Below are 144,179 nucleotides of genomic sequence, written 5' to 3' on the forward strand. Positions count from 1 at the left end.
AGGAATCTTTGCTGCAAAATAATTAACTATGTTTTTGTTTTCCTTTGTCCAACAGCTCCTGTTTTTACCCACCATCCTTCCCTGTTACCTCCACCTGTCTATCTTTATAAGAAACCAACGGCTCTTTTAAGAGCCACTCCTCTATCTTTCTCTCTCTCAGTCTCTCTCTCAGTCTCTCTCTCTCTCTCTCTGTCTCTCTCTCTGTCTCTCTCTCTGTCTCTCTCTCAGTCTCTCAGTCTCTCAGTCTCAGTCTCTCTCACACACACACACACACTATCTCTCTTTATTCCTCTCTTCCAGAAGCCTGGTGTTTTCAAGTAGCCGAAGTATTGCATTTTTTATTTAAATCTTGTTCTGTTTTGGTTGTGTGAAAGAAGTTCTTCACAAAATCTGTCACTCTCTTACTTTATCTATAATAGAAATGCCAGGCCAGGGGTCAACCAGGCTGAAACTGTATGGTCTGCCATACCGATCTAAATGTGGCCTGCAAAACTTGCAACACATGCAAGAAAGAACAGCCACATAAGCTGAGGCTAGAAAAGAAACTAAAAAATTTGATCAGAAGAGGGAGAGCTGGGTTCAAATGCAAAAAAAAATCGGACTACCTCTCATATACAGGATGAAGCTGTGTTGTTGGTATGCAATTTCTTGTATTGTTTTTATGCAGGTTATTTTCCAAATGTTGCTAGATATATTTTTAAATAATATATGTTATTTTGTATGTGTGTCCTTGTATTTTTAGCTCGAAAAATTGCAGGCCCTGGGGTTAAGGGGGTTTTACTTCTCTCCAAGCCTGGAAAAAAGCCAAACAATTGGGTGTCTGAGGTTTTGGCACCCCGCTGCCAGCTGAGTGAGACATCACATACATGCCTTGAACGAATTAAGGGCATGTATGATATTGTTATTCAAGGTAAGAATATTCTGTTATTTATTTAAAAAAATGTCCTGTATTTGATGCTGTCACAGCCTCACAGGTAAGCCTGTGGTTGCCTTCTCTTGACTAATAGATCATTCAGATTATCATTGATTGTTTTCAAACACAACTAAACTAATTGGGAGAGGTTAAAAGCTAAGCAGCTAGCTATTTAGCTGCTCACGTTTAAGTACCAATAAAATAACATTCATTTTATCTGCTTGGTTTTCATTTTAATCTTAAATAAAATAGAACGCACACACCAGGCGATCCAGTATATTTGGCTTTTATACTAAACCAAGCTTGAACTGTGATGGTGGATTAAAGAAATTACATTTCTTTTATAAACGCATGCAGATATGCTGCCTTTTTCACTAAAACAGTGCCTGGCCCTAAACTTAGTGATCCATGCTCATTATAGATGTTGCAGATCAGGGCTCTACACTTTTTAGGTGGTGACACTAGTCCTAGCAGAGTAGCTGGTGTGATGAGCGCACTGGCGCTGTTTTACGGTGGCTTCCGTCACATCACCAAAGTGGATGCTGCACACTGGTGGTGGTTGAGGAGACCTCCTGATATGATTGTAAAGCGCTTTGGGTGTACAGTAGTACATATGAAAGTTCTAAATAAATGTGTCATTCTATTCTATTGAATTGAATTGGAAGACAATGTAATTAGCCATGCTATAATTTTAATTATAAAATTCCAGTAGAAAAAATGGCACAATTGGTCATCCACCAGACTATCTCAAAACATCCATCACATGTCTTGAGAACATTCACCTATTAAATCAATACAGCTTAGGAAGAAGTAGTTTGGTAGAACAGCACTTGTTAGGTCTATACACATCTCTTTTTGCTACTACGGCTGCAACTAACGATTATTTTTACTGTCGTTTTTTTCTTGATTAATTGATTAGATGTTTGTTCTATAAAATGACTTTAAATTGTGAAAAAGGTTGATCGATGTTTTCTAAATAATTATGTACTTCTACAATGTAGGCTGGACCCCACATGTAATTGAAAGTTCATCAGCCCCAGTTGAACCCCCAACAGGACCACCAATGGTCATATCAAATCAGCAGGAAGCAGTGGCCCTGATTAATCCCCCAACAGCTCCAACGGGACCTCCAGCAGCCCTTATTGGACCACCGAAGTCCCCAATTGGACAGTCAGTGTCCTCTTTAGCACCCTCGGTAAAGCAATCCCAGAACCTGGGGAAAAGACCCCACTCCCCAGAAGGACCTTCAGCAGCCTCCCCAGTTTCTTTTCAAAAGGTAAGCATAAAAGGAGCTACAGTATATGAAGAGTATTGAAAATAAGTTATAAGCCCCACAAAACCATACTCTTACTTTGTGTAATGTGAAACTGTAAACGAATTCAGAGTCCCGAAACATTTATTATTATTTAAAAAATAAACAGTTTTCAACATTAATAATAATAATAAATTACACAGTGTGTCTGTGACTAAGGCACTTTACTCCGGGGATTGTCTCTGTAAGTGCACTGTAAGTTGCTTTGGATAAAAGCGTCAGCCAAATGTGTATATATATATATATATATATATATGTTTCTTGAGCATCAAATCAGCTTATTAGAATGATTTCTGAAGGATCATGTGACACTGAAGACTGGAGTAATGATGCTGAAAATTCAGCTTTGTGATAACTGAAATAAATTACATTTTAAAATATAACCAAATAGAAAACCGATATTTTAAATTGTAAAAATATTTCACAATATTACTGTTTTTGCTGTATTTTGGATCAAATAAATGAAGCCTTGGAGATAGGAAGTCTTCTTTTAAAACATCAAAAAATTTTTACCGTTCTAATAATGTTGGCCACCACTGTATATATATTTTAAAATGATTATTGGATTAGAACCTCTCATCAAATTCCATGAACTGCTGCTGTTGTCATTACTTCATTACTTCAATCATGCCTGTGTTTGCCCATATTTAGGACATTGTTTCTGGGTGTTTTGGTGTCTTCCCATTCAGTAGTGCACAATATATTGACTCACTATCGTTATTGCAATATCACGTTGTGCAATATCATATGAAAATGTTGCAGAATGTATGCAATATTCCTTTTATTTTGTGGAGAGTTGCATCCGTCAATTTTGAAATGTGTAGAACACCTGGTTGTATTATTCGAAATTGGCCTGTGTCTAAAGAGCATTTTTTAAAGGTCTCTGTCTCACCTTGGAAAAACATTTTGACAAATGTTTTAAAATATTTTTTTTTACATATTTTAAATGTTTCTCTATATTTAACAGATGAAGTTGTGGAAGGAGGCTGTCCTGCTCCCACTATTGTGCGGCCGAATAAAAGGAAAGGTGTGTTGATGTAATGTGTGTAATCCATACATTGGGATTTATATTAATTGTTGTGAGTCTTCATGAAGGCTGTATTTGCATTTGTAAGTGGCTGTGGTCTATTAGGTTTGGGCGATGTCCAAATTAATATGTTCAATTGTTTATTTAACAGTAGGGCTGAACAACTAATCAAAATCTTATCGAACTTCGCAATATGACCTACTGCAATTTTCAAATCACAGGAGGTGCAATATTTGTTAAAGGCAAAATGTGTGTTAAAATACCATTTTATATTAAATATTGTGGCGCTGCAGAGATGTCCTGGGCCTACACATCATATTCTACAGCTCTTTGTTAGATACAAATCCTTGCAGAAATCACACCATAAACATTTAAATATGTTGTTATTACCTTGTTTGACAGTGGAAGTTGTGGAAGGAGGCTGTCCTGCTCCCACTACAGTGCGGCCGAAAAAAAGGAAAGGTATGTTGATGTACTGCTTGTCCAGCTTTCTGTATAGGAGTGTGGACTGAATGCCACAAAATTGATTAGTATGCGCTGTAGTACCTAGCTACAGTCTTCTGGCAATTATTTGGCAACATAATAGCATAGTCAGAAAGTAACGTACATGTTTTTTGCTTTTGGTTTTGGTTTTCACAGTCAAAAGCATGTTAGTCTTTGCTATGAGAAAGCAATGAACAACTGCCAGGCAGCACAATAGAGATTTATTTGAATTCATAGATTTAACTTGTCTTTGTTTGCCAATATATTTATTACAACTGCCCAACCCTAAAGTTTGTGTTGATTACATTTACAGTAAATTACCAGTGTTCAATACAACTTCTGTACCATAATAACTACAATATCAAAACTGTAACTAAGTACAACCCATTCTAGCTTAATAACCACTTATCATTCTATAATGGCTTGTTTATAGTAGTGTTAAGCTTTGTGAAATGTAATATTTGTTTTCTTTCAGAATGCCCACATACAGTGACAGGGAGCCAGGGTTATTACCCTGTGAAGAGCGTTGCCAAATACAAAGTCATTAAGGTTAAATACCACTAAAACACTACAAAGGTTACAAAATGTTATTTTATTGGTGTAATGGTCTTGAAAAAGTATTGGTGATTAGTATAACTGCTAAACAAAGCAAATATTTGAAACTGAAAGTCTCACTATTTTTAGGGTCAAAAATGGAAGCAAGTGGAGTGGGAGCCATGCAAACTCTGGTATGTACAACTTCTCATGGGTAACACATAGCCAATTAGTTTTAACATGTACAAACTATTGACATATGTTAGGTAAGATTTAGGTAAGATTTGTCTATATAGTTCATAAATATATTTTTATAACCCACACAAAGTGTCTTAATAAGGTGTTGGGCTACTACGTGCCCCCAGAAGAGTTTCATGCTCTTTGGCATAGTTTCTCTAAGTCTCTGAAATCTGGGGAGCTCCAATGGTCCAAAATATATGCTTTTATTTGGTGTTTATAACAGCTTCAGTCCAAAAAGTTGTTATGGTGGCTCTTGGTGGCCCAACACCTTACTAAGACACTTCATTTAGTTTTTTCTCTTTATTCCCTTAATCTTGTTTTTATCTTAATCTTGCCATTAACACTTTACATGCACACCGAAAATACAATTATAGCCAATAATGATAAAGATGTTATGCCCAAACTACACGGCCAGAGATACAGAAATTGTCAGTTACAGCATTACTGCCTTACTTAAAAACTGGATCAATATATTTAATGTCAGCTTGAGATCTTCATTTGTCACATTGTCTCACAGTAAAATGTGGACTTCACATTCCTCATTTTTGAGTTACTAAGACAAAATCAATTTATGCTTTAAAATAGAATCGTCTCAAAAACTGAGCAGTTGGCCTAACTTTCCGATAACTGTAAACCCAACCCAAAAATGTAAAACACTTTGGAGTCTTGTGCACACCAAACAGTGATTCATGTCAGAAACATAACGGATTATAGAATTTTCTTGACTTAAAATAACAATTAAGGCTTTCCTTGCATTGTAGTTGACTAACATTAGACAACTGTGATGGAATGAAAAAACCCCACTAAAACACAGCCATTGGAAAACAGCTACAGGAGTCTTAATGTGTGTCTTTGTGTCTACAGTTCCTCTGCAGAACCAAAACATCTAATTGCATATTTCCTTTTTGTGTTACAGTGGAAAGAAGTGGCCATTGGAGTGGGTGGCGGATATGGACACTTGTTAGTGCTCCCGTCAGGTTGTGGAGCACTTTTTTTGTGTGTAGTTTGCCTTTCTTTCTTCTTACTGTTGTGAAAATAAACGCTTCTTGCGACTGGACCCTTTCATTGCCATTTTGGAGCACTTTTTTATGAGCATCCAAGACAACATAAAATGTATCTGGGAATTTATTCAGAGAATAGTTTTATAAAAAAAAAAAAACAGTTGTAGCTTTTGATCCTTAACCTTTCTCTAAAAAACATACTGCCTCTCCTATGAATAATACATGATGTCCTGTCAGTGTTGGGCTATTGAAACATATCAATCATCCACAGTAATTAATTGATCACATATTTTGCCTACACATTTCTTCTGTATCAAACAATGGGAATGCCTTTGCATACAGCACCATGATTTTAAATGGCAACCTGTTAAACAACTTTATACAAAGCTTTTTTACATAAAGATTGACTATATTGCAATTTTTGCATTGGTCTTAAATATATGTAAAACTACATTACATAATGTGTTGTGTAATCATACCATAATTTAAAATAATGTTAACTGTTGCCTACCAGTCACATTGTTAAGTTTTGTTCAATAAAATGGGTTTAAAAGTGTGTCAGTGCCCTCATAAAGCATTGCACATACACTCACCTAAAGGATTATTAGGAACACCTGTTCAATTTCTCATTAATGCAATTATCTAATCAACCAATCACATGGCAGTTGCTTCAATGCATTTCATGGTGTGGTCTAAAATGGCCCCCACAGTCACCAGATCTCAACCCAATAGAGCATCTTTGGGATGTGGTGGAACGGGAGCTTCGTGCCCTGGATGTGCATCCCACAAATCTCCCATCAACTGCAAGATGCTATCCTATCAATATGGGCCAACATTTCTAAAGAATGCTTTCAGCACCGAAAGGGGGTCAAACACAGTATTAGTATGGTGTTCCTATTAATCCTTTAGGTGAGTGTATGTGTTGTGTCATTATGACATACAGTTTGTGACTACTTTGTTCTGGATGGAGCTGTCCCTGGATCCCTCGTCCTCTTCACTGGTTACCAACAGTGTATAGATTACTTTTACTAAGATTACTGCAAATGTCTTTCATTAACAAGGTAATGTACAGAACTACATTTATTCTTAGCAATCACATTACAGCTACTATAGTAATAAAATTATCTTTATTTCAGTTACTTCACCACAGGACTTTTGAAAGCTATCATGTGAGCTGAGGTTTCAACCTAGTCTGCTGAACTTTTGTCCCAACCAGTCTGCCTCCTTTCTTTTGGTCTAGGACCAGGTTTTAATATGTTTTTTGTAAAACTGACCCTGAATCAGACCTCATGATTTGGTGTCTTGCTCTGCTTGTGGTATAGGGTGGTCGGTGGTGTGAGTTTTAAAAAGTAACACAAAAGTAATTAATAAATCTAATTGCTGTATTGCTCTTGGAGATTTAGCAAGTGTAATATAATGACATATTTATGTAAGGTAAATTAGATGACGATTGTCTAAACAGCCACTTAGCCATATGACCACAGCATAAAAACACTTAATTATGACCTATAAAAGTATGGTATGGGAGGATGGACACTGAATATCTGAAAGCTTTTTTATTAGGTTAAGGTTTGTGAAAAAGAAATGTTCCAAGAGGCCCACAGTGATATACAGTGAGGAAAATAAGTATTTGAACACCCTGCTATTTTGCAAGTTCTCCCACTTAGAAATCATGGAGGGGTCTGAAATTGTCATCGTAGGTGCATGTCCACTGTGAGAGACATAATCTAAAAAAAATCCAGAAATCACAATGTATGATTTTGTAACTATTTATTTGTATGATACAGCTGCAAATAAGTATTTGAACACCTGAGAAAATCAATGATAATATTTGGTACAGTAGCCTTTGTTTGCAATTACAGAGGTCAAACGTTTCCTGTAGTTTTTCACCAGGTTTGCACACACTGCAGGAGGGATTTTGGCCCACTCCTCCACACAGATCTTCTCTAGATCAGTCAGGTTTCTGGGCTGTCGCTGAGAAACACGGAGTTTGAGCTCCCTCCAAAGATTCTCTATTGGGTTTAGGTCTGGAGACTGGCTAGGCCACGCCAGAACCTTGATATGCTTCTTACAGAGCCACTCCTTGGTTATCCTGGCTGTGTGCTTCGGGTCATTGTCATGTTGGAAGACCCAGCCTCGACCCATCTTCAATGCTCTAACTGAGGGAAGGAGGTTGTTCCCCAAAATCTCGCAATACATGGCCCCGGTCATCCTCTCCTTAATACAGTGCAGTCAGCCCTGTCCCATGTGCAGAAAAACACCCCCAAAGCATGATGCTACCACCCCCATGCTTCACAGTAGGGATGGTGTTCTTGGGATGGTACTCATCATTCTTCTTCCTCCAAACACGGTTAGTGGAATTATGACCAAAAAGTTCTATTTTGGTCTCATCTGACCACATGACTTTCTCCCATGACTCCTCTGGATCATCCAAATGGTCATTGGCAAACTTAAGACGGGCCTTGACATCTGCTGGTTTAAGCAGGGGAACCTTCCGTGCCATGCATGATTTCAAACCATGACGTCTTGGTGTATTACCAACAGTAACCTTGGAAACGGTGGTCCCAGCTCTTTTCAGGTCATTGACCAGCTCCTCCCCTGTAGTTCTGGGCTGATTTCTCACCTTTCTTAGGATCATTGAGACCCCACGAGGTGAGATCTTGCATGGAGCCCCAGTCCGAGGGAGATTGACAGTCATGTTTAGCTTCCATTTTCTAATGATTGCTCCAACAGTGGACCTTTTTTCACCAAGCTGCTTGGCAATTTCCCGTAGCCCTTTCCAGCCTTGTGGAGGTGTACAATTTTGTCTCTAGTGTCTTTGGACAGCTCTTTGGTCTTGGTCATGTTAGTAGTTGGATTCTTACTGATTGTATGGGGTGGACAGGTGTCTTTATGCAGCTAACGACCTCAAACAGGTGCATCTAATTTAGGATAATAAATGGAGTGGAGGTGGACATTTTAAAGGCAGACTAACAGGTCTTTGAGGGTCAGAATTCTAGCTGATAGACAGGTGTTCAAATACTTATTTGCAGCTGTATCATACAAATAAATAGTTAAAAAATCATACATTGTGATTTCTGGATTTTTTTTTAGATTATGTCTCTCACAGTGGACATGCACCTACGATGACAATTTTAGACCCCTCCATGTTTTCTAAGTGGGAGAACTTGCAAAATAGCAGGGTAGTTCAAATACTTATTTTCCTCACTGTATGTGATTAAAATAAGTCAAAATAAACATTTAATTCATGAATTTGGCCACTGTGACCAACAAATACATTTTAATTAACATTTATACATTAGACCACTTCATGTCTCTTTGAAATGCATGCATGACACAAGGGCTGAGTGAGCAGAGTGAAAATTTAAATTTTGTCATATGATTAAACCAAACACATCACTGGAAAGGTCTTGATCAGCCGAGTAACAGCTTTGCAACCTGAAGGCTGTACCTGGCTCCTGCTTTGAAATATTGACCTCTGAACTTTGATATTGATGCATGTTGTGAGTCTTATAATTCAGCAACTGAATGGGCTAAAATAATAAAACCAACTGTTATATAAAGCTCTTGGACTCTTCCATCACAAGGGATACCGGTTGGTGCGATCACCAATAGGGGCATCACCAAAAGTGGTAAAAATGTAATCTCACCTAGTTATCATTTATAATTTCAAATTCTGACCAAACCTTTGTGTTTCACATACGCCCATACCCATGAGTGCACTCTTAGTTTTATACTCCAGACATCCATTTATATGTTTTAGCAATTTACAAAAACAAAACTACAATTCCCTGTTGCAACAGATTGCAACGTGAAAGACAGCCCGTTAAATATGTAGTTCTTCCGGTTGGCAAAATAGGGTTGCAAGTAAGTAGGGTTTCAAAAGAACTATCGTATAAAGTAGCTTCCTAACAGACATGCTACTGCAAAAGCATAATACGTGTTGTATGAATTCAGACCAAAAACATCGTATTATGGGTATTATTATTAGCCAAAATTGCTTGTATGGGAGATTTATGCTAGTTGCTAGGGTAACCGTGTTGGCGCCATAGGTTGGCGCAGGCGCGTAGCCTGACCACAGAAACCTGTCTAACAGAAACGGAAGAAGGGTGCGCAAAAACAAACAAACACACACACATATATACATATATACATATATATATATATATATATATATATAAATAACTGACATTGCCAACAAATGTTTTAAAAATATGTTATCCTTTATTATATCTATATTTTTTATATATATTTAATATTATTTGACATTTTGGCGAGAGGCAGGAAAACTCTGGACAGGTCGCCAGTCCATCACACAACCACCCACACTTAGGGAAATTCTTCATTTAACCTATTCTATTCGTTTTCTTTAGGTTACATATTTTCAACTTATGTTTTTATACAGAAGATAATGATAAATGATAATGAGTGGTGGTGGTGTAGTGGTCTAAGCACATAATCTGGTAATCAGAAGGACGCTGGTTCGAGCCCCACAGCCACCACCATTGTGTCCTTGAGCAAGGCACTTAACTCCAGGTTGCTCCAGGGGATTGTCCCTGTAATAAGGGCTCTGTATGTCGCTTTGGATAAAAGCGTCTGCCAAATGCATAAATGTAATGTAATGTAATAATGAAAAATGTGTCTTATTTAAGGCTATAATTTACTAATTAATTAATACAACACATAACTCTATACTTGACAATTACATGTGAAAGTGTTATTTTGTGATAAAGTGTTATTTATACAACTGGCATACAATGTTAAGATAAAAATGAAAAATCAGTAATTGAATATCTTATTTTGCAAGAAGACAGAGACAAACAAATCAACAGCTCAAAATGAACTAGTTTGCATGCATGTACAACATAGTTTTATAGTTACCTGAAGTAATGCCATGGTAAATTCACTTTGTTGGCAAGGTAACAGCAGCAATAACAACAGGAAATACTACACTTAAGACTCAACTATGGGTATTGATCAATCATTTCTGTAAAGTATTTAATCTAGTGCCATGTACAGTAAATGGTTCATTCCAAAAGTATCCACAATCACTGTGAATAACATTATACAGGTGTATAGAGTAAAAACAATCAAACTATTATATCAATGTAAGTGTAACATTTTTGTACAGAAAAGTTCATTATGTTGAGAAGATGAGATGGGCAAAGCTTGGGGAAGTCACCACTGCAAGAGGCTGCTGTCATTCGCAAGCTCTAGCACCACAGTTAACTGCAGAAATAGACTGTGAAACACTGGAGGTGAAACTTTAAAACCGACCTGCTGTTTGTAAACTGAGTTTTGGAGAATCATATAAAAAAATGTCTAACCATCTATGAAGCTAATGTTGCTTACACAACATATTGTTGTGAATATGTTGCTGGAAACAATAGTGCAAAATATTAGCACTGTATCAGACACCATTTCACTTCAAAAAGTTTTTTGTTTTCCTTGAAACACACCTGCAGTCTAGTCATAATTGACACGCAGTCGAAAACGCATCCCACCAGTTAAGCACTCATTTACACTGCTTCAAAATCACTGTCATCTGAACTCTCATAATCAACTTCTTCATGGTCCTCCCGCATCTCCTCGGGCCCATTCTCCAACAGAGAAGCAGCATTCGGTCCTAAAGCCAGGCTGTAACTTGAGCATATGACTTGGAACTTCTCCTCCACATCTGCAAGCCTTTTCTGAAGAAGACACAGTAGCCCGCCATGACCCTCTTCACTTAAACTGCCTAGAAGGAAAAATTAAAAGCGAGGCATGACAATACTTCCATTGAGTTAGTGTTGTTGAGCTATTCATTAACTGACTTTTACTGAATTAACTACAGACCATTTAGATCCAGCCACAATGAATCCATGATGTAACACTTGAGGATCTCAAAGTGAGTGGGGTTTTATAGGATCCCTAAAACCATTACAGCAAGAATCTAATAAAAGTTAGCTTCTTACCACTGTTTCTGACAAAAGACATATCTGATATCCTTGTCCTAATGTTTCCAGACAGCTTTCTGAGATAGGTGCAGTGCTGTCTCATCTCCCTCATCACAATGATCTTTTCCTCTTGAAGGCACTTTTGACATGTGCACATCAAAAATCTTCTTTTTGTGAGAATGTTGCTGGATTCTGAAGTCACACAAATAACATCCCATCAATACAAATTTGACCTGTACATTCTAAACAGCAGGCCAAAAATAAGTAGTGTATGTACATCCCATAACCTGGTGCAGGGTGCAAAATTGCCTTAGAGAGAAATTGCTACATACCACTGCTGTGCACTTCCCAAGGCCATATTAGACTGTCTCCTCCCCCACAGAGAGCCCGCTCTCCACCTTCTCTTCAACGATGCGCTCCTCATCTGCCACCTGCTCATTGTAGAGCTTGATTGTTTCAAGAGTTTTCTCTTCTCTTCCCACAATTTTCTTCGACGCAAGTGTCGAACTTTGTTGCTGTCTATAAAAATTGCAAAACACAGAAAACATGATGCACAAGCACATGCAGATATCAGAAAGTTAAATGAAATACTAATACTTATAACTGACTAAAGATTTAATAAATTAAAATGTTTAAAAAAAAAAATCGCATGACTTAAAAGGTGTAATAGAGGCCTAACTAATATCTGTAAAATTAAAAGGAAGACATTTTAAAATTAAGGAGCTGAAAACACGTTAATACCAAAACAATACAGATAAGACGTCTGCAAGTAATAAACATTACATAAATATTAGGTGACTTATCAACATACCAGTCTGATTATAAAGGCTGGCTTTTTTTGATGAACACCAAGAAACATTTGTTCAATAGATTTCTGACGTTCATATTGGTCATCACATCTGGTACCTACAGAATCTTAAAGCAACAACAATAATACAAGTAAATGATTATGGTGTATTTTAGGCTGTAAATTTAAAGTTTGAAGTTCAAGTTAAGTTTATTTAGTGCCCCAAATCGATTATTACAGTCTAAAAGGAGCTTACAAGCCCACAAGTTTATAACAAACAAAACAGGGCATGTCCTTACTTAATCCTTATGCATGGCAAAGATTGAATTATCACGCTGCAATATTAGTAAGCTACATAGAAGAATGTCCATAAAACACTGTACCGTCAGTAGCCCATTGTCTGACATCATCTACCCACTGATGCACGATGTTCTCAGGACACCCCAGCTCACTGCTCAAATTCTCCAGTCTCTGAGACTCAGCCTCAGCCTTTTTGAAAGTCTGGTGTAAAAAAAAAAAGATTTCTGCCTTTGTGATCTTAAAAAGTGAGAAAATCATGAAAAGCTTTTTATACCCAACTCAGACACAACATAATACCTTGATGTATCTGCTGGATAGTGCAAGATGAAGGCCTTCCTGCTTCCGTCGGTTCCATCCAATTGCATGGACAGTTAGCATGTCATTTCTGGCTTTAAAGAACAAAATGATGTGATGGAGGAAAGTCCCATTAATGCTCATGGGATTTTACTTCATCCACACATTGACCATTGAGTTTTAATTAAAGAGAGATGTAATGCAGTTCTATTAATGTGTTACTATCATATTAGAATATTTCCAGCTTTATATTTGCAATAGGCCTACATATTATATAATATTTGCAATCTCAGAGTATTAGACATAAAGTATTAGACATAAAGAATAAAAACAATAAAAAGAAGAAAGAATAAAAGACAGGTTTCCTAAAATAATATAAATAAGCAACAATTACCAGATTTTGTCATGTACTTGGTTGTGAGGGCACAACGAGACAGGTAGCTGTTTACCATTTCGACCTCCTCCCTGCAGTTGTGCCAGCACCTTCCTGATTTTTGCCACTCCAGATTATCTAACAAATTATTGTTGCACTTATATTATATAATACAGTGTATATGATTATAAGTCATAAAAATACAATTTCAAATGGTATTATAAAGAATATGCAGTACCTCACACTTGGTTGAATGAGCCTTGGCATGCATGACAGAAAGGAATGGTCTCATCTGCAGTAAAGGTCTGAGTTCCAACATGGAGACTGCCAACTTCTCAAGATAAGGCCAATACTTGCAAGCAATATCTGTGCAATAGAACTGCCCGTTTGTGGCTGCTTGGAGCTCCTTCTGCAGGTACAGCGGATAAGCAAATATTTCCCCTGTACATGTTAAGAGCCTTGAGTAGCACTCCGTGTCTGCAAACAACCACCTCAAGGCCCTCTTCATCCAGTCTGCTTGCTTTTCTGGCTGTTTCACGTGCAGCAGACCACTGACTGGCTCCACAGATCCCTTTGCCGGCAGTCTGCATGACAAAATAATTCTGGTTAAACTGAAAGTTGCTATTTGTTCTAGTTACTTCATCCATCAGGATGAGTCAGGTTACATCACACCAACTGGCATCTTTGTAATGATCAGGGATAATAAAAGGTTTACTTTCAAACTACTACTAAAGAGGAGCTTCAGAAAATGCATCTTCCACTTTCTTTAGGGTGACAAACTGCATGCATAGTCACAATCTCTTACAGAGATCTGCTATTACATAATGAATGAGCTGCTAAACTAGCCATTTTGGATGCCACCACACATACCATGTTTAATTTCAAACCTCAACACAAGATTGCTTAAAAGAGTGCACCATGCTAGGGATACAATATCTATTTAATAAAGCAACAATCATACATTTCAAATTTTGGATCTAAATCATAGGAGCAAAAACTAACACTTTTCATTTTACTCCTGATCTCATCAACAAAATGGTGTACATCAGTGTCCTTGGCAATGAAGGTGCCATCAAAATAGGGTTCCTCTGACCTTAATAGAATAAGAAAAAAAATATGTTCAGTGTAAGACATTATATGTTCTGTTAATTTTACATTAAGTAAAACGATTACAAGTTTAAAACAACTAACCCTTTTGACTGCCGAAATCGGTACACTTTTCTGTTGCCATCTGCACAAAGAGCGAGCATGTTGGGTGTACATGCCGGGCAGGTGAAGTGCTCTACACTGGCCATTTCTTCACACTGGTACTGGCAGAATGTGTATTCCATGAAGCTTCTTTGAAATACGTCTCCATGTATTTTCCCAGCCTGTACATGCGATTAGTAAAGAGTAAAATGAAATAGCTACACTAATATTCTCCCATCTCTACTTAAGGCAACTTTGATCCACACTGATCTTACCCTTCCAAAGAGACAAGTCCTCCTCTCCAACATCCACAAAAAACCTTGTCTTGATAATCCTGGTGCAACAGTTTTCATTTCTTCAAATGTGCTGAAGACATCGACTGAAAACAGCGTGTCAGCATTCACAGATGCTGGCCAGTACCCACTTCTTATTAGGTCGCTCATGTCAGGTGTCCAATGAGCCAGACATAATCTGCACAGCAAGTTTGGCAAGTGCAAGTCATACCGACCTAAAATAAAAAAGTAGAACATTCTAACACACAAAGGGACAAGAAAAAATGTTAAATATAAAACCATAGTTCCTACCATTTATGCAAACCAAAATGATTGCTCTGCCAGCTGATTCTGTGAAGTTTGAAGGGTCGCAAGTGCATAACTGGACAGGTCTCACTGTAGGTAATAAACATACTGAAAAGAGAAGAGAAATAATTTGAGAGAAATCATTAAAAATATGTACAAAAACAAATAATAATAATTAAAAAGAAAAATTCACCAAAAATCACTTTACCAAAAAGGTTCAAAACACTACCTTGATTGACCAGTGTATATTTGCCATCTTTTTTACACAGCACACTGTTGGCTCAATGGGCTTGTAAATTCCCTCAATGCAGGACTCCCTGTTATGGAGGGTGAGTTTTTTGTGTATGTGTGTGTCACAATCCATGCACAGCCACTCTTGGGGCATGCAGTCTCTGCAGCGAATGACGGCAGGAGATGTGCAGTGGCTGCAATTCTTTTCTGGAGCCACATTGCAGGACAGCAAGCAGTTGATGTGATAGGACCTTGCTTTCCGCCACTCATCTTGGGCTACAGATTGGCGCAAGCACCATGATGTGGATGTTGAAGGGGACTTGTTGGTGCCTTTAACATCTGCTGAGGTCAGAATATCCTGCAGTTTCTGCATCTCAATGTCTAAAAGACAGAAATAAGAAAATAATAATTCCTTTCACGCTTATTGCTAAATTGCATAATTACCGTAAGGTGAGGTGTCATCTTACCGAATAAGTGTTGAGAGCAGTTTGATTGGGTAACTGTGGGAACCTCCTCAGATGACTCAAAAGGTGTAGCGTCCTCACTGCCAACCACAGAAACAACTGAAAAGATAGATAGAAAGGAAAGAGATAACAATGTTCATGTCTTACAAGCATACAATACAGTGTTCATATAGTGACTTCAGGCTATAATAGGTTGATTGATATGTCTGACAATTCCTTTAAACTCTAAAAGTTTTTTCCTCATAATCTTGAACTGTTAGAAGCATGAACCTGACACTGATGCTTCACTTCTACTTAATTTCTTTAGAATTGCTAAGCATGACAGTGAAGTCAATAACATAAGTAACACATCCACCATGTGGTGTTTCTGATGGCACAGTTTAACATACAGTATTTAAAGGAAAATGATTAAAATCCAGAAACAGAAATCCTATTAACCTAACAAACCTACCTAACAAATAGCAAGCTGAATTCTGTATACAATGGGCACAGTTATACTTAGTTAAGAAGCATTCTGTGGTGGGTTATCACAAATAATCTTGGAAGGCATGGACTACCTGTAGCTGAAGCACGTTTTCGTGTCTCTCCACTTCTGCTTCTTTTTAGCAGTGGACGTCCTTTAGCATCTCTCTCCACCCATCGGACATTAAATGTATTACCTTTAGCAGATGTTGATTTGTCCTTCGCTTCCTTTGCCTTGCATGACAGAAAGTGAGCAGTTTATGATAAAACTGAAATACAGCCAAATCTTGAGCAGTTCATTCAAATTTTGCACTCTAATTCCCACTCTTTAGTATTATTACCAATACGGGATTGTCTAAAAAAATACTCACTTTGGTTTGAGCAAGGAACATGTCTGCAAGGAAAATAGCATCATCTGCTCTCCCTCTGTCTTGCTGAGCAGCCATTTCAAAGATACTATACTGGAAAGGAAGATAAAAACACAGTCAGACAAAAGTATTAAGGATGTATAGTATAGGGTGGCTATAGGCTATATAAAAACTAAATAAAAAAAAAATGTTTTGGACAGTGAGAGAGAGTAAGGTGAAAGAAAAATAAATAATAGAGTAACAATACTTACTTGAAGACAGTGACGCTTTAGAAAAGAGATAGAGAGATGGAGAGAGAGAGAAAGAAAGAGAGTGTGTGTGTGTGTGTATATGTGTGTGAGAGAGAGAGAGACTGACAGTGAGAGTGAGAGTGAGACTGAGAGTGAGAGTGAGACTGAGAGTGAGAGACTGAGAGTGAGAGAGAGAAAGATAGAGGAGTGGCTCTTAAAAGAGCCGTTGGTTTCTTATAAAGATAGACAGGTGGAGGTAACAGGGAAGGATGGTGGGTAAAAACAGGAGCTGTTGGACAAAGGAAAACAAAAACATAGTTAATTATTTTGCAGCAAAGATTCCTGGATTTGTCATATTATACATATAACTGTAACAAAATAAAGAAGATAACTGTGATGCTGCTGTTATTGCATATTCAGCATGTAAACTGCATTCATGAACAGAAGCAGTGTGTCGTGATAAATGAGGTGAATGCATCATTAATATGCTTAATCTGAATACATTTTCATGACCACTAAAAGATTTTGTGATTTGTCCTCTCGATGCGCCTGTAATTAGTTGTGTGTATGGTTATTGTTTTTAAAGGGTTACAGTGTTGTACCCCCAATTTTGCACATTTTCTTCTGACAGATTTATTAACATCAATTACAGAACATAACACTATGTATATGAACTTTAACGATCAATAAAAACTAAATGTTATTGCACAAACTAGAATAATTATAGTAAATTTTACATGTGGGGTCGGCAAGATGTTTAATGTTAAAAGAAGTCTAACATGCTTAATTTATTTGATCAAAAATACAGTAAATCTTTGTAAAAACTAAAATTGTGAAATATTATTTAAAATAGGCGATCTGTTTTCTATTTGAATATGTTAAAATGTAATTTATTCCTGAGATCAAAGCTGAATTTTCAGCATTATAATTATTAGAACAGCTTATATGATTGATATATATATATATATACACACGTGTGTGTGTAACAATGTAAAGGCCTTTACGGTCACGTATAATCGATTTATTGCATCATTTCTGAATAAAATAAATTCGTTCTAAATGAATAAAATTACTGGTTTTATGTGAGGATCTATCCTTTAGAATAGATACAACATCAGTATCGATATTTCAGGATCGACAGCAGCTTTCTGTGGTTAATTAATTAGCCAATTAATATCAATTTCCATTGACGTTATTGACCACAGTAACGTTAACAGCACCATAGATTAAAAAGCTCCACAGTCTTCATACACACAAATATAACGTTAGGCTATAGCAACGTAGATTTCTTAAATGACTGCACCGTAATAAAAATATGGCTTTGACCGACCTGAAAGACGCGGGAATTTTGGAGAATGCACTATATCGCTTCTATTTGGTCCGTGGAGAGTTGTTGGCATTGAGGAAATTATTGCCCCCTGCTGGTACTCAACCTTCATTCATGCGTGTCATGTTCACGCCTTGAGGAGGCAAAGCGTGACCCTGACACGCGTCCGCTATTGGACCAGCGTGTGTATTACACGCTTTAGCGTGATACCGGGTTGTTTATTCATACCTGTAGGAATATATTGACTAAACAAATGAACAAAAACATGTGCATGATAAATCAACCCATGTGACCCTCAGGCCCTCTTTACACCTTGCATTAGCAAGAATTTTTGGAGAACAGATTGCTATTGGATAACACTTAACCACATTAAATGACATGTGTAAACGCACCAAAGACGCATTGGGCTCGGATTGTGATCGGATAACTGAAAAGTAATTCGGAGGTGGTCATGGATGGATTTTGAACACATTCAAAAAAGGTGTAAATGCAAATGTGTTTTTTATTATCTGGGTACCACTACGTAAGTAATTAATTAATTATGTGATGAGGGTTGTGGGTTCTTGCCTTTTTCAGTTTATATTGCCATCGCAATGTGACACTTAAAAGACACTGCCGATTTGTAATTTTGTCATCTGAACAATAAACAATAACTAATTAATTAAACTTGGAATATCTCATCTCACTCCTCAAATCCCCATCAATGTACTAACAGTACTGTCAGTTGTGTAATGGGGCCTGGCTTGCAATCGTCATTCCAGTTCATTCCAAAGGTGTTCAGCAAGGGTTCAGGTTTGAGCTTTTTGCAGGTCAGTCAAGTTAACCCACACCAAACTCAGTAAACCTTGTTTTTAACATGGGACATAATCAATGAAGCACAATTCTCTAGAATGTCATTGTATCCCTGCTGAAAAGACTATTTTGTGTTTTGGATGCTGGTATGCTAGTATCTAAACTAGGCTAAACCAATTTAATCACAAAGACCATGCTGGTCATCTAGCTTCTCCAGCTAGGTCTTTGACCTAACTGGAAAGAACCAGTTTATAATCTCAAGAAAGAGGTGACAGAAGAGCTGTAGAGGTCATTATCTCACTTGATTACTATTGTATATACTAACCCTATGGTTAAAAAGATAGTAAAGTTAATAAACAGATACGATGACAAGTTTTATGAGTAATTGATGATGTGGTTTACAATTATTTAAAAGCAGAGTAAAGGTACTAGAAACTGAAATGATGGTTAAGTTGCTGATGAGTTGAGACATCAGCGTCATCTGGATCTGGCTGATACAGTACCTATGATTAGAAATGGCAATGTACTGTGGAACAGCCACACGTTAGTACATTGTGTGGCTAAATAAATTAATAAATAATTATGTCATTCTGGAACATCAGAATGGGTTGGCCAGTCTGATCTAGACACTGTATAAATTGAAGCTCAAGAAGGAGAGCAGAACAAATTCCTAACAGGTGGAAGCTTGCCCATGGCCAATGAGACTGTGGATCATGAGACTCAATACTGCTTTCCTGCTATTAACTCATCATGCATCAAGGGAAAACACTTCAGGCATGAATACTATGTCATTTATATGTCTTTATCACTGCTGTCAGCATGGACTGCGTTTCTGAACTTGCTTGTGATCATCTCCATCTCTCACTTCAAGAAGCTCCACACTCCAACCAACCTGCTCATTCTCTCTCTGGCTGTAGCCGACATGCTTGTTGGACTTATTGTCATGCCAATGGATGGCATCAGGCTGATTGAGACCTGTTGGTACTTTGGAGACACTGCTTGTGGCTTGTTTTTGATTACTATTAGTTCACTCCTCTCTGTGTCTCTTTGTAATTTAGTTTTCATTGCTGTTGATCGTTATATGGCTGTGTGTCACCCTTTGCTGTACCCACAAAAAATAACCACAACTAAAACTGTACTGATCATCTGTCATGGCTGGTGTTGTTCTATAATGTACAACATTGCTCTTACAGTAAGTAATGGATTTTTTGAACCTTTACATAGAAAAGATGTTTGTAATGGGGCATGCACTATTATAATTAGTTTTGCATGGACAGTCACTGATTTATTTGTTTCCTTTCTGTTTCCGTGTATTCTGATCACAGCTTTATATTTGAGGATATTTTATATTGCACAACAGCAAGTGAAAGTTATCAACTCTATTATAAATAGTGGAAAAAGTGTAACAGAAGTTTCTGTGAAAAGGAAATCAGAGAGGAAGGCTGCTCTAACATTAGGAATCATTGTGACAGTTTATCTGTTTTCCTGGATCCCATACTATATCTGTTCTTTTACAGGGAACACAAACACATCCTCAGCTACATTAAATGCTCTATTATGGACCATGCATATTAATTCTGGTCTCAATCCTCTTATCTATGCTTTGTTTTACCCTTGGTTTAGAAAATCAGTTAAACAAATCTTAACTCTTAGAATATTTCGACCAGAATCCTCTATGACCTACTTTACAGATTATCATTCATAATATTATTTTATCAAACTAATAAAGCAATCCCTTATAAAATGTACATATGACATATGCCATTACATATGATTTTACCAACCATGGTAGAAATTTAAAACGGACTCCTGATGTCAACGTTAACACAGTTAAACATTTTAAAATGTATGTTTTTCGTTGCATTTAATGAAAAATGTGAATAAATTACTATATTATATGTTTGGTTTTGTTGATTGAAAAAAAAAAATTGTCTTGACAATGAACCAGATGAGCAGAAATGTGGCAGTTATTATTGTCCTCACATGGATAGTTAAACACCTGAAATCTCTGACATTGTGAGGAGCAGCCAATACCTACAAGAAAAACAACTTGGTAAACATACTAAATAATGTCTTAATGAAAATATAAAAATGCAAAAAAGGTTTCTGCGTGGGGTTAGTAAATGTATGAAATTAGTAAATGAACAGATCAAATGAATAATGGCACTGTGTGCAAATATGACAGGCCCTCCCTTAGGACATTTGCTCTCCCATAAATACAGATTACATTGTTTACATGAATGTGTTATAGTCTTCATTCCAGAGTTACATGCTCATAAAGTGATAGACTAAAGAAATAACTCTGTATCAAACTGCCAGATCAAATAAAAAGATAAACAAAAATGGAATTAATCAGGTATTGTACAGGACTCAAGCTGGCCTCATTTGATGTTTTGTGTCGGCGACTGGTCTGCAATGAGAAGTCTCAGATCTTACAGTGAATGGCCTTGTTGTGTGCGCAATCCTGCGACAGGCCAAGACTCAGATCATGGTGATTAAGTTGAAAATGGATGACATCACTTCGAAATTTGCCGACATGGAAAATAGAAGCAGGAGATCTAACGTCCGGTTAGTCGGCCTTAAAGGAGGAGAGGAGGCGTATAATTGCATGGTCTTGTATATAACGTTTTTCAGGAAACAGTATTTTTAAAGTTAATTTTGTACATATCCAAATAACTTTATAGATCTTTATTGTAAAGGGTTTAACACTAGAAGCGCCGAACCACTGTAACCTACGAATAACACAACTTTAGGAGGTCAGATGACCGCCTAGTCTTCAGACAGGGACAATGCTACTGACACACAATGATCGCTAGATGGCGCCTCTTGCGCGTAGTCAATGGATTGGTTTTAAAAATGCCACTGCGAGTTATAGCAGTTGGCCTATAAATGCGTATAAACTGCATTTATCAACGTTCTGTCTACGGTTGATCCAGATCCATTTGTCCTGTCAACATTGTCTTACAATTATTTTAGGATATGCTCCTATAGGACTATTTAGTTTGTATAATTTCGTTCGGCATAAATTACGTTGTGATTGAAGTGAGTTTATATTTATATTCATATTTAGCAAAGGCGTGCTTTGACTTGCAATAAAAATGATTATAATATAATCAATAATAATTGTAGTTTATATAGTGCAAATAATCCATCCATCCATCCATCCATCGTCAACCGCTTATCCTGTGCACAGGGTCGCGGGGTAGTGCAAATAATAATAATAATAATAATTTTAGAGCTGTTATTCGTAATTAAATCGTTGAATTCTCGACATCTTAACATGCATTTACATGGAAATATGCTGAAATAAAACTTTCTTTTCCGTGCATGTGTTTACACGTGCTATTGAATCAGTCATTTGAACTGTACATTTTTAGATGTTTGTAACCACCATATACATTTGCAAAATCCCAAGCCCCCTCTCCGACACACATTCACACAATGGAATGCTAATTTGGGCACTCTTTGACTCATTGTGACAGTGTCGTTGTTTTGAGTGTGTAGTTTACAATAAAGACATGAGAGAGGCTGCATTTTTACCATTTATTGAACTTGAAAAACTGTAAAAAAGGAGGTGAAACTTTAATAGTACATATTTAGTAAATAGGGATATAGGCAACAAAAATATATGAATTTTCCATTATGCTATAATAAGCGAGATAAAATACAAATATATTCTATCCGAATAAAATATATATATATATATACTATATTAGTGCTATTTATTCTATGTGCCGGGATACTCAACCGACATCCAATATTGTGACCGAAATCTAGAGTGCACCCCCTCAATGGCCACGTCATGCATAATTTTCCAAACCAACCAACTTTGTCACACACCTTTGGTGGCTTCTTGGAGCATGTGCCACAGACAAGTCACTTACAGATCTCAAAAGTTTTGTTCCCTGAACATCTGCCGACTTGATATTGTCTCCTTTTGGCAGGCGAGGAAGGAGAATAAGTTGCTTCATATATATGTTTATATATATATATATATATATATATATATATATATATATATATATATATATATATATATATATATATATATATATCCACTATAAGCATTTATAGGCCAACTTTTTTATAATAAAACACGAAATCTGTTCATGAACAAACTGAACTTAATTGCGCTCACAAAAAAAGAATTATCATTGTTCTTATATCATAATAATAATTATAATATTAAGATAATAATAATGGCTTCTTAAATATTCTGAAACGGTAATGCAAACAGAATAAATCTGAACATAAATAATAAAATTTATTCGATGAAAATATTAAAAAAAAAAACTGAAAATACATGAATGGTATTTTATTTGCAATTGATATCGAATTAATTGATAACAAAAATGTATGAATATATTCACATAGATACTTGCGTTATTTTAAATATATGGACTATAGGCCTACTGTCTATATTTTCAATGTATATATATTGTATTTAGTTATAAAATAATACAATTTACAGGTGTGTGTGTATGTATATATATATATATATATATATATATATATATATATATATATATATATATATATATGATAAACACATGCATACAAATTGTAGCACTACAAGTGAGCCCCTGCGCCATCTGCTGGGAGAAAAGAGAATCACAGCCTTGAACGGCACAAATAAATATGACGTGATGCGAGCCGGCCGTCAATTCACAGAATTAGAAGCAAAATACCTTCAAACTAGCTTTTCCTCTTTTCCTGGTGCGATTTTGAAAATGTAATCGCACTGGGCGATAAAACTCAAATATCTAGGAAAAGTCAAGAAAGTAGGGCCCTAGAATTTGTTCTAGTGCAAAGATACATTTTTTCTTAAAAGCACAACGGTCAGATGGTCAGATGACTGCATGCTCGGCTGTTCTAGTGTTAAACAACGTTTTCCATGCTCGTTCATTGAACCATAAACAATTAATGAACATGCACCTGTGGAATGGTCATTTAGATTCTAACGGCTTACAGATGGTAGGCAATTAAGGTCACAGTTATAAAAACATAGGACACTAAAGAGACCTTTCTACTGATTCTGAAATACACCAAAACAAAGATACTCAGGGTCCTAGCTTATCTGCGTGAACATGCCTTAGGCATGCTGCAATGAGGCATGAGGATTGCAGATGTGGCCGGGCTAATAAATTGCAAAGTCTGTTCTGTGAGGCACCTAAAAAAGTGCTACAGGGAGACAGGAAGGACAGCTGATCGTCCTCGCGGTGGTAGATCATGTGTAACAACACCTGCACAGGATCGGTACATCCGAATATAATAATGCAACAACAACTGCCTGAGTTACACCAGGAATGCACAATCCCTCCATCAGTGCTCAGACAGTCTGCAATAGGCTGAGAGAGGCTGGACTGAGGGCTTGTAGGGCTGTTGTAAGGCAGGTCCTTACCAGACATCACCGGCAACAACGTTGCCTATAGGCACAAATCCACCCTCGCTGGACCAGACAGGACTGGCAAAAAGTGCTCTTCACTGATAAGTCGTGGTTTTGTCTCACAAGGAGTGATGGTCGGACTTGCGTTTATCATCAAAGGAATGAGCATTCCACCAAGGCCTGTACTCTGGAGCAGGATCGATTTGGAGGTGGAGGGTCCATCATGGTCTGGGATGATGTGTCACCGCATCATCAGACTGAGCTTGTTGTCATTGCAGGCAATCTCAATGCTGTGGGTTAAAGGGAAGACATCCTCCTCCCTCATGTAGTACCCTTCCTGTAGACTCATCCTGACATGACCCTCCAGCATGACAATGCCACCAGCCATACTGCTCACTCTGTGCATGATTTCCTGCAAGACAGGAATTTCAGTGTTCTGTCATGGACAGCGAAGAGCCCGGATCTCAATCCCATCTCAAGCCCACGTCTGGGGCCTGTTGGATCAGAGGGTGAGGGCTAGGGCCATTCCCTCCAGAAATGTCTGGGAACTTGCAAGTGCCTTGGTGGAAGAGTGGAGTAATATCTCACAGCAAGAACTGGCGAATCTGGTGAAGTCCATGAGGTGGAGATGCACTGCAGTACTTAATGCAGCTTGTGGCCACACCAGATACTGACTGTTACTTTTGATTTTGACCCCCCTTGTTCAGGGATACATTATACCATTTCTGTTAGTCACATGTCTGTGGAACTTCTCCAGTTTATATTTTAGTTGGTGTATCTTTTTATGTTCATACAAATATTTACACATGTTAAGTTTGCTGAAAACAAAAGCTTTTGAAAGTGAGAGGATGTTATTTTTTTGCTGAGCTTAGTTCTTAGTTTCTATCTTTTTTCTTTTTATGTTCGTATCTTGTTCATGGTGGTTCCTCTAACATGCACCTTTTGTCTATCGTAGTTAAATGGACCCTTCCCCTCTGGGGCTGCCACAAATGCTGTCCTCTATCCACACTTTACTTTGTTCTTTCTCTCAAACCTCTTGCACAAGCCCTCAGGCAAATTCAAATAATATGCCCAATAATTGTTAGAGACTCTTCTCACTCAATTTCGCTTTACGCTGATAATATTCTTCTTTATCTCTCAGATTTGGATACCTCCCTATCAAATGTACTACAGTTATTCAACACTTTTAGTACCATGTCAGGGCATAAGATAAATTGGGACAATTCTCCATAATGCTACTTAATAGAGTAACCAAAACGTCCATAAGTCCAGGTAACCTTAGCTTCACTGACTCATTTACATACTTAGGTATCACAATCTCAAATTTCCTGGTCAAAATTATTTGGTGTATTTATTACTAACTCAGCCAAAAACTTAAATGTGATATTTAGAGATGGGAGAGCTTAACATTATCCATGCTTGCTAGAATTAGTATAATTAACATGAACATACTACCTAGAATTAATTTTCTATTTTTCATGCTCCCAGGCCCCCTGACTCCAAGTTCTTCTCAGAAACAAATTCTCTGATTTTGAAGTTCATCTGGAAAGGAAAGCTTCCCAGAGTCAATCTCTCGACACTACAGCATGTAAAGCCACATGTTGGTCTCACTCTCCCACATCTCAAGTTTTACTACTGGGTCTTCCAATTGAGGTCAATGCGAGTTTGGGGAACACAATGGTGGTGGCTTAGTGGGCTAAAGCACAGAACTGTTAATCAGAAGGTTGCTGGTTTGAGCCCCGCGGCCACCACCATTGTGTCCTTGAGTAAGGCACATAACTCCAGGTTGCACCGGGGGGATTGTCCCTGTAATAAGTGCAATTTAAGTTACTTTGGATAAAAGTGTCTGCCAAATGCATAAATGTAAAATGTAAAAAGTGCCATGGAGAAGCATTGAAGCAGACCACGCTCTTCCTGGTAGACTTCAAGATATCCCTTTTACTGATATACTACCACTGAACTTGAAAGCTAAATTCAGAAGCATTATTTCAATCACTCTGATGTCATGGTACGCTGCTGATAAAGTAGCAGGACACAATCAAAGATTGTTTCTCACTAATCTCCCCACTGGAACAATGTTAAGTATAGTGGTGGCTCAGTGGTTGAGGCTCAGGGTTACTGACCAGAAGGTCAGGGGTTCTAGCCCCAGCACCACCAAGATGCCACTTTTGGGCCCTTGAGCAAGGCCCTTAACTCCAGGTTGCTCCAGGGGGATTGTCCCTGTAATAAGTGCACAAGTCGCTTTGGATAAAAGTGTCTGCCAAATGGATAAATGTAAATGTAAATCCCCACTGGTCATCGAGATTTGCTGATATCTTCAATGATAATGGACTGATACATTCAAGGTGAGTACTCCCTACCATGCACATCTTTTTTTCTCTATCTGAGGCTCAGGTCTTTAATGAAGGCATGCAGTGTCCCATGGGACTTCCACTTAATAGAGCACCCTTTATTAAAGTGAATGGATTGCACTGTAGGCTCTCAGAGTGCTGTCACTTTGATCTACGACAGCCTATTTACAGTATTCATTCCTACAAGCCAATGAAAATATTGACTTCCTGGGAGAGGTGTGACAGGGTGGAGGGCAGGGCCAGGTCGTGATTATACACACCCGGTTCCTTATCAGGCTAATTAAGAGAGGGATAAAGGGTGACAGCGAATGCTCTTTGAAGCACCCAAATACAGACAGCGTGGAAACGAACAAACAGTTCAGAAACACCAACACGGCAGTCCACTCAACCCAGGAGATGCACAAAAATAACAAACTAAAACAAAACAAAAAACAACCTAACTGGGGAGTACTTAAAATAGACACAATATTAAACCGCAAGAACTCACCTTCTCAAAGCTGATGACAAACATAGATCGACGCTCCAGTCAAAACTCCTCTGCCGTCTCCCCAATGAATTCTAATTAATTCAGTAATAATTACCTATGAACCAAATCAAAAATTAGACAAGCCCCCATATGTCACACCTGGCTCAACAATGCAACATTAAATGGAGAGGACACGGCAATATTAACCCAAAATAATTTATTACAACAAAACTAAGTTCAACCAAAACAAAGGTTCCCAAAACCGGATGGCAAACTGCCTAAGCAACAGCTTAGAAGCCACCAATTCAGGTCTGCACGTTGTTTAAATGAGGTGCCATCATGAGTTTCGGGTGCACTTAAGTCACGCCCCAGTCACCAATCAGACCTACAAAAAAACTAAGAAACAACCAAACCACAACAACTGGGTCATAACACTAATGAATGGGCCTTTTTGCATTATCTTGAACATTGTCTAGCATTCATTTCATGAGTTATTGTAGTTTAGCTAAAATTACACAGATCAATCCTTATGTCACTATATTTGCAGTTATGTAAGCTTATCTGTCCAATAAGATGAACGCCAATTGAGGGCAGGTTTAGATCCCCAAAACCAAACAAAATTCCCTCCAGGAATGAAATGCCCTGCCGATGTTCACTCTAGTTTTAGCTTGACCATGATTACGTTCCCGCTTAGCCAGATGGGATTCAGTTGATAAATGTTTTAGTTTTTTTGGCTTACTCAGAGTTTGTGTAGGAATCGGTGTTGTGCTGGGAGCCGGACGTTTGCTGGATTCCATCTCTAAGATAACGTTACCTCGCTTTTGAATAGCGGAAGAGAAGCACTCAAGGCTCTCGGGAGTGCGCATCATATCCTTTGGATTTTCCCGGCAAAAGTGACCCGCTCCCTTCGCATGAAAATCAGTCTACAGGCTTTAATAGGCAACCTAATTCCAGGAAGGGCTCATTTTTTAAGTTGCGTTACAAGCCGTTCACACATTGGCAAAAAAGGGGCAATTTTTACATGAAAATTTTTACATATTGCACCTTTAATGTATTTTACTTTGTCTTTGATTTTACAATGGATTGTTCATTATATAGATATCATATTTTTTAGATCAGAAAAAGGATTTCTTACTAGTAACATGAGGTGGCAAACCAGCACAAATATTGTGGCCTGATATAGGCTAAACAACTTTTGCTGAAATGCCTTTGAGATGCAATGCTTTTTTGGCTTTACTTTGCATGGAAAAAAAAAAATAATTCTAATGTGTCATTGCAAGTGCCTCACTGTGACCTCAATTTGTTTTCAAATTCAAAATAATTTTTTGTTGTAATCATTATTATGCCACAAATGCTGTCTATTGACCTTAACTTGTATTGAACCTGGAAATTTCCTCAAAATCACACTGTGCTAGCTGACAAAGCACTCTCATAACGATCCATCCATATATGCCTTGCCTGCTCTACCGAAACATCAGTTTACTCATTGCTTTATTTATTTATTGTTTTTTTGTTCGCTGTGGGACATAGGCCCCTTTTAATCCTTGCATTAACATGCGTTTCATATCCGGATAGTATCTGGATATTCTTTTGTTCCCTGTTTAATCCATGTCTTCTGAAGTGATCCAATCGGTTTTGGGTGAGAACAGACCAAACTAAAACTCTTTTATATATCTAAAACAGAAGTCTCCTTGGCAATCATGATTCCAAGCTCGATTACACATCCTAGCACCACCTAGCACTCTGTGCATGCGTCAAGCACTAGGAAGTGTAATCAAACATGAAATCATGATAATGTCACAAGACTGCAATGGCAAGATGAAAAAGGAGTTACATTTTGGTCTGTTCTCACCCAAAAACAATTAGATCGCTTCAGAATACTTGGATTAAAACTTTGGATTTTTATGGATTACTTTTATGATGCCTTTATTTGCTTTTTGGAGCTTCAAAGTTCTGAACCCCATTCACTTGCGCTTGCGTTGACCTACAGAGCTTAGATATTCTTGTAAAAATCTTCGTTTGTGTTCTGCAGAAGAAAAAATGTCAAACACGTCTTGGATAGAATGAGAGTAAATGATGAGAGCATTTTCCTTTTTGGGTAAACCATTCCTTTAATGCTAGGTGAATGGTTAAAAAAAAAAATGAGAAAAGCGCCATAAACATTATCATTAAAATAATATTTTTTTAATTATCATTAAAAAAAATTCCAGTGTCATGTGATGGCTTTGTGTGAGGGACAGATACAAATACAAGCCTTTATACATCTGCCGTAACAGTCAGATCCCACTCTCCTCTTTTAAACGTTACAGCAGCTTTGATGTTAGTGATTTCAAGTGTCGTTTGGAATTTTCATAGTACTTATTTGAGGAATAAATGATTGTGAATGTACTTGTAACTGCTTGTTACATCTTTTACATTGTTGGTTGGTTATATTTTTGTTATATTATTGATTAGGTTTAGACATAGGGGTGGGGTTAGGTGTTCAGAATATCTATTTTAAAGTGTAATGTAAATAAAATTATTCTGACTACATTTATCTGCCAGTTACGTGTTTTATATTGTAAAAGGGCCTTGTATTTTCCCCATCTGTTTCAACTGACAAAAGGCTATGTGGGAAATTAAAAATAGCAAAGTTAATTAAAAATATGTATTATCTATCTACTTTTGAATGATGCATGCAGAGTATATTATTTATCTGATATAACAACACAATAAAGCATAAAACAGTCAGTGATGACTCATGATGAGAGGGCCCTATCAAACATTTTTCACATTGTCTATAAAAACTGTGCTGCATAGTCAAGGCCACCGAGAGAGATGTTTCAAACCAAGTAGTCCAGTTCAGCATTCATTGTGGAATACATTTCATAAATGGCATCCACATTTGCTGTGAAATTTATCAAGAACTGATTAACTTTTGCTAAGCAATCATCCTCTGCAACTTCTTGATCCTTGGATAAAGCTTTTAGAAAATCTGACCGGCATGGTGCAGCAAATAATGCAGCCTATAGTGGAAAAAAGAAAAAGTAATTATTTTCTTATTCAATATGCCATTTTTATTCACAGCATATCTTGGGAAAGTGGGGCCTCATTATGTCAAACAGATATGGGCTAATTTTTGTCTCCGTTAAAAGGCCCATAAAACATACACAGCAAAATTATTTGGATTATATATATTTATACAACAGTTCCTTGAATCTGATGGAACAAGAGGCGTTGCAAATTTGTATCACTTCACTTGTGTTTGTGGCATTCCAAACCAGGGTATTGAGAGCAGTGCAGAGAGCTAGAAGTTGGGATTCTATTCATCGCTGTAACATTACTTTTTTATGCCAGTAGGCGGCGACAAATGGCCAACAAAATAGTGTCAAAAACACTGTAAACACTGCATCTGATTTTACGTACTGTCAGAATATGTATTGCATTTGACAAAGAATGAAGTTGGTTGTTAAAACTGTATGTTATTTAGGTACAATCTATATCTATATATATATCTATATCTATATATATATATATATATATATATATATATATATATATATATATATATATCTATATATATATATATATATATATATATATATAAAGATTTATGCATTTCTGTGGTCCTATGATTCCGGCTTTGCAGAAAACACAGACAGACATTTGATTTTCCGCCAAAATAAAAGCTCCATTAAACTATATGCATGAAATAAAAATTTATTAAAAAAAGTGACAGAAATATATTGCTTCTGTATAGTAAAAATGTAATATTCAATGTAGTATTAGTAGTAGTAATAATAGTAATGATAATAATAATATCTCAATAATAATTATATTGTATTTAAGAAATATCTCCAGCAAGAGTTTCATTACTGCTAATAATATGAAATAATAATAATAAAATAAAAAAATGTGGGGTTTGGATTGTGAGCAGCAGTATAGATGCTCTTCGTTTAATAAAAATATTGCAATTAGGCAGTTTTTTTTAATGATAAATTATAATTAAACTTTAAAACCCGGAATTTAGAGAAAATAAAATGGAAAACACAGAATATAGGAAAAAATAAAAAATGGGCCCTATGTTTCATTTTCATAAAATATCATAAAATTGAATCGTGTAATTTACGACAAAATTAGATTAATAAAACTTAAAATACGTAAATTTTACAATTTTATTTTGTTAAAGATTATATAGATTGAAATGCATGAATTGAATATCTTTTTATTTTATTTATTTATTTTTTGAGTGATACTCAAAAAGGGGACATACTTAATTTATATATGTGAACATTGAACGTGGCTCAAATATATGACTTAGTAACAACAAGGTAAAAATTATTGTTTTGTTAAACAACTACTAACCACAAGGAACAACTTCTTTGGTATATATAGTATTAAAAAAGAGACACATTTTTTAATAATATAATTATTCAGCATTTTAAAAATGACATCATCTAAGCTCCTGTGAGATTATAGTAAAGTGTCCGGTTAATGCACCCTCCAGAATCTCACCGGATGTGGTAGGTCATCTGGGTATTTCTTACCTACTCTTTTTTCAATATTGAGGATTCTGAAATACTATTCAATTGCCATACTATATTAGAGAAATGTGCATATTCTGATGCAGGATGTCAAAACACTGATTTGTTCACACACAAAACACCACTAGAGAGAATCTGCATTGTCTATTAGTGAGCGGGGTTTCATGAAAGTCAAAACATCAACATTATCACTCCATTATAACTCAGAGCAGGATTCTAGCACTCTACAGCTGCAAAATATTGTTAAACTAGCAGTTTTGGCATTACTTCTGATCATTATTAAGAGATGCGACAGACGCAGGTAATCACACACGCTCAACCGCTCTTCATCACACTTTCTCTCCCGAGCAATCATGCTGATATACAAAACAACAGCACTATTCATTGTGTGATATTGCTTAAATATACTCTGTTTCAACTTCTTTGGGATATATTTAGAATAGCTCATTCCAACATGCTGAAAACACCCACCTTGAAAACCTTCTGAACTATCCAGCCATGGTACCTCTTGAGGGCTTGGTCATAAGCTTTAGAAATATTGATGCGGATAAGATTAGGATTGTTCTCATCTCTCTCACCATCAGCTAGACTTTGAAGTAAAATCTGAATAAACCGCAGACCTCTAAAAGAAAAAGAACAGTAAACTGTTCACAGAGCAGCACTGCCAAACAATATATGATCAATTATAAAATGTACAGCATGCTTCTATTAAAGTGATTTGTTTTTTAAATTAATTTATAAGTAATTAAGGCTGGAGGAACAACCCTATAAAAGGGGATTGTTATTGTAAAGTTAGGTTTTTGAAGTCATGCCTTGATGAACAAAACTCAAATTGTTCTGATTCATGAGAACTAATTACCTCTTTAACCACATAAGCGCCAACGTGGCTCCAACTTTTGGCCACTCTGAACCATGGATGCTTTTCTCTGCTGACAGTATCTGCTGAAGCGTCTCATGCTTCACTGGATCTGATTCATAGACAGCTTTAATTTTCTTGTGAGAATTGGGAAGAATTCAGAAGACTCTTCAATATTTTTTTATGTAATTTGATACAGACGTTTTCTTTACAAAAAGAGATAATACTAATAATTAATAATGCATAAAATACATTTTAAACTTACCGTGATATTTCCATTTATGTCAGCCTTAATTGGGGCAAAAACTTTCGAGCCAAGGCAATCTGAAAAAGAAAAAATTACTAAACCCTGTCACTATAAAGGACTAATGGTCTTGCTTTAAAAAATCAAAAATTTGAACAATTTGAAATGTCTAAAAGTTCATTTTCATAATTATTGGTCCAGAATTTTGTAACATTCTTCAAATGAAATAGCTGATAAATTTGTGTCATGGTAGCAGTGGAGTTTAATATAATGTTTGCGAATAATATGAATATAAAGAGTAGGCAAATAAAAAAAAGAAAAAAAAAAGAAATGTGCAAATGTTGTATTTAAAAATGATTGATTAACAAAATAATAAATTAATCAATCATTTTTAAATACAACATTAAACTATAAATTTGCACATTTCTTTTTTTTTTTTTTTATTTGCCTACTCTTTATATTCATATTATTCGCAAACATTATATTAAACTCCACTGCTACCATGACACAAATTTATCAGCTATTTCATTTGAAGAATGTTACAAAATTCTGGACCAATAATTATGAAAATGAACTTTTAGATCTATTTATAATCTGTAGATCAAGCTGATGCTTGAAGTCAGTTCATCTGCTTGCTTTTTGTCTACTACAAACATTTCTAACTCACAAAAAATGTATTGCATACTGTGTATTATACCATATACTATTTTAATTAGTACGCAATATACCTCTTTTGATAGAGCAGTGCACAATACAGGTATATGTAATTTAGCGCCGCTGTGAGGATGAAAGTGGTATTGAAGAACATATTTATTCTAAGCTAATGGAGAGAACATGACCGTCTGTCCACTCAATATTGAATGACCTCCCATTTGCTTTTGACAAATTAGAATACAATGGCATTAATAAAAAGCCTCGGATTCAATGTCTAAAATCAACTTCGGTGGCTACACTGGTCTTTCTTTTGATCGCTCATAATTTATTTTATTTTTTTCAAATAATAATAATAATAATATTACTATATATATATATAACATTATTTAACCATAGGTAGCCTACAAGTTCAGGACTCACCGAAAAAAAGCGGAACATGAGAAACCGCCTCCAAAAACGTCTTAGTGACGATCTCGTTGGTGTCAGAGAGCGGCGCGAACTGGATTTCCAGTAAAAGTGTCATCGCAAAACATGAAAATGAATAAAAAGTATTGAAGGCTATTAGAGTGTGTACGGGCGCGTAGCTTCGTTTCTCATTTCAACGGCGTCCGGTGTGCAGTGACAAATATTCAACAGGTATGAGAGTAAAGTGTCAATGAGACCCGACTAGTGAAGGAAAGAGCAGACAGTCCTCAGCTTTAATAAAACATGCCTGCTTTTCAAATGCTTAGTTCCTGCTGAGAAACGACATATTATGACATGTTTTTGATTTAAACAATTAAACGAATAACTATATAAAAATATATGAATATGGTTATAAACAAATATTTTTATTTTAAATATTAGTCATCAATATATATATATATATATATATATATATATATATATATATATATATATATATTTAAAAGTAGCCACCCCCTAGATTAGAGCTCTGCACACTCAATGGTGATTTTTCTAATGTATTAAAAACTTTTAAAAAAAAATAAAAAAAAAGCTTCATAAACATAGCTTAAGTCAAATGTTTGAACACACTTGAGTGAATGTATGTTTCTCATGAATCTTTTGATCTAAAGGTATAATGATTGATTGATAGCTAGACAGGAAAGAGTGATTGACATAAAGAGTGATATAGATAGAAAGAAAAGAATGATAGAGACAAATGGATAGATAGAAAAGTGATACAGTAGATATATAAATAGTAGGATAGATCTATATGATCTAAGTGACAGACAGACAGTTAGATAAGAGTAATAAATAAATAAGCTTGACTTTAGACATAATCCTACAAGTATGAAAAAATACCTTTGAGAATGTTACAATACGTATCAAGGTTTTTAACACATAAACATATATACATTAAAAGTACACAGGCTGTAGCTTGATTACAGTTAAAATGCTGTTTTATTATTTAGTAACAACACTCATGGAAGCAGCATCAACTACATGATGTTTATCCCATATGAAGGCCACAGAAGGTAGACGCATGAATACACATCCAATAGCAACAGGTGAAAGAAATACAAAGACAAGATTTAACTCACACCAGATTAGTTGCATACATAATTGACAACCAGCAGCTTACATATATGATAACTTGAATATAAATATAATACAATGTGTTAAATAATACAATGCAATACCACATAAACCCAGAATCACACAGCAGCTGGTGGCCATTAAGCAATTGTTTGCTATTGGTATTTTTAGGCAACACATGAACACATTCTTTGGACAGACAAGGTAACAAATGAACATATCACTTCAATATAAAAGATTATTCATGGTCTTTTTTCTTTTCCAGTTGACATGAATAAACTGCCATATGAAGGCGTTTTAGTTCCACCTTTTGAATAGATCATTGAATAGTTTGAAATGGATAAATACATTATGTTGTATTTGAAATGTTTTTATTTTATTATGTTTTCTATTTTCCTTTAAATCAATCTGTTTTTATAACACTCTGTTATTTTGTTTGTTTGACCTGTAAAGCACTGTGGGTCAACTTGTTTTGTATTTAAATGTGCTCTATAAATATAGGTTGACTTGACACCTTAAAATAAAAAATTTGTAATTATGTCATAACATTACAAAAATAAAGTCTCAATGACTTGAAACTAATCTCATAACAGGCCTTTTACAAGAATAAAGTTGTGACCTTATGAAATTGCAAGGCCTATTATGAGATTATTATAAAAATAAAAAAAATACTTTATTTTAACGTGGTACTAAAACGCTGTCATACTGCCATTTTTCGATGACCTGGATGAATGAAAACCTTCACAGATAATCCTGGAATTAAACTGCATAGAAATAAATCAAATTACAGAGAATCTCTAATCAGGATAGCAATGAGAAAAAAATTTAATCATTATTTTTGTGAAAATATTTATAAACATAAGATACACACTGACATGACATGTTTGCAGCCCTCACTAGGTGCACTACATATCACAACAGAGTGCGTCGTGTGAGTAAGTATATATATTGAGTTTATAATTGACACCCAAACACACATACTGTATGAGTGATGTACAGCTCACATCTTAAAGCACTTCATTATAAGACTACACGCTCTGAATACTTAAAACAATGGTAACACCAGGAGTAAGGTAGCATTTTGCAGCAAGGCAAAAAGGTATTTATTGCACAGGAAATGAGGCATTTTGCACCCTCACATCTACGTCACTATCACGTTGTGAGTGAGCTGTTATCAAGACAACGAAACACTACACCATATGAATTTCAGCAGTAGCCGAGTCCAACGGTAAAGAACCAGTTGATGATTTTCTTTTGTGTGAAACTGAAACAACTCATCTGGTATTTATGAAATGTGCTGGTTTTAAATGAATACATGCCTTGTTTTGTTTATACATACACAAACGCAAAAGAGACATTGTTATAATCTGTTAATTAGCACCATGGGAAACAAATAAAATGTGTGTTTCATTTAAAAAAATTAAGCTAGTACAAAAAGTGAGCCACAGCTTATCAAGGCTTAGTGCCTTGCAAGTTAAGTTAGTCTATGTAGAAAGCTGCATACATAAAAAAATACTTGGAATAATACAGCAAAGACAAACTAAATTGTGTTTTATGCAGAAACATAACACACCACCAATAATACTGTTGCTGTAAAACAGGAACAAAGCAAATAATAAATGAACACTGTCATACACAATGGACAGAAAAGGTGCTCAGATACTCATAAGTCAGGTACTGTCTTTGGTGGTTACAGTAACTAGCTGTTTAGCAGCCTTCGCAATGTCATAGGCACACTGAATAACCTGCTGCGAGTCATGTGTTGGGGCCTTTTGACATTCGCCCTGCAGACGACTGGCACTGGACGTCAGCAGACGCAACGACCCGCAAACCATCTCAGAACTTGGCCTCTGTGTCGGGAGACATGGGAAAGGTGCATTTCAGAGCACTTTTACCCAAGTGTTTACTCTACATTCAACACTAGTACATGATATGATGGGTTATTTTTCCATTATGGCAAAACATTTACTTGTAGAGTGAAGACTTACCTTAGGAAATAATGTGGCCATTTCTGTCACTGCAACAAGAATTCTTTCCGAACACAGGACAAAGCTGGGACAAAGGAAGACAAGGAATATTGTTCTGTAGGGAACTAAAATGCAGGTAAGACTAAGACATGGAATCTAATAAAGTAGATTAAATGCTTCATTTAATATAATTAGGATGCACCGAAATTAACAGTTTTGGATGATACAATACCGATTTTACAAAAAACTATTGGACGATACTGATATTTTGCCACTTACCTTATTTTGTCATCAGATCACTGTTTTGCTCAGAAATTATGTTTTAAAAATGTACAAAGGGGTACAAAAGCTTTTTGTTGCTCTAAATACAAACAATTCCCATTAAACACGGACTTGATCTGTTGAACACATGACAGGCCAACATTTTAAAGAGAGCCACAATGAAAGATAAAAAAAATATAAATAAATATAAATGCATGATGATTAATGTAAAAAATGATTATTTTGTACTTCTAAAACATTTTTGCACTTCTGTGTTTGCAGTTCAAAACAAAAGCTCACGTTTTACAAGTTTGTACTGTATAAAATAGAACTTCATATTATGCATATGTTGGGCAATTCCACGTAAATGTAAAAGTTACCAAAGGAACAAAACACAATAAAGATATTTTGTGGCATAATGGATAATAGCAAATGCCATCCAGACCGCTAGAGGGTGCCACTTGCTTACACAATGCTGACTGAATCACTGCATGCATTCGATTTTCATGGTTTAGTATTGGTGTAAGGCCATATTGCAATTTCAATCGTAACTCAATCAATCGTGTATGGATACCATACCAATGTCTAAGAAGTAAAAGCTTGCTGGTTTCAAAGCGTTTTGCATTATTTTACCTGTAGGTAAGTGCTGCTTTCAGAACTGTCATGTCTGTAAGAATGGTTTTTCCTCATTAATGTGAGAACAAGTATGATTTTAAACTAAATATTAAATGTTCTTAGAAGTGCCAACCCTTCTACATTCTGTGTCTATCATTATTTCTGGTTTGTGCATTTTAAATTTGTTTTTACAAAGTCTGATTATAATGAATTATAAATAAAATTTCTCATGCTTAAAACAGATTTGCAGATGGCTTTAATTTGGTCAATAATTGACTAATAAATATCGGCAACCGATAGCCTACATCGGTGCATCCCTATATTTACTGTAAGTGAAATGTATTAAAAATGTATTAAAAAGGTGAAATCTAGGCCATGTAAAACATTGGTCTAACCATCCTCACAAAAGCTAAACACACACTTAAATATACCATATTTACACATACTAATTTAAAAGAATATTCCAGGTTTATTATAAATTAAACTCCAATGACAGCATTTGTGGCATAATGTAGTTTACCACCCAAAAATATTGTCTCGTTCCTTATTAACCCCCCCCCCCCCCCCAGCAAAAATCATTGTTACCAAAAAGCGAATGGGGCCAATTCTACATGTTCAGATGCACACTGTTGCTAAAGTATAGGCACAAGGTGTAAACATTATACATGTTAACATGATTTTAGTGGGATAAAATAATTATATTTACTTTCTCTGTGTAGTTATGTCCAACATTACAACTTTATACATCCTTGATTTTATCACACTAAAGTCATGTTTACATATAATTTGTATGTTTTGGGGTTATACTTGTGGTTTGCTTCTTTCCTTTTGCTTCCATTGTCAGTGCCTTACCGTAACTTTAATTTATTTATTTTTTAAATAAATGAGCTACGAGACAAATGTAGGGTTATGGATATGGTCAACCCCCATGCACACTATATCAACCTTCCACAACACACTATCATTGTGGCAGTCAGTTTCGCATAGGGAAGCTTCACTCCAATTTTATTCTGAAAATGTAAAATCTTTTCTTAAGAGTTACAATTCAGATTCAAATCCACCATGGGGAAACCAAAAACACAGTGATCACTAACCATTTCACTTTATTTTAGACTGTGAAAAGACATTATAAAATTTATTTTATCTAATTTTAGATAGTTAGATAATGACATTATCTTATTTTCAAGTTAGCCGTTGCATAGAGAGCGTAGAAAGTCTGGGTGAGCTGAAATGCTAACCTACGGTATCGTTTTCCCATTAATGCATAATGATTGTTACAGATCTACCAGCGTAGGCCAAGCAACAAAGACTCAGTGTTCAAAAAACTGGATCCAAATAACTGTTTATCCATTCAGTGACATACTGTTTTTCATCCTAATGGTGCTTTTCTGAATCAAGTGTGTAAATATTTTTTTTAAAGTAAGGATAAAAAAAACGTTCTCCTATCCCAGGTTATTATGCAGAGCAACTATAAGTAAGCCATTTGTAGGCAAATTTCCCCACAAAGTGAAAACACTGACTCTGTGGCTCTTTCAGAACTTAACATTGTTTGTTTCAAAAATCACATTTTCATTAAAAAACATGAAACAAAAAATAAGAAAAATAAATTCAGTAAAACCAGCAGAAATAAACAAAATATGAGCAATTACTGAATCTAGATAAATTTATATTTCCATCTGAAAGCTTCTAGGAAATGTCCCAGCTGAGTTTGGCACTATCCCATCACTTGGCAAACAGACAAAAGAGATACGGTTTCATGTGGACTGAGTATCATCAGAAAGCTGGGCTCTTATTGGAGACTGAGTCCTATTACATGTTTCAGTGTATGGCACCATGCCACTAACCTACCAAGGCTGACTTACTTCCCTTACCTCTCATGCTTATTATCCTGCGCAGCTCTAAGTAATTCCTGGATGTTCTTAGTGATCAGCTCTGTTTTGCTGATGACATCCTCAGTACATGGTAAAATGGAGTCACACGCAACCTCAGATGGGCTTTCTGTACCGTCGCCTGGCCAGCCGCTCCCTCGGGAGAGGTTACTCTGCGTAGACCTGTGGGGAATGTGGCAAGAACCAGCCATCATTTCATAATTGTACCAACACACACACACACACACACACACACACACACACACACACACACACACACACAAACACAATTACAACAGTGGTTCTCAACTGGTGATTCATGACCCAAAAATGGCTCACAATTCTGTTCTGGAAAGATCGCCGACAGAAAGAAAAAAAAAACTGCTGATTTAACGGATTCATTTAGTGTGATTTATTATATAAAAATGAATGTGCTGAAAATATAAAATGCAATAAATCATAGATAATAAATTCCGTAATAAAATCTCAATATATTCATGCTTGAATTACATGTAACTGTGTTTTTACGAGCCGTGTTAGCAGGCGCAGTCAGTCGCCTCAACAAACCTTACAAGCAGCAAAGTCACAGAATAAAAGATGGTTACACAGGATGTGCTCTTGACAGCTGAACGAAGCACAACAGAATGCTGGTAATTTTGAGATGCGATTTTCACTATGATTCACCTATGATGCTGAAAACCAGTGAAGTGTCCGCCTGACACACAAATATACAAGAATACAAAACGCTGCAGTTGACTGTACTTGTATGTTGTAGTTGTGGAATGCTATGGTAATAAAACTTTTGTTTTACCATATCTTTTGTTGTTGGCGTCAAAGCCTGTAATTGCAAACAAACTCTATTGGTGCAAATTAAAGTAATTTAGTATAAATAAGCCACATTAGGCGCATGCCAGCATGAACAAGTTGAACGATATTCATCAGTTCATTCTCAAGAACCATGAGCAAAACTAGGCAAAGTAAAAGGCATAATAATTTATTCTAATGTCTATTTTTGTACGATAGGTAATAGTTAGATTTGCCACATAATGTACGATATCAAATATTAAGCAAGGTATAAGACATACATACATTCTTACGTTTACTTTTGTAGAATAAGCTGAGATAGTTATCCACTCGCCTCCTAATGTTCGGTATAAAATCTGGCTTCTGAAGCAAAAACAGTTGAGAACTACTGAATTACAATGCATATGTTTTTGTAACCACTGAGAAGTGAAAAGACAAACCCAGGATCTTCCAACGTGACATGGTTAAGTGTATTGTCATAGTCACTCTCTGGCATGTTGCTCTGGGCATCTAGGCTGGAGCCCTGTAAGAGTACAGCCATAATAAACTTTCTACAGGAGCAAAAGGTGAAACCTACTGACAATCATTGCTTTCTCAACAAAGTTTGAAGACACAGCATACCTTCATGCGTTTGGTGTAGAATCAAAACATCAGCATAACAGAGCTGTAAAGGAAGGCTAGAAGCATGCTCTATGCAAATGCAAGTGTGCAATTTGATTCTTAATAAGTGCTGTGTTGCGCTACTGAGGTGGTAAAAACCTCAATACTCAAGAGGGTGAAAAAGTTAGCTTCAAATGTCTGTACCAATAGTACCATAGTCTTTTTAGCAAGTTAGTGCACTGGCAGCCACCTTTGGAACGCTCTACGGCAGCTATTTGTTCTATGTAAACAAGCGGCATACAAGTACAGCTATCTACTTGAATGGGGAAAGTCTGAAATCTCCAAAACAGTTGGTCAAGATTACGATCATTTACATTTTTACATTATCCAAAGCAACGTACGGTGCATTGAATCTATACTGTTTTCCAGTCAGTCTACATGTAAACGTAGTGAGTCTGTTCACTGGGAGCTCGTGTAACTAGAAGCGACTGCGTTCGCATACTGCGTAAAGTATGTTTCAAGCCTTAGATATCAGAGAGCCAGTGACTGCTTCGCACATCCAGCAAAGTGGCGAGTAATGTTAATGGCTGGTATCTCGCTGTGCATGTAAATCTAGTTAAGATTAGTAATCCAGCAAAGGAACAAGAAGGAACATGTTGTCCCATTGGTTGCAACTGTTGGATAGATCTGAGGTTCATGCACTAAGTGAATGGGAGACAGGTAGAAGATAAATGCTTTCAACAGCCTGTTCACTGGGCAGTACTTCACCCTTTGAGTTCTCTCATCCCACGACCAGGACAGAGATGAGGGGAAGGAGGGAAGGGATGAAAAGGTGGTCACGGAGGGACCCTTGCCAATCTAGAAAGGGTTCAGATTACGTTTTAAGTGGGCAAAGGGATTTGTTTAATATAAATCCATAAAAAGAGAGGAAATGGGCTATCAAAACATACCTGTAGTGATGATTCACTGGGTTACCATCTGAGCTAACAGATTAAAAGGGATAGTTCACCAAAAAATGACATTTGTCATAATTTACTCACCCTCATATCATTCCAAGCCCGTATTACTAATTTTGTCTTATGCGGAACGAGAAAGTTTTCAGTGTATATACATTGGCAGCTATTTCATGTTTATGAGCAGTATGAGCACTAAACAACTCAAGAGCCACAGTGAATAAGCTTCTCTTATATTAATTGTGAATGTGCAACAGCAAGATTTGCGTCAAAAAATAAAAACATTTCAAACCTATTTTATGCATTTAGTAGACTTGTAATATGATGCACGGACTGCATGGACTACTTTTATGAAACTTATGGATTCTTTAAGCTTTAAAGTGACTCACTATCCATTACTATAGTTTTGAAAAGATCTTCTTTTGTGTTCCACAAAGAAAGGTTTGGAATGACATGAGGGTGAGTAAATTATGATTTCTTTCATTTTAGAATGAACTATTCCTTTAAAAAGGAAATTATAAAAATGGAACTCAAAGATTTCTAGCCATGGTTTTGTTTGTACTTACATTAGAAGGCAGTGGCTGAAGAATGAGGGTTGTTTCAGGATGGGCGGTCTCTCCTCTAGGGTGGTACTGCCTCAGACTGGAGCCGGTCTCATACATTGACATGGCTCTGCAGCCGCGTGGAGGTGCCCTGTGCGGAAGGTCCTGCGGCCTTGCTAAACTGTTAGGAGTTTGCCATTTCAGTGTGCTGTTCTCATTCTGGAGGGAGTTCAACTGAAACAAACCACACAATCAGACTCTACTCCAACTACAGGAAGCCTCTATCAGCTACATGGGCATCTAGCTTTTAATATAACAAAGTAAATGTCTACATGTGCTTTCGAGTTAAACAAAAGGATTCTGCATGACAGCATGGAAGACTATCCCCTTTATGTTAGCAGAAGTTTCCCTTTGCATTTGCATGTCTGCCGCAGATGCACTGCAAGAGAAATGCTCGCCCATCATGCAATCAATAGTGATTTACTTCTGCATGTTTTAGGAAGGATTGATTTCATGCCATAGTTTTAGTGTTCATTTCAGTATTTTTAGTGTACATCTTATTTGCTCCCATTAAACTGTATTTGTCACATCAATATTGCCATTATATCAAGCATTTGTCAACCTGAAAAACCCATATCTATTCAGAATAGTGTGGTTTGCCAGCTTGAATTAAACTTTTCAAAGCTATATACAGAGAAATTGCATAATTTCTAATCTTTCAGTTACACCAGTTTCATACACTAACCTGAAAACTCATCAATGTCACTAAGTTTCTTTCATTCTTGAAATAGTACAGAAACCTTCTTAACTTCTGTGTGTATAGATGTGATAAGTAAAAACAAAATTGTTGATGGTGCATGTATAAGTGCTGATGATGTGTGGTATAATGGCTCAGCAAACTTCTTACCTTGCCCTGCATGAGCTTCAGCTCTTCACTAAGACGACAATTGACCTTGAGGAGCTGCTGGATCTTTGCCTCAGAGGCATTGAGGGCACTTTTCACCTCCATGAACTCCTGCACAGTGATGGGGCTGTCTGAAAGGTCTGAAGATTCAGAACTCTGAGAAGCGAGAGATCACAGTTAGACCTGAACCGGCGCTAATTCAATTCAACATGAAATCAAAAGTGACCCTTTTAACTTTAATAAACATTCCTAGTCTTATTGCGCACAATTTAGCGGTGCACGTTATTCCAAAAGAAGGTTTATCTTCGTAATCTTTCAGCAAGTAATAATTTAGGCAGCTTCAGTCTCCACCATGTTCATTTCGAGGGTCAACTAGTCTTCAGAATCTGATACCTCAGCTTGAGCTTCCCTCTTACTTGCTTGAATTGGGCAGGTTGTGTGATGATGGCACCAAAGTAGCGTATTAAGAGCGGGTTTTAGGGAAACTCTGTGGGGCTATTGGCCCAACGGTGGGAATGCAGATAAATTTTGGTCTTCCTGCTCGAGGCTATTGGCCGTAGCTGACCAGTTGATAGCCCTGGCTCACACTGGCCCGATTGTGGAAACAAAAAAGGCTTATGATGTACCTTGGTCCGCTCGTCTTTTCCAGATGATGGTTCATGCTCAGTATCCTCATCTGAAGCCACACTGTCATAATCCGGTTGGTCAATCTCTGGACTTTCACTGCCGTGCCGGTTGCCAATGTCCTTCAGTATTAACTCAACATTATCTGGGTGGGAAAAATGACAAAGGCACAATTTTTACTTAATTAATCATACAAGGAATAGTGAACATTTTATAAAAAAAGTGCAAAGTCTGTCATAATTTACTACAAAATAGACAAAAAAAGCACTCTTACAAAGCTTTTATATAGGTTCAGAAGCTTTGGGATACACCGCATTTACAGTTGAAGTCAGAAGTTTACATAAACTTTGGTTGAAGTCATTAAAACACATTTTTTAACCACTCCACAGATTTAATATTAGCAAACCATAGTTTTGGCAAGTTGTTTAGGACATCTACTTTGTGCATGAAATAAGTAATTTTTCCAACAATTGTTTACAGACAGATTGTTTCACTTTTTTTAATTGACTATATCACAATTCCAGTGGGTCAGAAGTTTACATAAACTAAGTTAACAGTGCCTTTAACAGCTTGGAAAATTCCAGAAAATAAGGCCTATCGTCAAACTCAGTGCCTCTTTGCTTAACATCATGGGAAAATCCAAAGAAATTAGCCAAGACACCTACAAGTCTGGTTGCCATTTCCAAATGCCTGAAGGTACCACGTTCATCTCTACAAACAATAGTATGCAAGTATAAACACCATGGGACCAAGCAGCCATCATACCGCTCTGGAAGGAGAAGCATTCTGTCTCCTAGAGATGATTTATTTATATTTTTGATGCCATATCAGCAGCGATGGCTATATTCATGGCAAAGACAAGAGTGTTCAAATTAAACAATGTTTACAATAGTTTGACATTTTACTACAATAGTAATAATAACAATTATATAGAGTTTTTCAGTTTAGAATGTCTAAAAATTAGAGAGACCTTTTTAAAAATAACCATCAAAATATTTTCTGAATAAAAGCATTTTCTAATATCATTTAGATATGGACATTCTATCAAAATATGTTTTATACTCAAGAAAGTCTTGCATAGATCACAAACCGGTTCCTCTTCCCCTTTTAATAAGTACGAATGAATGACCAATTCGACATCTTGTATATACAACCTGGTCATATCCATTTTCAAAGAGGAAATAATAAACTCCTTGATTTAGTACTGGGTTCTCTCCAAGAGATGAATGTAGTTTGGACCTTGTAAAGACGCTCGAGGTAACAGGTAGACAAGTATCTATATCCACAGTAAAACAAGTACTATATCAACATAATCTGAAAGGCTGCTCAGCAAGGAAGAAGCCACTGCTCCAACTGCCATAAAAAAGCAGACTTCTGTTTGCAAGTGCACATGGGGACAAAAATCTTTCCTCTGGTCAGATGAAACCAAAGTTTAACTGTTTGGCCATAATGACCATCGTTATGTTTGAAAGAAAAAAGGTGAGGCTTGCAAGCTGAAGAACACCATCCCAACTATGGGGTTGGCAGCATCATGTTGTGGGGGTGCTTTGGTGTAGGAATGACTGGTGCACGTCAAGGTGCACTTCACAAAATAGATGGCATCATGAGGAAGGAAAATTATTTGGACATCAGCCAGGAAGTTAAAGCTTGGTAGCAAATGGGTCTTCCAAATGGACAATAACCCCAAGCATACCTCCAAGTTGTAGCAAAATGGCTTAAGGACAACAAAGTCAAGGTATTGGAGTGGCCATCACAAAACCCTGACCTCAATCAGATAGAAAATTTCTGGGCAGAACTGAAAAAGCATGTGCGAGCAAGGAGGCCTACAAACCTTACACCAGTTCTGTCTGGAGGAATGGGCCAAAATTCCAGCAAACTTTTGTGAGAAGCTTGTGGAAGGCTACCCAAAATGTTTGACCCAAATTAAACTATTTAAAGGCAACGCTACCAATACTAACAATGTGCATGTAAACGTCTGACCCAATAGGAATATGATAAAAGCAATAAAAGCTTAAATAAATCATTCTCTCTAATATTATTCTGACATTTCACATTCTTATAATAAAGTTGTGATCCTAACTGCCTAAGACAGGGATGTTATCTACGATTAAATGTTAGGAATTGTGAAAAACTGAGTTTAAATGTATTTGGCTAAGGTGTATGTAAACTTATGACTTCAACTGTATATAGTGAATATATAACGAGATCTTTACGGTAATTTTTTGTTCTTTTTGGAGCTTGACACCTGTGGCGGTCATTATGGACTGCTGCTGTATGGAAAAACTATGTGAAGATTATAAAAAATTCTCCTGTTGTGTTCCATAAAAAAAAATGGTTTAAAACAACATAGGCGTGAGTAAATAATAACAGAAATTTTTTCTTTCAGTTAATGAGGTAAAACGCAAACCTTAGACCTTTCATCACCTTTGATATTATCAGGAGAATTTCCTTGCTGACGACGTTTGGCATCAGTTAAAATATCAATAATCAACGTAGCAAACTCGTGTGCATTGAATCTCGCAAGCTTTTGTCGGCCCTGCAAAAAAAAAAAAAAAAAGAAAAAAAAGGACAATCATGCCATGAACAGATTAATACTGACTGATATCCAGTAACAGGTAACATGTGCTTTTAGGAAGTGTGTGCAAATCTTTGCTTAAGTACCTGATTCCTAGTTGAAGAATATTCAGGGTTGACAGGGAGGAAAGGTACCACTGTAGTGTCAGTTACCAATGTACTGTGGTTCTGAGTTGCAAGCCACACTAAAATAGCACAAGAATGACATAATTAAAACTATAAAGGTAAAAGCAGTATTTCCTGGGTTCCCCCTCTTTTTGATTAATTTATTTAATGACTTTTCATGTAATCAAAATAAGGAATTTAAACATTAAAATTCAGACAGATAATTAATCATTTAGACCAATTTGTGAATCGGTTCAACAGAAAATCAACTCAAAAGTATATATATGAATATTATATATTCATGAAAAATGCATAATCACTCTAGACATTTTATTTATTAGCATGACTTTTCCAGGCCCGGAAAACTACATTCATGACATGAGGAATACCATTTTCCTTGATTTTTTTCATAAGAGGTAATTTAACCAAGCTGCAAAAATGGCTCATTTGGAACTCGTGGAACTTGTGACGTCACAAAGACCAAATACATCTGCATATGCAGCCGATTTTTCCTTCATTGCACGTTGGCCCTACCCACTGGTGCTCAGTCAGTCACAAAGGTGAAGAAGAGAGAGATGGGCCTGTCATGGGAGATTCAACCAAAGTGGACTTACACAGGACACCTTCATGTGCCTGTCTGATTTTAAATGTTTTTCTACATAAACGTGCACAAGACAAATGGCTTTGACCATTATCATTCATCTCATGCCGCTTTTAAAAATGCAATGTCAAGTTATAAATCTAAAAAGGATCCCCCATAGTGTTTCATTCAGCTAAGCTGTCTTGCTGTTTTGGAATGCATCCTGGACCGTTTCTGCACCCATCTGTGCTATTTTTAATTGTTGGTCTTTTGTAAACATCATTGATAGTTTTGCTGGTTTGCACTCCATTTTAAGAGCGCTACAAGCGCAACTTTCAAAAACGCATCTCATTCTGTTGCTGCCATTGACTGGGAGAAACACCTGCATCCTGTGTGTAAACAAACCAGGCAAATGTGAGATGTGAAGACCAACGTCTCTGCTTTTCAGCGTGAATTGCTTGTGAAACAGTCACAATATGATTCCAGCTTTGCAAAGAAACTGTTATTGAAAGATTGGGCAGTTAAAAGTAATCGATTTCATCAATGAATTTTCATATGTCATGACTGTTTGACAGTTTATGCTGTGCTTGAGTGAACAGTTTGATACATTCAGATGAAACGTGTAGGGTGTACATTATGTGGAGTTTGAACATTTTCTGTGGATTGTGTTTTAAATATGCCTATATTGGAAGGACTGCATGATGTTAGCCAATCACAACAGTGGGCATTTACATTAAAGGGCCAGGTAGCTTAAAACAGCGTTTCAGACAGAGGGCCAGAGCGAAAAATTATTAGATATGAATAAATTCTGACTGTTTGGTGCAAAAAACACTTCACTAACATTACAAGTGGACCTCAAATAAGATAATACATTATTTAAAAAAATGGAGTATGATTGACCCCTTTAAAATGTCCTGACATTCCCATGTTTTCCATGACAGTGGGAACACTGTATTTCAGATTATGATCTATTTTAGGATAATACATGTATTTCAAGTTAGTAAAAGATAAAGGGAGATATGTTGAAAATTGAAAAGGCAGCAGGTAATTCATTATTCATTTCTAACCTCCATCTGTTTCTCTTCTGTCAACTTCATCGTAAACGTCCATGGCAAGTTCTTCAAACTGATGATTGCTGAGCTGAGAACAACAAAACAAGGCCATTACATAAACAGAAATTCTCAGGCGTCAAACAGATGGTGTAATGTATAAGATTTAATAATGCTGTCTGAGATCAAGAGTTGTCAATTATATTTTTATTCCTACATGTGTGGAGAGTTTGCCTTTATTTTAGATTTGACAAACTAAGGTTTGACTATAAAATAAAAAACAGTAAACTACAACTTACAGATTGAAGTTTCTTCTTTGCTGCTTTGGCCAATTCTGACAAATCAAGACTGCTGTATATAAAATAAGAAAACTGTTACCAACTTCTCATAAATTGTTCTAAGAAAGTGATCACTCACATGCATATCTGTACTTACACATTTCTTATCCATATGGAGCAAGACAAGAAAACAAATTATGTAATTAAAGATTCTATATATAAAAATAGACAAAAGTAATTATATACACAAGCATACAAAAAGAGCTTCTCCTACCTGTCTGCTAGTTGAGGAATTAGAAAGTTTTGACCGTTTTTATGATCTAAGAAAAATAAATCAAAATGCAGTGCATTTACAATATTAAAATCTTTGAAATACATGCTGTACAGTACAATTACAAAAATAATGATGAATTCACATTTAAAGCCATCATACTACACATACTGACCAGGCTTTCTTCCACACAGATAGAATGCTAGTCTGTCTGTCAGCTCAAACTGTATCTCCACCAGCCTGTCAGCGAGCTCCTGGTGTCCTGCTTGCCTGTAGCAGGACATTATAGGTAACATTACACATAGCACATAATATAATTTAATGTAAAATGTGTATATTAGTTGTATACTTTTGATTCAACTAGTTAATTCAGAGTGATTAGAATATATTTAAAAAATAATGCATTAAAAAACATCCGCAATGAATCATTCTTGGACTGTAATTAGGAATGTAAACATTTACATTTATTCATTAAGCAGACACTTTTATCCAAAGCGACAAAATGAGGAAGGATACAATATAAGCGATTCATCTTAAGGAGTAGTTACAAGAAAAGTACATCCAAAACAAGAGATTAGAGTGCAAACTAATATATATATATTATTTTTCTTTTTTATTAAAAAGATAGATAGTTCACCCGAACATGACAATTACTCACCCTCACGCCAACCCAGATGTAAAAAAAAAAAAGATTTTTAGCAAAATATCTCAGCTCTGTAGGTCCATGAATGCAAGTGAATGATGGCCATAACTTTGAAGGTCCAAAAGGCATATAAAGAGAGCATAAAAGTAATCCATATGACTACAGTGGTTAAATCTATATTTTCAGAAGCAATATGATAGGTTTGGGGAGGAAACAGATTAATATTTAAGTCCTTTTTACTATAAATCTCAATTTACACGTTCACATTCTTCTCTATTGTTTTGGGCGATTCGCATAATTTGTGCATATTGCCACCTATTGGCAAGGGAGGAGAACTTAAAGAGTAAAAAAGGACTTAAATATTGTTCTGTTTCTAACCCACACCTATTATATCACTTCTGAAAATATGGATTCAACCACTCTGCTCATCATTCACTTCCATTGTATGGACCTACAGAGCTGAAATATTCTTCTAAAAACCTTTGTGTTCAGCAGAAGAAAGAAACTTATACACATCTGGGATGGCACGAGGATGAGTAAATGATTCAACCTCGATGAAAAATGTCCATTAATTGAAAACCCAACTTTATGTTGATTTCTCAGGTTTGGCGTCTTGATTTGCCATGTGTTTCTCTCACCTGGCGTAGTCAATAGGTGTATTCCCAGAACTGTCCTGAGCTCCAGGATCTGCTCCATACACCGTAAGCAGCTCTGCCTGTAACAGCTGGCCTGCTTTAGCTGCCACATGTAATGGAGTATTTTCTTTCTCCTAAAGATAACAAAGAAATACATACATACATATTGGAATATTTCAAGATTGCAAAAACATCCGCTACGAATGTCCTGACAATATATCTGCCATACACCTGGCATGCAAAATATTAAAAAGCAATTCAGTTTTATTCTAAACTAAGTGAATAAATACAGAGAGCTCTATCTTTATTCTACCAACACACACAACAGAGAAGTAATTGGCTTTGAAACTTACAGGATGGAAATAGTTAGCCTGCGCTCCCAATGAAATCAGCCTTAGACACGTTTCCAAATTGCCGGTTCTCACACTTGCATGAAGTTGCTGAAAACAAGGGTGACGTGATGGTCATCAACACAGTTTATATGCATTATTTTGTGCTCTTGGTTATAAGACCTTTAAAGACCACACCAATCAGGTAGATCTAGATCTTAGATTGGAACCTGGGTTCCAGCTCTGAAATGGAGCAAGACCTATAATTTCATTCATCAGGATATACTTATTTCTGATGAGGAACGAGCTGAATTACACAGAAATTTGTTTCCTAATAATTAATAGTAGATGTGTAAAATAATCATATATCACCATTTTGTCCTTGATTATTAAGGCGCATAAAGGGATAGGTCACCCAATAAATCTATATATCTTTTTCTCACCGTCATGCCATCCAAGATTTATGACTTACTTTCTTCTGCTTAACACAAAAATGGATTTTTAGAAGAATATTTCAGCTCTGTAGGTCCATATAATGCAAGTGAATGGGTACCAACATTTTGAAGCCCCAAAGCATGATATGACTCCAGTTGTTAAATACATCTCTTAAATACATCAATATTTAAGTCCTGTTTTTACTATCAATCTTCATTTTCACTTTCACATTGTTCGATTTGCATTGTTCGTGCATACTGGGCAGGGAGTAGAATTTACACAAAAAATGACTTTGAACTGTTTCTCACCCAAACTTATCATATCACTTATGAAGATAAATAGATTTAACCACTGGAGTTTTATGGATTACTTCTATGCTGCCTTTATGTGCATTTTGGAAAATGTTGGTCACCATTCACTTGCATTGTGAGGACCTACAGAGCTGAGATATTCTTCTAAAAATATTAGTTTGTGTTCAGCACAAGAAAGAAAGTCATACACATCTGGGACAGCATATAAATAATTAGAGAATTTTCATTTTTTTGTGAACTATCCCTTTAACCCCCCCAACTGCAATAATTGTATTTTTTTTACTGCATAAGTTATATTCCAGTTTGTCTTACCTTGCTTAGGTCTTTGGCAGTGACACTATCATCTTCTCGACATGGCATAAGATGAACAAAAGCCAGCATTTGATATTTAGCCTTTATGAAATCCGTTTTGTTGGGGCTGAGAGAGAAGGTAAACACAATAATGTTAAACATATTTATACTGAGAGATGTACTTGACTCTAAATGTCATGATACATGAGACTCTATAGCTCACTGGACTCGGTCATGAGGGTTTGCTTTACGCTTTCCACTCATGATGGAAGATGGATCCAGAAGACTGTGTTCCCAGATTGAATTTGCTCCATTATCGTACAAGGACTTCACCATCTGTGGATAAACACCAAACAAAATTAAATAAATCGCACTAGTTAAACTTGTCGGTCCTTTAAACTCAACCACTTTCAATGCTGATTTATTTGCAATGTGTGATGCTGTTATTGCATATATACATTAGCAATAATGTATTTACACACTTAAGAATGTATGAATGTCACTGTGTTAGACAACAAAATATAGAAAAAAATTATGTGCATTTCTCAGAACAAACGTACATATTTATAGTCAGTTTTGCAATCGATGTGATTGTAGAGGTATGAAGTTTACATAAGTGTCCAGGCATAGTAACTACAGGTTTTTGAATGACAAAATCTACATTTAAATCACAACTGTGAAGCCGCTAAAGATACACACAAAGAATAAAAGAGAAGAATCAGTGGGTGATTGAGGGAAACTTTACAGACCGCTGTGTTATTTCTGTTTGAGGAACTGAGACACAATGCCTCATTTCCTCTTAATGAAACTCACTAAACATGGAAAGACCATCAAAACTAGAGAGTGTAGCATGGGTCTTCACCTGCAGCTGAGAGGGGGGCCACACAGTTTGGGTCAGGTGCCGGATTTGAGAACTGTGGCGACCCAGACCTCTGTGAATACTGCAGCATTCATCACAGATCAGAACGCCACGATTGATTGAAGCCCAACGAGCATCTGAGGAAGAGAATGAATAATAACAAATAAAAACATGGTTGACAGAGTGCACATCATATAATCCAATCATTAACTGCGGATCTCCTGGGATTTTCACCAAAAACTTCCAGTGAGTGGCAGTTCTGTGGACAGAAATGCCTTGTTGATGAGAGAGGTCAACCGAGAATGACCAGACTGGTTCGAACTGACAAAGTCTACGGTAACTCAGATAACCACTCTGTACAATTGTGGTGAGACGAATACCATCTCAGAATGCTATTCTGGGTTGGCGCGATTTTGGTGGAACGAGGGGGACCTACACAATATTAGGCAGGTAGTATTAATGTTGTGACTGATTGGTGAGGTAATTCAGCCTCATTTGGTCTAATCCAGATCCAAAATATCCCTAAAATGTGATTATTAAAGTGTAGAATTCCGTGTAGAAATATCTTTCTGAATAAATCCCAGTAAGATCTTAATAAACACAAGCATCGGGGCTGATTCGACCGCTACTCTTTATTTACTAATGAATGATTAAAAACATTTCCTCTTATAAAAGTAACGGATTGTGTGTTTCCGTTTGTCTTTGGTTTGTTTTGTTGCGTTTATCTTACCGGGAGCGCTGCAGTCCGCGCAGATCTCTCTGTTTCGCGCTCTAATTGACATCATACACGCCGATCTGGAAGATTATCTAAAGAATTCAATTGATTAACGCATTAATGCGGGAAAGGGACAAATGTGGAGAGGATGGGGTTTTCCTTATTCCTTCTTGTTTGATGCGGGGCTTTTTTTCCATTTCCTGGAAGAGGAGGAGATCAGGAGCCATGGGCGGAGAAATAACGGACGTTCTTCAACGAAACGCTCCCATTATTTAAAGATGCAGTAGCTTCTATCAGCCTCAAGGTGGAGACAAAACTAACAGAATTCAATGAATTAAACATCCAGGAATGCCATGTGAAAGTGAACACAACGTTCTAAGCCAGGGGTTTTCAAACTTTTTGATGTCAAGGACCCCCAATTATGACAATCACCTTATGAGGGACCCCCTTCTAAAATTTATAAAGGCTGCTATATATTTTGTGTATAAAGACCAGAGAAAAATTAAGAAAAATTGAATTGTGATATTATGAATTGAAGACAATTTAACTAATTAGCTTTTATATTGTTATTGTACTAAAGTCAAAATAAATTATAAAAATATTATCTGTAGGAATGCACCGACATATAATTATTTGTAATTATTGATTAAATTAAAATCCTCGGCTATAACCATCATTATAAACCTTGTTTTTTCATAAGGCTTCTTCTTACATTTTACTGCATCATAACAAAATACAGGAAATTTGAAAGAGTAAAGCATGTTGAATATCATAATTCACAATATGAATTTGTAATGTTCTATCATAATATGTAAATTATGCTCTATTTTTCAGAAATGCAAAAAGAGAAGTGCACAAATGTTTTAGAAGTGCAACAAAATTAATACATGAATAAATTCTCCGCACAGAAATCATCCTGTTATATATATATATTTTTAAATCTTTTAATCTTGTATTTATCTTTCATTGCAGTTCTGTGTATGTGTACGCATATGTTCAAATGTTTTGTTCTGTAGTGTTCCAATCCATGTACAATAGATTATTTATTAATTATTACAATAGATTATTTATTAATTATTTATTGTTTGAAAAATATTGTAGCTTTTCTTTTTTTAACCTCTTTTTACATTTTTAAAGCATAATTCCTTAGCAAAACAGGTAAAAATAAGGTAAGTTAGTGGAAACACATCGGTATTGGCCTATAGTTTTTTTTGTTTTGTTAAAATCAGCACAATTTCAGTGTATCCCTAATTATCCCTAACTAAAAATATTTAGCCTACTTTGAAGTCTCTCTTTTTACCCAATAATTGGGTAATGCTAAATGTATAAACCTGAAGAGAAAACTTTAATTAAACTGAAATGGCAATAATGTGAAATTCAGTAAGTATATTCTTATTTACTTTTTACATTTTATTAAACATTTATATTTGACCCCTAACAGCCCCTCATGGCCACCTGGAGGTCCCCGGATCCCATTTTGAAAACCCTGTTCTAAGCTACTATATTAATAGCTCAACTAATTCTGTTTAATTCACTTTTCTGTTTATTTTTACACATTAATGTATATTTAAATATTAGTCACCAACTGGCTGTTTTGTCATTATATATTGTAAACAATTAATAACAGTGTGTGTAATGTAAAGAGAAACAAATCACATGAAAATATCTCTTAAATACTTTTATTCATTCTACTTATTTCTTGACAACACAAATGTAGTTATTATATTTTATCTGAAAGTTTTCCATGAATCCCATACAGTGCAGCCAGCGCATGTTGGATGTGCACTGTACACAACATATACATACATTGCAGTATACTTGTGTGTATTTACATTTTGAATTGAGAAATGTAATTAGTAAAAAAAAATAAAAAATTAACCACACACATTTTTAAACTCACTGATTTAAATTACAATACATTTTCAAAATGTTGTAATTTTTAGTTCTTAAACCTTTTTAATTTAAAAATTTTGATTGTGTTCTTTAACAACAATTACTTTGTTTCAAGGCTGGAAGCTACTTCATAAAAATTTTGAGGGTACCAGATATGTAAGCGTAGCGTAGTTCTAGCGGGAAGACTCACAGCTGTACATCATCGCACCATTAGCAAGGTAACTCCTAGCCAATCATATGTAAGCCATCACTTTATAAGTCTGCCTACAATCTATTACATAGCTTTTTCAGTGTGCCAACACAGCAACCTCCACCACTCCACCACCACCAGTTGAGTCCCGTTCTGCACGGGGGTAGGCTACTTGCCCCTGCCTCCTATCTCCGGCAGGATCTGAGCCGCCAGACTGGGCTTACACCAAAGAGAGATATTACATTACATTTCATATTCATCAAATAAATGTTAATCTTAAACTTTACTCAAGTCTGTGAGTTCTCAATATAGAAATATTTTCCTTGGTAACAAAACCATTAACAGAAAAACATTGAACTTTCAGGGTTTCTGTTTTTTGGAATTGGTTTAGTGAACGTCTTAAAAGACATTTTATGATTTAATTTGATAATTTTTTAAAAGATTACATTTTTTGGGAAACAGACCAAACTAATCCTGTGTGTTCAGTTGTGTGTTGCTGCTGAATTTGACATGATTTTTAATCATTTAGAAATCATAATGAAATAAAAAAATAAAAATTAGACAATCAATGCATTTCCAATAAGCCTGGACCATTAGTCACAGACATAGAAAATAAATCATTCTGTCTCTTCACATAGTATACAGTACAGAAAAATAATAGGCCTATTTTTAGGGCCTGACGGTGTGCAGTGTTGCACCATTGTTGCATTTTGGCCTCCAAGTGCTTGACATCAAAAGATCTTTGCCCTCTAACTCTCCAGTGCTTTAAAAATCAGCAGATTACATCCAAATAAATACATTCACACAGAGGCGGTCCATGTATGGATTCATACACACTCAATGATACAATGATAATCAAATGATACAATATACAAATGATATTGTACAAATGGAGGTAGAGAGACACATGAACTGAAATCCCCTTCCTGAACTGGTTTTTTAAAAGCAACAGAACCATCATGAAAAATACATTGAGTCATTAAACCCTATTGAAACTTAATAACAAGTATGAATGAGAGGAGAGTACTATGACTGGAAATGCTCTCTGATTTATCTCAGTTGATATTTTGTGGGTGGTCATCTCTGTCCCCCCCTTGAAGTAACCAAGTATCCATTCTTAAAGGGATAGTCCACCCCAAAAGGAAATTTTGTCATCATTTACTTAACCTCATGTTGCTCCAAACCAAAAATCTTTTTTTGCATCTTTTATTCAATACAATGAAAGTGACTGGTGACTGAAAATTCTGCCAAAAATCTAATTTTGAATTCCACAGAGGAAAGAAAATCATACAAGTTTGGAACAACATGAGAGTGACAACCTATCTACCTATTTATTACATATGGATACAAGACCTGCAAAGATTAAAGGAATATTCCGTGTTCAGTACAAGTTATGCTCAATCGACAGCATTTGTGATATAATGTTCATTACCACAAAAATGTATTTCGACTCTTCCCTCGTTTTCTTTAAAAGAAGCAAAAATATAGGTATACAACGGAAGTGAATGAGGCCAATCTGAAATCTTTAAAATACTCACTGTCACAAAAGTATAGCCAGAAGATATAAACAATATGCGTGTTAACATAACTTTAGTGTGATAAAATTGCTTACCTTTTCTGCGTAAAGTTATATCCAATTTTAAAACTTCATTGCCATGGCGAATTGAATCCTGTAATCCCGGGAAAAGTGATGACTCAAACAACTTTACAGCTCAAATAATACACAAGTTTTAACAGAAGAGTGCTTTTATTGGATTATAAGATTCACATTTCTGCCTCTAAACCCTCCAAAAGTTGGCCCCATTCACTTCCATTGGGCCTCACTGTAATCTCGTTTATTTGTTGTTGAAAAAGGATAGACGGGTCATAATTAATTTTTGAAGTATTCATCATTGTGCCACAAATGCTGTTGATTGAGCTGAACTTGTATTGAACCCAGAATATTCCTTTAAGATCCAGTTACCTGGATGACCTTGAGTGACCCCACCAGTGAAAGACTGACACATCAAATCAGTCCATCCGAGAAATGATTTTAGGTTTTTATCAATGTGTATATCCACATTCCTTTTAACATGGCGAAGCCTAATTGTTAACACTTTACAATTAGGTTCCATTTGTTACCATTAGTTAACAACATCAGTTTACATAAACTAACAATGAACAATTGTATTTTTATTAACAAACATGAATAAATACAGTAATACATATATTGATCATTGTTAGTTCATGTCAGTTCACAGAGCATTGAATAATATTTGCATGTATAAATTTTTGAGTTAATATTACTATATGTTGAAAATAACATTAACTAATATTATTAAATACTGTAAAATGATTGTTCATTGTAAGTTCATGTTAACTAATGTTAACAAACTGAACCTTATTTTAAAGTGTTACAGACTAATTTATGAGCCAATCAAAAAATTAACGAGGCAGTCGACACCCTAACAGAATAAATCAAATTCAAGAATTCAGAATTTTTGGAATCTACACCAATCATAAACTGGAACACTCAGCATAATAAGTGGAAGACTTAATAATTGGAAGACACAAATCAGATTACCATTAATTGATTGTAAAATTCTTACTTAGCAATAGATCCAGTCCAGTAAAAACATTTTCTACTTTTATTTTTGTCCATTTTGCCACTTTTATAAATAGAGATAATAAGTGAATCACAAGAAATGAAGGGTAGAAATGGACTTGAAACTGGACTTGAACCCGTGTTGCCTACATGAGCACCACAGCTCAATGTGTCAAGAGGCCCAAGAGTGTGAGATTTTGTTATAATTACACTCTTTGGGGCTTTTGTGTTTGGGTTTTCGTACAAGAAGACACAACTTTGCTTGTAGCACCACAAGAGGTTAAGGTTATGTTGACCTTTTTATGTAAGTTGAACAATTAAAAACAATTGTAGTTATATTAGCCAGAGGCTCTGAATACTGATCAGTTTAAAGTCAAGCATAATTGGAATTTTTCACAGTTCAGTATTAAAACAACAAAACAAAAAAACAATTTGCTGATCTCTCTTTAAGAAAGAATCAATAATGCTGTCCAGCTTCATTGCAACTGACCAAACCACATTTAGTATGTTCTCACATGATAGATGTTTGTCTGTCACCTTTCCAACAGTTAATTCAGCATCAACGTCTCCATCAAAACACAGAGACAACATAAGACATGGGACAAAAGTCATAAAATGGCTTTAAAATAAAAACACATTTGAAAAGCTTGGCAATATGAAGTTGTTTACATCTGCCTGCAGGATATAACTGAAACATATTCATGTAAAAATAACTAATTCACAAGTGAATGGATGCTGCAGTTTTTATAGTTAACCAATGATACTCCACAACTGTTACAGCATGAGAGATTTGTTTGAACACAGGCTTGTAAAACATGATGGCTGCATCCCAATTTGCATAATATATGTTCTAAATAGTATGCCAGAAAAGGATTAGTATGTCCAAAATCATACTACATTGGAAATATCCTGCCAAAAATGCACTATTTCTAGTGGAGTGTCAAAGTGTGCATTCATGAATCCTTTTGCGGCTAATGTTGCCTATAGTCCCTTTGGAAGAGTAGGAGTTTGTGATGCTTCTCTATCTTAATTGGTGAAAACTGACAAGAACCGCAAGACCAAAGCAGTTTTTAAATGTATGAACCTTAAAGTAATGTGTGTAGTTTCTGCACCTAGTGTCACTATTCAAATTTACCAAAAAGTTTACCCAAACACTCCCACCCGTCTTCGATTTATTGGGCCAAAAGATAGCCCTGCCCAAAGCTCATAATATTGGTTGAGCTAGAAGAAAGTAATTCATACAGGTCTGGAACAACATGGTAATTAAATGATGACAGAATTTTAATTTTTGGGTGAGCTATCCCTTTATCTGCCATCACCAGTGAAGCAGATACTTTTAGTGTGTAGTAGAACTATGAAAAATTGGAATGCAGCCAATGACACAGTCAATAAATCTACCGTCATTCAATCACAAAAGTGAATGTTACAAATCAATCAGGGAAAGTATGTAACTCCTCCACACAGAGGAGGAAAAGTAAGCTGCATATAGTTGATGCACCATGGCGCAAGCTATCAAGGAACCAGCCTTGATTCTCCATGGAAGACTGTTATAAATTAACTCTGGCAACAAATATACTTCTACTTACAAATATTATATTTTCATGTGTATTCATTAAATACTTCAATTCCATATTTTCTTAATAAATAAATGTATACATGTCCAAGTAACTCCATATTTTTTGGTCCCAGACTCCAAAGGTTTTAAGAAAGGGGATGCTGCTGCATTAAACATCCCATTTAGCCTTTCAAATGTTTACACCAGACAGTCTGTGACAGTTTTGTAGATGAATCGTATTGGTTTGTTGGTTTGTTTTAGCCCTGGGTGATGATTGCTTATCGTCATGATCCGACAGCAAAATGCAGTAAGAAAAGATGGAAAAAAACGAGAAAGAGAAGACAGATGATAGCACAGGGTTTCTGTGTCAACTGTCAGAAAGGACTGACAACACTTCCTGGTATTGCAGCCAGATGGTGAGAGCATTTAAGTTGGTGCCACCCACTTCATTTGTCCCAACCTATCCAGCCCAGATCATTAAATCTCTTTCAAGTGGAGATGTTCCTTACGTTTCCTGAGCCGGGACTCTGTTTGTCAGTGATGGCGTGTTTTTTTCTCCTCACTCTCAGATTCGTAGTCTCTTAATCCAGCACCTTTCTGTAGCTTCATTAAAGACTCTCTCATCTGTAAACAAAGAAATGCACTTTTGAAATCCCACAGTGATTCGTTTTTAGTGTCTGTGGCTCTTTCATCTCCATTAACTGTTGTTATTGATATGATAAAAAATATGAAAGTTTCAGGATCATACCTCATCTAACATCAGCACAGATGACTTTAATATTTCCCTCCATTTCTCCAGCTCGTTTACATGGTAACGCTGCTGAGAGTCCAAAAGTTGGGCCCATTCTATTTTTGTCTGCGGAAGTTTACTGTTACAAACACACACACAGAGTGAAAAACATTCATCACACCAAATTGTAAAGAGAACTAGATACAAATTTTTTTTTTAAGAAAATGTGAGTGATGCTTGCCCATGCAAAACTCTATACTATGATGCTACAATGTTGTGGGTGATTGGCAGAGTGTGGCTATGCGGTTGCTAGGGCATTGCTGAATGGTTACTTAAGGGCCCTAGTTTAAAAAGTCCATCCCCAAGTCTTTATTATATTCTGGTTCCTAGAAATTGACAACAAAATTACTATGGAGTCATTGGCTCCTAAAATACAAATATTTGGCCATTTTTTGTTGCCAAATTACAGAATTTCTTGATTTAGCAAGATATAAAGCTGAAAAACAAAGATGATGTTCTATGTCTTTCCTTACTGTAATGGGACAAAAACATTTTCATATAGACAAATTATCAGTAATTCATCAACAGTATATCATCAGTGATTGCAGTCATAAATGTCTGATTTTCTAGTAATCCGGTATAATAAAAACAGACACTGTCATTCAACAGACAATGCCACGTTCACACAAATACATTTATGTTTGAAAACACATTAATTTTGCTACATTTTGGCCTTCCATCCAAACCCATTGGCCCATATTTATCATGGCCTCATATTAATCTCCATCCCTGAATTGGCTACATCACTCTACTCTCTCCTCTCCACCAATAGCTGGTGTGTGGTGGGCGTTCTGGCGCACTATGGCTGCCGTCGCATCATCATCCCTATGCTATGTAAAGCGCTTTGAGTGCCTAGAAAAGCGCTATATAAATGTAAATAATTATTATTATTATTATAAGATGGCGATTTTGTCATGAAAAACTGAGCTTTTCGAAAACGCTCTCTCAAGTGGATACATTTGAAAACAACATCTTACCGTTGTACTAGTGTGGACAGGGAAAACAGAGATATTCGAAAAGCCACCTTTTCCCTGACTTCTCCATGGGCAGCGCCATTGAAACGAGAGACTTCCTCTCGGATGGTCTACACTTCCGCTTAGTTGTTGTTATCTGCTAGACTAATATTACAGGTGATAGCGAGCAGCTGAGGGTCTGGATAATTATGCACTGTAATAGGGTTTTATAAAAACTACAGGTGACTTAAAATCTACTGGAAAATTAATGTCACAACAATTAGCCCCCCAAAAGCTATGAGGTGCCCCTAGGGACATTATTCAGAATTACCATGCACATACATGTACTTTTCCTCTCACATACACATATGAAACCAAATTCATTCACATACTATAGTGAAATGCTCACACACATACAAGTGAAATGCTTTTACAAACACAACTGAAACGTTCTCATACATACAACTGAAAATATTACGCTCACACACACAACTGAAATGCTCACACACACACAACTGAAATGCTCACACACACACACAACTGAAATGCTCTCACACACACAACTGAAATGCTCACACACACACACAACTGAAATGCTCTCACACACACAACTGAAATGCTCACACACACGCAACTGAAATGCTCTCACACACGCAACTGAAACGCACTCACACACACAACTGAAACACGCTCTCACACACACAAGTGAAATGCTCTCATACATACAACTAAAATGATTACACTCTCACACACACAACTGAAAAGCATTTCAGTATGTTGTATGAAAGCATTTCAGTATGTTGTATGCAAGCATTTCAGTATGTTGTATGCAAGCATTTCAGTTGAAACGGAAGCACATTTCAGTTGAAACGGAAGGTGGTTAAAGTACCCACTCCACTCCAGTTGGTGGCAGTAGTGCACCTCAAGACGAATAACTAGAAGCTGTTGAAAGAAAGCATAGTAGAAAACCGCGCCTTCCACAACATAAGCGACTGTTGACCGTTAGTTCGCCCGCCAATTGCGCTACACCAATGTCTTCCCAACAACAGCAAAGAACATTAGTCGATGCAGCGGGCTTAACAAGGTAAGTTAGCTAGAAACCAGATTGCTTCAGAATTGCTTTCTAGAAACTCAGAAATTCTGAGGCGGGAAAACAATGTGGGCGGACGTTAAGCATGTGAAAACAACAAAAAACGAATTACCAAGCAGCCTCTTATTAATGCTGCACTTTATACTTTGCAAGAGTCAAGTTAAAAATAAACTTTTAAACTATGACATCCTTGTCCATTGTCCATCCTATAGGTCAACAAGGCAAATTCGCCTGTCAAATTTTACCAAACTTGAAATCTGTGTGAAAATTTTCCAGCAGAATTTCACCTTACAAAGGTATATGTTACTGTGCCTTAACATTTTATTTTGTGATTAATGGAAGAAAAAAAACGAATTTAGGTTTGGAACAACACAAAGGTGTATAAATGATGACAGAAATAATTGTTTTTCAAATCCATAACCTAAGTAAGAACAATATTTACAACAAATGAACAGTAAACCTCACATTTAATCTAAACAATAACAACAAATAAACACAGTAAGTATGAGTAGTTACCTTTCATGAGACCTGAGACCTTGCCAGGAGGTCAAACTCTGGGCTGTGTACTCCAGCATCCAGAGCTTATAAAACAGCATCATATTTAAAAATACCAGCAGCACCAGACTGAAAAAAAAAAACAGAACACAAACCCAAATAAGTCATTCAGCTCACTCTACAACAATGTATCAAATAGATCAAATCTCTTATTTGTAAATCATGAAAACAATGAATACCTTACACAAATCCTGCAGGATGCAATGCAAACAGGAGAAAGAAAAGACATGAAGACAAAAAAACAACACAGACAGTAATGATTCTCTGCTTAGAAACAAACTGAGGAACCTGTTGATTCTGAATGAGAGTGTGAGGGACAGACACAGATTGAAAACAGACTTCCACACCAGAGCAAAAATAATGTATGTGTAAATTACCTTTTGAATTCCTAATATGAGTCTTCCTATTGGTTATCAGTGCAGGCCATCATATGCCCAACATTTGATAATATATTCATGATTGTGACGTAAAAACCATCAAATTGTTTTATTTTAACTTTTAACATGGATCATTTATGTATTCCATGATGTGGCTGATTTAATTGAGCTACATGTGACTTTGTTAATTAAGTCTAGCTGTGACCTTTTGGTTGGACTCTCCTCTCTCAGTGAGAATACTCACACAGAGCTAATGATGAGCAAAAGTTTGGAAACGCTGTAGAGAGCCAGGCCTTCGGATCTGTGTTCTGAGATGTGTCTGGTCTGCGTGGATCCTGTAGAAATAATATGTGAATGGGGCAACAGTGTATAGAGTATAATAAAAAATACATAACACATTAAACAACAATATTGCTGCACTGAGAAATGTTTATGCGTACAATAGTTTGTTTTTTCATATAATACAAATAGGTAAAATGTGTAAAACGATGTTCCTTTAAGACACAAACCACAAAACCACAGTGGAAATGAGTCTTTCAGGAGGAAGTTTGGGTGATGTCCCACCTGCCACGTGTTTGATGCGATGGACGACACTCTTCCCGTCCTCAGGTGTGGTGATGGGACTGAGCGCCTCGTCCAGGTGCTGCTGCCTAATGTGCATCAGGGGGCGTTTCCGTCGCCTCACTGTAGCTGTGCGTAATGCTTTGGATTTGGGAGACTGTTTGTGAGGTTCAGAAAACAGCAGTTCTACCTTACTCAACTCCAACTCTACACACGCACACAGAAACAAAGAGAATGTTAGCATACGTAGTCTTAGTTCTTAGTCAATTCCTGTACTAGCATATTTAGTCTATTTAGTATCATCTTAAAGGTGCAATATGTAACAATTGTACTTTTTTTTTGTTTTGTTTTTGCCAATGTGTGAATGGCTTGTAACGCAACTTAAAAAATGTGTCCTTCCCAGACTTCCTTGGTTGCCTATTACCAGGTTGGCTGTAGACTGATTTTCATGTGAAGGGAGCGGGTCGCTTTTGCTGGGAAAATCCAAATTATGTGACTTTTATGCATGCTCCCGAAAGCCTTGCCTTAGTGCTTCTCTTCCGATTTTCAACAGCGACAACAAACTGCAACACTAGGTAACGTTATCTTAGAGATGGAATCCAGCAAATGTCCGGCTCCCAGCACAACACCAACTCCTACACAAACTTCGAGTCAGCCAAAAAAACTAAAACATTTATTAACTGAATCCCATCTGGCTAAGCAGGAACGTGATCGTGGTCGAGCGAAAACTAGAGTGAACATTGGCAGGGCATTTGATTCCTGGAGGGACTTTCATTCGGTTTTGAGAATCCAAAACTGCCCTGAATTGGTGTTCTTCTCATTGGACAGGTAAGCTTACATAACTACAAAGCATGTGAAATATAGTGCCTGAGGATTGATCTATGTAATTTTAGCTAAACTACAATAACACATGAAATGAATGCTAGACAATGTTCAAGATAATGCAAAAAGACCCATTCAATAGTGTAACATAACTTGGTTATACAGAAAATATAAACATTCTATTTTTATAAAACAATAGCGCATCGATATATCAAAATGACAGTTGAGATGAATCACATCAATACTGAATTGTGTCAACATATTTATAATGTACAGTCTATTTTATAAACAGCTACTGTCATCATCCGCCGACACAGGTTATCGTATAAATGCAGTGAATGTATCATGCAAAGAAAAGTGATTACTTCAAACTACAGTCTTGCATAGTCAGACTTATATCCACACTTTGTTTTGGCCCTGCTCCAGCACTGGAGAGTCCAATATAATATACAGTCTCAAAGTTTGTAGTAAAACAATCATAACGGTGTAATTTTAATTATGCTACCTCATCTATCAGCATGATGCCTCTGTATGATGTCTTTGTACGTTACGTCATTGTTTTGATCGATGCTTGCTCACTCACGTCCCTATGGGGTGTGTGCACGAGCCACAGGTGTCATTAATAACATGGGTTTCTGAATCTAACAAACTGGACCTTTAACTTTATGCTTCTTAATTACTTGTATGTATAATTCTTTAAATATTGTGTTAATTCATTTAATTTTTATATTGTATTTGTTAATATTAATTGTTTACTCCATTTGTGCTATTTTTTATTTTACTTTAAATTATGTATTTCTGCACTATTTTCATAGTACGCTGCTAAGGTTCCAACACAGCAGTAAAGTTCAAAAATAAATAACAGTTGCTTTCTTTCAATTAAAATGTGCAGTGTGTTTATTGTGCTATCTCTGCTCTGTCAAAACTCACCTAAATATCTGAAATATTCATCCAGGCCACTCCAGAAGTTTCTCTCTATGAAGCCCTTGACCAATCCCCACGGTTGCTTCCTGAACCGCAGTTCTGCCGATACCCTACAAAGTCCATTAACACAAGAGTGTTTTTTATTCTTACATTTACATGGTATACAATGTTTGAAAGTTCTAATGTAAATAGTAATTGGATTATAATATTGTGCGCATTTTACCTCAGACGGCACTTGTTCTTGGCGACTCTAGTGAGCATGTAACGGTTGAGCGTGTAAAAGTAATCGTGATACGGGACATCGTGAGTAATGACTTCAGCATCGATGATGTAACACTCGCTCACCTGACTGGCATTGTGCAAAGTCTAGAGGTAAAACACAAATAAACTACAGCTTTTCATAGCATCATCATAACAACAGTAACTACACTAAACATGTCCCACATACAGTATAAATTGGGCAGCATAAATCATCAAATAAATAGTCGAGATTACATTTATAGCTGTCACAATCAAATAATAGTGAAAAGTGTCATTTATAGCTTTCCATTGAGGTCTACTATGGTTCTGGAAGTAAAAATCCCATTAATTTCTTCCATAGACTGATTGATTTTCAATGGTAACTTATAAACCTTTAGAGACAGATCTTCCTTAAGCTCCAAAGATGTTCATCGATGGTATTTGCTTCCGTTGAAACCATCCGTTTCAACCCATTTTAACTTAAAATCATTTTTAATAGCAGAATACCTGTTGAACAACTACATTATGCATGGTCCAGCAGAGACAGCTCCACCAATCAGAGAACAGCAGCCAACAAAACCCACGAATAAGCCCGCGGAAGTGTCCGCCCTCTCCCACTCTGAATAATGCAAACAAGTAGGTCTCCCTGCACTCTCAAACTACTTATATATTTATGAATATCGGAATATTCTGCAATAAATATAAACAAATTTATATACTTAGAATCAACAACCTAAAATCTAAAGTTTATATTTTGAGAGTTTTATTTTCGATTACGTGATTCGCAATGCTTCATGGGATTGTATCCCTTGCCCTGATGAAAGACGGTAAGTACACAGACTTGCACCTCGTCTTTTTGTCGGATTTTTGAATACTTTTTTGCCTTTAAACAAAGTTTGTAATGTTGCGATTCACCTTGGAGCTGGTTGGTTTGGTTCATGCTTTACTACTCTTTAATGGATGTTTTTATGAATAGTCTATGGAAGAAATGAAAAGGAAAAAGAGGGTGGGAACTGTTGTGTTCTATTGCCTCAGACAAAATAAATAATTTAATGTAAATTCCGTTAATCAGAATTAATCGCAATTACAATATATAGAGATATAATTGACAATCATCATTTTTGTTATAATCGTGCAGTCCTAAGTATAAGGCTTGTTTATCTCTTCCGGTGACGTGGGTAAGCACACCTGTGTCTCTGTGACTGTGGCTGTCTTCGGGGCCATCGGGTTGGAGAGGGAGATGGTGTACATGATCTCTCTGGTCTGATTACCCGTTTTCTCTTTCCTCCAGGGGTGATAAACCACACCTACAGAGTGAGCGGTAGAGTGAGAGAGAGAGAGAGAGAGAGAGAGAGAGAGAGAGAGAGAGAGAGAGTATGAAAAGGATGGAAAAAAGCCAGTGGTACATTTTGAGTAAATATTGAGTGAAATATTTATTTAATTTCAGTAATTTTGTTTACATCTTTATTGCTATAAATACAATTTTATAATATCAACATATATTGGATCAACCACCTGTTACCTTACTCTCTAGATATTGGTATCAGCCTGATTTATGTGCTCACCAGAGAAGCGTCGCTGCTCCAGAAAGTCCCTCATGAACTGTGATTCGGTGAATAGGATGTCATGCAATTTATCCACACTAAACTTATACACCTCATTAATGTAAAGCTTCCCATTCAAATCCTCCTGGAAGGCCTCCACTTCCCCTGCTGAAAACACACACATACACACACACATGAGATCTGTATTTTGTTTTAACAGGAAGAACCCCAATGCCATTAAGTGCGACCAAAGTTCTTGTGGCAGTGTCCCCAAAGACACAGTCTTTCTTGTCAATCTTGAACTGGCATTTTTAAAATCAATATATTCATTTTCTCATAAAGCTGATGAATACATCATCATATAGAGTGTCTCAAAAGAGATGAAATGGGTTTTTGCAGCTCAATCTTTTGTTTTTGGTGTAGTGTTGGAATATTTACATACCCTCGTCGTGTGTTTCTGAGGAGTCGCTGAGTTCAGTTGGCAGGTCCTCATTGTCATTGAAGTCAATGGAGGGGGCAGGGAAAGGGGCGGTGCCAATGGTCTCTGTCATGTTGTTGTCAGGTAAAGGCAGGGGCGGTAGATCTTCTGGAACACAATCTGTAAAATCTTCCACTGGGGGCACGTCAAACTACACAGACACATTTAGTATTATGTATGATTTCCATGAACACTATGCATGTCTGGTTTATGAAAAACCATATTTCAAATGGTCAAGGTGACCACAATAAAGCATAACCTCAGTACTAAAGTAAACTCAAAACTTTAGTACCAATGTTATGCTGTATTGTGTCCACCTTGACTATTTGAAATATGAATTTCTTAGTTCAGGCATAAAACTGAATGGTGCAAGCTGATAGCTCCTTTGAACTTGTTGTCTGTTAGGCAATCAGCTTGCGTACTCTCTCTTTGCCTAACATTTAAACTGCTCAGTTTGTAAGTAAGCTGGTTTCACTGCAGCATGCTGCAAGAGTTTTCTCTAAACTCTCCACCTCCACATGTCTAGATCTGCTACATGGGGATTGTATGTCTAATTATGCAGCATGTCTTGAGTTTTTCTAATTGTGTTGCAGCCGTAGCATGTCCACATGCTTAACTCAGTATGTCTGTGTGTGTTCTGGTAGTAGCAAGTTTTTTTTTTAACTCAGAACTTCCAAATTGTAATAACGTGTCAAACAAATAAACATTTCATACAAGATGGGAGCATCATGTGACCTTATTTTATTCCCACAGTAATGCTGTGATGTGTTTTGTAAAGGAACCTGGTGCTTACATTGATTGGTGCATCTGTGCTGTCCATGGAATTGAGACTGCAATTTAGAAACACTTTCCTGTGGAGCTGGGGGCTGATGTCTATTTTAACTTCAGGGGTTTTGGGGCAGGTGTTGATGGCTTCATTGTCTTCAACGGGAATCTCTTCACAGTACCTGCACCAGGGAGAGGGGCAACAGCTGCAGGTCAAGATTACCAGCTCGGGCTACAGAACAGACCCACTCCCACAAATAATGATGGGATGGACAGTGGGAGAAAATGAGTTGTGGAGAAATAAGGAAACAGAGATGTCTACAGCAAATGAATGATGAGCTGTCATCTGGATATCGGGTGCTGTACATTTTACTAGGTATATCTGATTTAGTTTTTTTGATTGGCTGAATCTGACTGGGTGTTTTTGACTGGCTACATCTGATTTTGTGTTTTTGATTGGCTGTATCTAACTGGGTGTTTTTGATTATCTGTATCTGATTTGGTGTATTTTATTGGATGTATTTAATTGTGTGTTTTTGACTGGCTACGTCTGATTGGGCAATTTTTAATGAGTGTTTTTTGATTGGCTACGTCTGATTATGCATATTTTATTGCCTGTATATGACTGGGTGTATTCAATTTGCTGTCTCTGATTGAGTATTTTTGATTATCTGTAATGCTTTATCTGATTGGGTTATTCGATTGGCTGTATCTGATTGGGTGTATTTGATTTGCTGTCTCTGTGTGTTATGTAAATTATGAATCACCTAGATGACACAAAATTTATGACAGGGCAAGACTAACCCCATGGTGTTGAAGTCATCATCAGGAGGTACATAATCTTCATCGTCACTGGTCAAACCCAGCTCATTCCCATAACACTGATGGACAAAATGCCACAGCTCTTTGGGACATAATGGCTAGATCCCAAAGAGAGAGAGAGAGAGAGGGAAGAGAAAGAGAGAGCTTACACGGGGACCATACTGTATATATACATTTGGGAGTAATATCAAATCTTGTCCAACCTTGTCCAGGAGAGCATTTTGCCAGAGTCTAAACATCATCATGTATGTTCGATCTCTGGCACCAAATGAGGTAAAAAAGTGCTGGAAGAGAATACATACAATATTAGAGCATGAACTGCAGAGTTCATTACAGTGGTGGAAATACTGGGACTGTTTATACCTTTTCACTGTCTGTGCACAGCTGAATGGCATTGGGGATGAGTCTTGCTGTCTTCTCTTTTGTCATGGAGCAGACATCTTTCAACCTCACAGTCAGCTATTTGCAGAAATAAAGAGAGAGACCTCAACACACACTCAACATACACAAACCAGCAGCAGCCAGATGCTGTGCTGAAACACAGTATATTCAATGTACGTCAATTTCCAGAGCTAAAACAACAGGAACAAATCGCTAACACCTGAAAAAAGGGGCAGAAATTTTAGTTTTAAGCAGAATCAGCTGTTTTCCACTCAAAGCTTTGCTGAACCAGCTGTGTAACAAAGAGAGCATGTGGAATGTGAGACTGATGCTCTCTGACTGGGAGGCGAGAGTAATCCTTTAACTCACCAGCGTTTCCCAGCGGAAGATGTTGCTATAGAAACAGATCCAGTTTTCGGAGAGGTAGAGGCGACCCTGCAGGAGAATATCTCTCTGCAGTGCACAGGAGTAGTCTGTCGGGACAAGTTGAGATGTCATAGATATTAAGATACACAATTGACGTGCTAAATATGTTAAATATGTATAAGTAATGCTGAGCATTTTGTTAACTGTATGACTCATAGACAATAAAATGTATTAATTTACTGGGAGTGAAAAACAGGCTAATATCTGTTCTATTGTAACTGTAGTATTGTATGAACATTTTGAATATAAGTTTAAACAAAAGTGTCAATGTAATGTTAAAAGGAATAGATTACCCAAAAATGAAAATTCTATCATTATTTACACCTATGTTCCCCAAATATGTATGACTTTCCCCCCATGGAACTCAAAACCAACTGAATATTCTTTTACATACAATGTAAATTGATGGTGACTTGGGCTGTCAAGCTCCAAAGAGGACCATTTATGTACTGTATATAACTTGTGTGCTATGTTCCAAAATCCAGTTTTGTGTTCCATGGAATAAGTGTACACGTTTCATGCTTAATGAATAGATTTTGGTTGAACTATCCCTTTAACTGACTACGTAAGTTGCTCATGCACTCACCCACAATGAGACGCTCCGTGTCAGGCAGCTGCTTAAAGAGCTTCCGGAAGTCTTCATTTCGCTGCTTGTATGTGGGGCTCAAAACCTGAAACACAAGAAAAGAGTATGACACACACAAACCCAAACAGAGACATACACAGTCAAAACATTTAGCATGCATCAGATCAGAAGTTTAGATCAGAGGTTTGATGGACCAAATCTTCTTTTTGGAGACAAACTATTTGTAAAATATTTTTGATTCTGCTTTGTACTTAGAAGAAACAGTTTTCTGTGTAAATAAAACAAAGATACAGTAGAAAACACGAAAGGCTTTGGTAGGTGATGTCTTCTTTGATCTGTTCTACTAAACATAGTCTAGAAAAGTAAAAAGTAAAAATACTCTTCAAACACAATTAAGAGGTTTGTTTACGTGACCAACAGACTCCTTAAAGAAAATGTCATGGGGCAGATTCACGAAACATTTTTAAGAAGACATTTCTTCTAAACTACCATTTTCTTCTGAATTTTTTAAGTAAAGAATATTTTGAAATGTTTTATTAAAAATATATATAAATTATAAAAATCTTGTTAAGAAAGTTTGTATCTTTTTTCTTAAGGGCTGTTATGTAGAAAAAAGTGCTTTTTATGTAGAAAAAAGTGCTTTTTATGTAGAAATGTGATTTCAGACTTATGTGTTTTATGTTATTTTTATTTTCAGCATAACAAAAAATACATGTTGTTTAAAATCTTCTTAATGTTAATGATATTTCTTTCAAATGGATGCGCTGCAAAGTGTTCATTCGCCGCGATCTTAAGAGTCCATAGAATCATAATTATTATATCTAATTAGAGACTTTTCACCCCATCCATATCCCAAAAGGAGTTGGCCACAGCGGTGACAGTCTCTGCCACAATTTCCCTTACTTTCCAACCTGATCAAACTTACCAAAGATAACTTTTTTCCTTGTAGTAATTTCCTCATTGAGAACCTCCAGCTCTTATCTACAAAAGTTTTTTTTATTATCTTTTCCTCCATCTCAAAAGTTGTCAAATGGTTACAAGCAAGTAAGTTCTCCTATGGCGGTCAATGTCATTAAACTAACAGATATCACACACATTAAAAGAATAATTGTGAGGTGCTTTCTACTTAAAAAAGATTAATAGATAGATACTTTTGTCATTACGATTTGCAAGTATTGATGTAGACAAGGGAACCTCATGAGCAGGCTAGTAGGCTATAATCAGACAATGTCAAAGCTAGTCATTTTATAAAAATAATTAAATAAAAAAAAAATCTTAAGAAAATATTTGAGAACTTCTTAAGAATGTTTTAAGAATTGCACTTAATTATTATACACTTAAAATGATTATATATGATTTAAATTGTAAAGAATTTATACATCACATTCGTACTGCCTTTCATTTTCCCTGATTTTAATTTAGAAAATAATTGTAAAACAGCAAATTTTTTACTGTAATACAGTGAAAGAAAATGACAGTGTTACGGTAATGAGAATCATCATTGAAAACAATAGGAGTAATAGTCACAATGCAAAAAAATATTTATGGTCATAAATGTAGGCTTGATTCTCTTTAGGTAAAATTTCATTTCTCGTTGGAGATGTTCCACTGCCTACAGTATCTCAGTTCCTGATTATGGCTGAATTCCTCACAACATGCGTGTTATGCTCCACTCCAACCCAGACTCTAAAATGACATGGAATAACCTCTGTAGCCCTTGAGGAGGCATCATCTTTCATCACCCTTTTTTCGCTTAAGGAATTCAGTTTACAAGCTCTATGAAGCTTAAAAACAACACCTCAAGAAAATCCTCCACAGACAACAAGATAATTCTTTCAAACTCCTCACATAGCTATGTTTGTCCTGGGGTGAACAGAAGTGGTTTCCATTCTTAAAATGGCAATTTTCCTTTATAGCTGTTGTTTTCCATTTTTAAGGCTCCAGAGCCAATAGGTTTTGTGGAATATTTCAGATCCAAAAGGTTTGCTGATGCAGTTATCTAATGGAAACCTTTACAGTGATGATTGAAAAAAAAAAAGAAACGTTTTTTGACATGAAAAAATGGTTTTGTTAACACCAGAGGTGGACATCTCTTTTCACAAATCTAATCTTGTGGACAACCTGGAACCTGGTTGTTTTTTTCTTCTTTCAAAAACGCACTAATATCCCCTCAAGCCGAGATTCATTCATCTGTTGTGAGTTGTTTTTGAGTATAGATCTCCACAGAGGATGCAATATATATGTTACAAGTCTAATTTAATCAGACAGCGAGACCATCCTGAGCTGTAACAGCCCTTAACTCCAGCAAGGCAGAGTTCTCGTTGAGACTTTCTATAAAACAATTCTGCAGAAAGGAGTGGGAGGGGCTTGAGGGTATATGAGGAACTAGGGAAGCCATCAAGCCAAAAGAATATACATTAGAGGAGAGGAGAGGGGTGGAGCAGTGTCAGCTTTACTGGGATTTTCATATTAGACAGTACATTTTTCTCAATCACGATCGAGGGTTTGTGAGATTTATGTCTTCAGTCTTTAAGCTCTTTCTGTCATAACAACACTCCCTCAGCATATCAGATTTAGTGTCTCTATATAAAAGTTGCAAAAACACTCTTAAAGGGATAGTTTACCCAAAAATGTTAATTCTGTCAGTATTTACTCATCCTCTTGTTCCAAACCTGTATGATTTTCATTCATTCATGGAGCACAAAAGGAGAGGTTATACACAAACCTCAGTCACCATCCACATTTATTGCATCTTTTTTCAGTGCTATGAAAATTAATGGTGACTGATGCTAACACACAGACTAACACCTCCTTTTGTGTTCCACAAAAGATTGAAAGTCATACAGGTTTGGATGAAGGTGATTAAATGATGACAGAATTTTCATTTTTGGGTGAACTATCTGTTTAAGAATGACAGTGATGGCAACTTTTACCAGTTTCCCTGAAGTAACGTGTAATTAACCTGAGCTCACATTTTGAATTCAGAATTGCCAGCTGCAGAGGCCTGCAGAGACCCAATACGAAATCAAAAAAAGTAGCAGGAGCAGTAGAGGTATTTGGTTCCATGAGGTCCAAGAAAAATATAAAAAGAGTGGGATCTGAAGAGGAAGAAAGGATAGAGTTTGAGAGGGAAACACAGAGGCCCAATTGTGCACAAGTGTCATTTTATCGTATTTTGTTGAGGCAGGGCCATGGACAACGCCTTAGTCTTCCTTCACTCCTTCACTTCCACAATCTCTTACTCTCACAGGGTGAATGAACTATGGTAAACTTCCTAAACTGGAGGAAAGTGGGATGAAGAGGGGAGGTCAAATGTGTGAATCATGCTCTCTTTATTGTCTCTCCTCCAATCGCCTCTCAATATACAACACGAGGTCACCGTTTAAGCAGACCTGTTGATCAGGAGCAAGGCTGAGGCATCCAGCACTGAACTTCATGACAGAGGTCAATGGGATTTCCTTGCGACCACACACGTGATTATTTACAGTCATGAGGAGCAGCTGAACGTGAACGGTCTTCTGCCCAGTAGAACAAACATTAGCGTAAGTAAGAAAGTGAGTAGGCGAAGTGATGACTGGATTGATGAATGGATGGATGGACAGATGGATGGATAGATAGATACCATCTTTGTTCAGATGTTTTGCAGTGCACATTCGTCAGGGTTGCTCAGAGGTTATAGCCACCCAGATATTGACAAAACATCATGAAGGCACTTGTAAAATGCTGAAAAATTTCATCAAGAGCTGACATGGGAAAAAAATCTAGTTTTTCCCAAGGGAACAGAAATGTTGTAAAATGTAAGATCAAACACAGTCAAACATTAGGTCACAGAAAAAAGAGGTCATCATTTCCTCTCCCACAGTGATTGTATAACAGCATCGGGAGGCAACACCCTCAGAAATTCATGTGGCGTTGCAGTGTGTGATGAGATTAAGTGCTGAGGATATTTTCACATCCAACAAATGATAAAGTCACTCGGAATGGTCCAGTTCTGAACTAATGACCTTAAAATGACAATACCAATATCATGGAATGGAAATAGATTCTTTATACAAATCTTTATACAGATGTCCCAAATGGTCCAGATATTGCTCTAAACAAATCTGTAATGCAGCTTCCAATCAGAATCCAGCTCAGCACGTCACTATGCACACCCAAAGCATATAACATTCAATATCACTTATACAAGCAGAAGGAAACGATGAGTAAAAACAGACTTACGTTATACCAGCTTTGACTTTTCTGGGAGTTTGAAGAATCCAGTGGATACATGAGAAAAGAAGGAAACATTAGAGATTAATGTTAGAGATTTGAATATGCATCAAAACTTAAAACACACATATTAAACATATATATCACACTGATATGACAGGGTTTCAATTCAAATCTGCAGGTATACCTGTGTGCTTTAGATAAAGATTCCAGTCTGTTATAATTTTCTAGTACAACGCCTTAACATTATAAATTATTTTTATGTCAAAATTAGTTATAAGTTTGATTATGATGAAAACCCATCAATAATGCCAATATGTATTTGATATATTTTTTTAAGAAATTCTGTATAAATTTTTTTTCAAATGACAGTAGAAATTAAACAGTATCTATCATCTTTCTGTCTGTCTGTCTGTAAATGGTCTTCACTTATATAGTGCCTTTTTAACCTTTACAGTATTCAAAGCGCTTTACACTGTGACTCATTCACCCATTCACACACACATTCATACACCAATGGAGGCAGAGCTGCCATGCAAGGTGCTAGTCTGCCATTGGGAGCAACTTGGGGTTCAGTGTCTTGCCCAAGGACACTTCGGCATGTGGAGTTGTGTGGGCCGGGATTCGAACCACCAACGCTGCAATTAGTGGCCGACCCGCTCTACCAACTGAGCCACAGCCGACCCCCGTCCGTCCGTCCGTCCGTCCGTCTCTCTCTCTCTCTCTCTCTCTCTCTCTCTCTCTCTCTCTCTCTCTCTCTCTCTCTCTCTCTCTCTCTCTCTCTCTCTCTCTCTCTCTCTCTCTCTCTCTCTCTCTCTCTCTCTCTCTCTATCTATCCAGCACAGGTATAAATGCAGTTAATTTGGGAATATATTATAAAATAAGGGATTATGGGAAAGCTCTGCACAGAAAATACCTTTTTAGATAATGCATGTTTCCCATACACCAAACTACCACAAGGGAGCAGTATTTGCACTAAATCAAACTGTTATTATGTGTCTGTTAAATGTTGCAAAAATGGGAACATAAGCTATAGATTCAAAAGCTTTTTCACTGCAAGAAGACCTTTATAACCATATCTATCCCAGATGACTCTTCGTTTATTCAGTTATATATAAACATGCATTTCTCTCTCTCTCTCTGACACTCGACACATCAGAAAAAGTAATAATTAAAGTCTAAGAAGATCATTGGACAGATAATTTAACTTATACTGGTCCTCTACATAATTCTACTGTGGTCTCATTGGAGGGGTCAGTGCTCAAGGTAAAACAAATATTGATTTCTTACTTTAATCAGATTTAGCCTGTCATACTGGAGAGAAAATGTATGAATAGTAAGAGGTCAGATGACAGCGAGACACCAGAGTGATGCCAGGAAAGCTTATTGTATTTTCGACTAATATATATACATACAGTATGTTTTTGTTTCTCTTCATTTGTCTTCGCACAACTGGAGGTGTGGAATAAAAAAAAGTTGCAGTGTTACCTCAGAATAATTTATGGATTGAGAGGTATTTTGTACAACATTGTAAATGTGTTAATCTAATTCACTTTAGAGTCCCACAATTCCAGTGCATATTAAAATGCAGCTAAAATCATTGCACAGATGTGAAAGTAAACAGGGGCATTTCAGATGTTTATGTGTGTTACAGACAGCACGATATGTGAATCCATCTGTCTTTGCATACTGTATGTGTTTCTAGTGACAACACTTACAGCAAACTGTATCTGCACTAGATAACAAGCCTGGTAACTCAACTAGGCCTAATAGTAATGGTATTTAGATAAACTAAGCCCACATCCACATTAATCCATTTTCATTTGAAATCTCTGTTATCAGTTTCCTTATGTCATGGTTTTGATGTGTCATGTCATTATGGGCAGGTAGTTTTCATTGGAGGAAAACACAGTTGTAGTGTGAATTAGAGGCGTACACATAGCAAAATGAATGCGTTTTCAAATGAAAACGTATTAGTGTGGACGTGGCCTAATTAAATGTGCATTAAATGTAGTTTCTGTATACAGGAAGAAAGCTAAGAAAGATGCTGAGAGTTATTGGGATGTTAACAGTAAAGTTTAGCACTAAAAACGTAAAAATTACTATTGTTAAACCATACAGGGATCTCTTTCAAGCTATGTAAAATCTGTTTCACTATAGTAACAATAAGTGAAGTTACAGTACTATAATATTTTGTCAGGAACTGCTTACTGTGGTAAATTTGACCAGTTCAAGCTACTTCCAGGTGATCACTGACATTATTTATGTAGTTACTTTACTTTTTAATAAACTTTTGTAGCTAAGTGTACCACACAACATTTAGCTATGCATTAGCAGCAACCTAAGCAGGATTTGCATTAGCACGCACAGGTGAAGCAGAACATTATGGGATGGGTCACAGGCAGGGGTCAGAGAGAGCAGAAAAAAGCGATGCTTACTTTAGACAGTCTCTTGTGTGACTAGCATGCACAAGAGGAAGAAAAAATATCAGAAAACAAACAAAAATAAAACTTTATGAATTATGTGCACAGAAAATGAAACACTTCTGGGTGGCACAGCTTCTCCATGTATTAAAGCAAAAGTGATGTTCTGTGTCAACATAAAAATTCTCCCTGTTTATGAGGTGCTGATGAATATGGAATTACAATGATTAATATTGATTACTTGTGACTCTTCACTTTCATTATATGGCAAAAAAAGGCATGTTTTTCTTTTGTGTTTCACAAGTAATACAGGTTTGGAAAGACATTAGTGTGAGTAAATAATGACAGAATTAATTTTTTTGGGTCAACTATTATTTAAAGGTCTAAATCAGGACATTCTTGTGTCATGAGGAACTGAACAATACATGGCACACAACTATATATGAAGTAAAAGCCAAAACATTGCTATCATATTTGCTGATGTCTCTATGGGTACAAATCATCTGGGGGCAGATTCGCAAAACATTTTCATAACTATTTTCTCTTACTTAGAATTTATCCTAAATTATGTATCCTAATGTAATCTTATGTACCATTTTATTTTTCTAAACAAAATTTTCATGAATCCAGTCCCTGTCATTTTTTAAATAAGAGACAGAAATTTAGTTTACAGGCTAGGTAAACCTGCACATAATATGATTTTTTTCCTACATATAATTTACCTTGGAGTTTTTGCCGCCAGGGCGGGTGGTGTGAAGCGTCTGGCTGTGTGTGCGATGAGCGGCTTGTTCTGGGGTGGATTTGTCGGAGGAATGATCTGAGCTCTTCTCCACCATGTTCTCTCCCTCTGGACTCTGGGACGTTGGGGAGCGCGAGCGTTTACGCAGGACGGGTGAACAGGCCGGCGTGCTGCGGTTCGAGTTACTGGCAGTGCTAAAGAGAAACGTAAAAAATAAGAAATTACCAGAACATAAACACAAAACAGATTGTCATTTAGATTGTCAGAGAGTCATTTTGAAAACAGTACTGTTTGAGCCATGGTTTAGTTGTTAGTGCATGGGGTGTAGGAGCATACAGTATAGCGCTAATTTGGGATATGCAGTTTCAAGTTTAGACTCCTAATTCCATGCAGTCTCTATTGTAATTATTGTAATGTACAGCTTTAGAAATGAAAAAAATAATTATGACTCCTTTTGTGTCCCATGGCAAACCAAATAAAAATTTAATGATTAAGTAATGATGAAATAATGACAATAAATTCCAAAACTTGGTTGAAGTGATATAATCCTTTGGAAACAATTTTATAATGCTACTGAAATCACATAGAACTGAATAAACTGTAATGTTAATTATAGTGCATCAACTGAGTAAAATAGTGATGGCATTGAACATTCAATTAATCTCATTGTATTATAAATACTGTTTAAAAAATCGAATTACACGAAAGATTCATAAACATTTGTTTATATGTAAAATGATTTACATTTTAGAAGCTGTCAACACATCAATATTATACATTTCAGTCTGCACAAACATAAGCAAATGTACGTGTACTAGAACCACACTTTACCTAAGAATACATACGAATACTCATGAGATCATGATGGGTAGTCAAACTTATGGCAAGTGTTTGAACTGTATTGCAGGTAAAGGTTGCAGTGCAGATGTAAACTAGGTTCCTTACTGAATGTGTCTTCAGATCTGACAAATTCATAACGGTTTCTGTGCGTGTGTTGGTTAAACCTTCCCAGCAGGGGCCTCATTGGCATTTCACCTCTGCCATGTCAGCTTCAAGGAATGTATTCATACTGACACCTCTCACCAAAACAGAGCAGTGAGGGTTCAAACATCACTGTGCTTCAATTTGGGTGGGAATTTCCACATCATTGAAAAAGTCAGATCAGGAGATTTTCTTCAACCCACGGGTCAAAACATAGGAACTAAACATCTAACGATCAATCTATCTTTTTTTTGTTGTTGCTAGAATTATCAAGCTGATGTGTCCATGCTCTCGCATAATATAAAGAACAAACAACAAATTACAAATGAGATCTCTTTAAAATCACGTTGTTACTTCTAAACAGCTATTAGATTAAACCAGTCTACTGATTCTATGATTTCCTCTGAGCATTAAAAAACTGTCAGAACAATCTAGATTACCAGATCTGTCAGTAAATAGACTTCATTTGCTTACAAATGTCAATATGATGAAGATAATACAAAGATGAAAAGGTTCCAGAAAGATCCCCCCCCCCCTCTCTCTCTCTCTCTCAGAAAGGGCACAGAGCTCTATCTTAATTATTAATGTTCTGTACCTGATCTAAGAGCTGGCTGCCTGGAAAAACAAACAGTGTGACAAAAGAGAGATAAAGCCTGAGAGAGAGAAAGAGCAGAGAAAATATGGTGTAGAGCAGTGCTCCTCAACCTTTTTAACTCCGAGGTCTCCCACTGTCAAAGTCGAAAGCCTCTTTACACAAACTACTGTATGAATTTTCCTCTAGCACTTCTTTCAAAGCTTGTATTCACACTTTTAGTGAAATGTGATTGGTTAATAGATGTTTTAAAGTGTTCATTATTTTTTAATCCAATTTTGTGTATGCACAAAAGTTTTCAGATTTATAAATGCGTACATATGCCAGAACCAGCCAAAGTTCCCTTTATAAATCCCAGTTAGCAGAATACTGTGCATACGTATTTATATTTTGTTAAGCATAAACTTAACCTAACTTATGCAATTTTGCTTTGTACACCCTGTCTGTGTGTGTCATGTCACATCAAACAAAATACAACCTATTAAAGTCAATTATGCGGTCTACTGGAAGCATCAGTTGCGGTGCATCGTGCGAGGGCGCCTACACACTAGAGTTAATGCTGCATCAGACAAAGCTGCAAATGCATTGATTTTAAAGGGCATGGTACATCGGAAGGATGGACAGGGAAAATGCAAGGTTTTCCGATAGTGAAGCTCCGTCATGCGAACAAAAGTTTAGAACATTTCAGATTTTGCTGCAACGCACTCTGTTGGCATCCGTTGACCAATGAGAATCACGGAGAGGCGGGACTAGCTGTGCTGCGATATCGAAAAACATGGTGGACAAGCTCAAACATGCGTAGTATTCATTCCCTGTCCTCTATTATCTTTCTCAGTCATGATAAAAATATAGTAATTGTGGAGAGAGAGCCTGGAGAAGAGATTTAATGTTTACTGGTACATTTTCAAAAAAATATATTTTAAATATCTATATATTTAAAACATCTGTTTCAGTGACCACCTCTACCCTCTGTTGTGCACGCCTTCCAAATGGACCTTTCGCAGTCCCATGTGTCCAACGCTCTATTTGTGCTTTCCCTAGAATGTAAGCACCCTAAACGGGTGTCCCATTCCATTTTGCGCTACACACGCTGGTGCTTCATGTCGATGCGTCCAATGTAGCCTGCCTCTATCCATTGCCTCATGTCGTGTCAACAGATGTGTCTGGTGTAGACAACGTGTACAGTACCATGTTTCTGACCTTTCCAGACAGCCAACCACCAGTCTTTTCAATGGTCCATTTGACTACTGAATGTGTCAGTTTTACCAGGCCATTCCACGTTAGTCAAGTGCACATCACAGATCATCTTTATTTTAATGTTGTATTTTACCCCGTATTTTCTGTAATAAAACACAATTCAAGGCAGATGGCCTTTTGGAATAGAAAATATCACGAGCAAAGAGACCCTGGCTGTCATTATAAGTATGTTCCCTCAGTATGATGCCATAGTAAGTTTATTTTATATAAATCCTGATGTGCGCATGAGAAAGTGCATACGTACATTTCAATGAGCATTTTGTGCATACGAAACATTTATACTGTACACCAGGCCCAAATTGGATATATTGAAAATGTATCAATTTTGTTCTAAATATTTTCGAAGTTAGAGCACAACGGTGCATGCAATGTTCCTGATTTTTCTGTTGCACTTACATATTTTTTAGCAGATTTAGCTATTTACTTTTAATTATTTAAATAGAATTAAGAACTTTTTTGGCTACCTTGGAAGTTTACTCAGGCTCCTGGTGGGCCCCAGCCCCCCCAGTTGAGAACCACTGGCAGCAGCTCATAAAACACCTCACAATCTCTCTCTCTCTATCTGAGTTTATGATATCATACTAATGCACTTGTGATTTTGCCCATGCAGCAACACTCAAGCACTCATTCATTCCCAGAACAGACGTCCACGTGTTCTAGAAGCTTCTGTGTGAGAATAAATCACTGCAGAGCTCCATAAAGCGGCATCAAGTTACCTGAGCATAGAGCGACATCTGTCATGCTGTCAAGACACTGTTAGGTCAGCTGTCCGTATGTTTTGTTGAGGGTAAATTCACATCACATTAAATGTACAGTACATATAGCATGGTTGAATAGAATTTTTTTAACAAAAGCATTTATCTTAATGGGAGAGTATCTAATGCTTATGTGTGAATAGTTCACAAAAAAAAAAATGAATTTTGACATAATTTCACCCTGATGTTGCTCCAAACCTGTATGCTGTTGGAGCACAAAATGCGATTTTTTTGAAGGATTTTTACACGCTCTTGACAATACAACATTTCATGTCGACCACTTCAGTAAAGCTTCAAAAAGGACAAAAAACACCATAAAAGAACCATAAAAGTACAGTAGTTACTCTGACTTCTGAATCCATACAATGGCTTTGTGTAACAAACAGCCCAAAATCTAAGTTCCCTATTCATCTGGAAAATCTTCTACTCTGCTGGTCGCAGGACCTTTCGGATGACAAAAAAAAAAAAAAAAAAGCGGCTTACTGTAAATTCTTGAAAATACAGTATTTGAGAACTAACGTGTTGATGTGAAAACGCATAATTTTTTTTTTTTTTAACTTGACTTTTAAATGATTCAGCAGAAGGAAACATTACCAGTGTATAATAGCCTAAATTCTTTCTGACACATAGCTACCATATAACTTCAGAACAGGGCTGCTCATTATGCCAAAAATCATATTCGTGATTATTTTGGTCAATATTGAGATCATGATTATTAATTGACTTTGGAAACATCATGCATTTATTGAACTTTTTAAAAAACAATAATAAATATTTTAATGCAATATGTATGGTATTCAAATAAAGGAAAGCCTCCATCGCCATCATTTACAGCAGGGGAGCTCACACTTCTATGGAATGTGATCTAATTTTTCATCACGTTATTGCAGCAACATTTACCATGTACAATAAAGGCTATCCATTATCACAAGACCAAAATTTCAGTAGTCGGTAATGAAATTTGACGATTCTCAATACCAGCTTCAAACAAACCACAACAAATAATAACACTAACTAATACAGAAGTTCTTAAGTAATTAATCAAGACTAGTAAACAGTCAGTAATAAAATAACAATAAAAAACAGCAATTAATAGAAATACAAAAAAAAAAATACTAATTAAGAAAATTAAGTGCATTTTTAACAGCAGTATCAAGTATTCAAGGAAACATTTAGAATGAAATGCAATATAAAACTATTACTGGTCTTCACTGTATGATTATAATACATTAATACTTTTTAAAGCTACTAAAGTTACCCAGTCAAGAGCAGTGAGTGTTTTTTAATTTTCTTGTTATGGTTGTTTGATTATTATAATGACACACTACACTACACTAGATGGCAGCAGGTCTATTAGCTTACATTTATACTTGCAAGCAGGGCCGTAACCACAATATACATTGAGGGGGACAAGTCCCCCCAATAATCAGATATGCCCAGATTGTCCCCCCATAATAATTGATATCCTTGTTGCTGTTCTGCTGCAGTCCATTATGTGTCTAGTTGTCATTAATTTGTTGCTGGAATAACATAAAAGTTTAAAAAGTTTCATGTTTAGCATGCTCAGTAGTCTAACACCACTTGTCAATGTCATTTGAGATAGCCAATCAAATCGATGAAGGTGGGAGTCACGGGACTCAAGTTTCGGAGGCTAAACGGAAGCCTCGTAGATTATTCCAGTGCAGCGCATCAGCAAGCAGTTCAGATTAAGAGTGTCTGTTTCATGTGAGATGAAAGTATCTAAATATGCAAAATTTTAACATGTTTTATGATTCAAATGTTGTACCAACCGAAAGTAATTTCCATGGTTGTAAACTTATCGATTTAAGTTTAAGCAGCTCTATTCCATAGAATAACAGTTTATAGTGAGCAGGAGCTGTCAAGCTTCATAAAAGACAAACACTATAAAGTTCAGTATTTAGACACCTTAACAGTTGTCCAAATGACTTGTGCACTATGTTCCAAGCTTTCTGCATCCATAGTAAAGCTTAATGTTGTACTGACTACTTTTATGGTATTTTACTGATGATTCTTTTTTTCTCTTTGGACCTTGACAGCAATGTTCAAGATATGGTTACAGCCTTGCTTACAAGTCCGATATTTTAATACAAATCTGCTTTTTTCTCTGCTGTTTACATTCACTTTAGATATTACTGTCTTTGTTTACATGAAAACCTCACCAAGACAAGCATTTTGGTGGAATTTTTAAATATATTTGACTCTTCAGGTGTGCATTAGCATGAGCATTTTCGGAACACTGGCGCATGTTCAGCACATACACATACACCGCCTGTCAATCAAACAGGGCGCAGCTGTTACTAGACCAATAGCGAATTATAAATGATGTTCTCTGGATTACTTTAAACAGCAGAATAAGAATATTAATTTCTAATAAGTGACACAGGCCTAGGCTATCATAAATATAGCCTTTTTTATAGTCCAGTCGGGAAAGTGTTAATGTCGAGTCCTGATTAAATACTGTACAAAATTACAGAGGACTCATGTTGACTAGTTTTATGGTGTTTTGGAGCTTAGTGGTCACTATGAAGTGGAATTGTATGGAAAAGTGGAATGTAAATATCCATTTATAAATTTCTCCTTTTGTGTTTCACAAAAAAAAAATATATACAGGTTTGGAACGACACAAGGGTGATAAAGCTATGACAGAATTTTCATTTTTGGGCTAAGCATTCTTTTAAATCTAAAAGTGTATGACCATGTGTATCATTACATTAGAGTTTATCTCTCTTGACATACTCATGAAGTGATAAAATGTCTTTATCACAAGTTTTTGAGAAGAAAAAAAAAAACACCAGCATTTTGTGTGTGTTATGACTATAAACACCACTGCCTTTATACTGAGATAAGATCACCAACACTTGGAGCAAACATTTTCTGAAACCATTAGTCACGAGACAAGCGATAGAAGCTTCTCGCGCTTGACTGAGTCACACAAACTGCAGCGATTCACATCTTCCTCACATTCTTTTAAAAGGGTGTAAACACTCCCATGTGGTGCAAAATGATTGTCATGCATGCAGCAAACATGATGCACTGATATAATTAAATGCAGTGTATTAAACAATTACATGGTGATGGAAGCAATGGTGAGAACTCAAATGTTGGAAATTGTAGCTAATGCACATGTCAACTATGAGATCCAATCATGCAAATAAATAGTACAAATTACTTCCCTTAATAATTCTCATTACACAAAAATGACACACAGACAAACCTGGTGGCCATGAGGGGCTGCAAGGAAGCATTAGTTTGGCTTTGCTTCATTCATTCAGTGTTGCTGTGGTGTGAGGATGGGGTGATGTGAGGAAGACAGGAGAGGAGGTGGAGCTACCATCTCTGAATCCTGCATCCCTTCTGTTCTCTCACTCAAGCTTGCGCATGCCTTCTAGCTGTTCTTTTCTTTTTGCCTTCTCTATTTCGGTCTGTTTTGTCTTGGTTAGTTCTCTCTGTTCCTCGTGGTCAGGAAGGTCATGAGGATGGTGAGCTGTTGGCGTGAAAATGAGTTGCTGCGTGGTGCAGTGTGGTGGCTCGGATGATTTAATATTCATGGGTTTCTTGAATGAAGCTGCTCACGTCAGCAGCTGGCACGTCAACAAGCCAGTCTCTCACTCTGTACCCCTCCCCCCATTCAACCACACCCCTCCCCTTTCACTCTCTCTCTTTCTCTCTGCCTCTCACTCTAACCAATCTTTGCAGTCTACTCCTGCCATGCATACACCGATCAGCCACAACATTAAAACCACTTACCTAATATAACCACAGCCAGAATAGCATTCTGAGATGATATTATTCTTACCATAATTGTACAGAGCAGTTATCTGAGTTACCACAGACTTTGTCAATTCGAATCAGTCTGGCCATTCTCTGCTGACCTCTCTCATCAACAAGGCATTTCTGTCCACAGAACCACCGCTCACTTGATGTTTTTTGTTTTCGGCACCATTCAGAGTCAATTTTAGAGACTGTTGTGTGTGAAAATCCCAGGAGATCAGCAGTTACAGAAATACTGGGTGCTTGTATGTCTATTAAATATGCTTTTATACACATATGTTTTACAAATATATCATGGACTGATGTATAATATAAAACAGTACTGTATTGTCAATAGACTAAAGCAGTGGTTCTTGGTGGGTCAACAAATTGGTCACAGGTCTGTAAGGTCACGGACAGCAGAGAAAAAAACAATGCTAAATGCAAATACTAAATAAATAAATAAAATAAAATAAAACTTTGTCCAAATTAGTAAAATTGAAGCAGTATCCAATAGTGCCCCATTGATTTGCACAGGCTATGATGTTACATAGCTTCAACTGTTATTACCATATGTTATGTTATTCATTTTGCATTATGTTTGGCCTATTGCAATATTAATACAATTAAGAGAAATGTTTAATTAAACAATTTTAGCTATCAAACATAAGATTTTTATCTGTCTGATGATAAAACTCATTAGACTTACACTGAAGGAGGTCCCTCCTTTTATCATACAAGCCATAGCTAGAGATAAAAATGGGGAATTGGAGGTGAGCTCTTTTGACTTGGCAGTAAGCAGCTACCTAGCAACTATCCAGAGCACATAGCAACCAACTAGAAATGTCCTGGCAGCCACATAGAAATGCATCGAAAAACACTCAGAATACCTTAGCAATTGCTTAACCACGCCCTGGCAACACCCAGAACACCCTAATATTGTGGCGGCAAGTTTTGCAATTTGCAATTTTGCAATATATATTTTTTCCTTCAGCTCCTATTCTAGAAATAGCACTATGTTAGTGTGCTAGCGTGTTTTAAAGGACACTTTTAAGAAGTTTTGTCTTAGGACTTCTGCAGACCTACATTTATCTTTATAAAACACAGAAATAATTTAAAATTGCTGTTTTTTCTCCCAAGGGGACAGATTGAGTGGTTAGATGTTCAGATGATCCTGGGCATGTGATCTACGTGAACATCTGCAGTTAATCCAGGATGGACTTCAAAGACATTAGTCATTAATCTTAAAGTTCATAAAAAATATATTTTATTTTCTTTTTAAAAAACCAAACCTTCACGCTTACTTAATTTACACATTTAAAACTATGACTTGCACTGCACACAAATAACTAATATTGGCATTATATTCATGTTGTTTAGCCAGAGGTGAACTGCCCCCACAGTGAGTCTGGTTTCTCCAAAGGTTATTTTTCTCCATTATCAACATCTTATGGAGTTTTGTGTTCCTTGCCACAGTCGCCTTCAGTTAAATACAATTCATATTTAATTATTTAATTTATATACATATTTTACACACATGTTTAATCAAACTACACAATGATCACTGTAAGACACTATAGATATTACAGTTTCATTTATTTTTGTTAATGCATGATTTCCTGTAAAACTGCTTTGAAACTATGTATGTTGTGAAAAGCACTACACAAATAAATTGACTTGACTTGATATAACACAGTCCAATCAGATAAGAGTCTGTTCAAATCAGGGGCTAATTATATCAGGGTCTAATTAAACCAGTGCCAGATTAAATTAGTCAGATCAGATCTGAGTCTGATCAAGGTCTAGTCAGATAAGGAGCTGGTAAGATCAAATCAAAATCAGATCAGGGTCAGATAAGATCAGAGTCAAATCATATCAGAGAAGCCGGTTCAAACTGTGGTCTGTTCAGACTTTGATCAGATTAGATCAGAGTCAGATCAGGACCTGATACATATAGATAAGTGTCTCATTAAATTAGGGTCTTAAAATCAGATCAGAGTCCCATCAGATTCAAATCAGATTGGATTATTGTCAAATTAGATCACTCTTAGATAGATCAGAGCCAAAAAAAAAATCAAAATTAAATCAGATCAAGATCCAATAACATTAGAATCAGATCAGAACAAATCAGATGGGTCTGAACAGATTGCAGAATCTGGATGAGAGTCAAGTCAGATCACGGTCCAATCATATCAAAGAGATCAGTTAAGGATTGGATTATATATGGAGTCAAAATTACAGAATAATGAAGAGATTCACAATCACAACTTCTCTGAAATTTTTAAAATATACAAATCTTTCATTTGCATCTGATTGTTCCATGACTGATCTATTTACTGTAAACTGCCAAAGTGTGAGATAAGAAAATAATGTCTAAAAAAAGAAAAATTGAAATCAGTCTGATCTAGACTGAATAATAGCAGAGAGCATCAGAAAGACAGAGAGAGAGAGAGAGAGAGAGAGAGAGAGAGAGAGAGAGAGAGCACAACTATGCTTAAAATAGTCCTGTAATCTGCTTTTCAACTGTCTCAATCAGTAGAATAGGACAGTAGAATAAATGGAAAGTCCTGTGCCTGTACAAATCAATGGAGAAATAGCACATACAAACTTTTGGGATCATTTATGCTTTTTTTATTCCCTTTGTAAATTTCTACTATTTTGTAATTTAAAGTAATCTGGGAACAGCAGAATTTTACAACTGTCAATAATCCCTCCATTTATTGACACTGGCCCACATAACCAGACAACTCTTGTTTATTTTTCGATGAGGATTGATCAAAGCTTTCTCCTCATCCAAAAGCAGATCAACTTTCTAATTATTGTCACATATAATCACTGGTGACTTTCTAATAGGAGTATTAAATATAATTTTTTTAATTTTCTGTTTACTTATTGATGGTGTAGTTTGGTGTATTTTAAAAACAACAAAACAAACATTATGTGATTATGTGGATATCAGCCAGTAAGGTATTTGGAAACAATGGGCCTAAAATACATGTTTGTCATTCAATAACCTCATAATGTCCCCAGTCAGAGAGGAATTCACACACTCAAATATGTGGCATGGAATAATCAAACCTCTCTAGCCTTTTTTCTTTGAAGTTGACAAGTATATAAGCGGTTTATCAAATCAGAAAATGTTCTGATCATTTGCAATAAGGCAAAAGAGTGGCAACAGAGTGCATACATTCTTATAAGCAACCTTTCTCCTGGAAACATTGCATAAAGAAATTAAATCACAACCCTATATACACTCACTGAACACTTTATTAGGAAAACCTGTACACCTAAATGCAATTATCTAATCAGCCAATCGTGTGACAGCAGTACAATGCATAAAATCATGCAGATACAGGTCAGGAGCTTCAGCTAATTTTCACATCAACCATTAGAATGGGGAAAAATGTGATTTCAGTGATTTTGACCAAGGAATGATTGTTGGTGCCAGACAGGCTGGTTTGAGTATTTCTGTATCTGCTGATCTCCTCTTTTTCACACAGAACAGTTTTTAGAGATTACTCAGAATGGTGCCAAAAAAAAAAACATCCAGTGAGTGGCAGTTCTGCTGACGTACACACTTTGTTGGTAATAGAGGTCAACAGAGAATGGTCCAAATGGTTCGAGATGACAGAAAGGCTGTGGTAACTCAGAAAACCACTCTGTACAATTGTAGTGAACAGAATAGTATCTAAGAATGCACAACACATCGAACCTTGTGGCAGAAGGATTACAACAGCAGAAGACCACATTGGGAACTTTATTAGGACCATAGTGTTCCTAATAAAGTGCTCATTGAGTGTATTTACATGATATTGACACTGCTAACACTATTCTCTTTCAGTTGAGCAACAGGAACCCAGTGGATATAGATTATATATTACTACTAGACAGGGGAATGATCATGTGACCACATTTGCAATAGGAAGTACATACTATGAACACTATGGAATGCTAAGAGCTAAAGAACATAGGCAACATATTTATATATATATATTTTAATGCAAGAGAGATGGAGATGCAAAGAGAGACAAAGCGTAAAATCGCCAAAAGCAACCACATGGAAATAAGAACAGTAAGTTATCAGATTAGATGAGGGATGACACCTACTGTGTCAAACTGAAAATAAATATGGCTCTTGTGTTTACACCCTTTCACTGCAGTAAACACACAGATGGACTCAGTGAGGGAGTCTGATCCAAGGACACACTCTGATCAATTACAAGCATTTGGGCAAGTGTCCCACCGAAGGACACAGCAAAATGCGGATACTGAGTCTGTCCACATTGTTACTGCAGAGCAGCTAATCTGCAGATGTCCGTACAACTACCTGAATGAAGCCAGCTTGTAAGAAAACATTAGCAAAATATTGCATTGGAGTTATCTTTTTTTCAGGGACATGTATTATGGGAATTCTATGGTATTCTTCGAAGTACCTTGAAGTGTCAAGCAAATACCATTGTACAAAAGCATCAATGCATAGCAGCTAGACTCTAAATCACCATCAACATGTTATCCTCAGTCACCATTCACTTTCATTGGATCTTTTTTTCATACGATAAAAGTAAAAAGCTGCCATTCTACCTAACATCTCCTTTTGTGTTCCACATAAAGTATGTCATACAGGTTTGGAACAACATGACACGGAATTATGAAGAATGTTCATTTTGGGTGAACTTCCCTTTAAGTTTTGAGACCAAAGCATGACACAGTAATAAGACCCAGATTTAGACCAAGGCAACGTTTATGTTGTCTTGAGAGGTCTTGTGGTCAAAACTCCATCTCTACCAGAAATAACATCCTAACACCCAGGTCTTCATAAACACAAGATTTATCAACTGCTGATCACTGGAACAGATTTAGGCAAGGCAAGATGTCAGCAAATATCGCACATGGGATGTTTATTATCAACAAAGTATATAAGAAGAAAAAATGAGAATCTGAAATTAATGCATGAAAACTGCACTGTCACTCTTTCTCTAAAGACTAATCTGCATAAGTCTCCTGGCCTGAACTCAGTGCCACTAAAATAAGCTTCCACTATACAGCAGGGAAGACTCATTCTGCCATCTAACAGAGTTATATAAGCATTTAGAAAAGTTCAACAATACTGTAATATCACAAGACGGAGTCTTAGAATTTACAATCATCAGACTAAGTCAACGGTGTAATAGGTTATTGAAAAAAAGTACACTAATATGTCACCGCAGTTCTCAGACAGCGACAGAAAGAGAGACAGAGCGTTTTTACTGTACCGCACAATGCAGGTATTTCGGACGCAGGGATGAATGTGGAGAAGAAACCAATTTTTTTTGCCTCCTGCATTACTGTCTAACTTTCCACAAAAAATATCAGAAACACATAAACAAACAAACAAAAGAATCACTGTGGAGTGGATAGCAGAAGGAAAAGGAAGAGGAAAATGGAGAGGAAGGTAAAGGAAAGGAAAAGAAAAAAAGGAAGTGGAAGGGGAAAGGGAAAGGACAAGGAAAGGAAGAGGAAATGAAAGGAAAAATAAAGGAAAAGCAAGAGAACAAGGAAGAGGAAAGGAAAATGAAGAGGAAATGTAAGAGCAGAGAAACAGCAAAGGAAATAAAGGTAAGGACAATAGAAACTGAAGAGGAAAAGAATGAGTAAAGGTAAGAAAAAAAAGAAGAGGAAATGGAAAAGAAGAGATGACATGCCAGCAAAGGGAAGAAAGGAAAGGACAAGAAAAAGGAAAGGGAGGATGAGAAGAGATGGTTTTAGTCAAGGATTACACCCATTAGTGACAGGTTGGCAAGAAAAGGTAATACCGTTGTCTGTCTGTCACAGAGAATATCTTACCAGGCGAGTTTGAAGCCTTTCATTAGTGCAGTACGGGCTGTCCTGATCCCATATTGTCATCTTCCCAATTCATGGGCCGCCTTTCCCAAGGCATCCCGAGCAGGTGGCTGTTAATCCGTGTCAGTTCTGTTGATCCCATGGCCTCGACTCAGAATGCTTCATTCAACTTTCTGTCCTTGGAAGTGTCATACTTCCACATCCTGTGTGTATGTAAACAGCAGCAGCTCATGTGCACCTCTCTCAAATGCAGCAGCCTCTCTCTCTCTCTTTTCCTGCAGATGAGGCATGAGCTGCTCTTGTCACAATCCGGTGTGCATGGAGTATGCGCAGTGCCCTTAAACCCCTCCCCTCAGCTCAGAACAACATGCTTTCTTCCTGACTCAAAGAGATTCCTGTCTAGAGCTCACTACTGCTGCAGTCTGTGGTAGATCATGTGTGTGTGTATGTGGGTGGGGGGGGGGCTATGGAGCTTCAACAGCTGGTCCTCTAATCCCTTAATATAGGATAGACAGTGAATACTGCGAAAGTGTGTTTGTGTGTGTGTGAGTGTGAGTGTAAATGAGAAATATATTGTAAGGTGCCTTGTTATTTCTATTCAAGAACTGTTTAAAAACACACAGTTCTACTTTCAACCAATTGTCGCAATGTTTTTTTTTGCTCATGTGGCCTCAAGTTATCTATCTTTACAAATTAATGACTTCTAGTCTAGAGAACTAGACTACTATGTTACTCTACAAAATGCACCAACACACAGACACAAGCTAAACATAAAACACATCTATTAAAACCCAGATTTGGCCATATAATTCCTTTTTCCATTGTTTAATTATCATAAAATTCATGAACATAAATAATGCACCCAATAAAATTTCAGCATGATGCCGGTCACAAAATCAGCCAATCAGAGTGTGCCACTGTCGTAGCACTGGCCAATCAGAGCATGTCAAAGTGGTGCTGAATGGACAGCTCCATCACGGGCTCATCAGAGCATCTGAATTGAACATATCACAGCAGTTTTATCTGGAATTCAAATGTATAAGAGACTACAGTGGTGTGAAACTTTTTTTAGATCAACTGAAAAATTTACACATTGTTATGTCATTTTAGATTAAATAAGATCATTTGACCAAAAAAAGCTGTGAACAAAGAGAATATTGCTTCATTTGCAGCACTCCTAGAATTTCCCAGTGTCAGATGAAGGTCAGCGCTAATGTGAAATATCAGAATTGCACATTGTGGCAAGGAAGAGGGCGGAGCCGGGCCATGATGATGCATGCCCGGCCCCTAATCAGGCTAATCAAGCCGATGACAGGGCTAAAGACCGCTGGGGGCAGCAGTTCGGCAGAGAGAGCTACGGGCAGCTGCCCTGTATGTGTTTATGCTTGTATGCTTTTGTTCAATTAAATATTACTTTGATGCTTCGTCCGGTTCTCACCTCCTCCTTTTCCTGTTACACTGTTACATTGGAGACGAAGCCTGGGAAGGAGGAGGTATGCGCTCTAGTAGAGTTCTTGCCACTATCATCCACCCCAAAGGAGCAGGGGGATGGAGGAGCCCAGCGCCTGAAAGCAGAGGAACGACCGCCGACCGCGAGGGGAGGAGGGGCTCCTTACGACCGCCTGCAGCAGAGGAGACCCCTACCGCTGAAATGCGGCGGGTAAAAGAGAAGACCGCCGTCCACGAGCGGAGAGGGGAGGGGCTCACTGCCAACCGCCTGGAATAGGAGACTGCCTCCGATACACCTGGGGAGGAGCGACTGTCATCCGCTAGAGGGTGGAAGAGTGACTGAGGACCAGGCTACGTCGAGTACATTTTGTTTTTCTCTCCTCTCTCTCTCCCGCTGTCGCTCCGTGTTGGCCTTCCCTCTCTCACTTTTTTTTTTCCTCCCAGGTCCGAAAAGGCAGGGAAGACCTGGTGGCACGCGGGGGCTGGAAGGGAGGGAGGGATGTATGTCATGCCGGGGGCATGAAAGAAAGGAGGGTGGAGTGTGGCAAGGAGGAGGGCGGGGCCCGGCCGTGATGATGCATGCCCGGCCCCTAATCAGGCATAAAGGCCACTGGAAGCAGCAGTTCGGGAGAGAGAGAGAGCTACGGGCTGCTGCCATTTATGTGTTTATGTTTTTGTTTAATTAATATTACTTTGATGCTTAGTTCGGTCTCGCCTCCTCTTTTCCCTGTTACCCTGTTACACTCATGTATCACATGTTATACATTAGTTGTGTCACCATGTTCCTTTGCCCTTGCCTGGTCTCTTGGAGTCTGAGTGAGGAAGAGCAGATGAGGAACTCTGACTCCAAACGGCATACAAAACCCAGCCAATGAAGGCTGCAGTTAAATACTGCGGGTCCAGCTCTGCTTTATTTATCCTCCTGGCCACATGACCCCACCCCCTTGGCATTGCTGAGCTCACTGCCACATGGAGGCTGACAGGAGCCAGCCAATCAGAGGACAGCGTTAGGAGTCAGGTGATGAGGTGACTGTCAGGTTCAGTTAGTGAGCGTACTGGAGAAGAGTAGTGAGGCAGCTAATCCCTGTTCACAAACACACAGAAACAAGCCCATGCACTGCACTCAACCCAGACCAGCACATTATTATTATGTCACTGAAAGAGTTCAGAGTTATTAATACATATTACACATACCAAGCCATCAACAGATATGTTTTTTCAATGGGTGATGACAATACCAATATATCTAGAGGGCTATGTTCGATGTACAACATATAATGATGATATTGTTATACAATTCAATAAATTCAGTATAGAAAATGTACGACCTATTTTATGACCTAAATTTACCCAAAATACTGTATAAAAAATAATTAACAAATAACAATTCAATTGTTATTATCCTTGGACATGGCTGTCAGTAGAATCTTGAACTGATGCAAGAGGGCTTTAACAGTTCATACAAGCAGTGATGGATACGTCCAACATAATATTTTCAAAACATCCAAATATCATCTGATTAATCACCCTAGCCTGATAAATCTGGTTTATCATTCTATAACTACACAAAATTAGGTCCTCTAAAAATCAGTGCAATTATTAAATTGATCTGCATCGATTCTATGGGACAATTTGCGGAATTCTGCTAAATAGAACTCAATATATTCAAATATGCTACTAAGAGAAGTGAGAAAAAGAGATTCAGAGACCTACTCTCTCTTACTGATAGCTGAAAGACATTTATTCAAACTATTCAAATGAAAACCAATAATAAAAGCAAACATGCAAGGATTCAGGGACGTGTAGAATTTTGAATGAAGTGCTATATGGTGCATGCCATAATTACTAGATGGAAACATGGAGGTTCTTCTCTGAGCTGTTTACATCCTCAGACAATTATTTGTTTCTATGGCAACACTCATAAGGCAAAAATGACTGTTGATGATAACAGCAAAAAAGTTAACACTATATGAATTCATTAGTTCACCTCTTAATATTCTTTCAAAGATATATGTTTTCATTACCTTTAACTGTTGAGGTCGCTGCCATATTTTTTCTTATTACATGATGTCATGACTGTCAAGTCAGCGTTATGTAGACTTCAGATTTTACAACTTGTAATTACAAGGTCTACGAGGACATAAATGCATTTACATGTCAGAAACTCATATTTGCGGTCATTTCGACATGGCGTGAACGCACCATTAGAATTCTGCAGAAATCAGTGGAGCTTTCTGTGGGATTCTGTGCACTCAAATTCCATGCAGAAATTCTCATAACAAGGCTCACATGGAATCGGAACACTTTTCTCACATTTTTGGCACTGATCGTGGGGGGAACTCTGTGGAATTCTATATTCCAGTACAACAGAGCTGAGACTACTATAACCTTTTTGAAACTAAAACTCAAATCAAATTAGCCTAAATATTTACTAAGCAAACAATCAATGGGTCCCCAAATGTGCAGAAACTTGTATTTGACAGGCATTCAGATTCTGCTGAAAATGTTGCATAATTGTGCAAGTGCATTTCCGTGTAGTCCTACTTATAAGCCACAGACTAAAGTCTGTGTAAGAGTAAGAGTTATGTTGTGAACTCTGAGGTGTGTTTATTGAGGTTTATAAAGCAATACTGGTTTAAAATAAATCCTACATATCAAGGAAAACTTAATCGTTCATTCATGACCTAGTTTCACTGGCTCGATACACCCAAAGGACTCTGAGACAATCTGCAAGTAAAGTGGCCTAGTGCCCACAGACAGACAGAAACACTGACAGATGGGTGTGGAGAGAGGATTCAGTTTACATTTGGTTGAGGAAAGAGCCCAACAGGAAGTCAGAAGTGCGCATCAGCTACACTAAGAAAGACGGGATTCTGATTGCAGCTCAGTGGAAGAAAGAGAGAGTCAGAGAGAGCAGTATCTGATTGGGGTGTTAGATAACATCAGTCTGCAGTTCTCTGATGAATCATCAGCTTTGGTAACAGGACACTGCTGGTTCAGGTCTCTCTCTCTCTCTCTCCCTCTTTCTCTCTCTCTCTCTCTCTTCAGTTCTGTGTAATCTCAGCTGTAACAGTGCCTGTTTATCTTTCAAAGGGATCTGGCCAATTACAGAAGAACACAGGAACAAATGAGGCATCTAGAGCACATTGAGGTCAGAGATGAGAGATCTCAAGCACCCTCAACATGATTACAGGAACAACATCAAACAATTATGTGCTTGCACATTCTACTGCTATTTTGTCAGTCGTCTTGATACAATTATGGTACTAAGAAATCATCTGTGCAGTGTGAGCCCACTGTAAATAGTAAAAAACATGCATTTCTTTCCTTAAAGGGGCAGTTCACCCAAAAAAATAAAAAGTCATAATGTACACACCCTCATATTGTTCCAAATCTGTATGATGTTTTCTCTTCTGTGAAACACAAAAGGAGATGCTATGCAGAATGTTGGTCTCAGTCACCATTCACTTTCATTGCATCTTTTTCTATACAACGAAAATGATTGAAGACTGAGGCTGTAATTCTGGTTTGGAACAACATAGGTAAATAATAATATTTTTTAGTGCGCTATCCCTTTAAGTTGCATTTCTACCTGATCTGACCCTTTTGTTTGTTTATCCAAATGTCAGATTGATTCTGTCATAATAAATGATCCTTTTGGCTTGATTAAAACCAGTTCAGTCATGACAACTCTGAAAGATTTAGCATGTAAACATGGGTATGACATATTGACAGGATATTGGTCTTGGTGGACTAGATCTGCTACACTGCTGTTGCAGAGCAAGTAAGGAGACTTGCTACTGCTAGAAAATACACAGACATATTGAGTTAAGCGTTTCCGACCAATCATGTCTTAGCAACTGTTGCCGGCCCCTCTGATATGCATTTGCTATTTTCCAGTGAGAGTCTAGAGTGGTGTGTGTTTAAATGGTTTTAAATGGGATTTTATCAAAATGATCGAAAAATTTAAAACATGTTGCCGCTGGGTTACTTGTAATAGTGACACGAGGTACCCAGAGAGGATACATGCAGTGTTTCTCTTTCTTTAAAAAAACTTAATAAAATGTCAAGAATAGCACACTATAGATTTAACTGTCCGTCCTCATTCTCCAATGAACATGAATAACATCAGAGACAAAACCTACATTTGCTCCAAGGTAATATAAAGCTAATAGCTAAACATTCATTAATTTATGTACTGATTAATGTAATAGGAAAAGCAGTTCTGTTCACTTCCATTCATTCGAGTGTAATTGCTATCAAATGATGCTTTTCTCCAAGTGACTGACAATCGTTTTTCTTTATTCTGATTCACAGTCACCACGGTTTTCAATCAAAATTTTGTGTAATTTTATGATTTCTGTTACAAAACATTTCCTAGATAAATATGCCCTACAATGTAACTCTTCATTCTAGCCCAGTTAAGAATATTATCCATTCCGTTAATAAGAATATTTAGCAAAGAATTTGCCGTTCATGCACCAGTCTCCTATTCATTCCTATATGGAGTTCTGCAGAGATTGTCAGAGAGAGCCACTGTAACAAGGGGGGTGGAGGGTCAATTAGTCAAAACACAAGACATGCTGCATCAAGCATGTATGAACATGCTGCTGCACAAATAGACAATACAAACAATGCCCATGTAATGGATCTAGACCAGTGGAGCTAGGTTGGAGGTGGGTTTCAGAGATAAGATTATCGTAGCAAGCTGCTGTGAAACCGGCTTGTCTGCAAAACTGAGCAATTTCAATGTTACACAAAGAGAGAGATACAAGTTGATTGGCTACTTGATTACATGTCAAAGAGCCAATCAGTTAACACCATGAGAGCCGATTGTCTTAACATTGGCATGTGAGCAAGCTAATCGGCCAACAGATAACAAGTTCAAAGAACCTATCAACTTGTCCCATATACAGTTTTGAACGTTGGTCATTTAGCTTGATAATTGATGCACATTTAGGGTGCTTTCACACAAGCACTTTTGGTGCACACCAGGATTCAAAGTTTGGTTTGTTTGGATGATGTGAACGCTGTTTTCTGAACTTGGGTGCGGACCCAAAAACCACTTTCGAGTCTGCTTTAAAAGGTGGTCTGGGGAACAGTTCATGTCATTTGCATCTTTGCCGGCATCTGATCGCAATTATTATGATATAATGCATTTCTCATACCTGCTTGTCTCCAAATGAATCCCTTTCAGAGAGCAACTCACATTCTTCACATGTCTTGCAACGTATATGCGGGCTTGCAGCAGACAAGTGCTAACAATTATCATCACATCATTGCACATTCAATTCATCCATGGCAGACAAATACAAGTGTTGTTCTGTGCAAGCTAATGTTTGGTAATAAATCCAAAGAGACAAACTTTAATTCTTCACTTAACACAGTCAAGCTGACGTCCTCTCGATTGTTTACCTAGTTACAGTGGTTCGGACCCAAATAATATGATGAGAACAGAGACCAGCAGGGGGAGGAAACTAAATTAGGTTTGGTCCAAGCAATTGCCAAGGGCAGGGGGAGGAAACGAACTCTGGTTCGGTCCAAGCAAAAAGCAAGCAAAGCACCCTTAGGTTACCTTTCAAAATATTTGTTGACAGAAACTATACATTTTTACTGATCAGATTACTATCTGATTGAAAAACTTACTCCATTTACACTTGTTCACATCAATGTGTCTCTGCCAAACAGATATAATTCCGATCTTCAATTCCCACGCTATATGCAAATAAAACAGATTTCACTTCTGTGATTGTGCTAATTCCGGGCAGTGATTTTAAAAGATGTGCTCGTCTGTCTGTGTATGTGTGTGCTGTCTCTTTTTCTCCTTGGGGCTTGTTGTAGATAAGATGCGTCATGCGCATCAGCTGCACTCATGTCAGTGTTTAGTTTTAGTTTCCTCAGCAATCTGCATCAAATAAATGGGGAAAAAAATTCCATCTCTCTTCCTACATGCATTCATCATTTCCTTTGTTATTATTCACTGTGCTACGCAAGCCCAATGCAAATATTCATGACAGCTGTTGTGTTTTGCATTTTTCCTATGCTGACGTAGCGGTATTTGGGAGGGCTAAAGTTTACATACTGTATGTGACTTGATCAGCCAGATGTATTTACCATTTTGTCTGGAATGCATCTCAAACCACCTCCTGAAGCGGTCTACGTGATCAGATTGCAATCCGTCTCGTATGCATTTCAGAGTAAAAACACATGAAGTGGTCAAGTGTAAACAGGCCCTTCAATTTTCTGAGCCATTTTGGCAATTACTTTTTGAACCAATCATTTTTGAATCGACTTTAACTGTAAACCTTCCCTGTATACAAAAATGAAACACAATGCAAGTTAAATATAATTTTACTTACATTGCTCAATATAATCTTCTGGGTGAGAAAGAAGAGAATTATGTGTGAATAATGTATGCATACCATAAGAGGCCAGCTGCACTTTTTTTCTGCAGTGTAAGCATTTCCTAACAAAGCAAAATGGAAACTCAGAATGTTGCTGAGCCTGTCATAACAAGAACCCTCTACAATGAACAAGATCTGATATCAGGCTGGCAGAGGTTTCATTGTTAATTTCTTATCCCTGAACAACTGCTAATTAAAAAAGGAACAGTATTGCCCACTCACACACACACACACGCACACACACACACGCACACACACACACGCGCGCACACACGCACGCACACACACACACACACACACGTTGGTCTACCTATCATTATGAGGACTTTCCATAGACATAAGATTTTTTATACTGTACAAACTATAGATTATATCCCCTAAACCTAACACAACCCCTAAACCTAATCATCACAGAAAACTTTCTGCATTTTTACATTTTCAATAAAACATCGTTTAACATTTTTTTCAAGCTATTTAAATTATGGGGACACTACAAATGTCCTCATAAACCACATTTATAGCATAATACCCTTGTAATTACCAGTTTGTAACCTAAAAAATGGTCCTCGTAAACCACATAAACATGCACCCCCCTGCATCTGTCCTCGTAAACCACATAAACATGCACCCCCCTGCATCTGTCCTCGTAAACCACATAAACATGCACCCCCTTGCATCTGTCCTCGTAAACCACATAAACATGCACCCCCCTGCATCTGTGTTCATCAAAGCTTTTTGCCTAAACAGAAACAGATCTAGTTAGCCTGTGACAGGGACACAGTGACCCAGAGCTCATGTCAACCAGAGGAACATGACATCCCTCTTTCACTCTCTCAAGTCAAGTTCTTCCTGCACATAATCACTGTAATTAATCTGTTCTATGTTCCAGCTGATCACACAGTCGATCACTCTGCCTCCTCTTACCTTGTGCTTGTATTGTATGTTTGTCTAATTTCCCAGCGTTTAAAGTTGCAAAACCACACATACCCACTCTGACTGCTGCAGTTCACTGCACCAGCTCAAATAAGCGTATGCTGTGAACAGTCTCAAAATCACAGTCAAATCTCACCCATTACATTCTGGTACAAAGTTAAATTAGATTATCAGAGAAAATGTAAAATTGCGTGTATTTATATTTTCTTTATTACTCAGAACTACATCGTGTTATGAAAATTTGGGAACACATTATTTCAAGCCTGTATATATAACAATGCATTCATAAAGGTATTAATAATGACTTGTAACATACACATTTCAATGATACAATGAAAAAAAAAATTTTATTGTCTAATTTTCCCATAAAAATCTCTAAAATCCTAATACATAAAAAGTTGAGAAGCAGAATGACAAGATATTATGTCTTGTTTTCAGAAAATTTTGTGGTTTGCTTAAAAAAAAGACAAAAATGATTTCCCAATGTGTTAAGAAAAAGTCAGTTTGGCAAAGTGTCTTGTTATAAACATATTTAAGAATATTTCAATTATTTTACTGGAAAACCAGACAAAAATACTCACTGAGAATTGTTTTTTTGGTGGTGTGTGGGTTTCTTTCAATAAAAAAATAAAATAAATCTAACCACAGTTGTTACTGACTATAATACCCATCTTTTCATGGCGATACCTTTGAAGAGTATTATGCTTTATAACACATGTGTGTTGATCATGTGTTTTAATGTATTATCAGTAGCACACCAACTATACTCTTTACAGGTATAACCATAATGAGTAGGAAAGTAGTTATGTATTATTTATACAGAGATATACATTTCAATGTGCATTTTAAGGTATTATAAAGATCTTTATAAAGCAATAAAAATTTACTGTAGACAAGCTTGAAATGCTACGTTATTTGACATATCTTACAAAAACCTGCACAAATTAGTTTACAGCCTCCATGTGGCCTAATAAAAACATAAATGTCCACATTTTGACAATACCAGCATTGCCATTTTATTGTTTTCTGAATGACTGTAAGATCCTGTCAATTCAAAACTGCAGGAGGACACATCAGGACAAACATGGCTCATATGTATCGATACAGTGAATAATCAGCAGTTATATTCAACTTCATGTCCTTTAGAAGTCTCTGGTGTAAAAGGCTGAAGTGTAATTCAATAGCTCAGAGGAAACAGTATCTACTACCGTAATGCAGACTGGATCAACTGACAATGAATGCTTCATTTGGAATAGAAAGAGAGAGACACAAACAGAGACAGAAAGTACTCACTGATCCCGGCGGAAGTGGAGTCTTTTCCTAAGAGTGGACACTCGCGGGTGGCAGCCCTGTTTGATGGGTGAGGTACACGATAAAGTCCTGCTCTGAACCATGTTGGTCTGAACTCATAAGTCCAGCATGCGGTGCAAACACACCCTACTGAAGACTCCTCATACTGGACTTACCTCACCCCCTCCTCTCCTCTCTCTCCCTATTTCTCTCTCTCTCTGCACAGCCCATGTCTTGTCCTGGGGTGACCTAGATCCTTCATTCTCTGTGTGTGTTTCTGTGTGTGTGTGTGTGTGTGTGTGTGTGTGTGTGTGTGTGTGTGTATTCAGAGCAGCTTGTTTCCTCACCTGCGATTCGGCAGCGGTCAGTTCACCAGCAGAGAGAGCAATTTCACCATCAATGTCTCAGAGACTGTCTTGAGTCGTAATAGACTGATATAAACTCACTGAACACATTATTGGGAACACCTGTACACCTACTTATTCATGCGATTATCTAATCAGCCAATCGTGTTGCAGCAGTGTAATGCATAAAATCACGCAGATACGGGTCAGGAGCTTCAGTTAATGTTCACATCAACCATCAAAATGGGAAAAAAATGTGATCACAGTGATTTCGACCATGGCATGATTGTTGGTGCCAGATGGGCTGGTTTGAGTATTTCTGTAACTGCTGATCTCCTGATATTTTCACACACAACAGTCTCTAAAGTTTACTCAGAATGGTGCCAAAAACAAAACAAAAAAAAACATGCAGTGAGCAGCAGTTCTGTGGAAGGATATGCCTTGTTGATGAGAGAGGTCAAAGGATAATGGCCAGACTGGTTCGAGCTTCAGTAACTCAGAAAACCACTCTGTAAGACTGTAGTGAGTAGAATAGCATGAACCTTGTTGAACCTTGAGGCGGATGTGCTACAACAGCAGAAGACCACATCAGGCACTTTATTAAGACAATTGTGTAACTAATGAAGTGCTCAATGAGTATAACAACACATGAGGGAAAGAGGAAGGATGGAGAGCTAAATAGTGAATGGCAGTGGTACTGGAAGTTTCTAAGTGAGGTCAGCTGAGTTGAACTGCTCTGTGCATGAACATTCATCACCTGTAATGTGCATTCACAGTCTCTGTGATATTCTGGACCCCAGATATTGTTCAAGTTCTTCCTTCAATGTAATGTAGACATCCATAATAACCACAAAAATGCATTTCAGCATGTCCTTTTCTTTAAAAACAAAAATCTAGGTTGCTCTTACGTCACAACACAAAACAGATTTAAAAATAAGTTCAGGAATCAGCAAAAATGAGCTTCTGGCGACTCTGCATGCACTGAATTTAGCAGGTGTATAAAAATGCACTCTCACGCAAATAATCACATTGCTAACTAGGTGGTTACATACTGGCTCAAGTCAAAAAATCCCACACCAAAGTCTCTGTGATATTCTGGTCCCCAGATATTTTTCAAGTTCTTCCTTCAATGTAATGTAGACAACAAAAATCTAGGTTGCAGTGATGCACTTTCAACGGAAGTGAATGGGGCCAATCTGTAAATGTAAAAAAAACTCACTGCCACAAAATGGAAACAATTTGTGTGTTAAAATGATTTTAGTGTGATAAAATTGCTACGTTACCATGACAATGTAACTCCCTGTACCAAACCCTGTAATTGTGCAAAAATGACAATTTAAACAATTTACAGCTCAAATCATACACAACTTGTAAAGAATTTAACTAAGTGCTTTTATAAGATTATAAGCTTAACATTTCTGCCTTTAAACCATCCAAAAATTGGCCTATATTCACTTCCATTGTAAGTACCTCATTGTAACTTCGAAAAGAAGGGTTAAAATAAATGTTTGTGTTAATCTTGTATTGAACCTGGAATCTAAAAAAAAAATGTGTGTGTGTGCCGGTGCGTATCATACACAGTGCGCTTGATGTAAATTTTGTCATCTGCACAGTATGCATGGACTGTACTTGTGCAGCCTAGTTTTACTAGAAACACGGACAGTCCGCTTGCGGTTGAATGTATTAAAATAGTATCACAAAGTAGCCATAGTGCATATGTGTTTTATGTGCATGTGCATTCAATGAACTCATGGTAAAAAGAATAAACTTTGAAAGGCTGAGCACTTCACTGCTTGCAAGGCAGATTGGTACATGGAAATAAGGAGTATATATCCTAGCCTTTAGGGTTTCAGTTCTTATGAACAATTGTAGTAATGGTGATGCTTGCTTTCATCACTAGAAAGCGCAACTAATAAAGTGATAGATAGTGTTTTCAGAGAAATAGAGGCTAAACTGCATAATGCTAAAAAGCAACAACAAACACAAAACGAATCAATGCACAAACAGTGATGTTAACGAAACATATTTCATAAATCCATAAAGAACACAGTGTTCTGAGGGGTTGGATAAAACAGCACCAATGAACACAAATGCCTGGAGGAAATAACGCTCATGTGATATTCCAGTCAGGGATCGGTGTGTTCTCTGCCCAGCTGGGCACAACAAAACATTTGAGCACAGCTAAAAATCTGAGCTTTCAGATATTTTCACTAACAACTTGCTTTGCAGATTTCAACCTGTGCTGCACCTGGATTAGCTCAACAGAAATTTAATCTTTCTGAGAAGACAACAAATCTGATTTGAGAAGATGCAATGAGATGTTCGGAAGCCATACCACGGAAAAGTTAAATATGCAGAGCTGTTTTTTGAGGTGGTACAAATAGTACACGATAGAAAGCGAGATATGTGGTCAGGCTCTCAAAACCAGACAAAAATGCAGAACTCGACACAGAAAGAAGAACAACTTCAAAGGCCAAATATGAACCAACAAATTCTCAGCCACACTTGGGAACCAACACAGAGATGGTTAAACCCAGTTGCCTACAGAAAGTTCAGATCACGTAAACAACCTTTTAGTGACAGAGGCTAAAAACCACTTTGACTACTTTCTGTCCTATATCAGACACCAGATTAAAATGAATATGGATGCCTGCCAAATCATTGTATGTTGACAACAGTAGGCCTTAAAAGTGAACAGTTGGCAAACTATATATTTTGGATTATCGATGTATGTATCTGTGTATGCTTTTTTTTGCAGATATATCACATGGTAACGAGAAAAATTTTGTTGACATGTATATATACCCATCAAAACTACAGTGTATACTTTTTGTGCACAGTAGAAATCTGCAAATTGGGATTCAGTCATTTTGTTAAAGGGATATTTCACCCAAAAATGAAACTTCTCTGATAATTTACCCACCCTCATAGCATGTGAGATGTGTATGACTGTCTTTCTTCAGCAAAACCCTTTTGAAGATTTGTAGAAAAAGATCCAGGCTCAGCAGGTCCATAGAGTGGGAGAGGATGTGATTAGATATTTGTAGGTCCAAAAAGCCCAGATAACAGCATAAGAGTAATACATCCTATCTCCAGTGGTGACATTCAAGTTCTCTTACGAGAGGTTCTCTCGTATTGCGTAAGCTAGCTTACGCTACGGGAAAGATTAATCTTTTCTGAGATATTGAAGCCAAAAAATTATCCTTAAATTTGTATCATTTGTCAACGCAGTGCAGCAACTGCAGACCTTGATCGGGCTAGATAGCGAGCTCATTGGTTGCTCTGCGGCAACTGCTGCAGCCTATAGACAACTTGCGTGAACTCGCGCCAAATGAGAGGCGCCCGCGCGCTCACTGTCCCAAAGCCCGCCAGAATGGGCGTGGCTAGGGTGCATATAAGCACAGTTCGTAGGCTGGAACCCTGATTTTCATCTCTTCAGCAAAGCTCTTCGCATCTCTGAAACTGCAAGAAGCCGCGTCGCCGTTCGAGGGGCATCAAGCAAGCTTGGACAGCGCTCGAAGAAGCCGGCCGCCGCTACCTTCAGCCATCCTGCGAGCTACGCCATCCGGCGACGTATCCTTTTTAAAGCAAACTAGTTCTTCAGTGAACTTCACAAAAGAGCACGAGCGTCTTTTTAAAGATGCCTCGCACCTGCGGTTCATGCCGTATCCCTCTCAGCGCCGGAGACCGCCACATCATCTGCGCTCTCTGCCTGGGACTGGGGCATGCAGAGCTCGCCTTTGCTGACGGCGGATGCGACGTCTGCGAGGAGCTTCCGATGTCGACCCTGCGGGCTCGACTCGAAGCGCTCAGGACCGAAGCCGCCGCGCAGCCTTCTGTTTCGCCGTGCCGGAAGAAGCGCCGCTCCCAAAGGCTGCCGGAACCGGGTTTAGAAGCGACTGTCTCGCCGGAGCCTCTCCCTCGAGCATCGCGTTCACCCTCCCCGCCCCCCCGGGACGCGCAGTTGCCGCAGAGCGGCCGCACTGCTGCCACCTCGGAGAGCGAGGCGGAGGACAAGGGCTGCTGTTCCATCATGGCTTCGGACAGCGAGGAGTGGTCACAAGCCTCCTCATCGGCCCAGGAATCCAGCAGGACCCGCGCCGGAGTCGAAGGGGAACTGATACGCCTCCTCACACAGGCCATCGACCACCTCGGGCTCGAGTGGTCACCGCCCCCTGAACAGGCTCCCAACAGACTCGACGGCTGCTTTCTTCAAAGCCGTCACCGCGCGGCGCCCGCGGCCCGGGCCGCTCCCATCCTGCCGGAACTCCACGCCGAGCTCTCTAAATCGTGGAACGCGCCTCTCTCGGCCAGGATTCGATCCCACGTCTCCACCTCTCTCGCTTCAGTGGACGGCGCCGCCGAGAAGGGCTACTCTTCCATCCCCCCGGTCGAGGATTCGGTAGCAGCACACCTTTGCCCGCCCTCCGCGAGGTGGCGGTCTAAGCCAGTGCTACCGTCTAAGGCCTGCAGAACTACTTCCGCCTGTGTTGGCCGTGCCTATTCTGCCGCCGGCCAAGCCGCATCTGCTCTGCATTCCATGGCCGTCTTGCAGATCCTCCAAGCGGACCTTCTTCGGGAATGGGATGAGAAAGGCAGGCACCCAGAGGCTGTTACAGATCTAAGGAGCGCGACTGACCTCGCCCTTCGCGCCACCAAAGCTGCAGCTCAAGCCCAAGGGAAGTGCATGGCCTCGCTGACTGTAACCGAGAGACACCTGTGGCTAACGCTAGCCGACATGGGAGAAGCTGAGCGCTCCACGTTCCTCAACGCGCCGCTCTCTCCGTCCGTTCTCTTCGGTTCCGCGGTAAGTGGCATTGTTGACCGTTTTTCGGAAGTCCAGAAAGCCACCCAAGCCATGAATCTCTTCCTGCCTCGCCGCGCTAGCTCATCTGCAGGTCGCCCTCGTAACCAGCCTCCTGCACGGGCATCTTCACAGCACCCAGCTCAACAAAGCCAGACTTCCCAGCGTCGACAAGGGCGGCCGCCCCAGATCGCGCTCAGACAGCCGCCGCAGACCGCCGCCTCCCCGCGGGCCTCGGCCTAAGATTGTGCTGAAACCTGAACAACCGAAGTCCTCCTAGCTTTGTTGAAAAAACGACGGCTCAGTCCCGCCGCGGCCGGACCACCGTCAAAGCTTCGCCCCCTGTCAGTCCCCTTCTCTCAGGCTACTACAGTGGTGAATTCAGCAGCCAACAAGCCGGTGTTACTACCCGCTTGCCTGCACTCAAACGCCGTTTTCACGGCGACACAAAAACATCTTGTAAAGAGCAAACATGTCTTATGTGTAGAAAATGTGCCCGCAATCCAGTGTTCACCCCTACACACAAGCATTACACTTCCCGTGTCCCTATCAGAGAGCAAACATGTCTTATGTGTAGAAAAAGTGCCCACAATCCAGTGTTCACCCATACACACAAGCATTACACTTCCCGTGTTCCTATCAGAGCACACTCACATAAAGCGGGCACAGCCCGCTCGAGTGTTAGAGTCAATAAACGCGCCCACGAGCCCGTGCGCGCTTCCCCTTTCTGCCCGCTCTGTCACACGGCCAGCAAACACCTCTCTATGTGTAAGTCCCGTGCCCGTCACTATGCTCGCGCATCACTTAACAGATGTGACTCTTTCCCCATTCATCTCAATCGGGAAGTCACTCACAGAACAGCATGTCCCTGCTGTCTGCGAGCAGTCATGCATAAGCACAATAAGCGCGCTCACACATTCTGTTCAGCCCGCTGTGTACGGCAATCAGGGCGACTCGGCCATTCACCCTCTAACGTTACGCTTCAAAGCGTGGGAAGCTATCCCAGGGATATGCAAATGGGTGTTAAGCACAATAAAACAGGGCTATTTGCTACAGTTCGATCGCCGCCCTCCCGCTTCAGGCGCGGCTCGAAACTACTGTGAACACGGAAGCAGCCTGCATGCTTCGTTCAGAAATAGCAAACCTTCTGTGCAAAAGGGCCATAGAGAGAGTGCCACCTTCACTGAGCGAGTCAGGGTTTTACAGCCGTTATTTTCTTGTCCCCAAGAAAGACGGCGGCCTCAGACCAATATTAGATCTCAGGGTTTTGAACAAGGTGCTTGCAAAAGACCGTTCAAAATGCTTACAATCAGGAAACTCCTCGCGCATGTGCGCCAGGGGACTGGTTTATTTCTCTCGATCTGAAAGATGCCTATTTTCAGATTCAGATAAATCCCCGTCACAGGCCATTCTTGAGATTCGCCTCGACGGTCAGGTTTATCAATACACCGTCCTTCCGTTCGGCCTGTCCTTAGCACCCCGTACTTTCACGAAGTGCATGGATGCGGCGCTCGCACCCCTGCAGAGTCAGGGCTTGCGAATTCTGAACTATTTGGACGATTGGCTGATTTTGGCACAGTCACATACGGAGCTTCTGTCTCACAGGACAGTTCTCCTCAGTCATCTGAACAGTCTGGGTCTTGCAGTCAATTGGACCAAGAGCTCACTACAGCCCAGTCAGGCAATTTCCTTCCTTGGAATAGAACTAGACTCTGTGGCAATGACGGCTCGTTTATCTACACGGCGCGCGCTTTTCAGATGAACTGCCTCACGCCTCTGAAAAAATTTCAGAGAGTGTTAGGTTACATGGCCTCAGCCGCAGCAGTACTTCAGCTGGGTTTACTGTGCATGCGCCCGCTTCAGCATTGGCTAAACACCCGCGTCTCGCCGGGCGTGGGCCACAGGCCGCCAGCCGATCAGAGTGACTCAGACCTGTATATCAGCTCTGCAGCCTTGGACGGTGGCCGAATGGTATCAGCGGGGAGTGACGATGGGAGCTGTATCTCGCTGCAAAGTCATCTCGACAGACACGTCCAACACGGGTTGGGGTGCGGTCTGCGAAGGCTCGCCGGTTTTCGGCCTATGGTCAGTTCAGGAAAAGCTCCTTCACATAAATTGTCTGGAAATGATAGCGGTCGAGTACGCGCTCGTGCGCTTCCTCCCGGTCATTCAGGGTCACCACGTCCTGGTCCGTTCGGACAACAGATCTGTGGTATCCTATCTAAACCGTCAGGGCGGTGTCAGATCCAGGAACCTCTTCCATCTGACAAAACGCATACTAAGTTGGTCCCAGGGCCACCTGCGCTCGCTGAGGGCGACGCACGTGCCAGGCCACCTGAACGACAGCCCAGAAAGACTGTCCAGAGACAATGTTCCCCCAGGGGAATGGTCCCTGCATGCTCAAACAGTCCAGAAATTATGGCAAATATTCGACAGAGCAGAGATAGACCTCTTCGCGTCAGAAGAGAACTCTCACTGCCCAGTATTTTTCTCGAAAAGCGAGGACGCACTGGCCCAGGACTGGCCCAACCGCCCACTTTACGCCTTCCCTCCCGTCTCGCTATTGCCACAGGTAATGCAGAGGATCAGGGAAACGCGTCACTTGGTGCTCCTCATAGCCTCGCGCTGGGAGAATCAGACATGGTTCCTGGAGCTTACGCAGCTGTCACTGACAGCCCCGTGGCCCATCCCAGTGACAGCAGATCTCCTCTCTCAAGCTCGCGGCACGATCTGGCATCCCCACCCAGAGCGCTGGGCGCTGCACGCGTGGGTGATCAACGACTACCCGTCGCTTTGCCAGAAGGAGTAATGAACACTATCATACACGCTAGAGCCCCTTCCACGAGATGACTCTATGCGTCCAAATGGTCAGTGTTTTCAAAATGGTGCACCGACAGAGACTTGGACCCACGGACATGTGGGGTGTCGTCACTGCTCGTGTTTTTACAAGAGCTGTTGGATAAGGGCAGATCCCCATCCACGCTCAAAGTGTACGTGGCGGCCGTCGCGGCGTTTGCCGAACCACTGCACGGCCAGTCACGGGGAAAAAACGAGCTGGTCATCGCTTCCTCAGGGGAGCTAGAAGGATGAACCCCCCGCGCCCCCCATCGGTTCCTATCTGGGATCTTTCTGTAGTTCTCGCAGCTATGAAAGCCCCCCCTTTCGAACCGCTTGAATCCGTGGATTTGAAATACCTTTCACTCAAAACCGTTTTTCTGACTGCCCTGTCATCAGTTAAACGTGTGGGAGACCTTCACGCGCTGTCTGTCAGCGCTGCGTGTATGGAGTTTGGACCAAGCGACTCCAAGGTCATTTTAAAGCCTAGACACGGCTATGTCCCCAAGGTGATCGGTACTCCTTTCAGAGCACAGATTATTTCCCTATCGGCTCTGCCAGCATCCGATAGCGAACGCGACACAAATCTCCTTTGCCCAGTCAGAGCACTGAGATTGTATACTGCGCGCTCCGCCTCTTTCAGACGCGCTGAGCAGCTTTTCGTTTCGTTCGAGGGCGCACCAAGGGTCTCGCCACCTCGAAACAGACACTGTCTAGATGGATAGTGGACGCTATTGCTGCCGCGTACGCGTCGAAAGACCTGCCATGCCCGTTAGGCATTAGGGCTCACTCCACCAGAGGCATGGCCTCCTCGTGGGCATGGTCCAGCGGGATTTCCATTCAGGACATATGTGTGGCAGCGGGCTGGGCTTCCCCATCCACCTTTGTCAGATTTTACAATCTGGAAGTGCCCGCTCTGCAGGCAAAACTACTAGCGGTTTAATACGCTACAGCTCCCCTGGTGAGCTGCACTAATGGGACACATTCCACACAGACCGGCACCGCCGCTCTGTTTTTCCCTTCCCACTATGTGCTTATGTATCACACACACACACTGACCCGCATTCTTGCCGGCCAAATATTATTTCCCCACTCACAAGGGCTCCCCCGGGTCCCCCCACCCCCCTGGGGCTCATGCAGTGGATGCTTGGCGCGCACGGCGTTGACAATGGGTTCCCATAGCGTAAGCTAGCTTACGCAATACGAGAGAACCTCTCCTAAGAGAACGTAACCTCGGTTCTCTCTAGATGAGGGAACGAGTATTGCGTAGCTGGCCGTGCTCGCATCACGAGCGATTTTCGCTTCATTCAATGAAAACCAGGGTTCCAGCCTACGAACTGCGCTTATATGCACCCTAGCCACGCCCATTCTGACGGGCTTTGGGACAGTGAGCGCGCGGGCGCCTCTCATTGGGCGCGAGTTCACACAAGTTCGTCTACAGGCTGCAGCAGTTGCCGCAGAGCAACCAATGAGCTCGCTATCTAGCCCGCTCAAGGTCTGCAGTTGCTGCACTGCATTGACAAATGATACAAAATTAAGGATAATTTTTTTGGCTTCAATATCTCAGAAAAGATTAATCTTTCCCGTAGCGTAAGCTAGCTTATGCAATACTCGTTCCCGCATCTAGAGAGAACCGAGGTTACGTAGGTAACCGAGACGTTTTATAAAGCAAATCGATCACTTTGTGTGTGAATTTTGTTTTTTATATTTCAGCACTTTTTAACTATTAAAGATTGCTTCCAGTCAGGCTCCTATTTTTCAAGCCCGTTGGCGTGTTCCTTCAACTAATTGGTTGTGTGTCTGTCACGTGTCAGTTCATGTGCCATCGTGCTTACTTCACAGGAGCACTCGGGTAAATTCTGCCATTCTTCAACAAGCGATCTTCTATAGTTAAAAAGTGTTTAAATGTAGATATTTTTTGCAAACAAAGTGATCAATTCGCTTTAGAAGACATTAATATCACCACTGGTGATGGATTACCCTTATGCTGACTATCTGTTCTTTTTGGACCTACAAATATCAAATCACTATCCTCTCCCATTCTAAGAACCTGCTGAGCCTGGATCCTTTTTAAAAATCTTCAAAAGTGTTTTGCAGAAGAAAGAAAGTCATCCACATCTCAGATGGCATGAGGGTGAGTAAATTATCAGAGCATTTTCATTTTTCAACTATCCTTTTAAGGCATACTGTTAACTGACCAACCACTTCCACCTGTTGGACATAACAGGAAACTGCGATGAGATGTTGCTAGTGCTAGTGATGGCAACAGAAGCACAAGTAAGCAGAAACTTAAATGCAAGACCATTAAGATGAATGACTTCATTAATCAGATTCAAATCAAACTTTAGAATACAGTTTAGGCCAAAGGTCTCAGCTCACACACACAAACTGTAATGAATGAGATTGGTATGTACCTGTCCTCACGGATATAGGGGCTCAGGTAGCGTGTGGACTCTTCCTCATGGCTGCTCTGCAGGCTGCTCTGCTGACTACTGTAACACAGAGTGTCAAATCTTTATCAGAACATTAGAAATACACACCAGACTGATAGACTTCCTCTTATGAGAATGAGACAACAGATAATTTGGACACATTGTAACAACTTATAATAACGTCTGAAAACAGATACTCACTAAGCAAGACAAACAAGACTGAAACACAATGTAAACAGAGCTTTAGAGTGTTCTGTTAACTGATGAACCAATTAAAATTGTACACGTTAAACAAAGCAATCTAATGAAAGTGTAACAGAGATGCAGTGTTTACACTTTTGGGAGGAAATAAGCCTATGAATGGCTTTCTTATATTTATCTCTGCACATTATGATGGGACAGGGAAGGACCAAATTATCCAAGCACAAGTTAACGTGCAACCATTCAAGATCCAGGCCTGAGTAGACTAAACCATTACAAGAATGTTCTGTATTTAGTGAATCTTGTCCGTTAGATGGCAGCAGAGAGTGTTCCATTTTTTCTGTCTGTAAAGCACAAGTTAAGTTCACTCAACAGCATTTGTAGCATAATGTTGATTACCACAGAAAATAGAAAGAAAGAAAAAAATGACTACTTACAGAAAGGCACTTATATTGATAATGAATGGGGCCAGGCCATAAACATAAAAATACACATAGTTTCGAAAGTATTGCCACAAGACGCAAACTTTATAACATGATTTTAGTGTTATAACGTAGCTTATTGGACTTATCAGCATTACGTTTTCATAGCAAAAAAGTTGTAATTTTGGATATAACTTAATTCTGGATATAACACAGTTAAGGTAAATAAGCAACATTATGACACAAATGCTGTCAATTGAGTTTAAATTGTACTGAACCTGGAAAATTCCTTTAAATCCAACCCTAAAATGAATGATAAAATATTCACAATTTCCCCTTGTGTTAAATGTACAGTGAGCTGTTGTCACAAAACTTACAAAGTTCAGTTAAAATGTCCTGCAACCTCTAGTCTGTGCATTTAACCACAATAGTGGTTCCTTGGGCTCATTTCTCATTTCTCAAAAGGAAGCAAAAAAACAGCCTAACACCACATGACAACAGAGCTCTAGATCAGTTAAAACTGGTGTTTAAGAAGGTTTTTTTTTTACAGGCAAACACATGACAGCTCATGTTTCACATGCCAGACCAAATCAAACAAACACGGCAGATTTATACATTACAAGTCTAAATTTAATTACTAAACCTGAAATCTCCAAAACTAATTTCAGATGTGATAAGGGTTGTAAAAACGAGTTAAGGTCACAGCACAAATAAACTGCATGTAAAAAATGGAGTCTATTAAAAATTGAAAACACTAGTGAAGTCAGCATTCCTGGCAGCAGCAGGCACCCGCTTGTTCTTCCCTTCAGACTATAAATGTCACAGTCGGGACTTCAATCCTTTCTGTAAAAACGGAACACACACACACACAAACACACAACGCATATGGCACCACAGACATGCTCACACTCCGATGGCTCAAATGAAGTCAAGCACATTAATCATGATGGACAGTGGGAATGGAGAATGGATAAGTTTAATGTGCTCAGATCAGGCAGTGCAGGATGGGGTGGACTATAGACAGGGGTTCAAGATGGATGTAGGGTCACATGCTCTTACAGACCTGCTCTCACTGCCATGCTCTTTTTTCTCGCCACCTCTGAGCCACTTGCGTAAGAGGAAACGTTTGCGTTGGGGCGAGGCACTGGGCGTGGAACATCTTGACCACGTAGCATCCTCGTCACTTGATGGAGTGATTTCGATGGATGGAAGCTGCAAGTATTCCTTGGATGAGGATCGCTGAAGCTGTTCCTTCTCCAGCTGCTCTTTTTCGCTACAAACGTTCTTCATACGTCGCATTTTAAAGCGCTTGCGACGTAGCGATGGGCTGGATGAGCTGGACAGGGCCGGATACCCCTCGGATCCATTGCAAATCCTCGGATCCCCATCGCCCGGGCCTTGGATCTGCAGCGCAGGCAGCTGCAGGGTCTCGGACATGGTTCTGCTTGAGCTCAGTCTCACATGAGTCCAGAACCAAATACAGAAGTGAATCAGAAGCAGCAGATATCTCAAAGGGTCCACACCTGCGTTGAGCTGAGTTTAGCACTTCCTGCGAGACGGGTCAGCACTGACATATTTAGTGTTATAGAAGATTTCCTTTAAAAATCTTCCATCCAGAACACCAGGGCAACACCCTAGAGGTCAGAGGAAGGTCAAAGGGTGTGCTAGGTGGACAAAGCCTACATGCACTCGTTTACAATCAGCATATACTCAAACTTTACAAGAAAAAGGACTTTCCAGAAAGGAAAGGGAAAAACACACAAACAAACCAGAGCAAGTCTATCACACACTGAAAGGAAGCATGACAAATTTGATAAATCACACCCATGCTTTTTCCTGCTCTGCTCTGGAGTTTAAATGTAAAAACATTTGATTTTGAAGCTCAATTTCACACAGTCAGTTTTTACATACAGGTCAACAACTCACCTGTAAGTAAAAGAATTTGAGCATGCAACAAATATGGGCAACAGGATATTCTGTCACACTGTAAGGCTTGTGATTTGAATACATAGTAAACTATAATAAGTAATAATTGTGCATAAAAAAAAATTATAATACACTTTCCTCCAACACATCCTGCTTTGAAGTTTGCATTCTTTGTATTGAGCTTAAAGGTCAATCGGAGACCTTTACATCCTCAAATCAAATGTCAAATGTCTTTTTGTTATGTGTTCACCAAAGTTGACTACATCTTAAAGGAATATTACGGGTTCAATACAAATTAAGATCAATCGAACAGGCAGATGGGCATTTGTTTCGTAATGTTGATTACCACAAACATTTTGACTTGTCCCAAAAAATGGGGACAATCCATAAACATTTAAATTCTCACTGTTTCAAAAGTAAAGCCACAAAATGTAAACATTATACCTGTTAACATAATTTTTGTGTGATAAAACGACTTAACCTTTTCTCTGTAAAGTTATATCCAATTTTACAACTTTGTTGCCATGACAACGTTACACCATAAACACCTTAAAAGCTCAAATAATCAATACCTTTTTAAAAGAACATTTCATGTGGGTGTTTTTCTAAAATTATAAGCCTTACATTTCTGCCTTTAAAAACTGGCCCAATTCACTTCCATTGTAAGTGGCTCACTGTAACTTCAATTTCGATTTTTGATTTTTAAAGAAAAGGAGGGACAAGTCGAAATGTTTTGTAAGAATTAACATTATACCACAAATGTTGTCGACTGAGCTTAACTTGTACTGAACTCTATATATTCTGAACACTGCAAAGTGTTGTCCAAGCATTGCATCCGTGAGTCTGTTTATTGCCATAGTGATCATATCTTGTGTTTAATGGGATAGTCCACCAAAGTTTCACAGAGGGACACACTGCTGCATATTAATCAGGGTCGCAGACATGAATCATGCAAAGTCCTCTTATTTTTGAGCCTGCCATGCATGTCAGTTAACATAACAGGCTTCATGTAGCTGCACTAGAGTGTGTATAAGGAAGTCAGGCATAAAAAAAAATGCGAGCTTGTTACAGGCAGAAGAGCAGCAATCCGCAACCCACTGAGGGCATACACACGGGCTGCCCATCTGCCTGTTCGACGCATCACACAATCTGCTGACTGACCCCTACGGCGGTTTAGTAACATGCCACACACTGTTAGATTAATCGGTTACTGCTCCACTGAAGATGAGCAATTTTCTTGTTCTAATAAAAATAAGTCTCGGCAGGCATAACCATTGCAATACATGGCAAATGTATTACGGTATTTCGGTACCCTCAGTGTAAAATCAACCGATTACTTACATAACAAAGAGTCACGCGTGCCCCTCGGGGGCTCTGGAGCATGCACAAGGGCGCGCGCGCGCACACAGCACTGTATGACAGTGCCTACAATGAAATTGTATGATCTGTAACTTCCTTAAAGCATGCGAGGCTCTAAAACGATGTCAGAAAATCTGAAGTTAGAAGTGCATGTAAAGTAATAAATGTGCAGTTGTCTATATTCAATGCATGTATATCAGTCTTGCGTGACATTGTGGCATACTTGATGCTCATAGAAACATAGAACATCAAGCCATCCTAACTGTGGCTTAATGCATAAATGCATAATGCAAAATTTAACACAGCTATTTTGCAACACCCAAATGCATGAAAATATCGTATATATGTAGCCTTTTCTTATTTGAAAGTATACAAGTTAAACCCGAGGATTTGAAATGATTAAAAATTGAAATTAAATGTCCAAACTGAACCATTGGGAGCGTTTCAAATAAAAAGTTTTGTGCACAGTTTTGAAAAGAAAACGTCTTACCTTTATTGCAACACACTAAAACAAAACCCGTTTATAACATGCTATCGTCATGTTCCAATGGATTGAAATGAATGAGGAACAGTATCGGTGTTTATTCCCACACTGTTCGGTCCGTTACTATGATCTTCACGTTTCCTTTTCCCCGGACGAATCCATTCCGATACATGGGGGCGACAAAGTGTGTACAAAGAAAACAAATGCCGTTTCGAGACAAAACGTCGCCTATGTTTGTGATAAGACAAAGCTAATGTTACACATTTGAGTGCAAAAATCGTTCCGATGTTAATATATGGAAATGGAGCGTTTCACATCACCTCCGAGCTCTCAGTTTAAACTCCGCTTACACTTCTGTTCTGTTAATCCGACCTACTCACTCAGGGTGAAGTACCGGTAGTTTAAACTGTTATGTTTCATTCAGAAAACGAGCTTCTTTCTCAAAATAAGCTGCCTTTACTGTTACAACATGGACAGCACATCTTGTCAACTGGAAATACAGTCAGAATGAACAATAGTAAATCTTGACCCATTAAAATGTATAACCATCTTAATAGCTGAGGTAAAAAGTAATCAGTCAGTCAGAAAATACATACCAGGATGCACTACAGCATTATCTAAGGGATAGTTCACCCAAAAATGGAAATGATCTCATCGCTTAACCTCATGCCATCCCAGATGTGTATGACTTTCTTTCTTCTGTTGAACACAAACAAAGATCTTTAGAAGAATATCTCAGCTCTGTAGGTCCATACAATGCAAGTGAATGGTGGACAGATCTTTGAAGGCTCAAAAAGCACAAGGCAGCATAAAAGTAATTCATACGACTCAAATGGTTAAATCCATATCTTCAGAAGCTTTATGAAAAGTGTGGGTGAGAGACAGATAAATATGAGTTCTTTTTTTATTATATATCTCCACTTTCATTTTCACTTCCACATAACTTTTGGCAATTCACATTCTTCATGCATATCACCACCTACTGGGCAGGGAGAAAATTTTGAAGTAAAAATGGACTTAAATATTAAATATGATTCTCACCCTCATCTATCATATCACTTCTGAAGATATGGATTTAACGACTGGAGTCTTATGGATTACTTTAATGCTGCTTTTTTGACCTTCAAATTTCTGGCCACCATTCACTTGCATTGTATGAACCTACAGAGCTGAGACATTCTTCTAAAAATCTTCACTGTGTTCAGCAGATGAAAGAAAGCCATACTGTATATCTGGGATGGTGTGAGGATGAGTGAATGCGCTATCCCTTTAAATGTGTTACAAACAGAGTGGCCCCCTTTGCAAGGTAGAAAATACCTATTAGGATGCACTACCACCTCAGTAAATGTGTTAAAAAAAAACAGGTTACACATATTGTTAAATAGGGCATTCCTTCAATCTAAATTACAAGTACATTTTAGCATCACAGAAATGTAACAATAGTGTTCAATTTCATTTTCTAACTTTACAATAATTTTTTATCCTACAATAATTTTATATCCTAAAAAACATTATTTTATGGCATATTTACTTTTATACAAATGAAAAGAAGGCTATGAGGCATTAAATTAAATGTTAAATACGTTATACTGACTTAAGGTTCTACACATTCTTCTATAATATTTTTTAACCCATGTATGATTGGCGAGGTCTTTTCCTAATGGAAATTTTTTGGAAGATTTTGGATTTTTGTTCAGTGGTGTAGTCACAGAGATGGGCATACAGTTTATTGAGGATTTGATAAAAAATTACTTTTTCAAATAGTGATGGTGCTGCTTTTTACATAATGTACTAACTATACTTTGTGATCAGTTGAATGCCACTTTGGTGAATTAAAGTACCAATTTCCTTCCGAAACAACAAAATCTGTACATTATTCCAAACTTTTGGACACCAGTGTAAATTAAGATGATTTGACATAACGAGGAAAAAAGGCACCACTGACAGCAGTAAAACACGAAAACAAAAATATATAATTTGATACAATCACGGGACAACTTGCCATCTGAAAATTTAAAATGTAAAATTAAATTATAATAATCACAATTCACTCAACGGTGCTGCGGCATCACCTTGGTATAATTAAAAGGTATGGGTCAAAAGCCTTCTCACTGTTTTGGTGGCCATATGTATCATAACTAATTTCAGGTGGACAAACGCAAGACTACACAACTGGTTTTGTTTCTTTCCTGAATGATTAACACCCAGATCCAACATATTGAGCAGAATATACTTCTGTCCCTAACTTAATTTTCATTCATCAAACTGAACATCAAACCTGACTAAGGTCTATTAATCAAGGATGTTTATCTTTATGGGCAGTTCTTAAAAATGACTTTTTCATTTCAGCAATTGCATTGTGCGATTGATGTTGTTTGTTCGAGAGATTCATGATACCAATTTAATAGGCTATAAAATCGGTATACAAATGTCCGTACCATCAAATACGAGTTATGATGGACGTTAGGGAATCTGTCATCATACACAAAGTTGAACCATTAAAAAGTCCCTAAGAGGATACCAACACATTTAAAATCAGACCCCAAAGAACATCTATAGATCCTGATTCTTTTCATTATGTTGTTTACCTAGCTATGCTGTGAGTATTTAACTTATTTTTAGTACGCCAATATTTTCTACCACAAGCTCTTAGTAATGTGCTTCAAAGCTTCGTCTTTGGGGAGTCTCTTTAATTGGCTGCCATATAGGGAGATGGATTTATTTGGCAGATGGCTGCTTCATTATGACAGATAGAGTTGACCCACACCACAACATTGCATTAAATCTTGATGTATTTATTCAGTACACCAGAGTGAAAATATTTTCCTACCAGCCTTTTTGTGATTCTTTTTTGTGAGTCTGTTGCGCCATTCAACATCACTGATGAGAAATCAGTTGCGGCTTGCTGAGGACACCGGTCCGTAAAGTCATGTGATAACAGTGTGTCTGTAATTAACACCTTTGGCCATCTGCATTCACATCCTGATGTTTAGGAATACAAATAAAACACTTTTCATTTCTTAGTGTAAATGAAACACCAAACTGGAAGGGGATTCACCCAAAAATATAAGTTCTTTTTTATATTTAGTCACCATAATGTAATTCCAATCCCATATGACTTTCTTTGTTCCATGGAACACAAAATAAGTTTTTAAGAAGGTTCACTCTGCTTTCTTCCATACAATGAATGTGGACAGAGACAAGGGGCTGTCAAGCTCCAAAAAGTACCTTAAAAGTACCTCATTTTGGGGTGAAATATTTTCTATTTTCTGTGGTTCTCGCACACTCACTCAGTTTTTTAAAGGTTATATAAGGTCTTCTATAAATCATCATCCAAGTGCAGTAGATATGGGTAAGGATTCATTAAACCCAATGGCCCCCAAAGTTTTGTTAATTAATTAATCTCTACAGTGAATGATAAATACTGGAATACATGTTCTGCGTAATGAAGTAGAATAAAATTACTAGTGTCAGTTTAAAGAAGATCCTCTAATCTGTTCTTGGAGTTTGTAATGTATACATAGGACTAAAGGATAAAAGATTTATTAAAGGGATAGAGAGATTATTTTTCAACAGTAATTATCAGTAGGTTAATAAGTGAATTGGAGAATCTAAATTGAATCTAAAGTGAATCTAGAATCTAAAATCCGTATGTGTGAGTGAGATTCCCCTACCCACTGGGGGTTGCGTCAGTAAGGACATCCGGCGTAAAACCTGTGCCAAGTCAAATATGCGTATCACAGATGGTCCGCTGTGGCGACCCCTAACGGGAGCAGCCAAAAGAAGAAGAAGAAGGAGAAGAAGAAGGATTATCTGTAGGCTAATTTAAAAAGAAACAACACTGCCTCTTAAGACATTATGCCAAATGCCACATAATAGGCTATTGCGAACTGCAGAGGATCATGGATTGGAAAAAAATGGAGACAGATCTTAAATGAATGGAAGAGAGAGATTAGTTCCTCCTTCACAAGATAAAGGTCTAATTTAAAAAAAAAAAAAAACATTCATTGTTTAACTTGTAGTTACCTTAAAATAATGTTGTAAAAATTGCCTTTTTTATATGTAAAGAGTGTGATTTATTATGATTAACAAGGTAGTACGTGTACTTTTTACGGTACATTATTGTTAAAATTACGGGAAAAGAAACGTTCCCAGAATTTAAAGAATTAAGTTTATATAATTTAATCAAATAAAAAAAAAAACAGTAATGCTCCGTAAAATATACAGGCATCAAAATGATATCCCGTAAAGCCTGAAGCGTAGTTACCGTATTATTTACTATGAATTTCAGTTTAGTACCGTAAATTTAACAGGATTTGTTTTTACAGTGCTCTTAACTCTTGCTCCATCTTTTTCTTAGTGAAAGTTGGGCTTAAATTTCAGATCACATTTAAAACAAAAAGATAAAAAGAAACCCATCACATCAACCCAAACATTATAGCAAACTGTCCTGAACAAAAACAATTTTTTAACCATTTTGTTTATAAATACACATACATGTGCAAGCAATGTACAGTATGTCCTTGATAACTAATTAAAATGAATCCTGAGAGGTTAAAAGGAGGGTAATGGTGCCTGGAGACGTCGCAGAGGCCCTTCCTGAGTAATCAAAAAAGGTTTACATGAATTATTTAGCAGCTACAACCACAAAAAAAGGCCAAGTTATAATATATGGACAAATAGGAAAAGTGTATAATCTAAACAACTATATACAAACAAAAATATCTACAAGTGACCTCATTATTTCTTTTGGATAACTTAATTCAATTTCCATTACATTTAAATTAAATTAACTGTCAGAGCTCTGACACACATCATTAGGAAAGGAATTTCTATATACTGAGTTGAGAATTGTTTGGTAGAGAAAAAGAAGGAAGGTCAATTATAGTAAATTTTGGTTCCTGACAGCATGTGCATAGAGTGAGAAGTCACTGCTAGTTCACATGTCACATCCTGTCATGGACATGTCAGTCAATGTGTCATCATGTCATGGATGTGCCAGACTATGAACATTTCCATGGGTTTCTGACTGCTCAGCCATTATATGCCTTACTTTCACACAGATGCCATTACAAAAGCTAAAACAAAAACACAGTAAACCATAATTTGATTTCCTTGTAAGTAATAGACATAAAATACTTAGCAAATTGGTAAACCTTAAAGGGATAGTTCCCCCAAAAATGCTAATTCTCTCATCATTTGCTCACCCTCATTCCATCCCAAATGTGTATGACCTTCTTTCTTCTGCTGAACTCAGAAGGGTGAGAAACAGATCAATATGTAAGTCCTTTTTTCCAATAAATTCTCCTTCATGCCCAGTAGGTGTTGATATGCACGATATGGCCAAAGAATGTGAATCACCAAAAACAAAAGAGGAAGAATGTGAAAGTGGAGATTGATGGTAAAAAGGACTTAAATATTGATTTGTTTCTCACCCACTTATCATATCACTTCAGAAGACATGGATTTAACCACTGGAGTCTTATGCTGTCCTCATGTCCTTTTGCAGCTTTAACATTTTGGTCACTATTCACTAAATGATGAGGGAATTCAAATTTTGGAGTGAACCATTGATTTAAGAGGAATGGTGACCAGTTACACATTCATATAAATATTAACCTAAAATCTTGATACTGATGGGGAAAAAACAGCATATACTGCAAGTAAAAATAGCTTTCTAATTATTCTGATCCTAATCTCTGATGACCAGTTCAACAAACGGAATTTTTATGACTCTAAATGTCAAACTGAAAGAACCAAGGGACTGAATGGAATGTTTTATGCCTCTCAGCAACCAAGCTCTGCCTGATCATAAGAAAATGCACTCCTCAGGTCAATGTTACCATGACAACCATTCTCAAAGTCTGATGGGATGTTTTGAGAACTTATAAAACAGTAAAGCATTGGGAGTCTCCAGCCATATGAATGAAACAACAAGACAGAACTGGAATGCGTAACCTAGAACTGTACGAAGGATGAGTTGCATAAGAGCCAACATTTAATTAGAAAAGCAGCATTCAGAAAAAAAGCAGACTCATTCTGGAAAACGCTGGAGCATGGACAGAGTTTCAACACATTTGATTGGCAGCTCTTGCCCTTTTGGATGTGTTTGCCGATTCTGACTCACGTTGGAAAAGAACAGCTTCACTTTAGAAAACTGCTAGTTGGACAAATGCGGTGACATTTAAATCATTCACTTTTAATGAAGATTTGTTATTTGTTTATAATTTTACAAATATGCTAAACTGGGGCACCACTGATTTGAAAATGCTGTAAATTTAACACAAAGGAACACCTTGGGCAGAAGAGAATTTGAAAACTATTTCCGTGTTAATGGAGAAATAAATTCAGCTGTCAGGGTGACATCTGAATGTTATGAAACAGCCCCCATAAAGAAATCTATGTCTATTCAGAGCCAAAAAGAATGAAGCCATACAAATCACTGACGCAATAACACATCTCGGTTGTTAAGGACCACCTATTACTGTTTTGAATCGTTGATATTGAATGCCACCAGACAACCTTCATAAAAGTCAGGCTTTTGGGTAAAACAGATAAGGCTAAAACTCTGAAAGAATTAGAAATGATAAGAAATGACAGTTGCAGAACAAAATGTTTACATTTGTGTGTGGGGCTTGCTAGTGCAAAACTCGGCACCATGATGTTACGGTTTGATAAGTGGTTAGCAGGGTGTTGCTGTGTCAACATAAGCCTCTTTTCCATCATCGAGCCAAACCATGCTGTGCATATCCAGGCCAGTTGGCAAAGTTTAGGGCTGGGCAATATGCAAAAAATATGTTCACAATATTTTTTTAAACAAAATTGATACCCTATTACATCGACACCCCCCACCCCGCCTGAAGGATCTGTGAATATTCTCACTTTATTGATTTTGCTTTAAAAATGTAATTCATTTATTGAAACACGAAAAACTCAAACCAAAGATATTTCTAAATTCAAACGGCACTTCAGACTATATCTGGACTGTATCTAAACAAAGAAGAAAAAGTATTGGCATATTTCATAAATTCTTTTTTTTAATTTATATATATATACGGTATATATAATTCCTTGTATTACAAATCTTGTGTCTTTAATAAACATTTAATATGTCATAAGAACAACCAGTCTGTAACTGCACAGCTTGATTAAAGTCTCACAGGTCTAAAGTCACATGACATAACAGTAACAGTTCAAGAGACAGTTTAGACAGTGTTCTGTTGTCTAATGTTGTACTTCAAGCTTGTACGACTTCACCAGTTCTTATTTAATTTCAAGTTGGACATTCATAACTTGCACATCAGTGTAAGATTAATACTATACCGGACTAGGCCGGAAGCACTGTATATTTCGTGCATTAGATTCAAAAGAATCGGCTCATCTAAATAGTTCTTTCAGAAATTGGACCATACAGCGTTGTCTGTTTCACGCTGAAGATTCATCAGAACCAGCTCATAGGATTAATTTGTTTGTGTGTTTTATGCTTTTGACCCAGTAGTGGGCAGCGCTGCTGCAGAAATGCATTGCTGGAGACGCTGTCAGAGTATTTCAGTACAGTGTTCCAGCCGCATCGGCAGAAGATTCACATACGGGAACCATTAACGGAACCGAATGTCACTAAGATCATCCAATTCCGATATTTTGTAAAGAATGGAACTGGTTCCAAACAAGAATCAGTTCTCGATTCACAACCCTTCAATTCAGGCATAACATTTTAGCTTTAGCCTCCAATCCAACACTTTATTTAAGAGAGGAAACGTCTGTGAACAAATTTCTTCACTCATTCCATGTATATTTATGCAATACAATTGACTGATGTATGTCAATAACCTGTTAGATGTTTCACTCGACTCGTTCCAAACCCTGATGTTTCTCTTTCTTCATGTCAACACAACAGTGATTTTCCTATTAAAATCATAGTTAGGTTTTTAGGGTTTGGGTAAGGGGTTTGACTTATGGTTATGTTTATGTTTGGGTTTAATTGAGAAAAAATCGTAATAACATTGTATGATGGTTCATTTATTTGATCTCTATGGGAGTAAAAGTTTTATATTTTTGTACAAGACAACTTGTACGATTTCTTACATTTTCGCCATCTCATTCTATTATTATGGCTAGTAGTAAGACCAGGTTGGCTATGTGGGTGCTAAGGCATTGCTAGGGTGTAAGCATTGGGATATGTTTGCCCATTTTATCATCTGCTAAGAAAATATTGAAAATCTGATTGCTTGGAAAAGTAAAAGCACATATCTCCTCAAAAAGGCGGTTGATTTACAGTATTATCTTGCCCATAGCACAAACAGTATAAAACTTAACCCAGCACTAAGGGTTACAGGTTTTGAAAAAATATGAGTAATTATAATAGCAATATTTGTCATAGCAAGCACAATTAATGATAAATAACTCAAGTGAACTCATCTGCATGGATGTAAGAGCATCACTGTCTTTGACATCCAGACTGTCTCAGACTGCTGAGAGTAAGGCACAATGACCTCAGCAGGAGGCCACAGTTGTTAGCCTTCTATTCAGGGACATACACGTGTGATCTCATGAATATGGAAAAAGGAGCTGCCAGAGGGTTCAGAATGTGTTTGCCCAGCATGATGCTGAATAACGGTGAGTATCAAAAGGCTAAAGAGAGACGGAGACAGAGGCAATGAGGGAGACAATAAAGTCAATCCAAAATATGATGCTTTTAATGGATCACAAGACTCCACATGGCATTAGAATTATACCTGGCTGGCACTGTTTAAAAAGGGACACTATCCTCTTCAGGCAGTTTAACTGACTGAACTAACTGGTAGACACTCAGTTCCAGTTAGAATGTGGAGTCAACTCACTCAAGTCTACATAGAACCATCCAACATACTAGCAGTATTAGTATATATTTATAACGTCTAGGTTACGTATGTAACCTCCGTTCCCTGATGGAGGGAACGAGACGTTGTGTCAGAGAAGCGACACTAGGGGTCTCTCTTGAGCGCCGATATTCACCTCTGGACTATGAAAAAAGGCCAATGAGAGTTGGCAACCAGTATTTGCATGTCCCTCCCCCGGACATACGGGTATTTAAGCGGCGCAAATACGGGAGTTCATTCAGGATTTTTCTGAGGAGCCGGAAATGGTCCGGCCACAACAGTGGCTCGGCTCAGCGACGTGGCAGGGGAGACACAACGTCTCGTTCCCTCCATCAGGGAACGGAGGTTACATACGTAACCTAGAAGTTCCCCTTCTGTCGCTCTCTCCACGTTGTGTCAGAGAAGCGACACTAGGGGTCCACTTATAAAAGTGCCATGTGCTGAGCCGTGTACGTGAACTGCTGATACAGGAGCGAGCAGGTATTCTTACGTGCAGGACGACCAACTGTATCAGGCTGCACGTACCCTTCCCCAATGCCCCATTTAAGCCATCAGGATTCCTTATCGTTGCCCTGGAGGGGAACAAGGTGCTGGCCGCCAACCTGGGAACGGGCCAAGCCTGACCGGGCCTCTTTTCTCTCTATGTTTCTCGCATAGAGCAACTAAGGCCGGGGCCCTTACACTCATTGAGGGAAGGGGGTCTTAGCCCTTATTCAGGGCGGAGAAGACCCTGCGGAGGCCACGCCTACCCGAGAGGGGAGGCAAGTTTAAGTGGCAAAACCATCAGAGGCCTGCTTAGGGCCTATGTGGAAAAGTCGGTGCGGTGGTGTATCCAGCCTCATAGAGGGGGGAACATACAGCACGGCAGCCGAGGCAGCCATGACTGCCTAAGGGAAACACGGAGTCAGCTCGCCAGAGGGACAGAACCGTGGTGTTACACACAGGGGAGTCCGAAGGAGGCCTTACCTGTGGAGCACCTATACCAGTACAGGGTAGCTTGCGGTACCCGCAGTGGTTTGGGTCAGCGAGTTCCTCCGCTGAACTGCAACCCACGAGGGCTAGGGAGGAATCGACCAGTGTCCCAAACCTGAGATCTCCTGGGAATGAAGGCGCAGTGTTTCCCCTGGTTAGGGGAAGGGCTTAGGTGCAAGCGATTCACCCGGTCAGATCGTGGGCGTGCCACCGAGTTCTACGGGCTCGGTACCTGAGAAAATACGGGACGATACTGACTCAACTCGGAGATTGTAGAATCTCGCAAAAGTTTTAGGTGTTGCCCAGCCCGCTGCTCTACAAATGTCTGCTAGGGCAGTGCCCCTAGCCAGTGCCCATGAGGACGCAACACTCCTGGTGGAGTGAGCTCGGACCCGCAAGGGGGGGCACGGCCTGGGTGTGATAAGCCAGGAAATGGCGTCGACAACCCAGTGGGCGAGTCTCTGCTTGGAGACAGCTTTCCCTTTCTGCTGTCCCCCAAAGCAGACGAAGAGCTGCTCAGAGCGTCTGGTGCTCTGTGTGCGGTCCAGATAAATATGTAAAGCACGTACTGGACACAGCAGTGAAAGGGCTGGGTCTGCCTCCTCCCGGGGCAGCGCTTGCAGGTTCACTACCTGATCCCTGAAGGGCGTGGTAGGAACCTTGGGCACATAGCCCGGTCGCGGTCTTAGGATCACGAAAGTATCTGCCGGACCGAACTCCAGACAAGCGTCACTAACAGAGAACTCATGCAGGTCCCCGACCCTCTTGATGGAAGCGAGCGCGATCAGCAGGGCAGTCTTGAGAGAGAGGGCCCTGAGTCCAGCTGAGTCAAGCGGCTCAAAGGGGGGTCTCTGGAGTCCCGTAAGGACGACCGAGAGATCCCAGGAGGGGAACAGGTTAGGCCGGGAGGGAGTTATCCTCCGGGCACATTTTAGGAACCTGACGATTAAATCGTGCTTACCAAGAGGCTTGCCGTCTATCGTGTTGTGGTGGGCCGCGATAGCAGCAACATACACCTTGAGGGTGGAGGGGGACAGCTTCCTCTCCAGCCTCTCCTGAAGAAACACGAGCACTGACCTAACTGCGCACTTCTGCAGGTCTTCGGCTCGGGAAGAACACCAGTCCGCGAACAGACGCCACTTTAGAGCATAGAGATGCCTGGTAGAGGGGGCTCTGGCTTGATTGATTGTATCTATGACGGTCGGTGGTAGGCCGGCTAGATCTTCCGCATCCCGTCCAAGGGCCAGACGTGGAGGTTCCAGAGGTCTGGGTGTGGGTGCCAGAGCGTGCCCCGTCCCTGAGAAAGAAGGTCCTTCCTCAGGGGAATTCGCCAGGGAGGGGCTGTCGTGAGGAGCGTGAGGTCCGAAAACCAAGTCCGGGTAGGCCAGTAAGGGGCTACCAGAATGACTTGCTCCTCGTCCTCCCTGACCTTGCATAGCACCTGTGCAAGAAGGCTCACTGAGGGGAATGCGTACTTGCGCAGCCCCGCAGGCCAGCTGTGTGCCAACGCGTCTGCCCCGAGGGGAGCCTCTGTCCGGGCATACCAGAGCGGGCAGTGGGAGGTTTCTTGGGAGGCAAACAGGTCTACCTGAGCCTTGTCGAACCGGTCCCAAATCAGCTGGACTGACTGGGGGTGGAGCCTCCACTCTCCACCAGGCAAGCTTTGTCTTGACAGGGCGTCCGCAATCACATTGAGGTTGCCGGGGATGTGAGTGGCGCGCAGTGACTCCAGTCGCTGCTGACTCCAAAGGAGGAGACGACGGACGAGCTGTGACATGTGGAGGGAGCGTACTCCGCCTTGGCGGTTTATGTAGGCTACGACCGTGGTGCTGTCTGTCCTGACTAGGATGTGTTTGTTCCGAATTAATGGAAGAAACTTCTGCAGGGCCAGAAAAACAGCCAGCAGCTCTAGGCAGTTGATGTGCCAGCGCAGCGGGCCTCGGTTCCACCGGCCTGCAGCTGCGTGCCCGTTGCATACAGCGCCCCAACCCAATTTGGAGGCGTCGGTTGTGACCAGAATGCGTCGGGACACCTGCTGCAAGGGTAAGCCTGCCCTTAGGAAGCAGAGGTCTGTCCAGGGTTTGAAGGTTTGGCGGCAGGCAGAGGTAACTTTTATGTTGTGCGTGCCGCGGCGCCATGCTCGTCTCGGGACTCGAGCCCAGAGCCAGTGCTGAAGTGGTCTCATATGCATCAATAAATTGAAAAGAATTTATATGCGAGAATAAATTCAAAGCACTTACCTTGCTCCGCGCACCCGGCAGGGGGCGGGTTCATGACTGAGGAGGAGGTCTGATGTTGGCGTCCTCTGGACTCGTCTGAACCGGCCGGCCGGGGAACAGTCATGGCGCTGAAGGCGGGGACACTGCGTCCATGGAGCCGGGACTGTTGAGGCCTGAAAGCAGAGTGCCGTGAGAACGGCATTTGCGGGCCATGTGCCCCAGAGACAAAGGAAATAGCTCTTTTATTGAGAATTTGGGTACCGCAGCCCGTGTTGGGGGTGCGGCAAATGAAAAAACAAAGGATTCTCTTCCCGGCCCTCCACCGGGGGATGGAGCGGTCTTACCACCTCCGGAGCTAACGTCTTGGTCTCTGGGTGCGTTGTCTCAGGAGCGCCTGGGAGCCTTCCGGGTCCTCGAGAGGGTCCGTGAGACAGGGGGCGTGCGCTTCCCGCGGTTTGCTCGATGCTGGGGCTGAGAGCTGGGCCCGGGTTGAGGCGGAGCAGGGGCTTGCCTTCTGGCCGCGGGAGGATGCCCTCGGCGAGCAGACGGGGCATGGGCCGTGGTGGCAGGCTTGCGGCGAGGCATGATGTGAGAGATGGCCTCCTTCTTCACCATGGAGAACTGCTGGGCAAAGTCCTCGACGGTGTCGCCGAAGAGGCCGAACTGGGAGACAGGGGCGTTGAGGAAGCGAGTCTTGTCAGCTTCACGCATCTCGACCATGTTCAGCCACAGTTGACGTTCCTGGACCACTAGCATGGCCATCGCCAGCCAGAGCGCTTGCGCTGTGACCTTCGTCGCTCTCAGGGCGAGGTCGGTCGCTGAGCGCAGTTCCTGCAGCGTGTTGGGGTCAGGGCCACCCCTGTGCATGTCGCGTAGTGCCTTGGCTTGGTGGACCTGCAGGAGAGCCATGGCATGCAGGGCGGAAGCAGCGCGTCCGGTGGCGCTGTAGGCCTTCGCTGTCAGCGAGGAGGTTGCTCTACAGGTCCGGGAAGGGAGTTCGGGGCGACCTCGCCAGGTGTTAGGGGTACCGGGGCATAGATGGATCGCAACCGCCCTATCCACCTGGGGAATCGCCTCGTACCCATGGCGCGCTCCGCCATCGAGGGTGGCGAGGGCGGACGAGCCTGTGGCGATGTGACGAGTGGAGAGGGGTGCTCTCCACGAAGACGTCAGCTCGTCATGCACTTCCGGAAAAACGGGACCGGGGCGAGGCTGTGAGCGGCGCTCAGACCCCAGGAACCAGTCGTCGAGCCGTGATGGTTGTGGGGAGGATGGAGGGTTCCAATCCAAGCCCACGCTGTCGGCAGCCCGGGACAGCATGTCCGTCATCTGTGTGTCGGCCTCAGCCTGGGCGTGCAGGCCCGAAAGCGGCAGCCCAGGGGAGTCCTCAGCATCAGATAACCTGCCCTCCGATGCCGCGGCGAGCTCATCGGCTTCCATCGCAAGAGGGTCGGCCGACTGGCTGTGAGGCATAGTCCAGAGGTGAATATCGGCGCTCAAGAGAGACCCCTAGTGTCGCTTTTCTGACACAACGTGGAGAGAGCGACAGAAGGGGAACTGTATATAGGGGTGACTCACTCAAAAATAAAAAATAAATAAAAAGAAAATAAATTATATTTTGCATTAGGAAAATTAAGTCTGTTTTTAGGACCATGATAATGACCATTTTGTTTTCAGTGTGAAAGTTTTTTTTTTTTTATGATGATGATTTTTGGGAAAAATGTGCTTAATAATCATACAAGCGATTGTTTCACAATCCAAAAAATAAATAAATAAATACATATATTTTACAATCATAAGAATAGGCTTAATTTTCCTTATATGTTTTTTTTCCCCTTGGATTGTGGGGTGACTGTGGCATATTTTTTTGCAAAACTATATTTTGTTGTTTATTACACATAACGTTACAGATCATTGAGGTTTTATTGCTCTATCGAGTTTTAAATCAACTAAACCTACCTACTTACCTACCTAACCTAAACCTAAACCTAAACTTAACGGATAGTGTCATAAAAGCAAATGTGAAATGAAAAATGCAATTGCTGAAGCAACTACATCGGTCTTCTAAGACACTTTCAGCTCACATATAGACTTGTGTGCTCTTCAGTACCCCGATCATTTTCATCGCAAATGCTCAAAGTTCCATCAGTTGAGCTACCGTGCAATTTAATCGCACACAAACAAGCTTGTAAATGCAGTTGGTTTCACTTAAGTCAATAAAAGTAAATGTTGTTGTAGTGCCTCTAGTGTTTATTTCACCAGGAAACAATATGTACGACAAGCCAAAAACAATTATAAAATAATAATAATTCTGATTATTTAGCAAAAATCTAGGAATAGTAATATCTGAGAATAAGTTATAAAATATTACCCAGACATTTCTTAGTGAGATTCACCAAGATTGATTGTACTCCAAAGCAGAGGAGGAATTGTAATATACATTTTCTGATTCATTCTAAAATCATGCTACATCAACATAAACTCATCCATAAACAAAAATGAAAGTAAATAGGACCCTTACAGCAACAAACTCAACATGCATATCAACATGAAACACTACATGATTTGTTTTCATGCATAAACTAAACAGGACATGCACAGCATTTAAAAACAGAGCGTTACCGTTACCTGACCTCTACCGTGTGAAACAACATGTGAAACAGCACGCCAACGTGTGCGATACAATGTAGCCTCCGCTTTTCTCCCAGCACAACAAGAGGAACATAGCTTTGAGAGGTCACCGTCGAACTGCATTCAGCCCACATGCGTTGGCACACAAATAAAAGAAACGGTGCAGCACTTATTCATGAGACACTGAGCACACGTCACACTGCTGCCCAGTCAGCTGTGCACTCTCTCCCTCTCCAGGTGTTTTGTTCTCCTTCCCTAACTTCTCTCTCTGCACCCGTCTCTCTAAATATACTCCATCCTGTGTTTCTTTATGGTGTAAAACATTACTTATTTGTGTAGAACCCATTTCAACCCATTCTAACTGATACATCCAAGACTATCACATTCTCACAATTTAAACAAATTCTCATCTACTGTTTGTCACTAGATAACTTTATCTTGTTGACATATATAAAATCAGCACAATTCGCAACAACAATGTAAATAGATAGTTCACCCAATAATGAAAATTGTCTTATCATTTACTTACCCTCATGCCCTCTCAGATGTGTATGATTTTCTTTCTTCTGCTGAAAAAAAAATAACAAAGATTTTTAGAATACTATCTCAGCTCTGTAGGTCCTTTCAATGCAAGTGAATGGTGGTCACAACTTAGCCCCTAAAATCACATAAAGGCTACATAAAAGTAATCCATATCATTAAAGACTCCAGTCATTACATACAGTATATGTTTTCTAAAGCAATGCAATCGCTTTGAGTGAGAAACAGCTCAATATTTAAATATTATTTTACTATAAATATCCACTTTTACTTTCACTTTCAGAATATGAAAATGAAAGTGGAGATTGTTTTAGTAAGAAAGGACATAAATATTAATCTTTTTATCACCCACACCAATAATATCACTTCTAAAGACTTGGATTTAACCACTGGAGTCATATGGATTACTTTTATGCTGCCTTTTTGAGCTTTTGGAGCTTGAAAGCCCTGGTTACCATTCACTTGCATTGTATGGACCTAAACAGCTGAAATATTATTCTAAGAATCTTCATTTGTGTTTTGCAGAAGAAAGAAACTCATACACATCTGGGATGGCATGAGGGTGAGTAAATGATGAGAGCATTGTCATTGATTGAACTATCCCTTTAACACGTGTACATGATCAACAAGCGTAGAATGTAGTGCCCCAACCAAGAACAACCCACTTTTTCAGACGTTTTGGACCCATACATTTTTACCATGGGATTTCATAAAATCCTTCATAAAAGAACTATTAGCCATGAACCAAACCAATCAGCTCTGTGGTAAATTGCAACATTAAAAACTTTCATTTGAAACCAAAAAGTATTTGAAAATCAGACAAATAGATGAAGGTACAAGATTGTGTTCTTAACGTCTTTCACTAGGGCAGGAACTAAAATCCTAAGTATAGCAAATGTTGTGATCAAATAAAAAAAGATTGAAACGTATAAAACAATTGATTTTAAGGTATTGATTACAAGCATAGCAGCAATATTCACATATATACAAATATATAAGTAGTTTGAGAGTGTAGGAAGACCATTCACAGTTTGCGTTATTCACAGTGTGTCATGGGAGTGGGCGCTCGCTCGCTCACCGTGATTCTGATTGGTGGATCTTTCTCTTAAGGATTCACAAATAGTGTAAAAAAAAATTGTAACATTTTTGTGGACTGATGGGTTCAACCGAAGCATATACCATTGATTAGGAACCTCGGTGCTCATGGTAGGTCTGTCTTTAAAGACTTATAAATTATCATTAAAAATCAATATAACTAGAGAAAATGAATGGGATTTCTACTTCCAGAACCTGACTGTAGCAATCAACTGGCCTGAAATGCTTTCACACTGGCCTTGGGACACTGAAACATCCTTACTGTTGAGTCCTGGAAAGACTCAAATTAACTTAAATGAACATCTCTCATCAACTCAACAGGCTCTTCAGAACACATTGAGCGCTGTGTCAGAGGCAGAAGCTTTCTCTACAACTGCTGACTTAGATTTCAAAACTGTATCCAAAAAGCCTTTAAAAAGCTAAGCTTTGAAGTATCCTCGTAATTTGGGCTGGAACTGGTTCATTTCTGTGATTAGGGTGGATTGATTCTTCAGGCGAGCCGGGAATAAGATGGCATGGTTTAAATGAGTTTCAAGCATCTGGGGATTTGATTGACATTCTCAGCTGTGCCTGTTTAAATGTGATGAGCGGAGACATGAGCATATACTCATCCAGAGAACACGGAGACTGTAGTATCTTAAGGATCATTATGATGCATTCCACGCAACATCAGCGTTGAAAATAAAGACTTTTGCATCTATAAGAAATCCTCGAAATCTCTTTGAAGATAACTACAAAGATCTTTAAAAGCCCTTAATAGGAATTCAACCAGAAATGAAAATACTGTCATCATTTATTCACCTTTATGTTCTTCCATACCTGTATGACTTTTTATTTCTCTGTGGAACACAAAAGGAGAAGTTTAACAGACAGTCTAAAGTGTTGTTTGTCTTATAATGAAAGTAAATTGGGTCGGGTTTGGTTGAGCTCCAAAATGCACCCTAAAAGTGTCAGAAAATTAGTCCATATAACTAGTTCGCTATATTTAGCATCTTCTGAAGCCATATTACAGCTTTGTGTGAGGATCAGACCACAATTAGTTGTTATTGACTTAAATTGATAGGAAAAATCTCAAGATCTTATGGGTTTGAAATGACATGCAGATTGTTTGATGACAGAATTTTCATTTTGGGGTGAACCATCCTTTAAAAAACAAAACATGTTTCGTGTCACATGTTGTACAGCTATTAGTTGAAAATACATTGTCATTTACTGGGAGTTTTTCATTCACACAGTCTTCTGAGGGTTATATTCTTTACTCAAGGGCACAGTGGTGATCACTCCTTGAAGGGTTCAGAACTGCAAAACTAATGGTTACCAGCCATAAACCACCCTGGTTTAGAAACGTCCATTAATTACTACATTGAGATGCCATACTTTCATTGGATAGTTGAGAAACACCCATCCAGGTTTAGAAATGTCTATTGATTACTACATTGAGATTCCCTGCTTTCATTGGATAGATGAGAAACGCCCATCCAGGTTTAGAAACGCCCACCGATTACTACATTGAGATTCCCTGCTTTCATTGGATAGATGAGAAATGCCCATCCAGGTTTAGAAACGCTCACCGATTACTACATTGAGATTCCCTGCTTTCATTGGATAGATGAGAAACGCCCATCCAGGTTTAGAAACGCCCACCGATTACTACATTGAGATTCCCTGCTTTCATTGGATAGTTGAGAATCGCCCATCCAGGTTTAGAAACGCCCATTGATTACTACATTGAGATTCCCTGCTTTCATTGGATAGATGAGAAACGCCCATCCAGGTTTAGAAACGCCCATTAATTACTACATAGAGATTTCCTACTTTCATTGGATAGTTGAGAAACACCCATCCAGGTTTAGAAACGCCCTCTGATTACTACATTGAGATTCCCTACTTTCATCGGATAGTTCATAACCGCCCATCCTGATTTAAAAACACCCACTGGTCACACAAAGCTATCGTATGGCTTTAGACGATTTAGAATATAGCGCATGAGTTGTATGGATTACTTTTATGATACTTAACAAAAGTACTTTGTCATTTTATGGAATAGAGGTGAATGAAATTAACATTATACATTACATTACATGAAGAATTAAATAAGGGCGAGTAAATACAAAGGACAGAAGAAAGTATGACCTTATTTATAGAAGATTTAATGTTGTTAATTCATGTTTTCTCCAAAAGCCAAGAGCTCCCCACTGAATTGGAACTCAAATTGGTAGTGCAGTATCAAGCCACGTTAAGAAATGTTCAATGAAGTATTATATTGATTTTGGCTCATTATAACATTGCCTGGAACCATGAGTTTCTGCTTAGATATTGCTCTAGCTGGTTTCCAGTTTGCATTTCCATTTTGCAAAAAAGGGAAGTGTAAAAGTCTTTAGGCTCTCCAGCTTGACCTTATACTACCATTAGCATATTTTGATAAACAGAAGCCCACACAATGTTGCTTCCGCAGAGGGCGAACAAACCTGCCACTGCCTCCACTTCTCTGTTCACAGAGGCCAATTTGACTCCTAGCAAAAAAATAAATAAATAAAAAGATACAGTTGCCAGGTAATTTAAGAAGCATTTATTATGCACAAAACGGTTCTCGTTAAAAAAAATCACAGAGTTTAGAAGCATCACAGTGGGTGAAGAAATCTTTCTCTTCTTTCGCTTTTTGTCCCTCCCAGATCAGGGGAATAACAGGATTGTCACACAAAGCCTGTGACTGTCATTATCAGTAATAATGGGTCATTCGTGAACGAGTCGGCTCTAAGAGTCAGCTCATGTAGGTGAATGTTGGGAGCCGGCTCGCATATCAGAAGAGCCGAATCTATTCATAAAAAAAAGAAAAAAAAATTAAGATATGAATAATCAAAAGATTTAAATGAATAGAAATAACTAATTCAAAGAACGAAAAAAGAAATAAAATAATATAGGTCTAAATGCTCAATTGCACACACATTTGTTCTGACTGTCTGCTCAGACTAACAGCCTCACCTTTTGTTCCTGTCAATCAGACACGCAGTGTCAACCAATGAACCAAAGATGTGTGAGGGAGGGCGGAGCCAACATATTATGTTGTTCAGATTGTATTCGTTTTGAATTGTTACATTTATATGCACTTTGTTTATATACCATAAACATGTATACTTTAAATGCACATGAGAAATAGCATCCTTTTTACATTTATTTACATTTGTGGGATGCTGCAGTTTTGAAAATTGTATTTATTTTTCTTTACAATGATGCAATATTCTATTTCGCTGTTCATACTGTATTCATTTTGAATGGTTCAATTGCTATGCACTTTGTTTATATGCTATAAAAATTAATACTTTAAATGCAAATGTTTAATAGAATTATTTTTCATAACAAACCTATGCATTTTTAAATACATCGTAGTTAAGGTAGAGTATGATTTCATTTAATAATTTAATTAGAATTGTTTTAATACCAATTATAGTCAAACTATCGCAAACTGTTTGACTTGAAAAAATACAAAAAAGAGCCGGCTCTTTTTGGTGAGCTGAGCCGAACTGAAAAGAGCCGGAATGCCCATCACTAATTGTCAGCCCACGGAAAACCAAACTAGGGTGAATTATCAATGTGATCTCACGTTGAAGTGATTATGTGATAAGCTGTCAATTTCTACATCCAAAAATTATCCAAGTTCTGTGTCCTTTGGCTCCACAGTCAGGCTCAAAAATGGGATTGGATCACACAGCATAATCATATACATAAACCTCAAGGAGTTTAATTGTGGAAAATGGCCTGAGGGTAAAAACTGTTGGGTTAAATGTGTGTGATACTGCTTTACCTTGGGGGACATGGCACATTCATGGACTAAAAACAGGAAAATTACACATCATAGTTTGACCATTTTCAGCCCTGCTTATACACGACACTATGAGAGGGGTGAAATCTCCTAGAGAAAGGATTAAAAAGTTCCCTGATCACAGATTATGTATTTTAAATTGTTTCATATATATTTTTCAAACTAGCGTGTATAACTCCGCCCCCCCCCCTCCCCCCAGCATATGGGCATTTTACAAATCCATCAGACAGCCCTCTCCTGTCTAAATGGGCGATTCGTGGCCAGAATAAACTACAAAGCTGAGAGTATGCCTCCACTAATCCAACATTTACCATCAAAAACACAATCGATCAGTTTCCAAACCTAATGAACTGCAGCTTGCTGTCTACTGCCTACGTAGGCAACTGCCTTCTAAGGTTGCATCCTAACTGAAATGGACTGTCCATTTGAAACACTCTACATAGGCAGTAACTCTCCCTTAGAATTTTGCCAAAAGAAGTTAATTTACGGATCTAATGTTTTTGAGAACATCAGAAGAGCTTCTGCTGATGATGTTTAAGCCTGCAAGGCTGTCCTGCTGTGTTCACATATCACTGGCTGAATGAGTGGGAATGTTACACAACATCATGAGTAACACCACATAATCAACAGAAGCTTTTTAAAAAAATTATTTACGATAAACACCAAAAACAAAAAATTCATTTTTCTTTTGTCCAGTTTAGCTCTTTCTGAGTCACCTACTTTACTCACCATGGTGACAATGCAAAGTGAAATAACAGTTATTATGTCAAATTAATAAACATATTTCTAGGTCGCTACACAAATATCAGGCCATATTATTCTTGCTTCCAATGAAGGACACCAAATGCTTTTTAAACAATTCCCAAATCATGTTGGGATAACATGGATTATCAGGTTTTGCACAAACTTGTGGAGTCCATGCTAGCTTAAAGGAATAGTCCAGGTTCATTACAAATGAAGCTCAATCGACAGCATTTATGGCATAACATTGATTACCACAAAATAGATTTTCACTTGTTTCTCCTTTTCTTTTATAAAAGCATAAATCGGTTTTACAGAAGGAATCAGAAGGAATTGGCCAATTTCTTGAGGGCTTAAAGGCAGAAATGTGAAGCTAAAAAATGTATAAAAGCACTTACATTTATTCTACTGTTAAAAATTGTGCATTATTAAAGCTGTTTAAATTGCATTTTTTTTATGGTAATTTTAGGGTATTAGTGTTTATGGCGTTTTATTGTACAATTGGATATAACAGAAATTATTAGCAAGTGATTTTATCACACTAAACTCATGTTTAAATACATATTTATACTGTCCTCAAGGTAGTATTGACAGTCAGATAAACTCCCTTCCCTCACACGACAGGTTTAATGGTCTTGGGCATGGAAGGGAGTTTATCTGACTGTCAAAACACCAAAACTACGTTGAGGACAGTACAGTGAAAAAGCGATGCTGTTGCAAGGTTAAAGATTACAGAAATACATGGTGTTAGAAATGAAAGTCTTCTAAACGATAGCAGTGCCTTTTCTCTCCGTCTTTTATTGAGTCGTGAATGAATCAATACAAAGTAATGAAACCAACGTTGGGGAGCAAAGTATGCATCTCCCTTTCTCCTGGATAACATACAAATACATATAATAATACTGAAGGGAGTTCACATCTCTAAACCAATAGAAATAGACATTACCTCATAGATAACAATTCCATATGACAATCTCCTTCGAAACCTTGAGAGCCCAAAACCTATATGAAAAGGCTGCTCTCTACGAGAGCCTGATGGACCATGCCATAGACAATCGTATAAAGTACACAAACATATAGTATAGACAGAGAAAGAAAAGGAGGGGGCTCCTTACAACTCCAAGTTAATATGAAACAGATGTTTGATAATGCATACAGAAAGGAATGCAGCAACTCAGCATCTCTCTTGGACAGAGCTGAGATGTAGAAATAACATTTCTATTTCTTACACATGGCGATTCAAGAGAGCCATCGTTATCACTGCCCGCATAGAGCACAATCTAGTTCCTGATTCACGTGAATACCGGAAAACTCAGAATTAAAGCAACGTCAAACTTGCCACTAGATGGAGCTCTAAACCATGAATAAAGTAAACAGGAGAATTAGATGCCCGAATAACATTAAAGAATTACAGACATTCAGCAATTAAATCTGTTATCCAATTAAACACAAAATATAGAATCTGTTACATCCAATTGTTCCAGCACAATATTGTTTATATATTTTGCCTTTACTTTTGAAAAAATTATATTTTAAAGTTTACCGATTAGCCCCATTTACTTCCATTGTAAGTGCCTCAATGTAACCCACATTTTTGCTTTTTTTGTTATCATTAAGAAAACGAGGAACGAGTTGAAATTAATTTTTGTGGTAATCAACACTGTGTCACAAATAGGGCAGTGGTGACTCAGCGATTAAGGCTCTAGGTTACTGACCAGAAGGTTGACCAGAAGGTCAGGGGTTCAAGCCCCAACAACACCAAGACACCACTGTGTGGTCCTTGAGCAAGGCCCTTGAACCTATCTGCTCCAGGGGCGCCATATCATGGCTGACCCTGAACTCTGACCCCAGCTTAGCTGGGATATGTGAAAAATAAATAATTTCACCATGTATATGCAGAAATGTATGTATAATGTGTGACAATTGGTCAATTTATTATTATTTTATTTAAATGCTGTTGATTAATCTTAACTTGTATTGAACCTGGAATATTATTTTAAATGCCATTAAAGCAAAATAACACATTGTTATGGTGGTCATTTATTGTAAAGAAGAAGTTTGAAAGAAGGAAATAATTAAAAATAGAAGTAGTTTCACTAGTAGAAAATATACATTTCCTTCTCTCTTCAAAATATATTAAGTAAATATATATAATAATATATTCAATATATTAATAATATATTGAATATATTATTAAATATATTTATTCCTAGTTAGACCCCTTTAAAGGTCTTAAATAGATTACATAATGATTGGTTGTGAGCTTTGTGTGTATCAGTGCTGCCCTCTGGGGATCGCAAGTTGTATATACTGTGTAATTAAAATTAAATAATATAATGTAAAAGCATAGCTAAAATAACCAACTGAAAAAAGTGTGAAGTTCTCCCTTCACACAATAGTTGTATAGTTTATGGACATTATTAACTACATACTAGATCCCAGAGCGGTCACGACCTGCAGTCTAAACATATAAACACAGAAAAACAAAAATATGCATTTATTACCTTTCCAAAATGTGAATTCACATAGTTCATGGATTGCTGCTTGCAAGTTTTGAACCTATTATACAACCTTTTAATCACCAGTCCAGATCTTTAACCACTGTGCAAGACGACTGCAATCCTTTGTATTGCATTTTCCCTTAGAGACTAATAAAATAACTCTATCAGCTAACAATTTTACTGGAGTTATGATGAAATGATGAAAATATGTCAACTTAAGGTGTCTAAATGTAAGATTGCACAACCAAACACTACTAGCTCATCAGCAATGTAGAAGATCAGAGTTCTAGAAAAAACAGCCAAGTCCTTCGTATTCGAATTGTTTGTTTATGATACCTACTGCATTAACTAATATTAACGAATATAACCTTGTTGTAAAGTGTTACAAAAAAGACAATTCAAAAGTGCTTTAGTATGCAATATATGTTTATTTCCATATTATTGAATTTATGTCATCTGCCTATAATTGGCCTACAGTGCACACAATCCATTTTGCAATTGAAATCGACAATCAGTCCGAGATAGATTTATTATGAGGTCTTTTCTAAGGATGTGTCAATGCACACCTGCATCAGATGCTTTTGGAGCATCTCGTTTGCTTCGCATCACAAACATACAGTTTTTAGGTCACTGTGTGAAGCTAAACATAGTTTGAAAATTGGTGCGTTCGTATGCTCCATCAAGCTGTGTTTGAATTCAATAAAGTGTTTTCATCTTGTTTTGTCTGCCTTTATTTTGTCACACACTTTACATTTTGCTTATATACAGTGAAATTCTTTTTTTTTCTCGCATATCCCAGCTAAGCTGGTGTCAGAGCGCAGGGTCCACCATGATACAGTGCCCCTGGAGCAGATATAGGGTCAAGGGCCTTGCTCAAGGGCCCAACAGTGGCATCTTGGCGGTGCTGGGGCTTGAACCCCCAACCTTCTGGTCAGCAGTCCAGAGCCTTAACCGCTGAGCCTTCTGCTGTTTGTTGCCCAGACAGCAGAATTTTGCTTACTGCCCCCTGAAGGAAACAGGTGGTACTTCAAGCTTAAATTGCTCTGATGGAAGGAATATTCCTTATCACAGTGCGGGTACATGATTACTTGCATTATTTTTTATATAATTAATCGCACTGAATTAACACGTTAAATCAAAAGCCCTAATACATTTATTGGCTATTTGGGGCAGCAGCAGTGATTGGCATATAAAAGTGACGTTTGAATTTGACTTACAAAAATCATACTTTGTGATTCTTCTGAAAATCTTTTTAACTGTGTATTAGGGCAACAAAATAAATTGTACAGTCACATTACTGAGAGTGTGAGCTTTCATTTGATATATTATTTTTCTATTTAAGTACTTTTTGAAAGACTTTTATATTCATATTCATATTTCTAAAAATGACCTCTAGGTGGCGCTTATTTGCAACACAGATGTTTTCAGGCCTTATTTTTCTATTTTATGTAAAGTAAATGTAGAAGTGATGATTATCTCTGATTCTAAGCTATCAAACGACACCACATTTGCTTGACTTAAGTGTATGGGGACATGAACATTTTTAGTGTAATTTCGCGACATAACGACCCCTTTTGGATCAAATAGAAAGTCTTCATCAACATTTGTAGATATCTCTAAAGATTTAAGACAAAGTCTCCTTTGCTTTTACATGTGCCAGTACATCAGTGCGCATGATGAAAATTCTGTCATCAGTAAGTACAACCTTGTTTTTTTAAATAAGTAAATCTTGATAGCAAATTAACATCAGTCTCTTTATAAACAAAAATACTGTCAGAAAAACCTAAAACACAAGCTACTGCTGTTTGATTACAGACCTTTCTAAAACCTAGAATATTCTCAGCACAGTCAGGTGTGGTTCCATGCACATTCATTATCGTTCCAAGGTTAATTTCATTTTACTACCGAAGGTTTAATGCACAAGTTGGAAAATATTTTATCACTCCATTCCACAGCTAGAATATGTCTCAACTCTGGGATCACATGTCTAGTTCTGGGCGGGATGTGTTGGTATCTCATAGAGGTCACAGGTAATGGACAAACAATCAATAATGATACGTGAGCCAGAACTGGTCTGTGGAAATAAGGAGCCTAATGATCTTATTTCACTGTGTATGTGTGTGTATAGTGGGGGGCATTTTATTTTACAGTTCAGACATAAAGTATTATAATACACAAAAAAATACTCAGTAAATAGGTTTTGCTGAGCAGGTGCTGTAGGGGAGAATTGTAAAAAGAAAATCATTGTTTTTAAGCCAACATTTCCTGCTTCAATTACCACTGTAATTAGTGCCCAATGAATGATTTCAAAGTAAGTATTAAATTCTCTCAAATAGATTTAAACATTTTCCGTGGTGGGGCTTGGCCATGTGAAACTTTGCGCCACTATATGGTGTTCTGGGAGGTTGCCAGGGTGTTGCCATACGTAGCTAAAGTGTTCTGGGTGGTTGCTAAGGCATTTCTAGGTGGTTGATAGGGTGTTCTGAGATGCTGCTTACTGGCCAAAACCAAAAGAGTCCACACCCATGTTTCTGTAATATTCTAGTCCCTTAATCTATGGGTTTTATTAATAAAACCTTTTTGACCAGCCACTAGGTGGCGCCATGATGATTCTGATGGTTTGCTGCTTCTGATCTCCAATAAAATCCAAACGACAGGAGCGATCCAAATGGAGAACAACAACCATTTTAAGTGTTAATTGGAGTAAAAATTTGTTTAAGCTCAACTTGGGCAGATGTTGACTGCCATTAACAACTCAAAATAGTTAATGATATCCACGTAAATAACCTCGGCCTGTAGTCTCATGTCATCTACCCACTTAAACTTTGACGGGTGAGGACAGCACTGTCAAAAGTCGGTCACTGCAACTCTGTAAATTATGGAGCCACGATCTTTTGTTTCGGCAATTTTTATAAATGCAATATAGTAAACATCACGTTATCCGCCAAGCACATACCCCCATGCAATTGAAAACACTGGAGGAAAACACAAAATCCAAACAAGCTTCCTTTATGAATCGTGGAAAACATTCATGTTTCAGGAAAAGGGTGGAAAAATGTAACACTGAGTTAGGGGTTTGTTTAAAGTATGAGCAATAGAAAAGACTATTTAGCAGAGACAGGCCACTTCTATCAAAATTAATGGGAGAAACTAGAACTCCCAACATCCAATGGATGTAGAAAGGATAAGGTAAAATAAATAATCACCTTTTAGATACAGACATCACCTGTCAATCAACTCGAGAACACATTTGCTATACAAGCCTTGAAAATTTTGTTTTTTAGCATAATTTAGTCAAGATGCACATTTTATGATTCCACTGTTGTCATATTTTACTGCTGATTTGAAATGTTCTTTGATCGTAATGCTGACCAACCATTTTGGAGATTTCAGTCTTTCCCCATTTTAGTAAATAAGAGCTGCTAATGTAGCTGCTTATTTAAACAGAAAAATAGCCGAGCGCATACCAAAGATGGCCGCCAGTGACTTGCTAGAAAGACTTTTGCAATAGAAATAGAAAAGACCCTTGAAAGCCCCACTAACTATATCATCACAGACTTGCTCTCACCCCAAGGCATAGATGTATGATCACCTCCGGAACGGGGGTCTTTTAACCCCCCCCCCAATATTTATACCATGATCAATGGAAACATGTAAATGCTTCATGTTGCAACCCCCAAAGTTCAAGCAAAATCTACGCCCTTGTATACAAGTCTAATTTCATCCTTCAGAAAGCCTTGTCATTATGTATCAGCCTCGAGATTGAGAAGCAAAGGAATGTCTCATAGAGCCTCAGATAAAACATCACACTTTGTCCAAAGCATGTTGTCCTTGAGTTTCCATCAATCTTAGTAGCAAGGTTACAGGAATTAAATGAGCTGGGTTAAACCAGAGAATATATCCCAGTAAATCAATCATTTGATATAGCAATGCCCTACCTTGACTACGATTGTTAGGCATAATATGCTGATTATACGGTTTATAATGTGTGCAGTCGAGCTAATAAAAGACTTTATATCTGCCACACTTACTCACGAGTCTGCTAATGGTGCTTTTGACCATAACTGACCTCTTTCTTTACTGCAGTAGTACATAACCTGCAAAGTGTACAAGATACAAGAAATACAAAGAAGACAAAATGTGTCACTAAGACATTTGACTTTTCTCAGTGCTCTGAGCACCTTAAACTAAACTCTGTTAGCTGAGGACCCAATCACTATAATTATAAAGTGAAAACCTGCACAAATCTTAAGCATACATTTAATTCAAACCAATTTTCAGTATGTCATCTGCATATGCATTGAAGTTTAATAAACCATGGAAGCTCTCTAGACCTTTTCCATGCATGGCCGCATTGTCATAGTGAAGGTCAAATAATTTCATCCACGTCTCCCTTGAACAATACCACAGCTCTTACCCTCTGCAATGCACTCTAAATCTACCAGCTCAATGTTTGTTTATCAATTCCTTCACCCGTTATATCTGCCATTCTGTAGCCTGGAATCCAGATCGGCACATGGCTTCACATGTTTCGTTTGGCTGCAAATCTACAATCTGTTTCATTGATAGTCCATACCATACTGATAGGTCATCGTTGACCCTAAACTAGACTGAAAAATATGCACTTAGCACATGTTTATTTACAGATCTACTAAAAGCATTTAATTAAATACTCAGCTAATGAGGTTTTGGGTGTCCTCTGGAGCATTTGCCATAATGGCTTGCAATCTCATTTCGGCAGATTGCTTCAGCTCTTCTGCA

General features: G+C 38.3%; 4 protein-coding genes and 2 long non-coding RNA genes across 10 annotated transcripts; 2 read left to right on the top strand and 4 right to left on the bottom strand.

Moving 5' to 3' along the window:
• Positions 1-3,665: 3,665 nt before the first annotated feature.
• LOC127636326 (uncharacterized) lies at positions 3,666-5,565 on the top strand. The gene is made up of 4 exons (XR_007969575.1): positions 3,666-3,714; positions 4,211-4,284; positions 4,420-4,463; positions 5,426-5,565. It is a non-coding gene; the product is annotated as an uncharacterized LOC127636326 (long non-coding RNA).
• Positions 5,566-14,721: 9,156 nt separating this feature from the next.
• Positions 14,722-15,229, bottom strand: LOC127637079 (uncharacterized). Its single transcript, XR_007969665.1, has 3 exons — positions 15,196-15,229; positions 14,973-15,074; positions 14,722-14,896 (listed from the first exon to the last, which is right to left on the bottom strand). It is a non-coding gene; the product is annotated as an uncharacterized LOC127637079 (long non-coding RNA).
• Positions 15,230-19,483: 4,254 nt separating this feature from the next.
• On the top strand, positions 19,484-20,545 carry LOC127636991 (trace amine-associated receptor 13c-like). The gene has a single exon (XM_052117817.1). The coding sequence runs from the start codon at positions 19,532-19,534 to the stop codon at positions 20,543-20,545; it is 1,014 nt and encodes a 337-aa protein (XP_051973777.1). The 5' UTR covers positions 19,484-19,531.
• A 9,320-nt stretch (positions 20,546-29,865) lies between these two features.
• Positions 29,866-33,843, bottom strand: gltpb (glycolipid transfer protein b). Its single transcript, XM_052118011.1, has 5 exons — positions 33,741-33,843; positions 32,688-32,746; positions 32,426-32,559; positions 32,038-32,188; positions 29,866-30,048 (listed from the first exon to the last, which is right to left on the bottom strand). The coding sequence occupies exons 1-5, from the start codon at positions 33,841-33,843 to the stop codon at positions 29,866-29,868; spliced, it is 630 nt and encodes a 209-aa protein (XP_051973971.1).
• Positions 33,844-34,716: 873 nt separating this feature from the next.
• On the bottom strand, positions 34,717-53,278 carry git2b (G protein-coupled receptor kinase interacting ArfGAP 2b). 4 transcript variants are annotated; one of them, XM_052117631.1, is made up of 20 exons: positions 53,088-53,278; positions 52,361-52,494; positions 51,722-51,834; positions 51,520-51,625; positions 50,486-50,572; positions 50,136-50,266; positions 49,030-49,124; positions 48,858-48,903; positions 48,605-48,653; positions 48,324-48,396; positions 46,659-46,756; positions 46,422-46,533; positions 44,000-44,142; positions 43,377-43,529; positions 42,494-42,703; positions 41,743-41,832; positions 40,815-40,897; positions 39,574-39,753; positions 36,848-36,911; positions 34,717-36,709 (listed from the first exon to the last, which is right to left on the bottom strand). In XM_052117631.1, exons 1-20 carry the CDS (start codon positions 53,140-53,142, stop codon positions 36,530-36,532), a joined length of 2,202 nt encoding a protein of 733 aa, XP_051973591.1. In that variant the 5' UTR covers positions 53,143-53,278; the 3' UTR covers positions 34,717-36,529. The 4 variants fall into 4 exon arrangements, 3 of the variants coding, with proteins under 3 accessions (XP_051973591.1, XP_051973589.1, XP_051973592.1); XM_052117629.1 differs by having other exon boundaries at positions 48,605-48,656; XM_052117632.1 differs by lacking the exon at positions 41,743-41,832 and having other exon boundaries at positions 48,605-48,656.
• A 1,464-nt stretch (positions 53,279-54,742) lies between these two features.
• gramd1ba (GRAM domain containing 1Ba) lies at positions 54,743-113,709 on the bottom strand. Of its 2 annotated transcripts, XM_052117405.1 has the most exons (21): positions 113,336-113,709; positions 111,632-111,706; positions 77,966-78,176; positions 77,259-77,279; positions 74,830-74,850; positions 70,609-70,693; positions 69,966-70,069; positions 69,579-69,674; positions 69,419-69,499; positions 69,198-69,313; positions 68,422-68,575; positions 67,593-67,779; positions 67,172-67,318; positions 66,795-66,913; positions 65,590-65,732; positions 65,373-65,476; positions 63,624-63,827; positions 63,304-63,394; positions 62,644-62,751; positions 60,043-60,163; positions 54,743-59,918 (listed from the first exon to the last, which is right to left on the bottom strand). In XM_052117405.1, exons 1-21 carry the CDS (start codon positions 113,707-113,709, stop codon positions 59,829-59,831), a joined length of 2,652 nt encoding a protein of 883 aa, XP_051973365.1. In that variant the 3' UTR covers positions 54,743-59,828. The 2 variants fall into 2 exon arrangements, with proteins under 2 accessions (XP_051973365.1, XP_051973366.1); XM_052117406.1 differs by lacking the exon at positions 77,259-77,279.
• Between the last annotated feature and the right edge of the window lie 30,470 nt (positions 113,710-144,179).

Source organism: Xyrauchen texanus, chromosome 44 (assembly GCF_025860055.1).
Source record: "Xyrauchen texanus isolate HMW12.3.18 chromosome 44, RBS_HiC_50CHRs, whole genome shotgun sequence".
Taxonomy (NCBI): domain Eukaryota; kingdom Metazoa; phylum Chordata; class Actinopteri; order Cypriniformes; family Catostomidae; genus Xyrauchen; species Xyrauchen texanus.

What these genes read in the sequence shown, in the direction of transcription:
- gramd1ba (XM_052117405.1), bottom strand. Translation starts at nt 113,709, where the DNA reads ATGTCCGAGACCCTGCAGCTGCCTGCGCTGCAGATCCAAGGCCCGGGC. An exon ending in AAAATGCTCTCCTGGACAAG is followed by an intron (nt 69,314 to 69,418) that starts GTTGGACAAGAT and finishes TTTGGGATCTAG; the next exon opens with CCATTATGTCCCAAAGAGCT. An exon ending in GCACAGATGCACCAATCAAT is followed by an intron (nt 67,780 to 68,421) that starts GTAAGCACCAGG and finishes GTGTCTGTGTAG; the next exon opens with TTTGACGTGCCCCCAGTGGA.
- LOC127636991 (XM_052117817.1), top strand. Translation starts at nt 19,532, where the DNA reads ATGGCCAATGAGACTGTGGATCATGAGACTCAATACTGCTTTCCTGCT.
- git2b (XM_052117629.1), bottom strand. Translation starts at nt 53,142, where the DNA reads ATGATGTCAATTAGAGCGCGAAACAGAGAGATCTGCGCGGACTGCAGC. An exon ending in AACCCTCATGACCGAGTCCA is followed by an intron (nt 51,626 to 51,721) that starts GTGAGCTATAGA and finishes CTTCTCTCTCAG; the next exon opens with CCCCAACAAAACGGATTTCA. An exon ending in ATTCTTCAACTAGGAATCAG is followed by an intron (nt 46,534 to 46,658) that starts GTACTTAAGCAA and finishes TTTTTTTTGCAG; the next exon opens with GGCCGACAAAAGCTTGCGAG.
- gltpb (XM_052118011.1), bottom strand. Translation starts at nt 33,843, where the DNA reads ATGACACTTTTACTGGAAATCCAGTTCGCGCCGCTCTCTGACACCAAC. An exon ending in TCATGTTCCGCTTTTTTTCG is followed by an intron (nt 32,747 to 33,740) that starts GTGAGTCCTGAA and finishes TTTCTTTTTCAG; the next exon opens with ATTGCCTTGGCTCGAAAGTT. An exon ending in TAGTTCAGAAGGTTTTCAAG is followed by an intron (nt 30,049 to 32,037) that starts GTGGGTGTTTTC and finishes TTTCCACTATAG; the next exon opens with GCTGCATTATTTGCTGCACC.